At 40.7% G+C, this 104,113-nt stretch overlaps 2 protein-coding genes, 2 long non-coding RNA genes, 1 other non-coding gene and 1 pseudogene across 7 annotated transcripts; 2 read left to right on the forward strand and 4 right to left on the reverse strand.

Moving 5' to 3' along the window:
• Window positions 1-16,456: 16,456 nt before the first annotated feature.
• Window positions 16,457-63,147, reverse strand: LOC128780582 (uncharacterized). Its single transcript, XR_008426499.2, has 3 exons — window positions 63,024-63,147; window positions 32,558-32,672; window positions 16,457-17,257 (listed from the first exon to the last, which is right to left on the reverse strand). It is a non-coding gene; the product is annotated as an uncharacterized lncRNA (long non-coding RNA).
• On the reverse strand, window positions 38,438-38,536 carry LOC112318724 (small nucleolar RNA SNORD16). The gene has a single exon (XR_002976246.1). It is a non-coding gene; the product is annotated as a small nucleolar RNA SNORD16 (small nucleolar RNA).
• LOC112318638 (tubulin alpha-1A chain) lies at window positions 63,130-67,391 on the forward strand. The gene is made up of 4 exons (XM_024575875.3): window positions 63,130-63,270; window positions 65,321-65,543; window positions 65,675-65,823; window positions 66,201-67,391. Exons 1-4 carry the CDS (start codon window positions 63,268-63,270, stop codon window positions 67,179-67,181), a joined length of 1,356 nt encoding a protein of 451 aa, XP_024431643.1. The 5' UTR covers window positions 63,130-63,267; the 3' UTR covers window positions 67,182-67,391.
• On the forward strand, window positions 63,216-96,314 carry LOC112318639 (tubulin alpha-1B chain). Of its 2 annotated transcripts, none has more exons than XM_053921535.2 (4): window positions 63,216-63,270; window positions 94,288-94,510; window positions 94,642-94,790; window positions 95,168-96,314. In XM_053921535.2, exons 1-4 carry the CDS (start codon window positions 63,268-63,270, stop codon window positions 96,146-96,148), a joined length of 1,356 nt encoding a protein of 451 aa, XP_053777510.1. In that variant the 5' UTR covers window positions 63,216-63,267; the 3' UTR covers window positions 96,149-96,314. The 2 variants fall into 2 exon arrangements, with proteins under 2 accessions (XP_053777510.1, XP_024431644.1); XM_024575876.3 differs by lacking the exon at window positions 63,216-63,270 and adding an exon at window positions 92,752-92,904.
• Window positions 63,740-92,727, reverse strand: LOC139440802 (uncharacterized). Of its 2 annotated transcripts, none has more exons than XR_011651029.1 (3): window positions 92,379-92,727; window positions 71,480-71,550; window positions 63,740-64,191 (listed from the first exon to the last, which is right to left on the reverse strand). It is a non-coding gene; the product is annotated as an uncharacterized lncRNA (long non-coding RNA). The 2 variants fall into 2 exon arrangements; XR_011651030.1 differs by lacking the exon at window positions 63,740-64,191 and adding an exon at window positions 70,237-70,936.
• Window positions 73,496-74,099, reverse strand: LOC112318590 (large ribosomal subunit protein eL15-like; annotated as a pseudogene).
• Window positions 96,315-104,113: the final 7,799 nt, after the last annotated feature.

Below are 104,113 nucleotides of genomic sequence, written 5' to 3' on the forward strand. Positions count from 1 at the left end.
TAGGAGATAAGGTAAGAGAGAGAGTGGGACCCAGACTGTGTAGGCTGTCAGAGGCCTACGTAAGAAACCTAGCTTTTTCTCTGAGTGAGACTGGAAGTTGTTGGAGGGCTCTAAGCAAAGTCATGATGTGATTAGACTTCTGTTTTAACAGGGTCACTCTGACCTCTGTGATTTGAATAGACTGTAGGGAGGCAAGAATGAAAGTAGACAACTCAGTTAAGCCGCTAGTGTAATAATCTGGGCAGGAGCCTGGGATGGTAGCGAAGGAGATACTGAGATGTGGCCAGATTCTAGAAAGGAGTTTCTGGTGGACTGGATGTGGGTTGTGAGAAAAAGAAGAATTAAGAATGACTCCGAAACTGGAGAGCATTATGCTAAGTGAAATAAGCCAGGAGGTGAGGGACAAATACCATATGATCTCACCTTTAACTGGAACGCAATCAACAGAAGAAAAAAGCAAACAAAATATAACCAGAGACATTGAAGTTAAGAACAATCTAACAATAGCCAGAGGGGAGTGGGGAGGGGACAGTGGGGAGAAGGGTTTTCAGGAACTACTATACAGGACATACGGACAAAACCAAGGGGGAGGGTGGAAGCAAGGGAGGGAGGAGGGTTTGGCTGGGGTGGGGTAGAGGGGTGGGGAGAAAATGCAGACAACTGTAATCGAACAACAATAAAATAACTTTAAAAAAAAAGAATGACTCCGAGAGTTTGGGCCTGAACAAGTGGGCAAATGGAGTTGACATTAAGATGAGGAGCAGTTTGGGAGAAACAGGTGTAGTGGGGTAAGGAGTGGAGAGGACAGAATTTGCTCTGGGCATAATAAGTATGAGATGCCGATTAGGCCTCCAAGTGGAGGACTGAAGTGGGAAGTGAATCAATATGCATATAGATCCCAGGGTGAGAAGGGACCAGAACTTCCAACCCACAGCCTCAAGTTTCTATATGAGGCAATCCCGTACGGGTAGGCTAGGAGTGCCTGACAGTAGCCCGGTGGCAGAAAAGGACACCGAGACCCACAGTAAAATCTCCCTGAGGAAAGTGGACGTCTAGGCTAGTGATGCAATGAGGATGAGACCCCCAGGTACTGATGTGGGAGCACAACTTGTCCCCCTGCACAAACAACCACAGGCTGTGAACCCTTTAGAGCCTAGCCATCTGAGCGTGTGTGCAAATTCGACCTGGCAGGGCCAGTTCCTCTCTGCCTGAGCTGGAACACCACCAACTCCCCCTGCCCCATTTTGGAATGTGTAAACCTCCCAAAATTTTGGCCAGTTTGTGAGTTATCCTAATAGGAGGAGGGACAAGCTTTGGAAAGTGTTCACAGTGTCGAAACTGATGTCTAGTTTGGAGAGTGAGGGACAAGAAAAGGCTCTGAATTTTCTATCTCTGGAGCCCGGGCTGCTAATCACAATAGGAAATATCAGAGGAGGTGTGCGTGTGCTGAGGGTGTGTGTGTGTGAGGTCACTTCTGTTCGTTCGTTTGTTTTTGATGTGAGGCTGCAGTGAGTTTGCTGCTGGCCTTCCAGTGAAGAGTTTCAGATCCCTTCAGAGCACAGAGGTGGGGGGGTCTAGTAGGGAGGTGCGGGGATCTGGATCTGGAGCCCGGGAGGAACTGAAAGGCACCGCTGTGGTAGGGTGGATCGTGGCCAACACTAGTGAACGTCTATGGGTCAATCTCGTGACCTATGTAAATGATAAAAACAAAGCCATGTAAGCAGCTCACTGAGTTTTCCACATTTACAGAGACGCAGGAAGTTAAGATAACCTCTCACCTTCCTCAAAGACTTCAACTGCTCTCATTCCTCTCCACCCACACTACTGAGGATGCCTTTATTTATTGCTTACTCTTCATAACCGCTGCTCCCAACTCTCTGATATCCTTCTTGCTCCTAATCTACATTTACCTGTTCGCTCTTAGCAGATAACCTAAATTAAGGGATCTAACCTGGGCTCTAACAGCTTCCATTCTATCCTCAACAAAATTTCCCTCTTTCTTGTTCCTGATATTATCCTCCCTCTTGTCTTTTCAGGGTCCCCTCCAATCTGATTAATACACTTGCTCCCTCGTTTTTCTTCCTGTTCAGTCTCTGGAATCTTGTTTTAGAAATTAACCCCTTTCTTTTTGTTTTCTTCAAGAAACTTTTATTTATGAATATTCTGGCAGACATTGTTTTAATACCAGAGGTATGAAGATAAATAACATAGAGTTTCTATCCTTAAGGTGTTCACAGTCTAATGAGACTATTAAAAAAAAAATTAACAGTCTAACCCTTGTGCAGAGAAAGAAACTAAAGGCTGGTGAGGCTTAAATGCCTTGTCCTAACTCAGCTTCCAGGAGGCAGAAAGGACCTGATTCCAGATTCTTCTGATCACACCTCAGTGACTCCTCTGCACCCCCAGCTCCACCCTCAGCCTCCGAATCATGCTCTCTATTATTGTTTTTTCTACATAGGCAACACAGATCATAGAAGCCTGAGAGCTGGAATTCATCTAGGCCAGTATAGCAACAAGACTACTGATTTTATTTTTAACATATATAATTTCTTTAAAAAAAATTATTTTATTGTTGTTCAAGTACGGTTGTCTGCATTTACCCCCACCACTCCCCCTCTACCCCAGCCATCCCCACCTCCCACTCCTGCTTCCACCCCACCTTGGTTTTGTCCATGTGTCCTTTATGTGTTCCTGAAAACCCTTCTCCCCTGCCCCCCATTATCCCCTCCCACCTCCCCTCTGGTTATTGTCAGATTGTTCTTAATTTTAGTGTCTCGATATATTTTGCTTGCTTGTTTGTTTTGTTGACAAGACTACTGATTTTAATCCATACAGGACTCTTGGTTTTCTTCCTGGCTGCTCTTTCTCAGTCTTCACTGTTGTTTCCTCCTTGGTCTCCTAAACTCTTAATGTCAAGAGCTCCATGTCCCCTCTCATTCTAGCCCTGGTTGGTGTGGCTCAGTGGATTGAGCACTGGCCTAAGAACCAAAGGGTCACTGATGTCACTGGCCTGATTCCCAATCAGGGCACGTACCTGGGTTGAAACACATTAAAGTTTCTCTCCCACTCTGTCTCCCTCCTTTCCCCTCTGTCTAAAATAATAATAATTAAAAAACCCCTCATTTCTTCTATACCATGCTGATTTCATCCAGTCTCTTGCTCTATCTCCATGTACATATGTCTCCATCCAATTTGGAATGCTTTGGAATGCTGGAATTCCAGACTCATACTCATACATCCAGTGCCTGTGGGACTTCTCTGCTTGGATATCTAGTAGGTTCCTAAACCTAAGCTCCTAATGTTCTGCCTTAACGTGCTCCTCCCCCTTCCCATCTTAGTTAATGATCCTGAGGCCCAAACTTTGGAGTCATCATTGGCTCTTCTGTTGCTGTCTCCCCCATCAATCCATCAGCAAATCCTGTCTGTAGTTTGAGCACTTTTCACTAGTTTCACTGTAGCCATGTTGCACCAGTACCACTGTCCCTGCTTTTTCTACTCCTGTTCCTACCTACGTCTACCCTGGCACAGCAGCTAGAGTGACCCTGTTAAAATGTCAGATCTTATCACTTCGCTACTTAAAGCCCCCAATGGCTTACTGTCTGTGGTGGCTTGTCTCCAAGAGGGCTGTCATCGATTCCATCATGGACATGGAGCCCAATTAAGTCTGCTCTGCCCTATGCCACCACTGACCTGCTTTAAGTCTCTGTAAGTGTTCCTATTATGTCAATCGGGTAATATATAGTCTTTCATCTGACCTATTTCACTTAGTGTGTTTTTTTAGATTAACTTGTGTTGTGGCATGTACCAGTATTTTATTCCTTCTTATTGCTGAATAGTATTCCATTACTAAGGATACAGCATGCTTTGTTTATCCATTCATCAGTTGATGGGCATAGGATGTTAGCTGTGGGTTTTTCATAGATATCCTTTATCAGGATAAGGAAGTTCCCTTCTATTCCCAGTTTGTTGAGATTTTATCAAATACTTTTCTACATGTATTGAGATGATCGTGTGGGTTTGTTCTTTCTCCTAGTAATGTGGCGTATTGCATTAATTGATTTTAGGATGTTAAATCAACTGTGAATTCCTGGGATAAATCCTACCTGGTAATGGTGTATAATCCTTTTTATATGTTGCTGTTTTTAGCTTGCTAGTGTTTTGTTGAGGAGTCTTGCATCGATATCCGTGAAGATCTGTAGTGTTCTCCTCTTGTAGTGGCTTTGGTACCAGTGTAACCATGCTGCTACTAGAGAATGAATTGGGAAATATCCCCTCTTCTATTTTCTGAAATGGTTTGTTGAGTATTGGTAGTATTTCTTTCTTTTTAAAAAAGATTTTATTTATTTATTTTTAGACAGAGGAGAAGGGAGGGAGGAAGAGAGGGAGAGAAACATCGATCGATTGCATATTGCATGCCCCCAACCAGGGAACCTGGCCTGAAACCCAGGCATGTGCCCTGACTGGGGATCAAACCTGCGAACTTTCTGTTTGCAAGCCAGCACACAACCCACTGAGCCACACCGGTCAAGGTTCTTCTTTAAATATTTAATTAGGATCTGCCAGTGAAGCCATCTGGGACTGGGTTCTTCCTTGTGGAAAGATTTCAAAATACTAAATCTTTTTTTTTCACTTGATGTAAGTCTTTTTAGGTTTCTATTTCTTTTGAGTTGAACTTGGTAATATGTATCTTCCTAGGGATTTTTCTTTTTTTAATTATATTTTATTGATTATGCTATTACAGTGGTCCCAATTTTTCTCCTTTTGCCCCCCTCCACCCAGGACCCCCTACTCCCTCAGGCAATCCCCACACCATTGTTCATGTCCATGGGTCATATGTATAAATTCTTTGGCTTCTCCATTTCCTATACTGTAGTTTACACCCCCAGGACTATTCTGTAAATACCAATTTGTACTCCCTAAACCCCTCACCTCTTTACCCATTCCCCCACTTTCCCCTCCCATCTGGCTACCATCAAAATGCTCTCTGTATCCCTGATTCTCTCTCTGTTATTGTTTGCTTAATTTGTTTTTTAGATTCAATTGTTGATAGATATGTATTTTTGCCATTTTATTGTTCATAGTTTTGATCATCTTCCTTTTCTTAAATAAGTCTCTTTAACATTTCATGTAATAATGGTTTGGTGATAATGAACTCTTTTAGTTTTTTTCTTCTCTGGGAAGCTCTTTATCTGTTTTTCAATTCTAAATGATAGCTTTGCTGGGTAGAGCAATCGTGGCTGTAGGTTCCTGCTTTTCATGACTTTGAATATTTCTTGCCAATCCCTTCTAGCCTGCAAAGTTTCTTTTGTGAAATCAGCTGTCTTATGGGAACTCCCCTGCAGGTGACGACTATGTTTTGTCATGTATAATGAGCACCCACAGCTTTATGCACATTATACATGGGATTATTATACCCATTATTGTACCCATGGTATGTAATCGTTATACCCATATATAATGCATATCCTCATTTTCCCCTAAAAAATTTGGGCAAAAAGTGTACATTATACATAGCAAAATATGGTAATTTCTTTTCTCTTGCTGCTTTTAAGATTCTCTTTACCTTTAACCTTTAATCTTAATTATGATGTGTCTTGGAGTGGGCCTCTTTGCATTCATCTCACTTAAGACTCTCTGTGCTTCCTGGACTTGTATGTCTATTCCCTTCTCCAAGGTAGGGAAATTTTCTTTCATTATTTTTTTCAAATAAATTTCCAATATCTTGCTCTCTCTTTTCTCCTTCTGGCTCCCCTAAGATGTGAACATTGGACCTCTTAAAGTTGTCACAGAGGCTGCTTACACTATCCTCATTTTTTTGGACTGTATTTTCTTCTTGTTGTTCTGATTGGTTGTTTTTTGCTTCCTTATGTTCCAAATCACTGATTTGATTCTCAGCTTCATCTACTCTACTGTTGTTTTCCTGTAAATTGTTCTTTATTTCAATTAGTGTATCCTGTGTTTCTGGATCTTTTTTATGCTGTTGAGTCCTCACATAAGTTCCTTGAACATCCTTATAACCAGTGTTCTGAGCTCTGCGTCTGACAGATTGCTTATCTCCATTTTGTTTAGTTCTTTTTCTGGAGTATTTATCTGCTCTTTCATTTGGGCCATGCTTCTTTGTCTCCTCATTGTGGCAGCCTCCCTGTGTTTGTTTCTATGTATTAGGTAGAGCTGCTTTGACTCCATGTCATGGTAGTGTGGCCTAATGTAGTAGGTGTCCTGTAGGGTCCAGTAGCACAGCCTCCCTTATCACCAAGCTGGGTACTTGAGGTGTGCCCTTGGTGTGGGCTGAGTATACCCTCCTCTTCTAGTTGAGCCTTGATTGCTGTTGACAGGTCAATGGGAGGGATTTACCCGGGCCAGTCAGCTGCAAGGACTGGCTGTGACCACTTACCAACTGCTGCCCTCTGTGGAGGACCAGCTGTACAGGGGCTGGGGGTGGCACTCCGACATGGTCTGTAGTTTTCCACTGGGTACACAGGCTCTGGGTTTTCCTGGGTGGTGCAGGCCAAGGTCAACCTCCACCTGTGTTTTTCCCAGGGCCCCTTTGCCTGAGCTATACAGCAATCTGAGATGGCTGCTACTTGTGCTGGGCTTGGAGATTCCCAGGCAAAGCCAAGCTGTGAATCTAGGCTGGTTGGTGCTAGTGCAGGTTGCTGGGTTCCCTTAGCAAGAGGTATGGGGGCCTGGGTACTCATTGAGGCTGGCTGTTGCTTGTTTGATAGAATTTAAGAAGTTGTGAAGCTTGAATCAAGACCAGTTATCCATATGTAAAAGCAGCTTGTGTGGGACATAGTTTCTGGGGATCTCCAGGGTGCGGCAAACAGTGTTAGCCAGGTTGACGGAGTCTCAGTTATGGTGCCAGTCTGCTTGCTCTGTGGATCTGTGTGGGTTCAGAAAAGGGACTCAACCCACACGTGGATATGGGACCTGCCTATTCCACGTCCGCCCCTCCTACTAGTCAGGATTGTTGTGGTTTCTTTAATTCCATAGTTGTTAGATTTCCATTCAACTCGATTTCTGGTGGTTCTAAGTAATGGTTGTTCTGTATTTTAGTTGTAATTTTGATGTGGTTGTGTGAAGAGGTGTGCCATGTTTACCTATGCTGCCATCTTGACTGGAAGTCTAGGGATTTTTCTATTTCATTTAAGTTGTCTAACTTACTGGTATAAAGTTATTCATAACATATATTTATTTTAATTTTTTGTAGGCTGTACACTTATGTTCCCTTTTTTATTCCATATATTGATAACTTGTATCTTCTGTCTCTCTCTGTTCCTCTCCTCCCTGCTTTGGTTAATCTAACTAAAAGTTTGTTGATCTTTTCAAAGAGCCAGTAATGCAGAAGTGTTTTTCTGTTGGGTTTTTTTTTTATTTCATTGATTTCTCTTCTAATCTTTACTTCCCCTTTTCTGCTTGCCTTGGGTTTAGTTTACATTTATTTTTATTTCTTACTTTCTTAAGGCAGAAGCTTAGGTTACTGGTTAGAGACACTTCTTTTTTTCTGACATAAGAGTCTCCTTAAAAGCACCTCTTATCTGTATTCCAGAAATTTTTATATGTTGTGTTTTCATTTTTATTCAGTTCAAAATATTTTAAAATTTCCCTGATGATATCTTCTTTGACCTATGGACTATTTAGAAATCTGTTTAACTGCCAAATATTTGGGGATTTCTCAGATTTCTTTCTGTTGTTGGTTTCTAATTTAAGTCCATTGTGGTCAGAGAATGTTTTCTAATTTAAGTCCATTGTAGTCAGAGAACATAGTTTGTATGATTTGAATTACTTTCAATTTATTGAACACTTGTTTTATATCCTGAATTATGACCTTTTCTGGAGAGTGTTCCATGAACACTTGCAAAAAATGTCTATTCTCCAGTCCTTGACTGGAATTCTAAAGATGTCAATCAAGTCAAGTTGATTGATAGTGTTGTTCAAGTATTCTCTATCCCTGCTGATTTTCTTTCTTTTAATTCTTTTAAATTTTTTATTAATTGCCCAGCCAGTCTGGCTCAGTTGGTTAGAGCATTGTCCCATACACTGAATGGTTGTGGGTTCAATTCCTGTTCAGGGCACATACCTAGGTTGCAGGTTTGATCCTCCATCAGGGTGCGTACAGGGGACAACCAATCGATGTCTGTCTCTCTCCTTTTCTCTCTATAAGCAATGAAACAATATTCTCAGGTGAGGACAATTTTATTGATTGACTGATTGATGTAAGAGAGAGAACCATTGATTTGTTGTTCTACTTATTTGTGCATTCACTGGCTGATCCTTGTGTGTGCCCTGAGCCGGGATCAAACCCCCAACTTGGTGTTTCAGGATGATACTCTAACCACATGAGCTACCTGGCCAGGGCCGTCCTTGCTGACTTTCTACCTGGTTGTTTTATTCGCTAATGAGAGTGGGGTATTGAAATCTCCAACTATCATTGTTGGATTTCTCCCTTCAATTCTGTCCACTTTTCTCTTATGTATTTTGCAGATCTGTTTTTATATATATATTTATGTTTATAATTATTAAATTTTCCTGATGAATTGATTCCTTTATCATTATTAAATGTCCCTGTTTATCTCTAGTAACATTTTTTAGATATTTTGTCTACAATTAATATAGCCATCAGATCTCTTATGGTTACTATAGCCCTTGTATATCTTTTTTCATCCTTTTAATTTATTTATGTCATCAAACCTAAGGTGTCTCTTGTAGATATCTCATAGTTGGTTCTTGCTTTCTTATCTAGCCTGCCAATTTCTGTCTTTTGACTGGGATGTTTAGAACTTTCACAATTAATGTAATTATCGATATGACTTGATTTACATTTGCCATTTTGGTATTTGTTTTCTGTATTTCCTTTATTGCTCCCCTGTCCCTCCTTCGCTGCCACCTTTTGTGCTAAATAAATATTTTTAAGGTGCCATTTATTTTTTTATGTAGACTTTTTTACCATATATTTTTTAGTTCTTTTCTAAATGGTTACTATAGGGATTATAATACAAACAATTTATTATTATCTATTTCAGATTAATACTAACTTAATTTCAGCAAAACATAGAAATTTCACTCTAATATAACTCTATTCCTCCCCTTTGTGTTATCTTATATATATGTCACATATATCATTATATTATTATATATTATATTTATATTACATAATATATTAATGATTTTATATATCACATGTATATAATTCATCAATATATTGTTATGATTATTGCTTTATACAATTTCAAATCTTTTAAAGAAGTTATGTGAAGAAACAAGAAAATATATATGTAGAGAGGCTTTTATATTAACCCACATATTTACCATTTCTAGTGCTTTTTATTTCCTCTTGTGGATTTGAGTTACCATCTGATTTACTTTACTTTCAGCATGAAGGACTCCCTTTAGCACTTCTTGTAGGGCAGATCTACCAGTGACAAATCCCCTCAGATCTGTTTATCTGGAAGATCTTAATTCACATTTGAAAGATAGTTTTGTGGGATATAAAATTGTAATTGTTAGGGGGTTTTTTTATCTTAAGAAAGAGAGGGGAAGGGGGGAGGAAGAGAGGGAGAGAAACATGGATGTGAGAAAGAAACAATTGGTGGCCTCTCGCATGCACCAGGACTGGGGGACCGAACCTGCAACCCAGGCATGTGCCTTGACCGGGAACTGAACGGGTGAATTTTCACTTTGTGGTAGGATGCCCAGCCGAGTGAGCCACACCAGTCAGGGCTGTTAGTTTTTTTTCTTTCACACTTTGAATAAGTCATCCACTGCCTTCCGGCCTCCGTTGTTTCAGATGAGAAAACTCCTTGGCTTCTGTCAATTATGTTGATGCTCTGTTGTACATGATGGTGGTTTTCCTCTTAATGCTTTCAAGATTTTCTTTTTGTTGTTGGCTTTCAACAGTTCATATATTGTGTTTAGGTGTGGATCTCTTTGCAGTTAATTATCTAGTTGGTTATGCAGATTAATGTTTTTAATCAAATTTACCAAGTTTTTTGGACATTATTTCTTCAAATATTTTTTCTCACCTCTTCTGTCCTCTCCCATTACACATATGTAGGTATGTTAGATATTGTCCCCACAAGTCTCTGAGGCTCTGTTCATAATTTTCAAAAAAGTTTTTTAAATGTGATAGTACATTTATTAAAGCTGGGGATAGTGAAACAGGAAGGGCCTAGGGTAGAAGAAGCAACAGGAGAGAGCCTAGGCGGGGGTGCTTTGGGTCCCTAGAAACGTTATGGAAAAGTGAGCCAAGGTGGGGCTGTTGTCAGCTCCTGCAAAGTCAGAGAAAAGGGGGCCTCGGAGACAGGGTCAGGGGTTAGCCTGGGACAAGCGGCCGCTGCCCACTGCTCCCCTGGTGGTAAGTCTTGTGAGGACCCTTAGAGTTTAAGAGAAAGAAAATTCACTCAATAAGGAGATTCAAGTGGGCGTACCTTGAGGAGGGCACACCTTCTTTAATGTTTATTCTTTCTATTCTTCAGTGGATTTTTGTTGATCTCTCTTCAAGTTCACTGAATCTTTTCTTCTGCCATCTTGAATCTGCTTTTGAGTCCTAGTGAATTTTTCATTTCAAGTATTATTTATTTTCACCTCTAGAAATTACATTTGAAAAATTTTTAATGGTTTGTTTTTTTATGAAGAGTCTTTATTGATTCACTATTGTCCTACTTTCTTTTGATTCTTTAAACATGATTTATTTCAGTCCTTTGAACTTTAGAGCTGCTTTGATGTCTTTGCCTGCTAAATCCAACTCCTGGGGACACTCAGAGACCATTTCTATTGACTTTTGCTTCTTTTATGAGGGTGAGTCATACTTTCCTATCTCTGAATATTTTGTTGAAAACTAGATATTTTAAAAAATATATTGTAGCAACTCTGGATTCTGATTTTCTTCCTCAAGGCTTATTTTTGTGGTTGTGTTTAGTAACGTGCCTGGGTTAAATCTATGAAATCTGTCTCCTCTGAAGTGTATAGTTGCCGCTCTCTCTGCTCGGTTTATTTTTTCTTATATTTATTTTCAAATCTGGTTTCCTACGGGTTGCCCTGGGTCTAAGTAGCCTAATGGTCAGCCAGTGATGGGACAGAAATTGTGCTCAAACACCTCAAGCTAGTAAGGATTCTGTCCTCTGACCACGGGTTAGTGTGTGGGCAGGGAAGCATTTTCAAACTTCAGGCTGTTTTCAATTCTGTTTGGGCTTTTACTTTTACTTTCCATTGGGCCCTTTCACAACTCCTGTTTTCACGAACCCACAGGGTTAGCCAGGAGAATGTGGCTGTCTTACGCCCTATGTTCCCATGAGAGCTGTAAATGTGTACAAACCTCAGCCAGGAACACACTTGCCCCAACCACAACTGTAACTTCAGGTTAGTAGAATCATTGGCCTTTTCCCTTGTTCCAAATCAAGTGACCCCTCTTTGACTGTGGCAGCAAAGCTGTTGGTCCTCACAGCAATCTCCCACCTGGCAAAATCTCCATGCTGACTGGACTGGGGGGAGGGCCAGGAAACAGGAAAACTCCCAGGCCAGGATGCCACGGATTCCCGTTGTTATTACTGAACCTCAGCAGCTGTTCGAGCATGAACACCTCTCAGATTACTGTATGTCCTTGGTTGATTTCCAAAACATTAAAAATGGCTGTTTTCATCATTTTTATTTTCTAGCTCTATAGTTGCTTTCTGGGGGAGTGGATTTGCCCACTTCCTCACTTGCCATAGCTGGAAGTCCCACCCTCCTCAATAAATATTTGATAAGTAAGTAAATAAAGCCCACATAATCTTTCTTCTACCTCTACCACTCTACTGAGACTATCCTACCCAAAACGGTCGGTTGTTACCTAGGCACTAAAACAGGCTCTGGGTAAGACAGGCCTGGGTTGACTTCCAGCTCTCCTTAGCAATTGTGCAGTTGACAGGTATACTTATCTTCTCCCAGTCTTGTTTTTTTCTTCTGTTAAATGGCTAAAATAATGCCTGTGGTGCTACTGGGAGGCGGGAGGGCTCTGAGTAAGCACCTGGGTGGGTACTGCAGGGTTCTCTTCCAACACAGTCTTTACCAGGAGGCCTGAGCTCCTGTTCAGGCTGGGAGTCTTGGGATGCCTCATGGCCTCTGTTATCACTCTTACACTCAATGGAGACATGGCTGGTGGGAATGCAAGGGTAGGATCATGGAAATCCTTTGAGATTGGATCTATTACACACAACTAAAAGGTATTATTATGCCTTATTATGATGTGCTTTGGGAACTTTTAAAAAATCCCTCTCTGGGAAATTTTGGTCAGAGTAGAATTTCTAAAAATAGGGAAGCTCCTGAAATTACTCCCCTAACTTCCTTTTTCCCTGGACATTGTAACCATTAATAATGTTGAGATCTTCTGAAAGACCAACCAGGATTACAGAAGTAAATCCTTCTTAATCACCAACTCACATTTTTAGATGTTTCTTTTTCTAAGAACTGAAATACATCACCCCTCAGATCAGGAATAAAACGTCAATTTGGTGGTTAAAAATGGAGAAAGAACATGACCAGACAGAATGCTTGGAATTTGAAATAAAAATAGTGTAGTGAGGCCATCACCATTTAGGGCCTTGCTGGAAATTCATCTTTTTCTGCAGAAAATGCATGTTTAAAAAGAGAAGAAAAAGCGATTGTTCTTTCCATGTTCTCCTAAATGGCTTCCTCACTGTCCTTTCTTTAAGTAGCTGTGCACCGTGTACCATGCACTCTGGTGCCTCGTGTTCTCAGGCGCGGCCAGGCGGCCAGCTCTGAAAACAGGCATGGTGGCTTGCTCTCTGCGTCCTCCTCGATGCCTGACGCTGGTTCTTGCCATCACCTGCAGTCAGCAATGACGCTCATTTTTACTTCCTTACTCCGAAACCTTCAGTGGCTCTCCACTGTCCCTAAAAGTGGTCCTCAAATTTTTTTTGGTTACATGTACCTATCACTAAACCAGTGTTTACATAGCCTCTCTAATACACACACACATAATTTATTTTGAAATTATTTATATACTATTGAACTTCAATTTTATGTAAATTATAAACATTTATCAAAATAAAAGTTTAAGAGGATGACATGGAAGAGTATAAACAGAGTTTGTGATATTTTCTCTCTGTACCTCTTGTATAGCCCGCTCATTAGGATAAAATCCAGGTTCTTTAGAACCAGTCTCCGAACTCGAGAATACACCGCACAGATGGGATTAAGGGGTAGTTCCAGATTGTGAACTACCAACTGTCCCCTCTCCTAAAAGTGATCTGCCTGGGAATGGCGGGCATCTAGCCGATTTCTCTTTTCCAGCCGCCCTTTCCCAACCGCTCTGACTTTTCACAACAGAAAGGCAACCCTCAGCCACCCTGAACTGCGCTTTGTCCCCAGAGGACGGGATGACTTGAGAATGCATCAAGCCTGAGGAAGAGTCTCTTGAGAGCCAAGGAAGAAACACTGGCAGGGCGGTGCTGCATTTCATTCCCTGGACAAATTCCTGGCAAGCCTCTGTGCCTTGGACAATGGCTACCTTAGACTTAGAAGTCACTAGTGAGGTTGTGGAAGAACCTGTGGTAATATAGTGTTTTAAATTAAAAAATGAAGTTCAACTTTTTCTGATACAAAAGAAATTTAAATAACTGACTAGGTTGATTCTATGTAGACTGGTTTTGCCAATTACGTCCTATTTTCTACCAGCAGAACGGGCTAGATCTATGGCTCTACACTTTTGATGAAAATATATGCAAAACACATTGTTAAAGCAATTCCTCTGTGAAATCAGGGTTTTGACCGTAAGAGACACACTTACCTAACCCTAGGGTCCAGATACAAACGATGTACGATATACCAGAAATGTCATCATTCGCAACTATTTCAACTTCTGGTGACCACTACCTTAAACTAACATTTACAATATTCATAACCACCTCAGACTCTTTCCCGTCTGACCTCCTGCCAGTCCCTCTCAGGCTTCAGCTGACCCACACTCATGCTCCTAGGCGCTCCACCTGTGCATGTGCTTAAGCCAATTCCTGAATCAGAAATACTGTCCCTCCCATCTCTGTGTGTTGAATTCCTACCTAACACTTGCTTGATCTGTGGACCCCATTTTCATAGGTTAGAAGATTCTGGTATGGGAGACAGACACATAAGCAGTGACAATATGGTGTTACAGAGCTATGATGGGGAACCATGAGGTGTTAGGGACTCAGCAGGGAACCCTCCCTTTTTTTGGGTGGGGGGATATCACAGAAATCTCAGAGGAAGGGCCCAAAATCCAAGACCTACTAATAAAGTGCAGGAGCCAGCCTGACATTTTGCAGGGAGGGGAGACAAGAGGACTGGTCTGCGCTGAGAGAACGAAAGTGAGTTGAACTGGCACTGTTAAAGCAATTCCTCTGTGAAATAAGGGTTTTGACCACAAGAGACACACTTACCTAACCCTGGGGTCCGGATATAAATCCTGCCAATTCAATCTGTGCCATGTTTTTGAGAGAACTGTCACATTCTAGCAAAGGCCCAATTTAGAACAGGCCAAAAGTCAAGGGAGAGGTCATCTCTAGAAAAATTTTCCCTCACTATTTGCCAAACACAAACTGTCTGAACCCCAACATCAGTTGCTCCATGAATGGGTAGTCTTTTTATGTTGGATTAACCAGAAATAGCACTCAGTGAATACTCTCGGGATGTCTGTGAAGAAATTGACAGCTAGTTTGTATATGTGGCTTGTTCTGAGGGTGGAATCACCCCCTAAACAGACAAAATGAAGTAAGGAGAAGCACAGAAGAGAAAACATTGAGTTTTCAGGGACTGCCTCGGGCCACACGAGAGAATGAGCCTGGGAGGACTCAAGGTGCCTGGTTCTCACTGCTGCACCTCTGATCCCCAGGCAAGAGGCCCTGGGAGCGCCTTCCCTGAGAGATGAGCAACTCTCCACTTCATGCCGCCACTCGCGGTGCTGGTTCATTATCGAGCTACTCCTGTCTATGAACGACTCTCCTCTACAAATACATGAATAGAAGAGAGGTGAGATAGATGTGGCATTAGTCCTCAAATATTTTCTTTACTGGTCATGATTTGGTACCCAATGACTCTGTTCATTCAAAATAGAAAATATACTCAGTTTTCTAGTTGTCTACACAGCCCACCCATGTATGATCACAATGGAATTTTATTTTACTTCTCATCCCGTTTTCTTAGTTATCTTCTTCAAGCACCCATATGGGAGGGCTGACATTTTCTCTGACACTATTCACTGTGGCAGTAGAATCAGTAGGTCTCACTCATAAGGGCTTAGTTATTGAAGCACCAAAGGATGTCCTTATATATAAATGCTGACTGTACAGGGTCCGGCAGAAGTATCGCCTGCTTGAGTGTGGTTGGCAGGGTAATAATAGGGGTGTAATAATTTGTAGCTTTAATTTGAACATTTCACCTAAAATGTCATATGGTGTGCTTGAGTGTGATAAAAGATTTTGTAATAAAAAAGGGGTGTTATTTGTGCCGGACCCTGTATATGGAAATCATGTGGCATGGACCCCACGGACTACATAACCAGTGAGGTCTCAATAGGCTATATTGTTGGTTAAGTTACTTCATCTCTTTCAGGAAAACCATTATAAGCTCATTCCAGAATACAAAAACTTACTTCTGTTAGAAAGTTATTGTCAAGTTCCAAAGGGTCAGAACCGTGTTTGGTAACATTTTCCATTACAAATGTCTACGATCAGTAATACTATGTCTTTCCAGATGGGTGGGCCAGCTGTAATTCTGCTCTAAAATTCTGATATCTCCCGGCTCCCCAAGCATTTTCTGATTATTATCTTTGTATTTTTTCATTATTATTTTTTAACACTGAAAGCCAGGCTTTATTTTGGTTGTTAGCATCCAGTAGCACACCCCTGGGTAAGGGTCACGAGTCTCTCACCTTTTCGATGGTACACATTTGATATTAGTACACCTGGGAGGCTAAACCCAGGTAATAAAAGGACAACACAGAGAATAGATGATGGGCGTCCTTTCAACCTTGCAGCAGAGGCCCAGACACCCTGTCTCACTGCTGGCCCCACCAGCCATGCAGTCTGTCGGCTACGTGGAGGGATGTGGGGGACGCATGATGCCTGGCCGAGTGGGGCTGGAATCAAAACCAGGTAATCGCGGCTTAGAATGGGCTTGGCTTGGCTTGGACTTGGGAGATCCTATTCCTCCTCCCAGCCCACCCGACCAGCATGTCTTCTCAGTTCAGACGGCTAGCAGCAGAGGGCTAGGGCAGGGGTGAGGCAAGTTCTGCCCACCAGTGCAGCTCACTGACGTCCTCTTTGGGGTCTGAGAATTCAGTGAAAGTGAAGGACCCAGAAACATGCATATTCATATAAGATGGGGAATATACGCCGCAAACCCAAGGAGGGAAAGCAGCCAAATTGGAGGCCAATGTCAGTAAGTACAGGAGGAAAGGGATTCCTTTTCTTTTTTTCCCAGTTTTATTAAGATTCATTGGCATGCAGCACTGTGTAAGTTTAAGGTGGACAGCATAATGGTCTGACTTACGTGTAGTATGAAATGATCTGATTGTGGCCTTTAAAAAGTTTGCAACAATGGTAAAGGCAGGTTTATGTTAATGTATATAAATGTGTTTACAAATGGGCTTAGACCTTTGTGTGGAAAGGGTCTCAAGTCTTCTAAAAAAGAAATCTTCATGTAGATCAGAACAGACTTAAGTGTTTGGAAAACAGTAGCAGGGACTAGTGGCGATGACAAACCATGGCTAAGGCCACGTAATACCTCCTCACTCCCAGATTAATTTTGTTTCTGTCACCCTCTTCACTTTTAAAAGTGCTTTCATTCCGCAAAATCAGTCCCGTTGAGGAGAACAAATACACTGTGACTTCTGTTCCTGGTGCTTTTCTGTGTACAGTGGTGAAAAATACAGTTTCAGTTTTGGCCTTGCACCCGATAGACGTGTGAGTGTAACGAAGTGAATTATGCCTCTTCTCCCAAAGCCTCAGGTTTTCTTAAGAAGACACCTAAAAAACATATGTCACTTCATTTACGCCCAAGGACTCCTCAAAACTGAGGCCATTTTCCTGTAGAGGTTCAGTTTAGTTTCATGTTTGATGGGTTCATTGCATGTGAATGCTACCTTGGTGCCAGTCTTTCCCAGTTTGGGCCTCACCTGCAACGCAATCTCTTCTTCCCGGGCGGGGCCATGCGGAGTCGCGGGGCGTCCAGCAGATGGCGCCACAGCTGAATTTTAGTGAACTGCTTTCTATGCTAGCAGAGTCTGGAATAAACAGGAAGGAGAATTTTTTTTAAAGGATTCTAATTTTTAACATATCTTCCTTTCTCTTTGTCGAGTCAGAGGATATCTTTATTTTACTAAGTTGAAATTCATTTGAGTTGTTTAAAAATTCAGTGATTACGCAATCCCAAACACGATTTTTTTAATTTTTATTTTTTTAGGATTCCCACTCTTTCAAAGCACCCAAGCAGCAAGTTTTCAAGTATCAGAAACTATCACAAAAGCATAATGGTTCAGAAATGTTAGCAGGCAGTGCTGGCTGCCTTAAACACGGCCAGCAAGGCATGCCAGCGGGCAGCTTCGCTGGGCCGCAGCGGAAATGACTTTCTTGGTGAGCAGGGCGGTGGCAGGGGAAGCCCGGAAAACAGCGCCGTCTGCCGGTGGAAACGGGGAGCCAACGCCTGCAGCGTGCTCCTGGCCAGGGAACAACACGCCCGACAGACGTTCCAAACGTGGCTGCACTCAGGGCGCAGCACGGTGCTCCTCCACCAAACAAAACGGAAAGTCATGGGCCCAATCGGAGCAGCCTTTGTGTTGAGAAGAGAAACCTAGAGGCCCATAATGGTTTTAGTATACAATGTTTCAAAGGATTTGATTGTTTTTAATGCTTCCTAAAGCTCATTAAACAGGGTGGATTTGATTTTTGTGTTATAATGGTTACTTAGGACAATCCTGAAGGAGAGTGAAAAATAGAACCTGATAGGGGCTCTCTTTCATTTATCTTATCCTGCTTCAAGTTATTTACAAAATATTGAAAGAGATTATCAGGAGCAAATTGGAGAAAAAAAACAGGCAGGGGTTTGAGTTTCAAGGTGGTTGTGCTTACTTCTCACTATGGCCCCTCATTTTTATTCCAGGACTGTTGCAATGCCATTTTAGAGTCCCTCCTCCTCTCCCCACTTCCTTGTTCTCTTCACTCATTTGACAGGAGCCTCTGCAGCCATCTGCTTACAACACGTCATCGTCATCCACTGGGAGAGAATTGTGGTACCACCCTTCTCCCCCTATGGCTGAGCACACAGAAAGATGAATTGCGCTTCTGCTCTTGAGCCAGCGCGATTGCTGAGAATCGTAACCTGCAAGGTGATGCCAAAGTGCAGCTTCTCCGTTTTTTATGCTGCATAGAGCTTTATGTTGCCCTTCATTAAGCTGATGCTTTCTCTTACAAAGCTCCGTCCTTCAGTTTGCCCAGATGCTGTGCTGATAACGTTCTTGCCCCTTCCGTTTACAGAGACTCAGTGCATTAAATGTAAGAATCGTACATCTCTGGTTTTCTTCTAGTAAGGGAGTGAAGACCAATGAGTAGACATTTTGTAGAAGGCTACCTGCAAGAAAGTGATGGGGGCCCGGATCCAGCCACAAAGCCAAAATAACAGCATACTGTTTCTCCCCCAACCAATAAAAACACAAGGCTAGGAATCCTTTCCACTGAAGAAACGATTGGATCAGGCTAAGGGAACGTCCCTAAAATTGTGCTGTGCAGTGGCTCTTAAGACTATATCCTTTTGGACTATCCTGGGTGGAAATTTAAGATGCTAATGAGACGCGCACAGTACTGTTGCGGGGTGTAGACCTGCTGCACTTTGGCCAGCCCACCAAAGGAGAGACCTGAAAGGCCAACCAGGAAACGGACTCATCCAGGGCTCGATGTTTTTCTCTCACATCAGGGTTTGTCTCTCTCTTTCTCTCTCCTTTCCCTTCTCCCTAAAAATGAATAAATAAAATCTTTTTAAAAATAATGCAGCCTCGGCAGAGGTTCAGGAGCCACGTCCGCTTTCAGTGTGCACTCCCTCAATGCATCAAGGTTTGGTCTCTTCCATCTAAAAGCTTAATAAACTTACATCTAAAAAGCATCTAAAAGTGCCTCCCATGGTTTATATCTGGAGAAAGACAAGACCCCACCTTTCTTCGATTGGTAATAATTTGGACTAGTCATGCTGTTTATCAGTTCTCTGTTCTTTGACATGAAGATTCCCGTCTCCCATGAGAGCATAGCTATAGGCATAAATTATAGGCCTTGGTTCAAAACAGGGCCCTCTCCCTCATCCAGTAGCACAAGAAACTCCATAATTAGGAGCCCAGCTGGACCTGAAGGCTTCAAGGGTCCTGGAGAAGGCAGGCTGGGCTCCCGCTTCCTGTATGGGACCGCTTAGGCTGTAGTCTTCACAACCCGAGCAGGTGAGCATGGAGAGCTCAATGTTTGGAGGACAAAGAGCAATGGACATGTGGTAACTTGGTGAATCAGGGTGTTAAACTAAAATTTTTACTTCCACAGCTGAAAGCCTATTTAAAAGAAAGGCTTTATTATGCCATTGCTAGCAAAAGGAGGAGGAGAGGGAGAAGGAGACTGGTCTTAGGGCATGGACTCTAAGCCACCAGCAGCCTGGCTAGGTAGAAAAGACAGTATGTTCATTATCCTGGAGTTTTGCACATGTCTTTATACATCAAGTATGGGGGAGGAAGACGTAAGTCACTCTGAAAGGATTTACATTAGTTATAGACAAAGGGGTGGGAGAAGGTGAAGTGGGGCTAGTTCTAGGGTAGGTGCGGCAGAGTCCTCCAGGAAGAAGTGTCCATGCCTGTGCATTAGCTGTGGGTAGCAGATTGGAAAGTTCACGTGTAAATAAGTGTAAATGAGAACCAGAGGCTCCTGGGGTTCAATGGCACCTGGCTAACTTCTCTTTTGGATAATCTCAGAAATAACCACCTAGAAATTAATCCTAAATTTCAACCAATATACATGAAATGTGAGCAGTCTTTTGTCAGAGCTGGTCTACAGCTATTAACAGGCTAAATATTCTGTCTTTCACTCTCAGGCCATTGTGATTTTAATTTAGAATATCTCTGATTTTTTTTTTTCCTTGTCCAGGGACAGGACCCAAGACAATGCCTGACATTTGTTTATTTACAGGGACCCTGAAGTAAAGGAGAGGAACGTCTCCCTAAGTGTTACTGTATTATGAAAGTGTCCTTTGGGAGAGGATCCATGAACAGGGCGCTGATAACAGTAATATTGTGCAGGCAGGCACACACCTTCCCACATCCCCAGGACTGCTGAACCAAGAGTTACTGAACTAATCCGCAGGGTCCCAGCTCTAAGCCGCTCCTGCCGCAGTCCTCAGAGGGAGTCGGCTCAGACAAAGCAAATCGGCTTCTCCAGTGGGGAGGGGTGCCCGCCTTTTCTTTGTTCTTCCTTGGAAAGTGGGTTCTCTCTCAATTTCATACACCTGGTACATTTACCTCATGCAGGAGGGCAAAATAAATTCATTGCTAATAATGATTTGAAAAGCATATTTGGGGGGCCCTGAACTCTTGCCTGAGAAAAGCAGAGCCAATCTATACAATTCTAACATGCTGTAAGTTTTTATTCTGGGTTTCAAGGCAAAAATTTCAGAAAGTTGCACCTCTTTACCAAATAAAACTAAAAACAAAAAAAAGTTACCTTCAGAAAGGGTGGTAGAATCCCAATTAACCGAATCATTACATGTCCTGCTCCTTACACTTAAGAATCTCCTCTTCACAGAGGTATGATTTAACAAGCGGATTCCTTTGTCTGCTAAGAAATCCCTTTAGCTGTAAAAGGGCTCTCTGAAAAATAACCCCTTTTCACACTGTGATTTTTTTCTTATAAGAATGATTTAACATAGCTCCTTTAAACAATCAGAATGGTCTGTCCCCGATTTCGGTGTGGAATTAAGACAAAGGGTGCTTGTTCTTACATCAGGAATAAGCATGCGGCTCTCCAAGCACTCAGAGCATCTGCTGCCTGGACTGATTCTTAAACCAAAAGCTGCATGTGGCCTCTGCGCTTGGCAGCTGAGGTGGCCCTTTACGTCCGGCTAGGCCTGCCGGAATGGGTTTCCGCACACAGTGGAAAACGGGCTCTGTGGGTCCGAGAAAGCTTCCTGGACTGAGATGGGTGAGGCTGAACTTTTGGAAATACTGTGTTTATTTCCTGGGAATTTACTATCCCCGGCCCCCAATTGGACTTTCAGTCCCTTCATGTGGCATCCTCAGGCAATTAAAGACAGTTCCTACTCCTCAGGGATTTTAATCCACTCACTAAATACCAGCTATTTTCTCTGGAATAACAGACTATCTGCAAGTCTCTTCTCAGCCAAGCCCTAGGCCAAGCGGAGAGCAGCTGCTCACCAGCTTCTGGCGGCCTGGCTTCCAGCACTCTCAAGGGGAAGTGAGAGCAACCCCCAGCCAGGAAACCAGCCCTGCGTCAGCTTATGATCTAATGGCTCAGGTCCTACAGATGAGACCCAGGCCGGCTTCTAAAATAATCCCGAAGCTAGATAAGGAACACATAAGCAGGAGTTCAAGGTAATTAATGGAAAATTTTGATAAAATAGCCACTGGGCATGTATGTCCATAATACTACCCTGTGTTTATGTGATTATCTGTCGCCCGGAGAGCGTATTACCGAATGTCCCTCATTTGACAGGTACAAAGCCCTTCCCAGCGTCGGCCTCGCACACTGAGGCCCTTCGGTGTAGCACCTGCCAGCACTCCCTTATGTCTCACACAGCGGTCAGCGGGAGTGAGGCTAGCAGTAGGCACTCAGGGAATACTTGTTTAAAAAAAAAATTAAGGACCGAAGGAACAATGAATGGCTTTGCTTTATCCTGAGATTAGGCCTGCCTTTATTGTCACATCTGAGGAACCTGGACAGTGATGCTTCATACACAGAAAACAGAAGTGAGCGATCTGCAACTTCTCTGACTGACGGCGACAGCCGCTGGCGTTCCTACATGCCAGCAACTGTAAAAACCCTTTCCGTGTGTGCCCTCGTTTAAACCTCACCACGACGCTACAGGCTGAGTTTGCTATTATCACTGCCCTTATTTTACATATGACGAAACATCACCCGAGCCACACAACTGGTAAACAGCCACATCAGGACTTGAATCCAGAGAACTGTCAGTCTGCAGCGCCCCTGCTCTCCGGCGCAGTCCTGCTCCAGAGTATCTAGTACAGCATTCCTAGCCCCACGTGCCAACCATCCGTCTTTGAGGAACTGCTTCGCACCGTGGTGGCTGAAGAGGGAGGGAGAGACGGAAAGGGGCAAGCAAACACGGCTCATAACTTACATGTCTCAGCGTACGTGGTTTTGGTGGTTTTTCCTCTGCATTCTCATTGCATCATCACGGCACCCTGTCAAGTATGTTATTACTATTTCTTACACACAAGAAATATATCTCTGGAGAATGGGTGGGTTCAAAAAAGATAAATGCAAAAATTCTGTGCCCGAGGGGTGACAAATCTACTGAGGACACTGGGCCTGCTCTAGGCTTCTCCCCTCAGCTCGGAGTGCTGCGGTCGGTGCTCCTCACATTTCCTTCCTTTCCCACTTAGGAGCACTCCAATGAGCCAGAAAGCTCATGGCCATCTCTACGTAGCCCATAAAATAACCACGGTTAAATGTTGACTTGTGTCACTAGGGCATTTCGAAAGCAGAGGCGATGGGGAAAGGAAACAGTAAAAGCGACAGTGCATAGAATGCTATGTAACAATTAAAATCAGTGAATTAGATTTAAACATACTGCTGTGAAAAGATCTCCAGGAAGCACAGTAAGTTAAAAATTAAAAAAAAAAAAAAGAAAAGAGGCAAGTTGCAGAATAGGAAGTACAGCGTGGTAACACATGTGTTTTTAAAAGTCACACACACACACACAAATGATGCTAACGCACCCAGAGAACAAGTCGGTTATACCCCAAATTGATACCTGGTTTCTCTGGGGAGAGGACTGGGTCCGGGGTGAGGTGCACAGCATTGGCGGACTTTTCCTTTATTTCTATACAGGATAATTTATTCAAATATGTGTGTGTAAAAGGGAAAAAAAAAGGACAGAAAAGAAACAAGTGATGCTTTTAAAAATTAAAAGGTTAACAGCGTGCAGTAAAGGTAAGTGGTACAAACACACCACACCAAAACCCACCGTCTCATCAGGCCCCTAAAAGATCAAAGATTAGAAGAGGGTCCTCGTGGTGGCTTTATTATGATAAATTGGATGGTGTTTAAAGGGTAACGTCTCCTGAGCCCACCAGAAAGGCAGTGCTGAGAAGCACTGGGAGCTAGATGATCTGGGTTCAAGGCCTGACTCTGCATTTCTCTGTATCCTTAGGCTAACTTCTCAGGGCCTTCCTGTCCTTTATCTATGGAGTGAAGATAATAGTGACAACCTTCACAGGGTTCTTTGAGGATTAAGTGAGATAACACATTGGAAAAAATAGCAAAATCATGCTGAGACTCATAACTTATAAATTGTTTGTGTTTACTCTTTTCTCATTCTTTCTCTCCCACTTCAGAGAATTTTTTTTTCTCACACCTTTAAGATGCCTGAGTGCCCCACACTGAGGCAATGTTAAATGAACAAACCATTAGTCTTCAGGATAATATTTCCTGATAACAGATAGGCCTCTGTTATTTGAGTCTTCAGATTATGCACATGCAGAGCTTTTTAGCTTCAATAACCTGTATTCAGGTATTTTATTTATCTTAAGGAATATATTTATTTGATTCCACTTATAAAATATGCTCTTTTCCTGTGAAACCCACTTTTCATGCAAGAACTAAAATCTCCAAATCAGGTAGGTCATTGAAAAGCCAACAATATAATTTAATTTTGTTTGCATTTTAGATTAAGCTTATTTGTGGTCTTACTGAAATTTCAAGCTGCTCTGAAATGTCAAGAATCCAGTTATAAGCCTTTTAATAAAAGAGTTGTGAAATAAGAGAAACATTAATACTAACAGTAAATTAAACACAAAAGAGAAACACGAACAAATTAATAAATACAAGTTGCACACACGCAGCACAATGCCGCAGCACACGATGTAACTGTTTTCGATTAGAGCCTCACCTTTGAAACACAGCCATGTTCTCTTCTGCTTTTCTGGTTGTACACATGTTAAAAAGCTCGGGGACCTGAAGATTCCTGGTGTAGTATATAAGAATCTAGTTTAAGTTGTCTTGCAGTTTGAGTCCAGCAAGGATACATCTGAAGGAACTAATTCCAAGCACACAAAGCCCACAGCCCTCCCAAGCTCCTCCACCCTGTTAAACTGAGCTGTCATTTTAGAGCTGGGCGCCCATTGTTCACTTTCTTCTACTCTAATTAGACTTGACAGATTGCTCTTTCTAGCTAGACTGGCTGTTACCAAGAACAGACAGAAGAGATGAGGCTGACCTTGTCATCATGCCCTTGGGATCGGTGCCCCCTCCTCTCAGCCTAGCCCACAGACACTGAAAGGCAGACCCAGCAGCTCAAATCTGTTCCTCTTCTCCTCCACCAGCCTCATTCTTCTATGGCCCCCCGCAGTCTCAGCACAAATGACTTTTCTTACTTTCAATACTGCGAGACTCAAACCCTCGCAGGCTGTGGGAGTGGAATAAGTGTGCTCTAATATTTTTCATGTTAATACTCTGACCCTTGTATTTTTCTGCAGGCCTGGGGAACAAGCAGACCAGCTTTTCTAAGGGAAAGATACTGCAGTTGCGCCTGGAGCCAAGAATTATTGACTGCTAATGAAACAGAGCTCAGGAAGGACTGAGACCCTGTGTTACCTTCACATGTCCCTTGCTCTGCTGCCCTCAGTTTCCACATCTGTAAAATGCCATCGATAATTCTTCAACCTTTACCATACCAAACACATGTTATAGTGGTATTACATAAGAATTAGATAATAAAATGATAGAGCTGGAAATGATCTTAGAGATCATGTACTCCGATATCTTCACTTGGAAGATTAAAAAACATAGGCCAAAAGAGGGAGGTGACATGCACGGTGACATGAAATTAGTTCACAGACTTTAAACACCTGGCACTGAACAAATATGCTGCTAATCAGCATTTTCCAGTTATGCTATTCTTGACAATAAATCATATTGGCCAGGAAAGCAACTTTCTTTGAGAAAGAAGTTCTCCTTACCCAAGAACTATGTTTTCAGCAGTGTTTCCCTTTACTGAGAATCCATGGTCTTGTAACAGAACCTGAGTCACCTAAAGCCACAGGACTCTCGTAGGGGCACAGAATGCACTCCACAGGCTAGAGGTCTGGGGTCCTGCTACCTGAATCTGGCCTCAAGAACTGTGAGCAGCCTGGCTAGGGTGGCTCAGTGGATTGAACACTGTCCTGAGAACCAAAGGTCGCCATTTCGATTCCCAGTCAGAGCACATGCCTGGGTTGCGGGCCAGGTCCCAAGTTGGGGGACGTGTGACGTCTTACACATTGATGGTTCTCTCCCTCTCTTCCCCTTTCTCTAAAAGTAAATAAATAAAATCTTTAAGAAAAAGAAAAAGAGCTATGAGCAGGAGACACTGTTAGGAATTTCTTCTGGGAACAAATCTACTATTTCCTGGGTTGCAATGTAAACCTATTCATTTATTGTTAATTCACCTACTCATAATCATTTATTAAAAGCCCATTTTTTTTAACACACCTGGGGGCTGATAAGACTGGTATAACAAATAGGACCCAGCCTCAAGGGGCCTCAGAAAGAGTCAGCAGTGCAAACACTTATGTGCAGCTGGGCACTGGGGGTGTCAGGATGGAAGGAGGAGATGGTCAATTTTCCTTTGCTGGAATTTAAGGAATCAGAAAAAATATCATAGTGGAGATAGTACTTGAGCTGAGCTTTGGGAAGTAAAGGTTGTTTTCCAGGTGGAAGTGAGGCAAACAGATGGTATTCAGACAGAGAGTGAGCCCTGGGTTTTGGGGGCTAAAAAGGTTTTGGCCTGCATAGTATGAGGACAAAGATGAGATTGGAAATTTAGGTACAGATCAGTGAAAACATCATATGACAAAGGAAGAAGTTTGAATTTTATCGTGGCAGTTCGTGGGAACCATTGAAGAGTTTCAAGCAGGAAAGTAGCATGATCCAAACTGCATTTTGGAGAGATGGCTCTCATGGAGGTGTGGAAGACTGAGTGGGGAAGGGGTGGGAAGGAGCAAGACCCAAGGCGAAGAGACTGTCGGACTGCAAAAACTGAGGTGAGATGAGACGGCCGACCTGATCTCTTCAATGAGTCAATGGGGGGGATCAAAGAAAGAGACTATTTTTGTTTCCTCTTGGGAACTACATGCAACATGTGGCTCTTGTTTGGATCCTGATTCAAACCAACCAACTGTAAAGAGAAAACTTGGAAGACAGAGTTTTAGATAATATTAAGGCATTCTTGTTAATGTTGTCAGGTGTGACTATGGTAATACAATAAAATAACATAGTGAAGTGTTTATGAGTCAGATGTCATGATGTCTGGATTTGCTGTAAAATACGGTAGAAAGAATAGATGAAGTAAATATGGCAAAAGGTTAATAATTATTAAATCTAGATGATGGAAGTGTAGAGTTCATTATACTCTATGCCTATTTGAAATTTTTCAAAATAAAAAGCCAACCGTTTATGCAAAGGGTAATGAGAACCTAAATTAAATAAGTTATAATGAAAATGGAGAGGAGGACAGAGCTATGAGAGAGAAGAAAGGCAGAATTAACAACACTCAGTGACTGGTTAAAAGTGGTCACTGAAGTTGAGAAGTCACAGTGACTTCCAGGTTTTGGCTTGGGTGCCTAGGTAGATGGAGAAGAGCGTACCCTTTTGGGAATGTGGAATTGGAATTTAGTGAAACATTGAGTTATGCTGTCCAGCAGGCAGTTGGACACACAAGTATAAAGCTCAGGAGAGAGCCTGGGGCTGGTAGTGTGGATTTGTGAGCTGTCGGCTCACCAGCACATAAGAGGTGATTCAACCATTGGAAGAGCATACAAGTGAGAAGGGAAGACAGCTGAGGAAGAAGTCCAAGCCATACTTACATTTAAGAGGTGGGGAAGAGGAAGAATTTGCAAAAGAGACTGAGAAAAATGGTCAGAGGGGTATGAGGAGAAACAGGAAAAAATAATTTCTAATGACTCTGTCAAGAAACAATGGATCACACCTGACCGGTATGGCTCAGTTGGTTGGGTGTTGTCCAACAAACAGAAAGGCTGCCAGTTTGATTCCTGGTCAGAGCGCATGTCTAGGTTGCAGGTTCGGTCCCCATCGGAGCGTGTATGAGAGGCATCCAACCGATGTCTCTCTCTCCCTCGCTTTCTCCCTCCCTTTCCTTCTAAAAAATAAATAAATATATATATTTTTTAAAAAAGAAACAATGGGTCGAGAGACGCAAAGGCCCCAAGTTAAGACATGAAACCCAGTGGATTCAGCATCTGAGTGACAATTACCAAAGAACTTTCAGGAGAGTGTAATGAGGGGAGAGTGAGTGAAGTCTGGAAGATGGGGGAGGGCTGGATTGCATGTTCCTCACAGGAAGAGGGAGTTGGCAGGGAGGGGCTAGAAATGGTGGACAAATGGGCAAGCTCTGAGTCCAATGGGATGACCAATAGCCTCTGCTCAAGGGGGCGCACTAGAAGTGGATTGCTGAGCGGGGGTGAGAGGGGGGCTGAGGGAAACTCACAAGTTTCAGTTAAGGCAAGGAGGAGGAGGGTAAAGAGGTTAAGAATATAGGGATGGTACAAATGAAACAGTTCCAGAGGGCACTGTGGACAGCGTTTATAAGGGGGCCAGCAGTGCATGAGAATCAGGAGGGCAGAAGTGTATTCTTTTGACCTCTGGCTGGTGTATCTTCACAACCCCTTCAATGGTCTTCCACGTCCGATTCTCTCTATTCCATGTCATCTTGCTGGTATCAAATCTGGAAAGCACAGCCTTGCTCATGTCAAACTCTTGCCCCAAAACTTTCATTAGCTGAATTAAGTATAACATAGATTTTGAAAGCCCTTCATAATCTGATGCCAACCTGCCCAATCATTTTGGGTTTGTTTGCTTGTTTTTGTTTTGTTCTGTTTTCTTTTTCATGAATCTTCCTTCAAGAATGCCAGGCTATTCACTATTCTCTGGACATATTAATTACATAAAATATAGAAAAAGTTTGAGAAGTGTCTAGCATATATATGTTAGTTTTTGGATACTGAACTATATGATCCCCCTTCAACCATTGCATGTGGTTCTCTTTGCCCTAAAGTCTCTTTTCACTTTTCTTCACATCACACAGGAAGATCAGCCCAGGTGTCACCTACTCGAGGAAGTCTTTCTTGGGTTCTCAGGCTGGGCTGTGGGTGCCCTTGTCTGGGCTTCCTGCAGCACCCCCACCTTGCTTGACACTCAGCCTGTTTGAGCACTTATATGTCTGTTTCCCTCATTAGAGTATAAGTTTCCTGAAAACCAAGGCTGTTTTTTGGTTAGTTTTACCAAGCACAATACATGCTACTATATATAGTAAAAAAAAAAAAAAAAAAAAGAAAGAAAGAAAAAAAAAGAAAAGAAAAAATATATATATAAAACAGAACTTCATTCCCTTTCCTCTTTTCTTTAACTGCATTTTTATATAATGTATGATAATGTTTTCTCATGTGATATTCTCACTCTGCTCCTGAATGGCAGTGGACATTATTTTTGTCACTCCAGTGCTGCTTCCTGTTCTTCTGGCAAAAGGCCTGATTTTCTTTGCTAATTCTCTGCTCTTGGTCTTTGTGATCTGGATGGGGCTCCTCCCACCCATGGCCCTCAGGGTGGAGGACAAGACTCGGACCTAAATCAGCCAGTTATTGTCCATTCCTGTGACCTCACTGATTGGTTCGGGTGAGCATGAGCTCTAAGCCTTCCCACTCACAGCAAATCATAAGGCTTTCTTCAGAGTTACTGTTAGAGGGGTTCTCTCTCTCTCTTTCTGCCAGACGTGGATGGAGTGGGTAGGAGGGCTGGGCTGCTATAGTCATTTTGATACCTCAAGAACCAAGCTTGTTTGAGAACAAAAGCAATATTGGAGAGAAAACAAGAGAAAGAGAGATGGAAACAGACTCCTAGTGATGGAAACAGAGCTGAATTCAGCCATGAATTCAGGAAAAAAAACCCCACCAAACTATTGCTTGTCAGCTTGTGTTGTGTTTTCGGCAATTTGCAATAAAACCATCTTAACTTATATAATATTTGTGGGTATCTAGTACTTTGCTTGATACATGAGACACATTCAATGACTTGTGTGTTTAATAGATAAGTTGTTGTGAGGAATAGCAATTATTTATTTGTATAGGATAATTTAGCAATATGTACCTACAGCCTTAAAAAAGATTACCCTCCTGGAGACGGATGGTGGGGATGGTTGCCAGCAATGTGAATATACTTAACGCCACTGAACTGTACACTTAAAGATGGTTAAAATGGTGAACTTCATGTTATACAGGGCTCGGCAAAAGTAGGTTTACAGTTGCGAGTGACATTCTTTTGAGTTAATAAAGCTATTGTAACAATCATAACCTGCATGTCTTTTTCCATTTGAACAACTGTAAATCTACTTTTACCCACCCCTGTATATTGTATCACAATAAAAAATAAAGAAAGAAAAAGGTCATCATTAGACCAGAAATTAAGGCTTACAATCCAGTTGGTACATGAAAACATAGGACAGGAAAGCTTGCTGCACTTGACCAATAATACTAGTAATTTATTCTCTACTTTTAAAAATGTATCAGAGGACAACAAGTGCTGGTGAGGATGTGGAGAAAGGGGGACCCTTTTGCACTGTTGGTGAGAATGCAGACTGGTGCAGCCACTGTGGAAAGCAGTATGGAAATATCTCAAAAAATTAAAAATAAATCTGCCTTTTGACCCAGCAATCTCACTTCTTGGAATATATCCAAAGGAACCCAAAACAATAATTTGAAACAACATAAGCACCCTTATGTTCATTGCAGCGTTATTTACAATCACCAAGATGTGGAAGCAGCCCAAGTGTCCACCAGTAGATGAGTTGGATAAAAAAACTATGGGACATTTAAACAATGGAATTCTAGTGGGCCATAAAAAAGAAGAAAATTTTACCATTTGCGACAGTATGGATGGACTTGGAGAACATTATGCTAAATGAAATAAGCCAGTGAGAGAAAGACAAATACCATATGATTCCACTCATATGTGGAATCTAACTAAACAAACTGAACTAACAAGGAAAATAGAGACAGACTCATAGATAGAGAGCAGGATGACAGCTATTGGGGTGGGGAGGTTAGGGGTGGAGGGATCGAGCAAAAAGGGAAAAGGACTCATGGACATGGACAGCAGTGTGGTGATTGCTGGGGGGAAGGGATACAAGGGGACTAAATGGTACTGGAAAAATACAAGAAAGAAAAAACTAAAAAAAGAGAAATGTACCATAGGGAAATAACTAAATAAGTATACAAAGTATGTTTATCTGAGCATTATTTATAACATCAATAGGGATTGGCTAATAAAATTATGATACATTCAATAATTGAATATTATACAGTCATTAAAATGATTAAATTGATTTATATATCACTTTTTATGAGTATACATATCAGATGCTAAAATTGGAATTATATTAATATCAAATTATTTCACAAAAATAAGGCAAGACTTCTTATAAGATTTATGAATTGGAGCCAAATGGTTGGAAGGAAGAACACCCTCAGTAACTGGAAGGTGGTAAACTGCTCACTCAGAAAGAACTTACTGTGTTTCATTGAATTTTAGATCCCATTGGTTGTAAGATGCCCGATTTCAGAGGTGTGAAAATGTGAAAAAGTATATATTATAGAAACAACCAAATATAATACATTTAGGGGCAGAAAACTATGCGTGGACATGAGTGGGATAGAGGCAAATGGGACATGAAAATCGTTAGGTAAGGCACACTCAAGAAAAAGTGTTTTAAGGTTTATGGAATAAAATTATTTTACACCTAGTGAAAAGAAGCCAGAGAAAGGCTTAGGGGGGAGGGCTATAAAATGGGCACAGAAACATGCACTGAAAGTTATTTTTGTAACTAAACTGAAGGAAGCAAGCAGCTCTCCAGCTAATTTGGGTAACAGTGAGTGTTAATTCACCTCCATTTGTGAGGTTTCTTTCTCTATTTTGGCTTAAGTGGAGGCCAGGCTTGTAATTTTAGCTTCCCCCTCCCCTGTTTCAAGAAGGGGTTTGACAGCTGATGAGAGATAAAAAGGCATGGGAGCAATGAATTGCTAGTACTCGAGGAGAAGGATTATATTGTATGTCTACAGAATATAGGGAACTCAAGACTTCCTCTAAAGAGTGTTCTGTATCACTTCCATCTTGTGCAAAGCTCTCAGTGAGCATTATTCTGTTACAAAACTACTTCTATCCAAGCAGCCTCACAAGTTAGGAATTTGACCAGCTGTTCATTAGGAAGTGGGCTAAAAAAATGTCAAGCATTCTCTCTCCCTCTCCCTCTCCCTCTCCGTCTCACAGATTTCAGTGCTTAGCAATACACCATATATATGCTATTTACTCACAAAGATTGTTCCTTATTTTCAGTTATTTCTGTCTTCCATAAAGTGGAAAGCGTTAGGGAAGACAAATTGCTCTTAGTTGTTACTGACTCACAGTGAGTTCAAGCCAGGTGCCCAGGGCCACTGCCTCCAGCAACTGCTGCATCCAGAACATCATTTTAGGGTCCTACCACTTGATATAATTATTGACCACAGACAGAGGGACTTAAAAAGCCACAGGTGTGGCTCTAGGCAAAATGCATTGGTAAATAAATTTACCTCATAGGATATCATGTCTAGAAGGAAAGCTAAAGCCCTGAATTTCGAATCTTTTATAAGCAACAAACTCACATTAGGAGCTTTTGAAACATCTCAGATAAGGTCTCAGGTTGTAAATTTTTCAAAAAGCTTCACAGGAAATTCTGCTGTACATTAAAGGCTGAGAGTCACTGTTCTAAACCTATTCCTCTTATTTTACAGATGGTAACCTGGGGCCCAGAGAGGCTGCTGACTTGCCCAAGATCACATACCTGGGTAAAAGCAGAATTGAGACTAGAACTCAGACCTCCTGATTCCTGGCCCAGGATCTTTATTCTTACTCTAGCATCCTGTCCCACTGACTGTTTTCCAAATATTTACTGTTGTTCCTTCCTAGTACATTTCAAAATATATAGTTTAACCATTGGTTATTTAACCAAATCATAGTTTCAAATTCAAATCTAGCATTTATGAGAGAACCAAGTACTGTATAACTCCATTTATACTGAAATGCCCAGAACTATTAATTCCGTAGTGATAGTGATTATTAAATTACCGGGAACTGGGGGGAGGGGATGGAAAAGGTTTTCTTTTTACGGTAATGAAAATGTTGTAAAATTAATTGTGCCCTGGCCGGTGTGGCTCAGTTGGTTGGAGTATCATCTCGTAGGCCAAAGAGTTGTGAGTTCGATTCCCCATCAAGACACATACCCAGGCTTCAGGTTCAATGCCTTGTCGGGGCGTGTACAAGAAGGCAGCCAATCAATGTTTCTCTCTCACATCGATGTCTGTCTGTTTGTCTGCCTCTTTCTCCTTGCCTCTGTCTCTGGAAGCAATGAAAAAAATGTCCTCGGGTGAGGATTAAAAAGAATTAATTGTGAAAATGATTGCACAAGTCTGTGAATATACGAAAACAACACTGAATCGTATGCTTTCAAAAAGTGAGTTGCATGGTATATAAATTATATTTCAATAAAGCTGTTAAAAATCTAGTACTAACTTCTCACTGGATTTTGAAAAGTTTAAAACTTTTATTTATTTCATTCTTCAACATTTCTCTAAAAGTACAGGCAGGCTCCAGATGAGTCTTATCAAGTTTCGATTCCTACTTGGGTCCGTTTCCCAGCATCCTGCACCCCAACAACAGATTAATCTTTCCAGAGCTTAGCCTGGCACTTAGGATCCTTGTTATTCATACCCCCAGGCTCTGTGCCTTTTCCAACATTGTTCCCTTCACTGAGAAGGCCAATTTGTCTGTTCAAGGCCTAGTCCATATGCCACCTCTTCAAGGGCCTTTCCTCTCCACCAAACTGGAAATGGCCTGCCTCCTGGCATAGAAAAGGTGACTTTTTGACCAAATGTTTTGATATCATGTAAAAAGGATCATCAGCCTTCCAGCTTGAAATCTTTGGGCCCTTACCACCCATCAGTGACCCCTTTCAGTAAGTTAATGCCATATTTAATTTTTCTTATTTCAGCACTCCAGTCTAGCACCAAATTCTGTATCTGTTATTTTGTTTGATTGTTTTTTACTTTCTTCTGCCCATTCAGCTATCCCTTACTGCCTCTTTTTCCCACTCCCTCACTCCCATCCCTTTTCCTCCCTCCTCCCTTCCAATTTGGCTGACTCTTGCTAAGTATTGGGACTCTGGGAAAATGTTATCCTTTCTGGGAAAGCTTGTCTGACACCTCCCCTAACCCTTAGGATGGTGGCCAAACTAAAGTACTGTAATGGCAAGGGAAGTATAGAGAAACAGGTAAATTTAAAAAGTATTAAGGAGACAAAATTGGTAGAATTTGCTAATGTGAAATAAACATAAAAATAAATCATAAAGCTCTGCCTGGTGTGGCTCAGCAGATTCAGTGTCAGCCTGTGAACCAAAGGGTCGCCAGTTTGATTCCCAGTTGGGATGAATGCCTGGGTTGCGGGCCAGTTCCCCGGTTGGGGGAGTGCGAGGGGCAACCAACTGATGTTTCTCTCGCACATCGATGTGTCTCTCCCTCTCTTTCTCCCTCCCTTACCCTCTCTCTGAAAATAAATAAATAAAATATATTTTAAAAAATATTTAAAAATAAATAAATAAATCATAAAGATCAAACAGAATAATCAGTGAACTTGGGAATAAGAACTGGTAACAATTTAGAGTAATTTCGTAGTATTTATGTCATCTAAATGACGTAAAAGCTTTATGCCATCTAAAAATTTCATAAGATGGATGAATCCTCTCTATCCTGCCAAACACATCCCTTTCCTAATATTGCTTTATTGATCCAAGGCATTTAATGACTCCTTGCTAATGTACCAAGCCTAAACTCTGCTTTGCTTCAAAGGTCCTCAGAGCTGGTCCAGCCCTTCCCATCAGCTCCACCCAGCTGTGGTCAGGCTGGCTGCTTCATCCTCCCGCACAGGTCTTGCTCACTCCTGCTTCTAGCACTTTCTTAACCCCCTTGCCTGGGGCAGTACTTTCCCTACGCACATCTCAGGGACCATTCAAAACTCAGGTACACGAAATCCTGCCTGCCAGGTCTATGCTTCCCTGTGCCTCTGAATTCCTGAAGCATTCATAGTTGATAGCATCCGATTTAGCACTTAATTATACATGCTCATCTAACATAGTTTACAGCTGTTTTAATGTGTGTTAGTCATGTTTCCCCAACTAGATTATAAATTTATTGAGGGTGGGAACCATGAATTATATTCTTTAAGATCCTAAGTTCTGGAATCAAACTATGCTCAGATCCCAGGTCTTCAACTTGTTAGCTATGTGACATTAGACAAATGGCTTAATTTCTCTATGACTTAGTCCCTAATATTTAAAATGGAGATAATAAAAGGACCTGTCTTACATGGGGTGGCTGTATGACTACACGAGGCAATTAATGTGCAGTGCCCAGCAGATGCCGGACACATTGTAAGAACTCAATAAACATTAGCTATTACTATGTATTGTCTCTTACATTACTTAGCATATCATTGAACATTGAGTAGATGCCTAAACATTATTTTTGGCTGATTTAGTAGGTTGCATATGCATCTCTTTTAGATGTCTAAAAGAGTCTGAGCCCTGGCCAGGCAGCTCAGTTGGTTAGAGCGTCAGCCAGATATACCAAGGTTGGGAGTTTGATGCTGGCACATACAAGAACCAGCAATGAATGCATAAGAAGTGGAACAGCAAATCGATGCTTCTCTCTCTCTAAAAATTAATAGGTGAAAATTTAAAAAAAAGAAAGAAGAAGCAGCTGGCACTGACCGATATCGCTCAGTTGATTGGGTGTTATTACACAAAGTGAAGGGTCTCTGGTTTGATTCCCAGTCAGGGCACATGCCTGGGTTATGGCCTGGTCAGGGTGCATGCGAGAGGCAACCGATCAATGTTTCTCTGACATATCGATGTTTCCCTCCCTCTCTTTCTCTCTCTCTCCCTTCCCTTCTCTCTAAGAATAAATGAAAATAAATAAAATCTCTTAAAAATCTGAAACGCTTGTGTTTGGGCATAAAGGGTGCATTTGTACAGACCATAATTATTTCTAAGTGTTTATCAGGACAATTTTACTTCCCAAGTTTTGAGGAGGATCTTATCATTGCTTTCATCTGTTCCATCACCTGGGTCCTGGGGCCCCAGTGAGGAAATCAAGAGAATTATCTCCCTCACTTCCTGAGGAAACAAGGGATGGGCATTAAATGGCAAGATAGAACTCAGGTGCCTAGAGTATTCTGGGTGCCAAGTACCAGTTGTCTGCTAAGAATCCGTACTAAAGAGTCTCCATTTGTGTAGTTTCCTGTGTTTGATTGTATATACCTCAAAGAAACAAACATAAATTGGCCTGTTGGTAGCTGAGGCGACAGTATGTCTAGTAAAGTACAAGGCAATAATAAAGGTAAGAAGATAATTAAAGACCCAAGGCAGAGCTCTGGACACACACTATTATTATATTTTATAATATACCAATTACCATGTATGCCCCCCCCCCAATATGCTACAAACTAAATGGCTTCAATCTCTGTATCTGGAAGAGCCTAAGCCTGAGCCCAAGCAGTCCCGGAAGCATCCTGGTAAAATCCTTGGGACTCAGATTGCTATGGAGAAAATAAATTATCATTATGGGGAAGGAATATGAGTCTATAGCAGCTGCTACTGCATAGACAGTCACCTATACCATCACGAAAGATCATAGAATGTGAACTGCTTGGTAAAAAAAAAACTCTTTGGGTTCTTTTCTCTTCTTTTACATTTAAGTGTCATATTTTCCAAATGAAAGATTAAAATGTAAGGGCTGATTGGAAAATGGAACTGACTTATTTACTTGAGGATATGAAGATGCAAGACACGGTAGCTAGAAGGCAATTGCACTGAATCACAATCCCGCCCGCTGCTGATGGTTCCCTTTGTCCAGAACCTCTTAAAGTGATGGATGAGAGGCCACATCTGTTGTGCAAGGTGGGCATCATATGCAAATGTGGTCGGAGGCCAGGGCTATCAGGAGAAGAGTGAGCACACCTGGCATCCAGCTTGGTTCTGTCACAAACCTGGCTCTGCCTCTTTGGACAGGTCATTGAACTTTTCTGGCCCAAGTTTCCCATCAGTAAGATGAGAGTGAGGGACAGGGATATTATCTCTAAAGCTCTTTCAACCGTGGTATTTTATTCCTCTATTGAGTCGAAGAAAACCTATGCATTATTCTGCACTTTAGATCACTATCTCCCATCCACCTTTCTCCCTTCCCTCCTCCCCTTTCTCCCCCTCAGACCTTCCCAGCAGTCACACCATGTCCCCTTCTCCCTCTGATTTCACTTCAGAATTTCAAAAATATTTCCAAGCCTAAAAATATTGGTTACAATGATGTGCTCCTTACAGCTTTCCCCACTGTTGCTGTCTAGAAAGCGTTTAGTGAAATCCGAATTTAAATTTGTGGTTTCGGAGGAACAGAGTGGATGCTGATACCGAACAGCTAGCCACGGGACTGTCTTAGGGCAATTTCCATGCATGAGCTGAGCAGTAACTCCACACAAAGTTTATGAACACACTGCTTCTCTATCTCCCTTAAAATGGTTCCTTAGAATGAGGATTTCTCTAAAGTCTCCATAATTGTTCTAAACCATGCTAGGTCTTTCAGTACCGCCCTCTGACGTGATTTCTGAGCAGGCAGTCAGCGTGAAAAAGGACTGGGTCAGCTTTCTTTGTGTGTCGGTGCTGGGCAGCACAGCTCCTTTGGGATGTCTCTTGGCGTCCAGCCAGATTAGCTATCAACAATAAAAGCTTCTCTTTGTGCTTCCAGTAAGTCATAAATAAATCTCCTCCATCCCACCTGCTTTCTGAGAAGAGCTTCAGTGTGTCCTTTACTTTGGGTAAAAAAAAAAAAAAAGATATGATTGCTGCTTTAAATGTCCACTAAGCAATTGTTCCTTTTCATTGTTTCCCTACTCCCAACATTTAGATGTGTAATTTGAGCTACAATCCCTCCCTTTGGTGGCCAGGTTTTTAGACTGGACTGCTTTCCCATTTTATGCTAATTGCCTTTTTGAAGCTGCTCAGCCCTAAGCAATCCTCCTGTGTATTGAAAGTGTTAGTTGTAGAAGAAGGGCTCGTTACCAAGCAGCAAGGAAGGCATACCCTCCAGCGGGGCAACACCACGCAAGGAGCTGGGGCAGTGACCTACCTGGCAGTGGCTTCAAGAACTCTAGTAAACATCCCCAAAGGTTGAGAAAGCCAGGACTGCTGGCCTCCGCGGGAGTACCAGGCACCAGGCCGGTATTAAAGGAAGAACAAAATAGAGTTCCTGTTTAGCTAAACAAGAAAATAGTCAATCTCAGCTGCAGCCCAAACAGGTTGGATTCCTTACACACCTCTCATGAAAAACCTCCACTGAAACATTAAGCCCCACATCACTGTTCCAAGGTAAACATTAATCCTATTTTCCAGCAAGATGCAGAATGAGGTCAAGAACATTATTTTCTACTGAAGTCAATATTGGAATTAAAGAAATCTGCTGAATTCATTCTCAATCCTATATAAATGAGTCATTCCAGCTGATTTAACGTTGAGGTCATAGGAGCAACATGTTTCCCGCGGCATTAAAAATGAACGTAGGGATTTTTCCTCCCTCTATCACATTCCACCGGCCAAGTAAGGGGCCCAGAAGGACAGAGTGAATATTACCAAAGAAAATCTCCTTCAGTTCCTATAAAGGGAATAGATTTCTGTGTTTGTCCATTCTTCCTTGTCTCGTAATGCCAAACTCTGCAAGAAAACTTCGCACACGTTCCCACAGTTCAGACAGATTTTTACATGACTTTTTAAAAAAAGATTTTATTTATTTATTTTTAGAGTGAGGGAAAGGGAGGGAGAAAGAGAGAGAGAGAGAAACATCAGTTGGTTGTCTCTTCTATGACCCCAACCTGCCCCAACCGGGGACTGAACCCGCAACCCAGGCATGTGCCTTCATCAGAATCAAAGCGGCGACCTTTTTCTTCGCAGGACAATGCCCAACCAACTGAACTACACTGGTCTGGACAATACGACCTTTTTAAAAGTTATAAAATATTTTATATAAACATAAGATATAAGTAACATAAAATACTATTTTTTTTTTTGCTCAGTAAGAATTTTTGTCACCCTTCTGAACCAGCTTACTGACAGCAGGCAACTGTTGCTGAGAAGAGAGTAAGATGCAAATTATGACTTCACAGCAAATAAAATTCATTTTAAATCATAATAATAAAACCAGTGTTCATGAACCCACCACCATCTCAAGAGGCAGATCACGAAGCTCCCTGTGGTTTCCCTGTATGGCACTCCCTGTCTCCCCCACGGAAGAATGTGCTTCTCAATCTCTTGCTTTTCTTGATAGCTTTGCTACATATATATGCATCCCTGGACAAAAGAGTTTAGTTCTGCTTGCTGTCTGTATTAGTTTGCTAGGACCGTTATAACCAAGTACCACAAACTGGATGCCTTAAACAATAGAAACTTGTTGTTTCACATTTCTGGAGGTTAGAAGTCCAAGGTCGAAGTGTTGGTAGGGTTAGTTGCTTCTGAGGACTGTGAGGGAATAAGCTATTCCAGGTCTTGCTCCTTGACTTGTAGATAGCCATCATCTCCCTGTGTCATCTCCCTATCTGTATCATCTTCCTTCTTAGCACGACTGTCTCTGTGTTCAAATATCCCCTTTTTATAAGACACCAGTCATATTGGATCAGGGCCCATCCTAATAACCTCACTTTAACTTGGTTACCTCATTAGAGACTTAGTCTCTAAATAAGATCACATTCTGCAGTACTGGAGGTTAGGACATCAACATATGAATTTTAGGGGGACATAATTCTACCCAGTAAACTGTCACAAGTAGGGTTCCCAGGGAAATAAACTCTGAGATGGAGTTTAGCATGCACGATGTTTATTAAGGGATCAAGACCTGGGAAAGAGAGGGTATGGAAGCAGGTTCAGGCAGATAGATGTGTCAGGTTGTGATGTAGGCCCAACAACTGCCTCAGTTGACTCCACAGGGCACTCTGGAGCAACAGTGCACTTTTGGAGTTGTCCCAAGTTTGGCCAAAATGGCCCGGGCTTTAAACTACCACATTAATCAGTCATTGGACCTAGACACCTTAGGAAGGGCCTGACCTTGGGCAAGAAAGCTCTGCAGTTGAGGTGGTCTCTGAAGGGGCCGATGGCTGGGATCTACCTAGGCAGCACATCCAGAGCCTACCACATGAGCTATGAATTTTATAAAAATGGAATATGTTTTCTGCAACTTGTTCAAAAACGTTTGTGAATATTTTCAAACATATTCAAAAGTAGAGAGAATAGTATGATTAACCCCTACATAGTCGTCCTCTAGATAACATGAATTATCAGAACTTTATAACACTTGCATCATCTATCCCTTTCTCTCTTTTTATTATGTACTGGTTTTAGGTGTGCAGCTTAGTGATTAGACAACCACATGTTTTACATAGTGTTCCCCTCGATATTTCCAGTTCTGCGCCTGGCACCATACATAGTTATCACAATATTATTGACTATATTTCCTGTGCTTTATTTACTTCCCCATGACTATTTTGTAGCTACCAATTTGTGCTTCATAGTCCCTTCATCTATTTTGCCCAGTGTCCCAACATCCCTCCCCTCTGGCAACCACTAGTTCTCTCTCTGTATCTGTAAGTCTTTACAATTTTGTTTATTCATTTATTTTGTTCTTTATTTTCCACATATAAGTACAATCATATGGTATTTGTCTTCCTCTGACTAACTTATTTCACTAGGCATAATACACTCGAGGTCCATCCATGCCATCACAAATAGTAAGATTTCATACTTTTTATGGCCAAGTAATATTCCATTCTACATATGTAGCAAAGCTTTTTTATCCACTCATCCATTAGTGGGCACTTGGGTTGTTTCCATTGCTTGGCTATTGTAAATAATGCTGCAATTAACATAGGGGTGCATATATTCTTTCAAATTAATGTTTTGGATTTTTTCAGATAAATCCCCAAAAGTGGAATAACTGGATTGTAAGGCAGGTCTATTTTTAATCTTTTGAGGAAGCTCCATACCGTTTTCCATAGTGGCTGCACCAATCTGGATTCTTATCAACAGTGCACTAGGGTTCCCTTTTTTCCACATCCTCGTCGACACTTGTCATTTGTGGATTTATTGATAATAGCCATTCTAACAGATGTGAGGCAATATTTCACTGTGGTTTTAATTTGCATTCCATATGTCTATTGGCCATCTGTATGTCCTCTTTAAAGAAGTGTTAAGTCAGATCCTCTGCCCATTGTTTAATTGTTCCCTCTTTGGGTGTTGAGTAGTAAGGGAGTTCCTTATAAACTTTGGATATTAAACCCTGATCAGATGTATCATTGGCAAATGTTCTCCCATTTAATATGTTGCCTCTTCAGTTTTTTTGATGGTTTCCTTTGCTGTGCAAAAACTTTTTAGTTTGATATAATCCCATTTGTTCATTTTTTCCTCTTGTTTCCTTTGCTTGAAGAGATATATCAGAAAAAATATTGCTATGAGAAATGTTAGAAATTTTACTGCCTATATTTTCTTCTAGGACTTTTATGGTTTTGAGTCTAACACCATTTTGAGTTTATTCTTGTCTTTAATCCATTTTGAGTTTATTCTTGTGTAAAGTGAAAGGAAGTGGTCTAGTTTTCATTGTTTTGCATGTATCTGTATAATTTTCTCAGCACCATTTATTTAATAGACTGTCTTTACCATATTGTATGTTCTTGCCTCCTTTGTCAAGTATTAATTGACTACAAAGGTGTGGGTTTATTTCTGGGCTCTCTAGTCTGTTTCATTGATCTACATGTTTGTTTTATGCCAGTACCATGCCATTTTGATTATAATAGACTTGTAGTATAGTTTTATATCAGGTAATGTGATACCTCCAATTTTGTTCTTCTTTCTCAATATTGCTAAGGCTATTTGTGACCTTTTTCTCTCTTTTTTGATTTATTATTTTAAAGCAGACCTTATATCACTTCACCCCTACATACTTCAGTATCCTTCTCTAACAAATATGGACATTTTCTTACAGAACCTCGATGCCATTATAATACCTAATAAATAAACAATTCCTTGGTCCATATTCAGATTTTTCTGATTATCTAAAATATTATTTTTTAGAATTGGCTTGTTTTAATTAGGATCCAAACAAGGGGAATGGATTGTTATGTCTCATGTCTTAATCTAAAGCAATCTCTTTTCCCTTTCGTCCTCGTGTCTTTGTCTTTTTGAACAATAAAAATAAAAATAAACAGATTGAGAATGTGGGTCAGGTTGTGACAGCCTGAACCCTCCACCTTAAAATACCCTCTCCATCCTTCTTGGAACAGCCCATCCTTTGATGATCTTTGTCTAAAGCAATGATTTAACATTGAGTTGCAAAGTGGTGATTTTGTACTCTTTTTTTTTTACATTTATTAGCTAAAATTATTTTATAAAAAAGTACTATTGGTTTTCTGAAACATAGTTCATATGGAAAAGATAGGATAAAGCTTAGTTCTTTCCCTTTTAAGTTGCTTATTTTCGGAATATAGTGACAAATGTTTTTTGTTCTTTCTCTTACAATCTCATTATGAAAGCATTATTTCACTTCATTTTAGTCATTATTGCTTTAAAGGAAAGCATTCGAAGTCAAAAGAAACCAAAAAACGTGATGGGCAGAGGGGACAACCAGCAGGGACAAACCTTAAGGCAATAGAAGTGGCCTTATTTCTGCTTTATCTGAGCTAAGAATGGTGTTAATGGTGAAGTTTCATGAGGCTTTTGCCACATATAGATATGCCAAAATTCAGAGCAGTGGGGGAAAGAGACTCCATTGATTTTTATTCCTAGTGAGGACTCGCGAGGGCCTCCACCCTGCCTGGCAGAACTATCCCTTTAGTACTTGCATGGGGAGGGCACAAGCGTTAGCACAGATCACTCCCTCCCTAGACCCCCGGGTTCTGGTTTTCTATGCAGATGGTTTGTTGAATTGGGGTGAGTGTTGTTGTTTTTTTTTTTTTCCTGAAGGGAGTGTGAGCTTCAAGGGCCTCATGAGGGCAGGCATTCCTTAATTTCTGGGACTAGCCAGGAAAGTTTTAGGGGCCAAGGACAATGGCCACGCAATGAATCTAGCCCACTATTCACTGTTTGTATGCATTCCTTTTCTCCCTCTTAAATAAACAAAAAAACCAAGAAAACTAATCTAAAAAAAAAAGGTAAGTAGATAGTGCAAGATACTTTAGCTCAGGGAACTTGGTTAGCTCCCCACACTACCTCTGCAGTAGCCTGGGGAAGTGGAATTTAGTGAAGCGGTACTGTCAGTTTGGGATGGGATCCAACAAGGGGGGCCAGATCAGTGGCCTCATACTTTCTCCCTCCCTTTCTGAGATCTCACATTCCACCTACCGCAAGGCTATCAGGGAGATGCTGAGGGTACCAAGGAATGCACTTGGCAATCAGAGCATCATGCTTTGCGGATCGGGGTTCTTGGGCTGAAAGTGGAATGCTATTCCAGAGGAAAAGCCACAAAATTGCCTTAATTTGAGCTCATTTCTAGCCCTGCTGATGAGCAACCTGAGAGTTCTTCGTTTTCTCTTCTGGTCCGTCTCCCCTGCACTCTATGTCCTTCCGTGGGTATGGAAAAGGTATTTCTGATAGAGCTCGATTTCCAAAGCACCTGGCCTTTTCACTTCACAGTCTCAAGTGGCAGTTTTATCTAGAATGCCAAGTGGAACATCTTTGAGGTATCTTTTCTACATGTTTTATAAAGCTTTACGTATGAGAGGGTATGGGTAGGTGTTTGTAAAACACCTTGGAATTTTTTTTCCTTAATATCAGAAATCAAAAGCAAAGAAACCCACAGCGAAGACTTGCCTTTCAAACCCTCAGCTGCTGCCTCTAACCAGATGGCCCGGTCACTATCTGAGCACTGGAACCAAGGAGACCTTGTTCCTTTGTGTTTGTTCAGGACTCCTGGAGTGGAAATGAGCTTGTTCCTACTGGAGTTTAGTTCCATTGCATTTGCCCCCAGAAAGACCCCAAGTGCCTTTTCACAATGGCCAGGCTTTTTCCTATTTCCTACCAGTTTTTCTCAAAGGAAACTCATTCCAAATACTTACCTTTTCCACTGGGGTCTTAGAAGGAAACGAAATTCGGGCTCACACTGTAGTCCCTTGTAACCTCAGGTTTTTAATGTGATCGCTTCAAATTTAAAAGATCCAAGTGGAAATATTTTTATCATGCTGGTAATAATCCTACAGAATACCTGAATTCGTAACACTAATGTTTCAGTGTAAGTGGTGACTTTTTCTTTTCATGACTTTGATCTGGTTTCGTTCCTCTAATACAGCTACTCACTTTTGTGCGGGGGAATAAGAATATGTGTTTTTATAAAAAAAAATCATTATTTAAAAAATATGATTACTGTGTCTCAATCAATTGCAGTAATTGTTCTTTTGAAGGCTTATCATGTTCTGTTCTTGACCAATAGGAGATTCTTCATGTGTCCTTGTGACACAGTCCCACTGATTTTTTGAGAACTTCCTTGCTTTCTGGAACAACAAGATGTCTCAGGTTTATCTTGTACATTTTATGCTCCAGACCAGGAATTAGCCACTTCTCCAATAAGCCCGGATTTTTTTTAGTAGAAAATATTTTTTAAAATAAACTTTTTGTTGTAGAAGTTTTAAACTTATAGAAAAATTATGAAGATAGTACAGAAAAATCTGATGTACCCCACACCCGGTTTCCCCTATTATTAGCATCTTAAAATAGTATGATACATTTGTCACAATTAATGAACCAATATTGCTACATCATTATTAACTGAAGTCCATACTTTATTCAGATTTCCTTAGTTTTTCCCCAATGTGTTTTGCTGTTCCAGGATCCCATCCATACCACATTCTGCTTAGTCATCATGTCTCTTTGGGCGTCTCTTGGGTGTGACAATTTCTCAGACTTTCCTTGTTTGTGATGACTTTGACCGTTTTGAGGAAAGTGCAATTCTCATCACATCATATCAGGGGTACACGGTATCAGCGCGACTTATCCCTGATGACGTTAACCTTGACCATCTGGCTGAGGTAATGTTTGTCAGGTTTTTCCACTACAAACACTCTTTTCTTCCCTTTTCACACTGTCTTCATAAAGAAGTTATTGTGCAAAACCTACACTTAAAGATTGTTAAATTATGCTCCATCTCTTTAGCGGGGAGTACCGTATCTACATAAATTACTTGAAATTTTTGTGCATGGTAGCTTTGTCTACTAGCCTCCATTTATTTATTTGTTCAATTATTTACTTATATCAGTATATACTGATATTTATTTTAGATCCTGGGTTTTAATCTAATACTACTTGTTGATTGCTCAAATTGCTCCAACTTTGGCCATTGGGCTCCTTCAGTTGGCTGCTGTGTCCCTTGACTATCCCCATTATTGTGAGGTTTGTTTCTGGGTTTTTTGGGGGTTTTTTTTGGCACTTCACTACTTTCTGGCATTAAAAGATGCTCTAGTATCACCTTGTATATATATCACCCTGGTCCTAGAATAATCTATTTCTCCAAAGAGCCCTGGTTTCATTTATGAGAGAATGTTATCAGAAACGTGAAATACGTTTACGAGGGGGGGACCCCCCAAAAATAGAATTATCTTCTGGAGGGTGGGCCCCTTGTAGTATAGGCTTCCCCTGCTAGGTGAGTATTCTAGGAACACATCTGTATCAATGTACTGATTGGCATTGTTGTGAGAGGCTGCATTCGGCTTCAGTGAATTTTTTTTTGAAGACTCTCAACACGTTGGCTGTTTCATGATGGTGTTCAGTTTTTGATCAAAAAACAGCATGACCCCTGACCCATGCCCCACCCTCCCTATTCACTCAATCTTGCCCCAAGGTACTTTTTTTCTTTGTTTCCCTGATGAGAAAAGGCCTCAAAGGGACACATTTTGCCTAGTGAAAGAGGTGAAACAAAAAAACAGCAGAAGCTCTAAAAGGCATCAAAATCGATGAGTTCAAAAACTGTTTTGAGGAGTGGGAAAAACATCTCAATATGTGTATTGCATCAAATGGAGAGTACTTTGAAGGTGACATGTTTAAACATGTGAGAATAGATACACAATGTTTTTTTTTTATAAATTGTGGTTTTTTTGGGTCCCTCCTCATCTTTGTTGCTCTTGGGATGTCAGTGAGAACGATCCACCTGAAGACCCTATAGCGTGTTATTACATACCGAATAATCTAGATTCGGGGAAATGCAAGGATGGTGATTTGCAGGGTTCTGGACGATTGTCCTGGTAGGGCCTTTCCGGCAAAGCCAACCCCAGAGGGAGCAGACATTCTGAGTCTTAACTATCCTATAAGGGGACAGAGGGACTCCACAGCCTGTGCTCTTCACCTTAACACAGTGATGTACTACACAGTTTATTCCCATATAAAAAGCATTCTCTTTTAAACAGAATACATAGAGTAGCAGTGCAGAGTCAAACACTGGAGCCAGATAGATTCATGTCTGAATTTTCATTTTGCCACTTACTAGCTCTGGGAGATCTTGGGCATATTATTTAACTCCTCTGAGTCTCTGAACCAATTTTCTCAACTGAAGAAAAGGTAAATATAATTGTAGCTACTTCCTAGAATTATTTTTAGGATTAAATTAGATAATCCAGTACTTAGCCTTGCTTAGGTGCTCAAAAATTAGTAAAAATCACAACAATAAATATTTAGACCGACTTTTATTTTTATTTTTTTAATAATTTTGTTTAGTTTTTAGCCCTGGCTGGTGTAGCTCAGTGGATTGAGCACGGGCCTGCAAAGCAAAGGGTTGCCAATTCCAATTCCCAGTCAGAGCATATTCCTGGGTTGTGGGCCAGGTCCCCAATAGGGGGCGTGCAATAGGCAACCACACATCAATGTTTCTTTCCCTCTCTTTCTCCTTCCCTCCCCCTCTCTCTAAAAATAAATAAACAAAATCTTAAAAAGTAATTTTGTTTAGTTTTTACTTGGATTGTGAGGAAAGTGAACTATTTGTTAAGGGGGACGTTTTTTGCTTGTTTGTGAGTTTTTTTATTCTCACCTGAGGACACGCTCATTGACTCTAGAGAGCAGGAAAGGAAAGGAGAGAGAGGGGGAGAAAAACATCGATGAGAGAAACACTGATCAGTTGCCTCTTGCACGTGCTCTCTGACTGGGACTGAACTGCCTGGCTACCTAGGCATATGCCCTGACCAGGAGTTGAACCCTCAAACTTTCAGTTTACGGGATGACATTCCAACCAGCTAGTCCATACTGGCCAGGATTAGACTCACTTTTAGAGGCCAAACACCTAATATAAGTAGATACTAATGTCATCTCAGCACCAATTTTTACTTAATATCAGCTGAGATTTGCAGTTGTTCCCAGGTAAGTTCAGAGCTATATCTGCACATATATGAGAAACAAAATTTGGCCCTGGCTGGTGTAGCTCAGTTGTTTAGAATGTCGTTCTGTAAACCAAAAGTTCTCAGGTTTGATTCCCAGTCAGGGCACATGCCTAAGTAGTGGGTTCAGTCTCAGTTAGGGTGCACGTGAGAGAGGCATGCCTGGGTTGCAAGTTCCTCCCAAGTTGGTGCATAGAGGAGAGGCAACTGATCATTGTTTCTCTCTCACACCTACGTTTCTCTCCCTCTCTTTCTTCCTCCTTTCCCCTTGCTCTAGAATCAATGAGCATATCACCTGTGAGGGAAAGAGGGAGGAAGGGAGGAAGGGAGAGAGGGGGAGGGGAGGGGATGGGAGGAAGGAAGGAAGGAAAGAAGGGAGGAAAAAAGAAAAAAATTAGTCTGCATTTGCACAAGATGGCTTAAGTGGGCTGTACTAATTTGTGAGGTTCATCTATGAACAAACATTTAATTTCAAGGGATGATGTCAGTTATTTTTTGGAATGATGCTGGCAGGAACCTTTATCAAAATCTTCTGGACTCCTATTCAAAATGGTACCATCATTTGAACCATGGCTTCTGTGGGCACTAAGGCAATCTCAAGCTGTCTGCAAATGTTGACAAGTTCTTCCTGTCTTCAGAACTGAAAGTCATCTAAATCTGACAAAAAATTTTTTTGTGTTCCTTGTCTCTGACATTTATGTGTTAGTTAAAGCTGGTGAGCCCGGCCGGGCAGCTCAGTTGGTTAGAGCATCGTCCCTGGTCTGGGCACATACAAGAAGCAACCAATGAATGCACAAATAGGTGGAACAACAAGTCTATGTTTCTCTCTCTCCCCCTCCCTCCCTCTCTGTGCCCCCTCCTCTCTCTATCTCAAATCAATAAATACGAATTTAAAAATAAAACTAGTGACACCAAAATATAAACCTTATTTTAATTAAACCATCCCCCAGTGTCCTCTCAGTCCTCTGCTGAGAGAACTGGCATTCATGAAGAGGAAGCTGAGGATGAACTCTGTGTGAAGCCTCCATTTTACACCGATTTTCACTGAACACAAGCTGGACTGTTTGCAGTAGGACCATTGAGGATAACAGACGCTGAATTCTCTGCAATGATTTTTATCTCTGGTGTTTCTGGCACTGATTAAAGTTTCAGGCAAACAGAGGCACTGAGGACCTAGCGACAATCGCTAGGCAGCTTCCTGGTTGCCAGCAACAGTAAATGCCACAAAGACTCAACCTTTCACATGCTCACAATGAAACCTGGAGCCTGGTTTCTTATTTCAGTTACAACAGAGTCCTCCAGGTAGAGCACAACAGCTTCTTCTTTCCCCCTTTTCATATTAGATTTTTTAATTTTTGTACAGAAACACCTACAGCCCCGGAACCAAAACACTTACATTCTAACCTCCCTCTTAGTACTGTCCCTGTTCTCTCTTCTGAGGGAGAAATGAAACGAAATAGTATTGTACACCTGAATTTGGAATTTTAAATAATGTACGACTTGTTTAATGTGTTTGTAATTGTTAGTCTTCTGTAGCTTACAATTGAGTGCCACCCTTCTGAAAATATTCAGGAATCCTACATGAAAAATTGTCCTAAGTTTATTCTCTAATTTTTTTTTAAAGAAAAGGTAGAAGCATACAGAATTTAGAGCACTGGCAAGTTAAGGTTTTTCCATGACTCAGTCAAGGAAATTGCATAATAGCCTTCATCTGCCAACTTCACACACTCGTCTTCTCAAATACCTTGCTATTTTCCTTATTCTATTTCCTCATCCTTGTCTCTTTTCTCCCATCTTTTCTACATGCCATTAACTTTTGTCTTTTTTCTGTAAAGCTGTAAAACACTCTAGGGTATAGTCATGTGGTATGCAAGGTGATAAGGAAAAACTGAAATACCCCCAAGCTTGTGAGTCTGTCTCCTAGCAACTGTATGATACGTTGCTTAGTAACTTGAGAGGTGAGGGTAAAGTCTCTCTTACATATCTAAAAATACTGAAATCATTTTAAAAATTAATAGTGGGACTTACTTATTAAAATACACTAAATTCAGAGACAATCTTACCGTGGAAGAGACTTATTTCAGGCCATGGTATCTTGAATAAACCTCCACACTCTTACGAGCTGCACACTTGAATAACAGATTGCTGTTCTCAAAAGCAGATGAAAAATAAACCCACCGCCCTTTCTAAGCCTTCCTCTTCAACATGTGCATAAGCAGTTTTTAAGAGGAATGGGGAAATATTTTCTAAATTATATTCTGGGCTAGGCAGATGAAGAAAAATGTAGACTTTCCTTTCTTCTGCACACGCATAGTTGATTTTTAAATCTAAAGGAAGATGGAGAAATGTTTCCTAAAACACCTTTTTAGGCCGGGCACCACTGGGAGTTGTGTGTTTCAGGGTTACAACTGTCTGGACAGTAATTCTCTATCAACTCACCCAGGAGGTATCAGAATTTAGAGATAGCTGAACCATACCACTGAAAGCATTGAAACTCTTTAGTTCCAAAATTGTAAATTATTAATTCTAAGAAAATCTGACTTAGTATTTCTAAGAGAATTAGACCTTCTAAACCAGATGCTTTGTTGCAGGAACTAGAAATTAGTATTTTTAACAAGCACCCTAGTTACTTCAGCACATGTAGGAAACACTGGTGTAGAGATGATTCCAACATGCTACAAGGGTTTTCTTCTATGTTTTGGCTCTTGGATTTATACATATAAAATTTAAAGAAGAAGCTTCAAAGACCAAGTCCTAGATATTGTGCCGCATCCTCTCCTTGAACTAGGCCCTTTGGCTAATAAAATTGGTCAAGCTTTAGAAGATCAGTCACTCATTCATTCTGCAAATATTTGTTAACACAATTTTAAAATATAATTGACAGAATTTAGTGATCAGTTGGGGCTAACTTAAATGAGTTAATATACATAAAGTGCTAGGATGGTGCCTGACACATAGTATTATGTGAGGTTATTATTATTTTAATCTAGCTGAGTGGACTGGAAAGATGGCAACAATGAACTGATAGTGAGAAAATAGAACAATTTAGATTATAGAACAGTAAAGAAGGTATTGGAGAAAAGTAACTAATTACATTTGGATATACTCAGTTTAAGATGCCTACAGATCATCCAGGGGGATAAAATCAGTAACAAATATGTCTTGAAGATGGGGGCATGTTGCATAACACATTTTAAAAATAAATTCTTACTTTTTGTGTGTCTAGCTCTACATAAAAACTGGCCAGTTATAATTCCTCAATATTTTACTTCTGACAATAGCAATACATCTATAGACACTTTGGAAACAGTAATATTGTTGTTGTTCACTAGTAAATCAGTCTCACCCTGCTTATCTATAACATGGAATTAATCAAGGCAAGGATTTGAGAGAAAAAAGAGAAATACACATTTGGATGCTTGGGGGAGGGGACTCTGGAGCTTCTTTTGATTACTATTAAATCCCTGTAGCCAGTGCACCATGGCAACCTTTCCAGTCTGCCACCTAATTTCCATCTGCTTTGGGGAGAAAGGGAGGAGTGGGACAGAGGTGGTTCAGTGTGCATTCTTGTGAGTGTGTGTAGATGAGTTAATGAAATGCAACCAAACTATAAATTGTGTTTTGTGGAAAACTGAGATTATCTACTGTTTTTTCCATTTCCTTTTCCTTCTTCTCCTCTCAGGATGCTTCTGAGCTTCTTCAAGTTTTATTCCTCTTTCAGAATGACAGATTTCATCAGTAGGCTTGGTTAAACCACTTCCCTAGAGAAAAATTACAAATTAAAATGTGTAGCTCTGGACATAAATATTTTGTTAAGGAGAGTGGTTCAGCCCTGGCTGGTGTGGTTCAGTGGACTGAGTGCTGACCTGAGAATCAAAAGGTTGCTGGTTCAATTCCCAGTCAGGGCCCATGCCTGGGTTGTGGGCCAGTTCCCCGGTAGGGGCACGCAAGAGGCAACCACACATTGATGTTTCTCTGCCTCTCTTTCTCACTCCTTTCCTCTCTCTCTAAAAATAAATAAATAAAATCTTTTTATTTTAAAAGAATAGTTCAGTAAATTACTAAATATCAATGAGTAACCTCAAAGCATTTTATTACAATACCAGAGATATATTTTTAGTATTACAGAGTACAAATGTTAATTGCATTGTTTTATGTCTTACTTCTGGAAGAGAAATTCATTAATATTTATCTCTGTTACACATACAAAAGTCCTCCCTAAAATAGATGAAACTCAGTTACCAAAATCACCACAGATAATTCGTACCATCATTATTTTAAAAAATCCCCAAAACTATTATAATATTGCATTGTGTTGACCAGAGTTTGAGAAAGATACTATTAAGGTTTTTTAAAATATTTTATTTATTTATTTTTAGAGAGAGGGGAAAGGAGGGAGAAAGAGAGGGAGAGAAACATCAATGTGTGGTTGCCTCTTGTACAACCCCAACTGGGGACCTGGCCCGCAACCCAGGCATGTGCCCTGACTAGGAATCGAACCAGTGACTCTGACTCGCAGGCCAGGGCTCAATCCACTGAGCCACACCAGCCAGGGAAATATTAAGCTTTAAATAAAGTTCTGAATTCAGATGTGGGTCATACTCTTACCTAAACTGTTAATGTTGGAATTTGGCCAATGTGAATGCAGTCTTTAAAGGCTTATATAGTGAGAAACAATTCACTCAACATATGGGTCAGTATTGACCTCTCAAATAAAGATAAATGTAAATTCACCATGTCGGCATAACCATCTCTATCTCCCTGTTTAAATTTAAAGTTTGAGGTGTGTTTTTATTAGAGTATTTAAGGAAAACCTACCTGCTTGAATCATCCTTTTATACTCAAACCCGCATGGGGAAGGCAGTGTTAGGTGGATAGGTATGGTCATTTCTCAAAGGGTGCAGAGACAGTGATATGGCATAAGACAATGAACACCATAGTGGGGTGAAAGTTGGGAAATGTAACCCAATTCTTTGTGTCCGTCAGCGCCTGCATGAACCTTGCTCTCACAGCACCCAATACAATATGTTGTAATAAGTTTCTATCCTTGGACCTTGACCTCCTCTGGATCAGGAAACACGTTTTATGTTTGTTAGTTTTTTTGGATTGAGCCCATGCTGTATACTTCTTTTTGCTAACTCCAATGAACGTTCTTCTGTCCTTATTAACAACCCTTCTGCGGTAGTTGATATTACTCAGCACTCTATCTGGACACTGGCCTTCCTTTGTTTCTGTGACATCAGTGGTTTCTGCTTTTCCTCCTCCTTCTTTAACCAGTCTTTCTTTGTTTCCTTTTCTGACACTTCTTTTTCTTGCAGTTGTTTACCGGCTCTAATTTATTAAGTCTGCTCCTGAATCTGGTAAGTCGACCTCCTAAATATCCCCCTAAATCCATCTCTTTCCTTCCAATCCATTTCTTCTATTAGACTTGGGTCCTCATCACGAAGTTTAGATGACTGAAATAGCCTCCTGAATAGTTTCCTTGCCTTCCATCTCAAACTGTCTGGTCCATTCTTTAAAGACCTAACAGTTTCTCTAATCTGGTATAAATTGTGACAAAAAGAACTGAACCCATGTTTGCCTGACGCAGGAGCTGGTAACCCCATCATTCACTCTTTACTGCTCCTCATTCCCACACATCACCAACACCTCTAGACCCAACCTTCCATGTAGTTCCCCAAAACGTCTACTTTTCATTGCCATTATAACTTCCTTAAATCAGTCTTATCATATTAACCAGAAATCTTCTAACCGTCTCCCTGCCTTACGGTCCCCTGTTCCCAAGTCTATTGTATCTATTCTCTCTGCACACAGCAGTCAGAAGGATCTTTGTGAAATGCAAAGTTCATTATTCCTCTTTCCTTTAATGGCTCAGTGAGTTTGGAATAAGGTCCTTTCATAACTGACTCTGCATAATCCTCCAGTCTCATCGCTTCCCAGTTCCCTTTTCTAACACTTTATGTAACAAACCACCTCCAGTTTCTGAAACTCACCCAGTTGTCTTTGTGTTTGCATATGCATGCTCTTTCCCATTTTTACCTACTACTACTATTTATTTTTCAAGACAGTCCCAGTATCACCTCTTCCAGAAGGTCTTCCTGCATTCTCCACCCCACAACATCACACAAAGACCTAGAAGTTATAGGTAGTATGTATCTCTTTGATCGGCATCATGCCATGCCTCTCCCTTGGAACTTACCAGAATGTATTACATCCATTTAAATCTTAGTCAGACAAATACCTATTAATACCCTAGACTATGCCTGGCCCAATATATGTACCTTAGCAGGCAATTAATATTTGTTTCCAAAAAGAAGGAACGAATAAATAAATGTTTGAAACATGTAGGTTGATCATCCATATGAGTTAATTACTTGGCTTTAAGAAAGAATATAATCATTTTTAAAATAATAAAGTTGAAATATGTATAAGCTAGAAGGAGAGAAGTTACTTTGATTTATGTATGACAAAAGTGTCCTTGCATTCCAGTGGGGAAAGGGTGGTCTTCTAAATAAATAATGCTTGGTCAACTGGATTTCCGTATGGGGAAAAATAAACCTTGATCTCTGCATCACACCACACACACACACAAATATCAATTCCCACATGCATTATGCAACGAAATGTAAAACGTTAAACAATAAATCCTTTAGAAAAAATAAACCCTTTAGGAGAATGTGTTCATGACCTTGTAGGAAGGCAAAGATTTTAACACTGTAACATTAAAATTAAGAACTTCTGTTCATCAAATGACACCACTGAGAGAGTGAAAAAGCAAGCTACAGAGTAGGAAAAAATATTTTTAATCTTCAAATGCAACAAAAACTCTTATTCATAAGACATAATGTACTCCTACCAATTCCTAAGATAAAGACAGGCAACCCATGAGAAAATACGAAAAAGACTTGAACAGGCATTTTACTAAAGAGGATATATCCAAATGGACAATGAACAAAGCAAAGGGTGTCCACCTCACTAGTTGACAAATGAAAGTCACGATGTGATAAATATTACTATGAACTCTCCTGAATGGCTGCAATGAGGGAGGATGAGGAATAACCAGAACTCTCCCACACTGCCAGTGGGAGTGTGCATAGTAATTACAGCCACTCTGGAAAAACTGCAGTTTTTCTATTAAAGCTGAATATATACATGCTTTATTACCCCACAATTCCACTTCTAGGTATATAGCAGCAGAAAGACATACAACAGGCCTTGGCTCAGTTGGTTGGAGTGTCGTCCCGTACACGAAAGGGCTGCAGGTTTGATCCCCAGTCAGGGCAATACTTAGCTTGTGGCTCAATCCCCAGTCCAGGCGTGTACAGGAGGCAACTTTTCTGTTTCTCTCTCACATCGACAGTTCTCTCTCTCTGTCTACCTCCCCCCTCTCTCTCTCTCTCCCCCTCCCTTCCTTCCTTCCTCTCTCTCTAAAACATATCTTCAGGTGAGGATTAAATAAAAAGAAATACATACAACAAAAATTTGTAAATACGTTCACCCAAACACATATACGAGCATGCTGGAAAATGCAAATATCCATTAACATTGGAAATGTATAAATTATGGTATATTCATACAATGGGTACTACAGAGCAATGAGAACAATCTACAATTACACTCAATGGTATGAGTAAATTTCACAGACATAATATTGAGTGAAAAAAGCCATATATAAAAGGCTATTCCACTTATAGAAAGTTCAATAACAGGCAAAATTGATAAACTGTGCTAGAATTTAGTGGGCATTACCTTTTGAGAGCAGATAGTGAGTGGATAGGAAAACAAGGGAGAGCTCTCTCAGGTAGTGATACTGTTCTGTTTCTTGATCTCCATGCTGGTTGCACTAGTAATAATGTTGAGTTTGCAAAAATTCATCAAATTGTACATTTATGATTGGTGAAAATTTATGTGTGTGTTATCCTTCAATAACAAGTTTTCAAAATGAAGAATAAAAAAGAAAGAAAGCCTTCCAACATGGTAAACATAATTGCACCTAAATCATGTTTCCCAATCAGTGGCATAACTTGAAATTCTGGGTTACACTTGGAGAAATCTATCCTCATACCATACCACCAGCGTATAATGCTGTTGTCATTAGGTTCTAAATATACATCTCCACTCCCTCTAATCCTGACCTTTCTATGTGCAATGTCAATGTCAGATTCCCAGTGGCCTCCAAGACTTCAGCCCTCAGTCCCTCTATCACCTCATACAGTGTAACATTCAACGTATGAGATTATATCACTGATTGGTCCTGCCCTCATCACCCTCCCACGACACACACAAATACATTTCCTGCTCATACTTACATCCCTTCCCGATGTCCTCATTTCAGTAAAGTGCACCACTACCATTTTATTCTCTTAGTTCTCCAGCTTCAAAACTTTAAGAATTAATTTTGACTCTTTCCTTTTAATCATGTCCAAACAATCACCACTGGATTGTTCCTTTGGGTAGTCTCTTCTACTATCCCTTTCAATCCATTCCCACTGTAATTACTATGGTCTGACACCTTCTGCTTAGATTGTTGCAACAACCTCCTTATTGGTCCCCTTATCTCCAGTTTCTTTCCCTATTCCACTTACCTGTCAGACTAATTTTATGAAAATGCTGTTCCTTTCCCTTTACTCTTAATATATATATATATATATATTATAAAGGCTTCACACTGTCTATGAACTCAAGCCCAAACTCCTTCTTCAGACTGGAGTTCAAAATACTTCATTAACTAACTCCATTCTCCCCATATAACACATCACCCACAATTCCTTCGAATGCCCAAATCAAGTCAATTTCTTTGCTTTCCTTTATATGGGTACCAGATCATCATCATACTATGTCTTTGCTAATATTATTTTCCCTATTTAAAGTACTTACTCTACTCCCATCCCATTCAGTCAAAAGCCACCATTCCTATTGAAAGCTTCCATGATAAACCATAGATCATAATATAAGGTCTTTTTTCTTTCTTTGAAATTTCTATAACTTTCTATTCAAGGCACCATGGAATAAATTGTGAAGAAAATAAAACTAGTCTTTAACATCCACAATATCCTCTTTCTATATCCTTTAAACATTTACTAAGGGGTTTTCAAACATACTAAAAAAGAGAAAACAGTAGAATAAACTCCATATACCCATTATTAAAATTCAACAACTACCAAATTTTTGCCACAATCTTTTATCTACCATTTTCCCCTTTTTTCTTTGCTGGGGTATTTTAAAGCAAATCTTATACCTTATTTCATTTAACCCACCATATTTCTGCATGCATCTCTTAAAATTCCAAAAATATTCTTACATGATCATACTACCATTATCAGTTAATAAAAATAACAATTTGTTGGTATTATTTATAACCAGTCCATATTAAAATTTCCCTGGTTATCTCCAAAATGCTTTACATTTATTTTGTTTGAATCAAGGTCCAAACAACATCCATTGTTATATTTGGCAGTTGTCAAACATCTCTTCTAATCCAGAGCAGGCCCTCTCCCACCTTTGTAACCCAACCCCACCACTGACTTCTTGCAGAAACAAGATAATTTGTCCTGTCAACGTCCCACACTCTGCACTGGTCTGCAGTCTCCCTGTGATGCCTTGTTCTTACTCCACACGTGTCTTGTTCATCTATCCCCTGCATTTCCTATAAGTGGAAGTTAAGAGTCTCTAAAGGCTCTAAAGATTTTATTACATTCAGCACAATTGTTTCTTCTAGATAACTTCATAGATGATGCCATGCACTTCCTAGTGGATTACATCATAGGTTCACAAGGTCTGGTTGTCCACTTTTAATGATACTAATGTTAATCAGTAAGTTCAGATGGGAATAGCCTAATCTTTCCATTTAAAATATCCCCATCAATATTATATCTGAATTTTCATCCACTAATTATCTTTGCCTGACTAAATTATTTCATTAGAGGATATAAAGGGTGATTTTTCTAATTCTACTTTTACTTTCATATTTCCTATCTGGCATTTCATATTCTACAAAAGAATGATTTTCCCTAGTTAACTAGGGTCATTTGGTTACCCTAAAATACAGTGTGTACAAGAAACGCAAGACAAATGCTCAATTATTTATTTAATTATTTGATGTCATTATGTAGAGTTGGTGTTCTAGTTATTTCCAATACTGCAATGATATCACATGGGTATTTTTAATCCACTTTTAAAATCTTTTTTGTTTTTATTTTGCTTTGTGGGGACATCTTTGTGAACTTATGGGTTTATACTGTTAAAACATTTATTATAAAATTGCATAAAAACAGGAATACATAATACATAACTTTATTGCATAACAAATAATTATTAAATGAACATTCAGCTTTTATACCCTTTGCCTCCCTTTTCCCTATCAAAATCTCAGGAAATTATCTTTACTATAATTTTAACATAATGTAAAATCAATATGTCTTCTAGGGGATTTTTAAATATAAGATTTAATTCTATTATAAAACTGAAGGAGCAATGTTAAAGATTTGGTATCTTTATCATTTTTTATATTGTTTTTTATTATTTTTGGTATATTTTAATGATTGTGCTATTACAGTTGTCCCATTTTTTTCGTCCCCTTTATCACCCTCTGCCCTGCACCACTGCTCCCATTAGCATTCCCCCTCCTTAGTTCACATCCATGGGTCATACGTAGTTCTTTGGCTTCTCCATTTCCCATACTATTCTTAACGTCCCCTGTCTATTTTGCACCTACCATTTATGCTTCTTATTCCCTGTACCTTTCCTTCCATTCTCCACCCTCCCCCTCCCTGTTGATAACTCTCCATGTGATCTCCGTTTCTGTGATTCTGTTCCTGTTCTAGTTGTTTGCTTAGTTTGTCTTTGTTTTTTAGGTTCAGTTGTTGATAGTTGTGAGTTTGTTGTCATTTTACTGTTCATAGTTTTTTAAAAGATTTTATTTATTTATTTTTAGACAGAGGGGAAGGGAGGGAGAGAGGCAGAGAAACATCAATGTGTGGTTGCCTCTCATGCACCCCCTGCTGGGGACCTGGCCCACAACCCAGGCATATACCCTGACTGGGAACGGAACTGGCGAGGTTTTGGTTTGCAGGCTGGCACTCAAATCACTGAGCCACACCAGCCAGGGCCTACTATTCATAGTTTTGATCTTTTTCTTTGATAAGTCCCTTTAACATTTCCTATAATAAGGACTTGGTGATGATGAACTCCTTTAACTTGACCTTATCTGGGAAACACTTTATCTGCCCTTCCATTCTAAATGATAGCTTTGCTCGATAGAGTAATCTTGGATTGAGGTCCTTGCCTTTCATGACTTAGAATACTTCTCCCAGTCCCTTTTTGCCTGTAAGGTCTTTTTGGAGAAATCAGCTGATAGTCTTATGGGAACCCCTTTGTAGGTAACTGTTTCCTTTCCTCTCACTGCTTTCAAGATTCTCTCCCATCTTTAATCTTGGGTAATTTAATTATGATGTGTCTTGGTGTGTTCCTTCTTGGGTCCAATTTCTTTGGGACTCTCTGAGCTGCCTGGACTTCCTGGAAGTCTATTTCCTTTACCAGATTGGAGAAGTTTTCCTTCATTATTTTTTCAAATAAGTTTTCAATTTCTTGCTCTTCCTCTTCTCCTTCTGGCACCCCTGATTTAGGTGTTGGAACATTTAAAGTTGTCCCAGAGGTTCCTAAGCCTCTCCTCATTTTTTTGAATTCTTGTTTCTTCATTTGCTCCAGTTGAATGTTCATTTCTTCCTTCTATTCCAAATCGTTGATTTGAGTCCTGGTTTCCTTCCCTTCTCTGTAGGTTCCCTGTATATTTTTCTTCATTTCACTTTGCATAGCCTTCACTTCTTCCTCTATTTTGTGTCTGTATGCAATCATTTCTGGGAGCATGCCTATTACCAGAGTTTTGAATTTTGTATCTGATATGTTGTCTATCTCTTTGCCACTTAGTTTTTTTTTCTGGAGTTTTAATGTTTTTTCATTTGGGCCATATTTCTTTGTCTGGGCACACCTATTACATAGTGAGGGGTGGAGCCTTAGGCATTCACCAGGGCGGGGGAACCCACTTTGCTGTGTTGTGGCACTGTTTGTGGGGGAGGGGTCAGAGAGGGAATAATGCCGCTTGCTCAGCTCTCACCCACTTACAGTCACTTCCCCTGCTACCCACAAGCAAATTGGGCCATTCTGGTGCTGATTCCTGTGTGGGTGGGTTTGTGTATGTTCTAGGACCCTGTGGATTTCTCCAACAAACTCTCCTGTGAGACTGGGAGTTTCTCCCACTACTGCAACCCCCACAGACACAGAATTTTACAGCCAGAGGCTTTGAGGCTTTATTTTCCTGATGCTGGAACCCCAGGTTGCATGGTCTGTTTTGGTCCCCTGTTGTTCCTCCCGGTTTATCTGCCTGTGAATGTGGGACCGCTTGGTCTGCCACCTGCTGCCTCACCCACCCGGTCTATTGCCTTGCCGCATGCCCTCTCCACCCTGGCTGCCCATCTCTGTCCTTCCTACCAGTCTGGATGAATGTTTCTTCTCTAACTCCTTGGTTGCCAGACTTCCACACAGCTCAATTTTCTGGCAGTTCTGGTTGTTTTTTGTTTTTAAACTTGTCCTTTCGGTTGTATGAGGAAGCAAAGTGTATCTACCTATGCCTCCATCTTGGCCAGAAGTCTGGTGTCTTTATCTTAAAACAAACAGGCATTGATCTGATATACACAGTGGAGTGACATGATATATATCATGTGACATGATATGTGATATATATTATAGTAAGATCACTGGCTGTGTGTGGAAACTGGACTGAGCAGGGGTAGGAGTGAATGTAGAGGAAATATAGGAGGGCACTGAGGTTGTCCAGACTAGAGATGATGTACTTACTAGAGTTGAGACAGTAGAGATGGAAAGAAAAGGATAAGATTTGGGAAATATTTAGGAGGTAGATTTAACAGGACTTAGTGACTGTGAACAGTTAGAAAAGAAAGGACAGATGTTAAAAGTAATTCTCGTTTCCAATGTGAGAAGCCAAGTTGCTCCATTTACTGAGCAAGAAAACCTGTAGGAAGCGCATGTTTGTGTAAAGATAACTAGTTCAGTTTGGGATACCTGTGAGAAATCCAGGAAGAGATTGAAAGTTACTTTGTGATCTGGATCTAAGAAGAGATGTTAAGACATCATTATCATGTAGAAAGGATCTTCAGCCTTGGGCATGAATGCGCTTATCATCCACTGAAGTGGTTGAGATCACATAGAATAAAATGAGGAAAAGGTCTAGGATTGAACCTTGAGAAACATCAACATTTAAAGATTAGGAGAGGAGGAAAAACCAGCATAGACTGAGAAAAAAACGTAGGAGGGAAACCTAGAAAATATAGCGTTTTTAAGGCCATGGGAATAAAGCGTCTCAAAAAAAGAGGTAACGGTCAACTGTAACAAAGCTTTCATAGGTCAACAAGAACTAAAGGGTATCATGTGAATTTAACAACAAACATGGAGAGAATTTGGTTTTAAGGAATGGTAGGAGCAGAATCCAGATTGGAATAAATTTATGGATAAGTAGGAGGTAAAGAAGTAGGAAAAAAAAGTGTTGGGCAATTCTTATTTCCTACCTAAGTTATGAAACACAGGGTCATGCAGTGGAGTCTGTAAGGCTCCTCCCCATACATGCACAACACATACCATTCTCAAGTCTATATATATATATAGATATGTACTTGTATCTATATATATATATATGTACTTGTTTTATTCTTTAATTAGATTGAAAGATCCTGGTAAAAGGAGACCATGCTACTACCTTTGATTCTTACAGTATTTAGAATGGTCCAGGGTTTACTATAGACACTCAGTAAATGCTTAGTCTATAAAAAAAAGTTAAATACTTTCTTAATTACCTTTAAACTAGTAACCCTGATAATAGTTAATGAAAATATACACAGAGCTAAGCTGTTCACTTAATTCAACAAACATGTATCAATATATGTCTAATGTATGCTTAGGCACTTTGCCAGGGACTAGGATTCACATTTTAATGGAGGAGAGGTATAGACATACAAATAAATAATTAAATTCCACAATATTAAGAAAGGGGAAAAATGTTTTATGCTAATCTTTTTTATGCTAATCATACTGTGGACAAGAATGAATCCATTAGTGAAATAGTTGATGTAAGCTAAAAAATATTGGCAGTAAAAATAAGTAAGTAAACTAGAAAAAAATTTTTTTTGCCACCCATAGTTTGCATTCTGTTAAATAACATGAGGAACAAAAATAATAGATTAGTTATTTCCCCTGCTCTCCCATTTATATATTTAAGATTATCAGTGCTCAAATAGTTTATTTCTGACCTAGATCTTATTGTTACTTATGCCCAAGGGAAGAAAAAAATCCTCATTTACATAAGGAACAGAATGGCTCTGAGATAGAATTACAAAGAACCAATTGCATGAACCCTCCTCTTTTTTTAAAATTTAATTCTCAGTGTAAATTGCATAAAGAATTGAGACTATTGGACATATTTCCTTTACATTGTAAAGAAAATAAAATTCAAGACTGTGCCTCTCATTGCCAAAAGATTTGTACACTTTACCATGGTCCAGTAGTGTCTAATTTATTTCATTATTAAAACTTTGAAAGAAGTATTTTCAATGAGCTACTTAATTAATCCTTATACTTCCCTAGGCATTTAATTCTTATTTTTGTTAAAAGTACTTCTGAGTTTAGAAAGAAGCATTCAAGTTGTCCTTAATTTTCCTGTCTCTTTACTGAAACATACAAACTTATTTTTTCTAGGAAATATACAAGAAGTAGATAAAATAATTTGTATGTTGGGTTTTTCACCCCTAGGGAAGACTATTGAAGCAAATTTGAAAAAGTAAAGCAGAGCTATGCAGAGCAGGCTAGTAAATTCCATGGCCATGGGCCACCGTTGTAACACCACAACCTGTAGCAACTGTCTCACGTCCCTCCCTCCCATACCCTGCTTTGCCTGCTAGCCCAGCACGAATGAATGGGCTCTGCAGAGCACTGTAAATGGTGCTGCAAACCCTAAAAATAAGTCACTGAAAACTGAAGGGAAAATACAAAGTTTCAACTTCGTGGCCATTACAAACCTCTTTACCTCTGAAATTTCATTAGTAGTGTCAGGAAGTACCCAGTCCAGAGCCTTATTCTCCATAGCTTATCTTTGTTGATAATGGAGCCTTTCTAAGCAGCAGCAACAACAAAAAAATGTTACTGCAATCCATTTCTTAGGGAGTGAAAGCAAAGCCTTTTTGTTCCAAGTGGCAATTGAGCAACCACCAGTCTCTAGTTGAATAGCAACGGTGTGAGGCTGGCTACAATTCCCACAGTTGCCTCTCACAGATATACCAAATTCACATGGGATACATAAAAAAGAAATGCAATTATTGAGCTAACCTCACACAGTTGTCTCTGGATGGAGGCAACATTACAAAATGATCTTTTTATGCTACACAGCTCTCCTTTTTTTATTTGGTATCGCAGTTATTTTTCTCATTCCAGAAATCAGAACGGTGCAGAATATAACTGCATACACAGGCAGTACTAGCTTCTGAATGGAATTCTTTCTCCTTGCATTTTTTCAGTTCTTTATCAGGAAAGATAATTCACTTTAAGGAACAATACACTACATAAACCATATTGCATAGACTTCTGGTAAAGGAATATTTCCTGTAAACTAACTACAGTATGTTCATTATATCTTAATTATTGCCACATTTGAACCATTTGTGTGCTTCCATATTTAGCATGGTTATTCTTTCCATCTTTCATTTTTGTTTAGCTATTTGGGGGAAGGCTGCAAAAGATCTGAAAATAAGTTACTTGAACCTGAGAAACCTTGTTGGATGGCTGTTATTGAACCTTTAATTTTTTTTTTTTATGGCACATTTACCCAAGCTATTTTAAGCATCATTCCCATTGTCTCTCCTACTTTATTTTTAAAGCAATTAGAGATGTTGAATCCTTACCGAATGTGGTCGAGTTCACTATACTTTGACGGAGAAATTTGGAGTAATTTTCCATTAATCTCAACACAAATTCTGCTATTAAGTGTTGGTAAAACCTTACATTGGTGGTTTTAACTGTAGTTTGACGTTTAAGCAACATAAACTCATCCAACCCCAGTTCTCTTTCTTTCCTTTTGCGCCCCTTCCCTAGCCCCACCCCATCATGGATGCTCGGCTGACTGTTTTTTCTCGGTCTCTTTGTCTGAAGGATGCAAACAGTCTATGGATGCTAGGGAAAAGGGGGTGGAGGAAAGATTACCTCATCTCATGTCGTTTGCACCAATCACAACTCTCCTGTCGTGGCTTCTCTGGGCAGATTGAGGGGTCTGGACCAACAGGAAAAGGCCCCAGCCCATCCCCATGGTGACTGAGTTGTATATAGGGAGTTGCATCCGCCCATATGCCGCAGGTTCTCTTACATCGACCGCCTAAGAGTCGCGCTGTAAGAAGCAACAACTTTTCTTCCTCTCCGCCATCCGCTCGGCAGCCGCAAAGCAGCAACCATGGTAAGAATCGGTTTTCTCTAGCTCTTTGAGGCCGTTGGGTGGGGTCAGTGTCCCAGGGTCTACTTGGAAAATCTGAAACCCTTTTCCCTTTACAACTTCTTTGGTGAAGGCAGCCTTACGCTTTGTTAGCGTGGTTAAGCTTCGTCTGTCCCAAATCCTGGAGTTGGCCGCCACCGCAGTGCGGGGTGCAGGAGCCCAGCAAGAACTGCGCCCAGGGCGCGGCAGGACCTTGGGGAAGAACAAAGGCGGCGTGGAAGGGCTTTTTGTTACCCGAGCCTTTCAGAGCCGCAAGCAGCCCAGCAGTTGGTGAAGAAAGGGTCTGGGGCAAGGGGAAACGGTCGTGAGTTCTCCCGCTTAGCCCTCGTGTCTGTGCAAACCGTGTTCGTGTGGCTCGAAGAGGCCCTCTTCCTCCTCGAGTGTTTCCCCAGACAAGGAGAAGAGGAGTCGCCCCAAAAGACGAGGGGTCGGTGGGTATAGCTGGGAGGAGTGGGGGTGGGAAGGACGGGGACAAAGCAGAGCCTTGGGTTAGCAGGGGAGGAAAAAGAAGTTTTCCTCGCTGCTTCTTTGGCATTTTAGAAAGATACCGTATATTAACGGGGAAAAGTGGTTAGTTTCTGTTGCAGCCGGCCGTAGCCGGCGTCAGGGCGGCGCTGGGGCGGAGTTGTTTGTTTCTGGCTTCTCTGGCCTTGGAGCCACTGGGCGGGGTTCGCTCTTGCTAAACCTCTTCTGTCAGAAGAAGACCTTTAATAAGTCTCATAATTGCGGGACTGTAGGCGTTAAAAGGTTTTTCATTCACATCTAAAACGTAGACGAAATATTTTTTTCTTGGGGAGCAAAATCACAATTCACTTGACAAGCCCTTTAAAGTCTTGCCTGGGGCTATCCCTACGTGACTGACTCGACTGCATCTGTCTGGGTCGCCTGTGCCGAGAGACAGAGAGAAAGACCACTGTGTGAGCCAGGGTACCCCAGTCAATGTTCAGGACCCAGGGAAACGCCCTTCCCTCCCCACCCCCATGTGTCTGTGAATCAGTGAAGAGACAATGACAGACAATGGAAATTGTAGCCATAAAGATCATAGAGGAGAAAATATCTACTGAATATGATGAGTATGAACATTCTGTGGTGGGTAGAAAAATCTCAGAATGCAAATAGGTATTATTTGTTGTTTTAAATAAATATTTCATTATCCTTTCACTGGGCTTTTATTCGTTGTTTCATAGCTTCTCATGTGGTATTTGTTTCTAATTTAGGAACTGTTGTTTTAAAGATACTCATAATTTTTCCAGTTTCTTAACAGTGGAGAAGATTCTGGAGAAACTTAAAAAAAAAAAAAGAAATTGCTGCAGACAAAGAAGAATTATACTGTGTCCAGCTGTCTTTTGTTCTCATGCATCTTCATTAATTCATTTCAATTTAGGCATATGGTCCCAGCCTGGCTCAGAGGAGGAAAACTGGCAGAATGGCACAATGAGATCATGTAGGCAGTTTCTGGAAATAGAGCTTGCTCTGTTAAATAATGTAGCAGACAGTACAGGCTAGCACCAGGCACAGCAAATGCGGCAATGCAGGAGTTAGCCCTTGCTGAGCTTCCAACCCTTAAATACAGATGGATTCTGCAGATAGACTGCAGAAGGGTGTGGCTTCTGGCCTCAGCTGCAGTACAGATGTCCATGTTGAAATACCAAATCTTATTTTAGAAGAAACTCATCTTTATTTAAAGGGGAAGCATTCCAATTAATTAATTATTGAATTTAACTTTATAAAATCTGTGCTTTGAATATTTTTAAAATGTGAAAAACCTATTCAAGCATGCCTGTGACAATGGGCTTGGGAAGACATGCTGAACAGTGCAACGTATTCAGGCCACACCCCTCTGCAGCATTTGTACCAGGTGCTTTTCTTTAATCATTTCTATCATGTTAGGGATATGACCTCAGGTGAATTTGAAGAATATCTGTATATTACTAAAAATATTTTAGATAACTACTCAAAATTCAAAATGCTAACACAACCTAATTTTACAATTTTTCGCATTTCCTTCCAACAGCGCGAGTGCATCTCCATCCACGTGGGCCAGGCTGGTGTCCAGATCGGCAATGCCTGCTGGGAGCTCTACTGCCTGGAACATGGCATCCAGCCCGATGGCCAGATGCCAAGTGACAAGACCATTGGCGGGGGAGATGACTCCTTCAACACCTTCTTCAGTGAGACGGGTGCTGGCAAGCACGTGCCCAGGGCAGTGTTTGTAGACCTGGAACCCACAGTCATTGGTGAGTTGCCCTCAATAACCCAAGTGAGATCCCAGGGGTCTGGGACAGGAGGTGTGTCCTGGGGCCTCTGTTGATGCCTGGGCTTGTGAGGATTGTTAGTGACAGGTGGCCGCTTTGTTTCCCTCCTCCAGATGAAGTTCGCACTGGTACCTACCGCCAGCTCTTCCACCCTGAGCAGCTGATCACAGGCAAGGAAGATGCTGCCAATAACTATGCCCGTGGACACTACACCATTGGCAAGGAGATCATTGACCTTGTCCTGGACCGGATTCGGAAACTGGTAGATACTACATTTGAGTATACATATTTATGTGAACCAATGTCACCCCAGTAGATTCAATTTTAAAAAAGATGCTAAAATGTACATGAGTTAAAATAATGAATACAATCATCAATAAGTAAATATTTAAATGGGTTGAGGGGGTTCCGTTGCAAATTTAGGGGAGAGGCCAAACTATAGCATTCATTCTTTGGTGCATGCCAGATGTGGGACACACTGCTCGCTTTGTTCACTGGAATTCTCAAGTTATGGGACTATTTTGCTACTCGTCATGCTTACATCAATCTCATGTTCGTGATTTAAAGAAATAGAAATTCTAAGTATGAAAATGCATCCTGGCATTAAAGAATTACATTTTCTTTTTGCTTTCCCTACAGGCTGACCAGTGCACGGGCCTTCAGGGCTTCTTGGTTTTCCACAGCTTTGGTGGGGGAACTGGTTCCGGGTTCACCTCCCTGCTGATGGAGCGCCTCTCTGTCGATTATGGCAAGAAGTCCAAGCTGGAGTTCTCCATTTACCCAGCCCCCCAGGTTTCCACAGCTGTGGTGGAGCCCTACAACTCCATCCTCACCACCCACACCACCCTGGAGCACTCTGATTGTGCCTTCATGGTTGACAACGAGGCCATCTATGACATCTGTCGTAGAAACCTCGATATTGAGCGCCCAACCTATACTAACCTGAATAGGTTGATAGGTCAGATTGTGTCCTCCATCACTGCTTCCCTCAGGTTTGATGGAGCCCTGAATGTCGATCTGACCGAATTCCAGACCAACCTGGTGCCCTATCCCCGCATCCACTTCCCTCTGGCCACATACGCCCCTGTCATCTCTGCTGAGAAAGCCTACCATGAACAGCTTTCTGTAGCAGAGATCACCAATGCGTGCTTTGAGCCAGCAAACCAGATGGTGAAATGTGACCCTCGCCACGGTAAATACATGGCCTGCTGCCTGTTGTACCGTGGTGACGTGGTTCCCAAAGATGTCAATGCTGCCATTGCCACCATCAAGACCAAGCGTACCATCCAGTTTGTGGACTGGTGCCCCACTGGCTTCAAAGTTGGCATTAATTACCAGCCTCCCACTGTGGTGCCTGGTGGAGACTTGGCCAAAGTACAGCGAGCTGTGTGCATGCTGAGCAACACCACAGCTATTGCTGAGGCCTGGGCTCGCCTGGACCACAAGTTTGACCTGATGTACGCCAAGCGTGCCTTTGTCCACTGGTACGTGGGTGAGGGCATGGAGGAAGGAGAGTTTTCTGAGGCCCGTGAGGACATGGCTGCCCTGGAGAAGGATTATGAGGAGGTTGGTGTGGATTCTGTTGAAGGAGAGGGTGAGGAAGAAGGAGAGGAATACTAAAGTTAAAATGTCACAACGGTGCTGCTTTTACAGGGAAGCTTATTCTGTTTTAAACATTGAAAAGTTGTGGTCTGATCGGTTAATTTGTATGTAGCAGTGTATACTCATATACAATTACTGGCCTGTGCTTTAAAACATGATGCTTTGTTACAGACCCAACCAGTTCATTTCTCTGATGGGTTTGAATAAAGTATTCCCTGTCTTAAATGAGTTCAGACTTGTTTGTGTTTTCTCTTTGGCTGTCTCTAAATTTTTATGTATTTAGTACATTGAGTAGAAAGGATAACTATTGACTGTGGTATATACATATATTATGAAGTTAGTATTTTAAAATATCTTGGTACATTATAAAACTTATAAAATATATATCTAAATATTATTAGATAACATCCATGCTATTAAGTTTTGACTCCATTATAATAGTTACTTAAAATACTAGTACTTTAGAGTTGATAATTTGCTAATAATACACAGCCAATGGTCTCACTGGCTGCTGAGTATTCCGAATGCATTATCGGGTCTTAAAAGCTTATTTTCATACCCCCTCTTCTTGGCACCCATCTAGTGTCATCGTGCTCCCTCTGTCAGGGCTTCTCAAAACAAGTCTCTCTCCAAGCAGTTGCCCCCTATGCTAGATCTAGTTTTTTCCAAATTTATTTTCAGCTGAATGTGACAAGGGGAAATTCAGATAAACTTATTCACTCTAATATGTTAGTTGTATGTGTGAATTTTAACTCTCCAAAGATGGTGTTACTTTAATATGGGCCAATCACCTCAATGAACAAAACTAATAGTGGAATTGCAGGCATCGGCACCAACACGGTAAGAGAAACAGTTTGAGCCAAATGGTTTCTTCAACAATAGAGTTTCACCTGCTAGTCCAACTGACCAAAGGGTTAAGAATCCAAGGATAACAAATTGTCTTGTGCTTTCAAGTTACCTTGTCCTGGTAAAATATCCAGTGGTGATTTTTTTTTTTTAGTATCAGTTGCCTATTTAATCTATCTATCTTTGACACTACCAACCAAGGGGTGAATAGTATTGTAGTTACTAAAATATTGAGTTTAATGTAAGTTAATGGAAATACAGTCATGTGCCACATAATATTTTAGTGAGTGACAGACTGCATATAAGACTGGTTCCATAATACAATGAAGCTGAAAAATTCCTATCACCCAGTGATGAAGCCATTGTAACATCCTAACACATCACATTACATGCTTGTAGTGATGCTGGTATAAACCATTTAGATGCCAATTACATAAAAGTATAGCACAGTACATAATACTTGATAATAACCATGTTACTGGTTTATGTACTTACTATATTTTTTATCATTATTTTAGAGTATACACTTTGTACTTAAAAAAGAAAGCTTGTTGTAAAACAGTATATTGTGTTACACCAGCAGCAGCTTCATATGTTTTTACTGCATCTCTCGATTGACTAATTTTCTGTTGTGCTTGATTTAATCTTGGTTGTTTTGTAGAGTAACGTGGCTTGTAGTCTGCAAGCAACATAGCTTAGTTGTGTAGTAGACTGTACCATCTAGTTTTGTGTAAGTACATTCTGTGGTGTTCACACACATCGACATAATTGTCTAACAAAGCATTTCTCAATGCATCCTGTTTGAATGACTAGTGCAATGAATGAATGTAAAATAAAAAATAAGCCGAGATTAACTAAAAGCCAATCTAATACTGCTCAGCAGTCTTAAGCAAATAGATCTGATTAACAAAAAAAAGTCCTCATTCAGATAAAAAGCAATGGAAACTAGATCAAATGTAAGTTTTTAATGTACATTCCCAGAAACTAGTAAAGTATAAGGCATATGGTAGGTATACAATGATTATTGGTTGATGAATAAAATGTAGGATAAGAGAGATACAATATAAAATCAAAGGGAAAAAAACTGATCCTAATTTTTATTTATTTTACTTAAAGATTTATTTATTTATTTATAGACAGAGGGGAAGAGAGGCAGAGGCAGAGAAACATCAATGTGTGGTTGCCTCTCACACATCCCTATTGGGGACCTGGCCTGCAACCCAGACACATGTCCTGACTGGGAATTGAACCGGTGACCCTGTGGTTTGCAGGCTGGTGCTTGACCCACTGAGCCACACCAGCCAGGGCTGATCCTAATTCTTAAAAGACACATTGTATAGCTTTGTCCACTGACAAGGCCTAGGACCACTTTAGCAATGAGTATTCCTAGCATTTAGATGGTAGTCTCTAAATACCATTTTCCACTAAAAGAAACTGGAATGTTTTAGAGAAGAGACCAGTTCCAAGCTTGAAGCAGGAAATACGTAAGTTCAGCCTCAATTTCTCATTCCAGAAAGCAAGGAAGATATAAAAAACTAAAGTCATAACAGGAGTAAGGTTGAAGGGGCTCTCACTGATGGTACAATGTGAGCATTGAAAACCATAGTAAGTGCAATAGATTGAACCATATAAAATATGTAAAATCGATGAGCTCATGATATTTTGTGTTAAACAAGGGAAAACAGTATGACAGCTACTTAAAAATATTAAATACAGAATCACCATATGACCCAGCAACTCCATTTCTTGAGTATATACCCAAAACAACTGAAATCAGGGAGTTGGACAGATATTTGTATATCCATGTTGTTAGCAGCATTATTCACAATAGCCAAAAAGCAAAAGCAACTCTAATGCCTATTAATGGATGAATGACTAAACCAAATGTCGTATATACATACAATGGAATATTATTCAGCCTTAAAAAAATTAAATTCTTCCCTGACTGGTGTGACTCGGTTGGCATTGTCCCCCAATGTGAAAAGTCGGGGTTTGATTCCAGTCACGGTACATGCCTAGATTGTGAGTTTGGTCCCTGATAGATGTTTCTCACATCCATGTTTTTCTCTCTCTCTCTCTCTCTCTCTCTCTCTCTCTCTCTCTCTCTCTCTCTCTCTTCCTCCCTCCTTCCCCACCCCTGACCTCTCTATTAAAAAAAAAAGTAAAAATTCTCACACATGCTACAACATGGATAAACTTTGAAAACATTAAGTTAGGTGAAAGAGGCCAAACAAAAGAACCAGTGTTGCCTGATTCTACTTATATGAGGTACCTAGAATAATCAAAGTCATTGAGACAGAAAGAATAGTGGTTACCAGGGACTGTGGGTAACGATATAATGAGAAGTTACTGTTTAACAGATTCAGTTTGGAATGATGAAAAAGTTCTAGAGAGAGTGGTGATTGTTGCAAAACAATGCAAGTGTACTTAAGGATACTGAACTATACACTTAAAAAGGGTTAAAGTGGTACATTTTTAAAAAAGATTTTATTTATTTTTAGACAGAAGGAAAGGGAAAAAGAGAGGGAAAGAAACATCAATGTGTGGTAGCTTCTTGCACGTTCCCTACTGGGGACCTGGCCCGCAACCCAGGCATATGCCCTGACTGGGAATTGAACCGGCAACACTTTGGTTCACAGGCCCGTCACTCACACCAGTCAGGGCAAATTTTATGTTATGTATATTTTGCCACAATTTCAAAAACAAGTAAGCACTGAAAGCATAAGTCAAGAACTAAAAAAAAATGTTTACAGTGGTACCTTAGTACTCATTAATTCATTCCAGAACTGGTGACCAGTGCCCAAATGACAAGTGCCAAACGATGAAGCATTTTATTTTATCATGTGGGGTGGTGTCATGACTCACACAAGTTCTAGCAAGCGTGATGAGTCCTGAGCAAGCACCAAGAGATGAATCGTTTTTTTTTCCTGTCAAAGTGAGACAAGTACAGGGTTTGACTAGTTCTGAAGCCAACGAGTACCAAGGTATGACTCTACCTTTTAGAGCAAACACAGTCTACCAAACTTTGAATATATTTGTTATATCATTTTACTATAGAAACATGTAACTGTATTACAAAATTGTAATAAATAATTAAAGTAGAAAAATATCTCTAAAAATTCAGCAAAATGAAACAAATGAATCTAACCAAGTATCAAGTTAGCGACTTAAGTACAGAGTGGGGAATTATTTCACTTGACTTTAAAACACAGTGATTTGATTGTATATTCCTAGAGAAATATATTCTAATAAAAAATGCTAAAAATAATAAATGTTTCAGTAATAATATTGCTAGTAATAATATTAGTATAGTTATTTAAAAACGATATCAGATTAAATAAAATAATTCATTAATTTTATTAGCATACAAAACCTTAAAAGTTATATTACATATATTCAAGAAAGTGATGAATTTTAAGTGGAGATACTGGAAAAATTCCAAATCAAAATTCTAGAGAAGAAAAATATACCTGAGGCCCTGGCCAGGTAACTCTGTTGGTTAGAGCACTGTCCCCATCTTCCAAGGTTGCAGGTTCCATTCCTGGTCAGGGTGCACACAAGATCAACCAATGAATGCATAAATAAGTGAAACAACAAATTGATGTCTGTTGCACCCTCTCTCTCTCTCTCTCTCAAATCAATCAATAAATAGAAAATTTTAAAAGAATTGCAGCCCTGACTGGTGTAGGTCAGTTGGTTGGGCGTCGTCCTATAAACCAAAAAGGTGCTAGTTCCCCTCCCTGTCAGGGCACATGCCTGGGTTGGGGGCCAGGCCCCTGGATGGAGCCTGTGAGAAGCAACCACTCAATGTTTCTCTCACACACCAATGTTTCTTACCCTCTCTTTCTCTCTCCCTTCCTCTCCCTCTACAAATAAATAAATAAATAAAATTTTAAAATATAAAAGAATTGTACAAGGTTAAAACACTTAGTTTTATTTACATATATTTCATGTAAATTTATTTTACTTTTTATTTAATTGTAGTAAACTACACATAGCATAAAATTTACCATCTTAACCATTTTTTAAGTGTACTGTTCAGTAGTGTGAAGTGCTTCCAAATGGTTGTGCAACCAATCTCTAGAACTCTTTTAATCTCATCTTGAAAAACTAAAACACTATACCTGTTAAACAACTCCTATTCCCTGTTGAAGCAAGACTGTTCCATGACATGATGCTGCTGGACCCTCGAGCTAGATGTGGACCAGAACAGAGATTGCTTCCTGTAAATTCTCTCAGAGACTGTCGGATCCATCCCTTCCCTATGCCCCAGGGCACGGAACAGGCTTTTGCCCTGCCCTAGGCAAGCAGGTAAGGTGTTTTCTCCTTATCTGGATTGGGTCACAAACCAGTACCCCTCTCCATCCTGGCCTGTTCTATATAATTCTTTAGTGCCTGCCACGTGGCTGCACTTCACACACACCTCATATGTAAGTTCCCTTAATAAATTTTTGATGCAATGCTGGAGTTGTCAGCATTACATCAAGGTACTCAATTGTCTTTGGTCTTTTCCTGCCCTCTGCTTATGGTGGCAGATTTTCAGGCTTACCCCAGGGTCTGTGTCTATGAATTCCCCCCTCCTCCTAGTCTCTGGAAACCTCCATTATACTTTCTTTCTTTTCTTTTTAAGATTTTATTTATTTACTTTTAGAGAGGGAGAGAGAGAGAGAAACACCAATGTGTGGTTGCCTCTCACGTGGCCCCCACTGGGGACCTGGCCCACAATCCAGGCATGTGCCCTGACTGAGAATCGAACCGGCGACCCCTTGGTTCCCAGGCCATGCTCAATCCACTGTGCTATGCCAGCCAGGGCTCCATTATACTTTCTGTCTCTATGAATTGACTATGCTAGATACCTCAAATGATATAATCAGGCAGTATTTATCTTTTTGTAAATAGCTTATTTCACTTAGTATAATATCAAGGTTCATCCATGTTTAGCATGTGTCAGAAATTCCTTCCTTTTTAAGGCTGAATAATATTCCATTGTATATACAGCATAGTTCATATGGAAAGTAGTACAATAGTTAATAAATAATAATACAAGAATAAACTCTGTGCTTTGCATACTCATAGCCATAAATCTACTTTTGCCCTACCCTGTATATACCACGTTTGTTTGTGGACATTATGGTTGCTTCCACCTTTTGGCTATTGTGAATAATACTGTTATAGCCCTGACCGGTGCTGGTTCCATTCCAGGTCAGGGCATGTGCCTGGGTTGCAGGTTCAGTCCCTGGTCGGGGCACATACGAGAGGCAACCAATTGATGTTTCTCTCTCACATTTGTTTCTCTCTCTCTTTTTCTCCCTCCCTCTAAAAATAAGTAAGTAAAATCCTTTAAAAAATGCTGTTATAAATATGGGTATACAAATATCTCTTCCAGATCCTGCTTTCAATTCTTTTGGGATATACCCAGAAGTGGAATTGTGAGATCACATGGTAATTCTATGTTTAATTTTTTTTTGACTGACCTAAATTGTTTATTAGGTAAGAATTTTACAAACATTACTTATATTAGCAGTAATGGGGAGCTGGAAAGTATTATGCCTTCTCCAAACTGCATAGTAAGAATCACCAATACTGTGGGGGAACTTGTGTCGTTTCCAAGGTCATAGCTCTTGGGGCCCACAGATGTCAGCCCTGGCATCTCCCCAGGCTTGTGGACTAGTCTGGTGATCCAGCAGGTGTCATGATTCCTTCTGATAGCTGTATGGAATGGATCCATGAGGATAACCTCAAAGAATTTGTATGTGGAATCTTCACCAACCCAGAGAGAATTCAGGATTCAGAGCCCCAAGTGGCGCCCAGCTCACTCCTTGGCAACAGATGAGGCTTGAGGCTTGCCATATGTCACAACCTAGGAACAGGGCAATTACAGCCACCACAGCACACATGCACATGATATATGACCTAACTTTGCTTGGCCTTGTATCCTAGCCTATGTATTTATCAGGCCAGGTGGGGGCAGTGGGCCCTGTGGAGCACAGAGAGCTGGCAGTAATGCCAGCAGTGTACCCTGAGAAGGAAGGACATTACTTCAGACTGCTTCTTCCTCCATAGCTCCCAGATGTACTTGTAAGCACCCATCTTGGCTTACATGATGGCTGCGGCCAAACGGAAATGAAGAGCCTTTCTTCTATGTTTAATTTTGATGAGGAACTGCCATAGTGTTTTCCATAGAGGCTGCAGCAATTTAAATTCCTGCCAACACTGTACACGGTTTCTACTTTTTCCATATTCTAGGCAACACTTGTTATTTTGTTTTGTTTTTTTGATAGTAGCCATTTTAATGTGTGAGGTGGTATCTTGTGGTTTTAATTTACATTCCCCTAATTATTAGTGATGTTGAGTATCTTTTAATGGGTTTTTTTAAATGTGCTCTTTGGCCATTTGGATAGCTTCTTTGGAGAAATGTCTGTTCAAGCCCTTTGCTCACTTTTTTTAGTATAACTTTTTAGCAAGGTATAATTGACATATTATAATTGTCATAATTGTCATATTATAATTAACATAACACTATATTAGTTTCAAGTGTACAACGTAATGATTCAAGACATGTATATATTGCTAAATGGTCACCACAATAAGTCTAGTTAGGATCCACCACCATTCACAGTTACAATTTTTTTTTCTTGTAATGAGAACTTTTAAGATTTACTGTTTTAGCAACTTTCAAATACGCAATACAATGATACTAACTATAGTAACCATGCTATAGATTATATCCCCATGACTTATTTATTTTATAACTGAAAATTTGTACCTTTTGACCCCTTCATTCATTTTGGCCTCCCCCCCCCCCCCCCGCCCACCTCACTTCTGCCTCTGGCAACCACTAATGTGTTCTCTGTATCTATCATTTGCTCTCTTTTAAGTTGGGTTGTTAAGGTTAGGGTTAGGGTTAGAAAAATAAAAAATAAAATAAATTGGGTTGTTAATATTAAAACATTTTTATCACACTATTTAATCTATGAGGTTTTAAGAACCTTAAGATAACTAAAATATAAAAAATAAAAAACTGACAGCACGCCCTGGCTGGGCAGCTCAGTTGGTCAGAGAATTGTCCTGATACGCCAAGGTTGCCAGTTTGCTGCCCAGTCAGGGCACATACAAGAATCAACCAGTGGGCTTCAGACCTTCCTAAATCCCCTCAAACAACAAACAGCAGAGCCCAGACCCCATACGTCTCGCTGAGTGGCCCCAGGCCCGGCAGTAACAGCAGCCATCTGCAGATTGATAAATAGCTTGTGCCAAGGGGCACCAGACAGAACACAGGTGGAGGCTGACCTTGGCCTGCACCACCTGGGAAACCCCAGAGTCTGCGCACCCAGCAGACAGTTATAAACCATGTCAGAGCACCACCCAACGACCTCCAAAAGCCATGGAGGGAGGTGGTAGCTGGCCAGGGGTCACAACCAGTCCTCCAAGTTGTGTGGACTAGGTAAATCCCCCCGATGACATGCTGACAGCAATCAAGACAACTATAAGAGGAGGGAGTACTCAGTCCATGCAGAGGGCGCACCTTGAGTACCCAGCCTGGGAGATAGGGGAGGCTGAGCCACTGGACCCTACAAGACCCTTATTACATTAGGCCATACAACCAAGACACAGATTCAAAGCAGCTCTACCTAATACATAGAAACAAACACAGGGAGGCTGCCAAAATGAGGAGACAAAGAAATATGTTCTTTCACTGATCCCTTCACCTTCTTTCAACTAGTCTCTATCTCCCCACTACCCTCTTACAGCTGTCAGTCTGTTCCATGTTTCTATGACACCAAAAGAATATTTTATCCTGAGACCATCATATATACTTTATAATTCTCCTGTGTGTATTAATTCCTTCCTATTAAAAAATAAAAATATAATAATAGAGGCTATGATGCTCATCTTATCCTTCTTTTTCTTTTTCATTATATTTTATTGATTATGCTATTACAGACTTTTCCCCCTTTGCCCCCCTCCACCCAGCACCCAACTTCCTCAGGCAATCCACCCACCATTTTTCATGGTCATGGGTCATGCATATTTCTTTGGCTACTCCATTTCCTATACTGTAGCTATTCTGTAACTACCTATTTGTAATGCTTAATCCCCTCACCTCCTCACCCATTCCCCCACAACCTCCTCTCATCTGGCAACCATCAAAAGGCTCTTCATATCCATGATTCTGTCTCTGTCTTGTTTGTTTTTTATTTATTTATTTTTTATTTCCCCCCATGGGTCCTTTATACATGTTCATTAAAAAGTGAACAGAAATAGGCAAAAATATTTTTTAATAATTATTTGATTGTAGTTCAATAGTTTGTTTTTAGATTCAATTGTTGATAGATATGTATTTTTGCCATTTTATTGTTCATAGTATTGATCTTCATTTTCTTAAATAAGTCCCTTTAACATTTCATGTAATAATGGTTTGATGATGATGAACTCCTTTAGTTTTTTTCTTATCTGGGAAGCCCTTTATCTGCCCTTCAATTCTAAATGATATCTTTGATGGGTAGAGCAATCTTGGCTGTAGGTCCCTGCTTTTCATGACTTTGAATATTTCTTGCCAGTCCCTTCTAGCCTGCAAAGTTTCTTTTGAGAAATCAGCTGACAGTCCTATGGGAACTCCCCTGTAGGTGATCTGCTTTTTTTCTCTTGCTGCTTTTAAGATTCTCTCTTTATCTTTAACCTTTGGCATTTTAACTACAATGTGTCTTGGAGTGGGCCTCTGCATCCACCTGGTTTGGGACTCAGTGTTTCCTGGACTTGCGTGTCTATTTCCTTCACAAAATAAGGGAAGTTTTCTTTCATTATTTTTTCAAATAGATTTCCAATGGATTGGAAAAATCTGTTGCTTCCAAGAGCAATAGATTTTCTTGCTCTTTCTCTTCTCCTGATACCCTCCCTCTATGATGCGAATGTTGGACCTCTTTAAGTTGTCACAGAGGCTGCTTATACTATCCTCATTTTTTTTTAAATTCTTTTTTCATCTTGTTGTTCTGTTTGGTTGTTCTTAGCTTCCTTATGTTCCAAATCATTGATTTGATTCTCAGCTTCATCCACTCTACTGTTGTTGCCCTGCAATTTTTCTTTATTTCAATTAGTGTATCCTTCGTTTCTGACTGGATCTTTTTATATTGTTGAGGTCCTCACTAAGTTCCTTGAGCATTTTATAACCAGTGTTCTGAGCTCTGTGTCTGACAGATTGCTTATCTCCATTTTGTTTAGTTCTTTTTCTGGAGTTTTGATATATTCTTTCATTTGGGCCATGTTTCTTTGTCTCTTCATTTTGGCAGCTTCCCTGTGTTTGTTTCTATGTATTAGGTAGAGCTGCTTTGACTGTGTGTCTTGGTAGTGAAGACTAAGGTAGTAAGTGTCCTATAGGGTCCAGTGGCATAGCCTCCCCTATCACCCAAGCTGGGTACTTGAGGTGCACCCTTCATGTGGGCTGGGTACATCTTCCTCTGGTAGTTGAGCTTTGGCTGCTCTTGACAGATCAATGGGAGGGATTTACCCAGGCCAGTCAGCTGCAAGGACTGGTTGTGACCACTGACCACCAACCTCCTCCCTCCATGGAGGATCAGCTGTGAAGGGGCAGTGTGGTGGTGCTCCAACATGGCCTAAGCTATCCACTGGGTGCACTGGGCCTGAGGTTTCCTGGGTGATGCAGTCCAAGGTCAGTCTTCACCTGTGTTTTTCCCTGGCCCCCCCTGCCTGAGCAATAAAGCAATCTGAGATGACTGCTATTTGTGCTGGGCTGGGAGACTCCCAGGCAAAACCAAGTTATGAATTTAGGCTGGCTGTTGGTAGTGCTGGGCCTAGGGCTCACTGAAGCCAGCTGTTGCTTATTTGAGAGGACTTAGAAAGTTGTGTAGCATAAGCCAAGACCAGCCATTCATATGGGAAAGCAGCTTGGGTGAGTCTGTAACTTGGGTGGGGCAGAGTCTCTGAGGATTTCCAAGGAGGGTCAAACAGTGTTAGCCAGGGTTGATGGAGCCTCAGATATGGCACCAGCTTGCTGGCTTTGTGGGGAGAGGGTTTAGAAAAGAGACAATGGCCTCTGCTCGCCTTGATGCCAGACACTTCAGTTTCTCCTTGTATACCATTGATGTCTTTCAAGCTGCTACCTGGGTGCTGGAGCTCAGAGGGAGTGAGTCTAAGTACGTGAGTCCATGTGTGGGTTCTTTAGGAGAAACTGCTTGGGGCTCCAGAATTTTCTTCCAGTGACTCAATCCCCACTGGGTTTTGCAGCCAGAAGTTGCAGAGACTTATCTTCTTGACACTGGAACCCTGGGCTGAGTGGCCTGGTGTGGGGCTGGGACTCTTCACTCCTGAGATATCCCTTCCGAATTTTTATCCACCACATGTGGGTGAGGGACCATCCTGTTCTGCATCTGCGCCCCTTCTACCAGTCTGGATGGATGTGGTTTCTTTAATTCCATAGTTGTCAGCTCGATATCTGATGGATCTGAGGGATGGTTGTTCTGTATTTTAGTTGTAATTTTGATGGGATTGTGAGAAGAGGAGAGCAATGTCTGCCTATGCCACCATCTTGACTGGAAGTTCTCCTATCCTTTTTTCTAGCTTTAATTGGAATGTAGCTTGAGACATATGTCTCATGTTTTTATCAATATATGAAAAGGATACACATTAATATAAGTGTTTCTATATTATTTATATATTTTAAGGATTTTTAACAGAATTGATGTAAAATTTTATTAAATGTCTTTTTAAAAAATATTTTATTTATTTATTTTTGGAGAAAGGGAGAGAGAGAGGGAGAGAAATATCAATGTGTGGTTGCCTCTCATGCACCCCCAACTGGTGACCTGGCCTGCAGCCCAACCACGTGCCCTGACTGGGAATCGATCTGGAGACTCTTCGGTTCGCAGCACGGCGTTCAATCCACTAAGCCACACCAGCAGCTAGGGCTATTAAATGTCTTTTCAGTAAAGTTTAGAGATTGGTGTTTTTCTCCTTCAACACATTATGATGACTTTTAAAGCTTTCCTAATGTTGAATCATCATTGCATTTCCAGAAAAAAACAAAAACTTGGTCAGAGTGATTATTTTCATAACATGCTGCCAGATTCTATTTGATATGTGAATTTTCAGTCCCACCAGTGGTGCATGTGAATATATGGCTGAGTCTTACATTATTTTTCAATATAGACAGTGGCATCATGCCAGAATACATTCCAGGAAAATAAAAGGTGACTCCACCAGAGTCTATATTGTACATTCCAGGTGAGTAGGCCTTTGATGATCTAGCTTAATTCAGAGAAAGAATTTAAAGGAAAAGATCAAAGGTAGATCATTCTTGATGACTAGAGGTGGGGAGAGCAGATACCCTTGTCTTTTTCCAATCTTAGAGAATGTTTAATATTTCACCGCCCAAGTAGAATGTTAGCTGTCAGTTTTTTATATTCTTTATCACAGTAAGTTTCCTTCTATTCCTAACGAGCTGAGAGGTTTTTTTAAAAAAATAAATGGATGTTGTATTTTGTCAAATTCTTTTTCTGCATGCACCTATTGAGATGATTATACGTTTTTTTCTTCCCTTTATTCTATTCATATGGTGAATTGGATTCATTGCCTTTTGAATATGAAACTAACTTTGCATTCCTGGGACAAACTACATACAGTTAGTTTTTATTTTAAAGCAGGAATTCCAAGCCCAGGGCTCTGGAAAGCTTAGGGTACTTTCTAGGTGATTTTCATGGATTGGTGAACTCGCTGATGTTGTAGGCAGAATTCTGTGTGAATTTGCTCATGACAGATTGTCTCCAAAGATAGCCACTAGCCATTTCTCTCATCTGTGTAGGTATCTGGTACTTTTCCCATCAAGAGGTGGAGTCTATTCCTCTCTCCTTAAATCTCATTTGGCCTTGTGATTTCTCTAATAGAATGTGACAAAGAGAATTTGTGTCAGATTGAGGTTAAGCCCTTAAGAAGCCTGGCAGCCTGTTTTCACTCAAAGAGATCATGTGAAAAAGAACCAGGGCACCCCACCCAACAGCCAGCACAAAGACCCCAGACGTGTGAGTGCAAATATCCTAGGCATTACAGCCCCAGCTGAGATCCCAGCTGAATGGAACTGCATGAGTGAACTAGATAACACCACATGGAACAAATGAACTGTCCTGAACCCAAGGAATCATGAGAATAAATAATCATTGTTTTAAGCCAGTAAATTTTAGGGTGGTTTGATACATACCAATAGATAACTAAAACAAGGCTTATACACACATGTGGAGAGACAACAGATATTTTCATCAGATTCTTCAAAATGATTAAAACTACTAGAGGAATGAAATCCTGAAATACATCAGGAAATACACAAGTGCCTCAACATATTATGAGGTTACATCAAGATAAATCAATCATTAAGTTGAAACTATCATTAAGTCTAAAATGCATTTACCCTGGCTGGTGTGGCTCAGTGGATTGAGTGCTGGCCTTCGAACCAAAAGGTTGCAGGTTCAATTTCCAGTCAGGACACATGCCTGGATTGTGGGCCAGGTCCCCATTTTAGGGGCGTTTGAGAGGCAGCCAATTGATGTATCTCTCGTACACTGATCTTTCTCTCCCTCTCTTTCTCCTTCCCTTCCCCTCTCTCTAAGAAGTAAATAAATAAAAATTTAAAAAATAAAAATAATAAAAACATCAGGATATTCCTTAATGATGCATTCTCTTAGTTTTATGTCTATTTATTTATTATTTTTCAAGTCTATTTATAGCTGATGCTAGCATGTTCTAGATGGCACTTGCTGATAGGAACCTCCCCAAATCATTATTTTATAACTTGCTTTGGTAATGAGTCAGGAAGCAGTTTCCTCCAAAGAACGCATTAAAGGTGATAAGCAAATGTCTCACCTGCAACCTTGAGCCTGAGCAATTCTCATTTTTGTTTTGCGTTTTTCTCTTTTTGTAAGGAGCAAAATATCTTAATTTTATCAAGAATGTATGATTTAGGCAATGTAATCTAATATCACCTACTTTAGGAATACTCCAATGTAGGTTACATTTTCTTCTAATGACCTCAAATCCTTACTAAGCATTTCATTTCTGGTACTGGCCACTCTCAACCCTTACATATACCCTCCTGTATCCCATTTGGTTCCTTTACCCAAAGCTTTAATTTCTACCAATAGTCCACTGGTACCTGTAAAAATAGTAGTTGATTACTTAAGATGTAATCTTTCCCTAAAGCATTGATATTTTATACAGGGAATTTTTAGGAACAAAATATTTGACTTTTAAAGGAATCATCAGGAAAACACAATTTCAAGCACTATCTAAGACAAAGCAAATGATATTTTGGATAGCTATTTTAAGTGTTTCCAGCCATTAAAACTGGAGTACACAGTAATAGACTAAAAGTCACTCTTCCTACTCCAAGGCAAACCCTGCCTCTTACACTTTACTTTTTGTTTTTGTTTCTAACATATTTATTGAACTGTAATTCACATATAAAATTCACCTATTTTAAAGTGTACCTATCAGGTGTTTAGTATAGTCACAGAGTTGTGCAACCATCATCATAATCAATTTAGACCACTTCATCACCCCCAAAAGAAACTCTAACCCAGGCAATCACTAGCCCTGTGCAATCACTAATGTTTTCTGTCTTAATGGATTTGCCTGTTCTGTACATGTCATGTAAATGGAATCATTCAATATGCAGCTTCTTTCACTTAACATATTTTCAAATTTCATCTATGTTGTATCATATATCAGTACTTCATTTCTTTTTATTGCCAAATAACATTCCATTGTATGAGCATACAATATTGTCTTTATCTATTAATCATTTCATGGACTTTAGAGTTGTTTCCATTTTTTGGCTATTATAAATAATTATCTGAAGGATAGAAGAATTTGCCACTCCAAAACATGCATCTTTAGATTATTTTGAACTGAAGGCAACTGAGAGGAAGCAGATAAAATAAAAAATAAAAAGCTCTCTGCCCTCCCCCTATTTGCCTCACAGCAGGATATAGATTTGTACACGTTAATCACTGACAACCTTAAACCCTTATCAGCCCAGAGACAATGCCAGAGGACTCCATATAGCAGACTTTACTGACTAGCCCTTACCTTCCATTAGTCCCCCCCATATATTTGCCTCCCTACAATCTGCCTCCCTTAGACACTCATGTCCTTTTCCTTTACCTTGTTACTTCTCTAAATATTTACTGTCCCTTAGCTAAAATGCTATTATATAAGCCCTAGTTTTTAACCTTCGAGTTACTATCCCTGAGTTTCTCCCATATATATGAGATATACATATTCATAAACTTCTATTTGTTTTTCTCCTGTTAATCTGTGTTTTGTTACAGAGCCCCAGCCAAGAACCTAGAAAGATAGAATGAAAAATATTTACATACACACTGTGGCAATGATCATTTGAAGATTTCATTTATTTATTCTTAGAGAGAGGGGAACTGAGGGAGGAAGAGAGGGAGAGAAACATCGATCTGTTGCCTCTGGTACATGCCCACACCCAGGGACCTGGCGTGCAACCCAGACATGTGCCCTGACCAGGAATCAAACCAGCAACCTTTCCACTTGTGGGATGATGCCAACCCACTGAGCCACACCAGCCAGGGTGGCAACGAACATTTGTATATCAGTTTTTGTGTGGCTATATGTTTTTTTTTTCTTTTGGGTATGTATTTAGAAGTGGAATTTCTGGATTATAGGGTAACTCTATGCTTAATATTTTATTAAACTGCCAAACTAATTTCCAAAGTGGTTATAGCATTTACATTCCTACTAGTAGTGTATGAGTTTGATTTTTTCCAAATTCTCACCAAGATTTGTTATTGCATGTTTTTTTGATAGTAGCCATCTAATGGGTGTGAAGTATTATTTTACTGGGGTTTTGATTTGCATTTCCATGATGGCTAATGATGTTGGGACCTCTTCATCTTCTTTGGAGAAGTGTGTATTTAGATTCTTTGCCCATTTTGAATTGGATTATTTCTCTTTTATTGTTGAGTTGTAAGAGTTCTTTATATGTTCCATATACAAGTATCTTATAATATTTATAATTTGTAAATATTTTCTCCCATTCTGTGGGTTTTCTTTTTACTTTCTTGACAGAGTCTTTTTAAGTACAGAAGTTTTAGTCCTGGCTGGTGTTGGCTCAGTGGATTGAGTGCCAGACTAAGAAGAGGTGGAAGGAGGGGTCGCAGGTTTGATTCCCAGTCAGGGCACATGCCTGGGTTGCAGGCCAGGTCCCCAGTTGAGTGTGTGCGAGAGGCAACCGATTGATGTATCTCTCACACACCGATGTTTCTCTCCCTTCCCCTATCTCTAAAAATAAATAAATAAAATCTTTTTAAAAATTGTGGATTCTTAAGTGCAGAAGTTTTAATTTTGAAAAGTCCAGTGTATCTATTTTTTTCCTTTTTTGCTTATACTTTGGGTGTCATAATTGAGAAGGCTTTGCCTAACCCAAGGTCATTAAAATTTACTTCTATATTTTCTTTCAAGAGTTTTAAAGTTTTATCTATTACATTAGGTCTATGATCTATTTTGAGTTAACTTTTATATATGTGTGAGAAAGGGATTCATTTTAGCCTTTTGAATACACATATCCAGTTGTCCCAGTACTATATGTTGAAAAGACTATTCTTTCCTCACTGATTTATCTTAGTATCCTTTTTAAAAAAATTAATTGACCATAACTGAAAGTTTATTTCTGGACTCTCAATTCTATTCCATTGATTATGTCTATCCTTATGCAGGAACCACAATCTTGATTACTGTAGCTTTGCAGAAAATTTTTAAATCAGAAAGCGAGAGTCTTCTAACTTTGTTCTTCTTTTTCATGGCTGCTGGCTATTCTAGGTCCCTTGAATTTTCATGTGAATTTTAGGATCAGTTTATTAATTTCTGCAGAAAAGCCAACTGGGGATTTTGATAGAAATTGTGTTGCAGCTGCGTATCAATTTGGCAAATATTGCCATCTTAACAATATCATCTTCCAATCCTTAAACATGAAATATCTTTCCATTTATTTACATCATCTGTAATTTCTTTCAACAATAATTTGTAGTTAGTCCATGATTTTAATTGCAATTATTTGAATTGTTAGGAAAAAAGTAGTAATTGTAATTCAGCTCTCTTGGTTCTTTTTCAAGATTTTGAAGAGAGATTTATTTGTTGTATGGAAACTCAACAGTTTTTGATCCTTGGTGAGTCCTCAATCAAATTAATTTTTTCATTTCAGGACTATCAAATCTCCCAAGAGAGTAAGCTAGGTTTCTTATTTTTGCTCAGTCTTAACTTCCTCAAAGATACATTACTGTGCTATACAACATATTCTCTATACTCATTAGGGATCCAATGTGCTTGTTATTTGTTCCCCTGGGATGGATTTTTACATCTGTGATAAAATGCAGGGGTTTTCCCCCCTTAGGTTTATAATTAAGTAAAACATCTTATTCTGCAGCTGCCATAGAAAATAGCATTAACACACCTTCTGTAGATCTTGCAGAAGTGGGGCAAGGTATGTTTCTAATTTGTTACAAAGAGAGAAAGTTAACTTTTTAAAAAATCCTTGCCAGAGGATATATCCACTATTCCAGAGAGTGAGGAGAGAGAGAGAGAGAGAGAGAGAGAGAGAGAGAGAGAGAGAGAGAGAGAAGGGGGGAAGAGAAGGGAGGGGAGGAGAGGGGGAGAGAGAGAGGGACATTGATTGTCCTGGTCCCTAGGTATGTGCTCTGACTGGAAATTGAACCCGTGACTTTTCTGTTTACTGAACAATGCTCCAACCAACTGAGTCACACTGGCCAGGGCAGGAGAGAGTTAACTTTAAAAGAATCCTTATTTAATATTCTGAACCTGAAGTTCTGCCAGATGGGAAATTTAAATGCAGCACAATTTTCTTCCTAATGTTGTATATAAATATAGAAGCAGATTATCTGCTTCTCCTACAGAATTATATGTTGGTTGGTTGGTTGAACATATGCCAACATTCTTCATAACTTACATGACTTCAGCTGTACATATTTTGTATCTCCCAGTTTATACTTTTTAGGAGTATTTAAGCTAATATAGTCAAAGATATACATTTCACTAATTAAAAAAAAACTTTCTTAGATAATTTCCCCTAAAAAAATGTACAGAACTAAACATTCTCTTCCATCACATATAAAATATATTGTTTTAAAATTTTATTAATGTTAATTTAATTTGAATGAGTACTTCAAAATTACTAGTTTCTCATCCATTTTAATATCTTGTCCTCCTTTCAAAAACACCAGAGTTAAAACCAGCATTCTTTATTACCAACCCAACATAACTGCTATTCTTTCTGAATTACTAAGGTCAATTGATATTTTTAGTTTTAAAAAAAATCCTTATTTATCATGCATAAATGAGTACAATTTACAAGTATACATAAGAATTAGTTTTTTTTTCTTTGTGCACTAAGACAATGTATTAATACTTTTTTTGAGAATTAGTTCTTGAACCCAGATTGTGCTAAAGATGAATCACTTTATAATATTTTCTGCGGGACCAAAGTGTTTATATTATAGGCAAGAAAAAGTGGTCCAAGGGCGACTAAATTAATTTAGAAAGCAAAAGAACAAAAATACTATAAAGTAAATCTAAACTCTAAAAATCTAGAAAATAATGTTATTTGACCTTTACATTTCTCACTGGGGAAACTTTCTATAGAACCATTTTCCGTACTGTTACAAGTTAAAGAATGGAGACCAGAGTCATTTGTGGTGCTGAAGACTGAGAACCTGGGTTGCTACCTCAAAGTTCAACAGGGTAAAAAGAAAGTAGGTCTAGCCCTGGCTGATGTAGCACAGTGGAATGAATGTGGGCAGTGAACCAAAGGGTCGCCAGTTCTATTCCCAGTCAGGGCACATGCCTGGTTTGTCTGCTAGCCAGGCCCCCAGTTGGGGCCACTTGAGAGTCAACCACACATTGATATTTCTCTCCTTCTCTCTCCCTCCCTTCCCTTCTCTCTAAATATAAATAAATAAAATTTAAAAAATAAATAAACTTAAAAAAAAACTAGTTCTTACACTCTTACACTATGCAAAATGTAATCTTCCCATACATAAGGGAACAATGCGGTACAATACATGAATGACACTATATCCATACACTCATCCATTTAATACCTTTGCAATACCAAAATATAACAGCCCAATGGTAGGCACTTGAGGATACACAGTTATACATTCATTTCATATTGTTGAAAGTACAGTAAGAAGGCCAATGTAGTGGAAATGGAATGAGTGAGGGGTAAAATGATATAAAATGAAGCCAGGAGCCAGATCATTACAACCTTTTAGAATATTGCAAGAATTTAGATATTATTCTAAGAATGAAAAGAAGCCTCCAGAGTAGGCATAATCAAAGTTATATTTTTAAAGGATCATTAAAAAAAAAAAAGACTGCAATACTAGAAACAGGGAAGAAATAGGGAGAGAAGTAGACTATTTTTGTGTCTTGGAGAGAGATGTCAGATAATTCTGGATATATTTCATATGTAGAGCTGACAGGATTTGCTGGTGCATTAGATGATGAATATTTTAAAAAGAAAGAAGTCAAGAATAACTCAGAAGTCTTTGGACAGAGCAACTGGATGACTAGAGGTAGCATTCACTCAGATGAAGAACACCTAGGAAAAGAAAGGAGCAGGTTGTGTGCATGTGAGTGTGGGAAGGGGGTAGAATTCAAGAATTCTGTTTTGGACAGGATAAATGTTAAGTAGACAGCTAAATATGTGCTTCAGGGAAAAGAGGAAAAGTCTAAGTGGGAGACATAAATTCGGTAGTCACCAGTATATAGATAATATTTAAAGCCAAGAGACTAGATGGACATAGATGTCTTTTTATAGTTATGTAACCATTTCTCTGTATCAGTGGTATTCATATTTTTGCTTGTGTACCACCTAAAATTCTTTTGAAAACTACATACATCTTCTGACATTTTTAAGTTGATATCTAAAATTTTTTAAGTTTAAATGATTTTTTAAAATGTACTTTTAAACATACTATAAAATTTGACATCTAAAAGGAACTCTTGCACCTTTCTGTTACATCTAATGGAGTCTAAAAACACAGTAATTTGAAACTTGTAATTCACATAAGGAGGCAAAAAACAACCAATCAGAACAATGAGAAGGTCTTGGCTGGTGTGGCTCAGTGGGTTGAGTGCAGGCTTGTGACCAAAAGGTCACTGATTCAATTCCCAGTCAGGGCACATGCCTGGGCTGCAGGTCAAGTACTCAGTTGTGGCATGCAAGAGGCAACCAATCAGTGTTTCTCTCCCACTTTCTCACTCCCTTCCACTCTTTCTGAAAATAATAAAATTTAAAACAGTAACAACAACAAGATGAAAAAGAACCAAAAAAAAATGAGGATAGTATAAGCAGCCTCTGTGACAACTTAAAGAGGTCCAACATTTGCATCATAGGGGGTACCAGGAGAAGAGAAAGAGAAAGAAATTGGAAATCTATTTGAAAAAATAATGAAAAAAAACCTTCTTTTATTTTGTGAAGGAAATAGACACACAAGTCCAGGAAACACAGAGAGTCCCAAACCAGATGGATGCAGAGGCCCACTCTAAGACACATCGTAGTTAAAATGCCAAAGGTTAAAGATAAAGAGAGAATCTTAAAAGCAGCAAGAGAAAAAAAGCAGATCACCTACAGGGGAGTTCCCATAGGACTGTCAGCTGATTTCTCAAAAGAAACTTTGCAGGCTAGAAGGGACTGGCAAGAAATATTCAAAGTCATGAAAAGCAGGGACCTACAGCCAAGATTGCTCTACCCATCAAAGATATCATTTAGAATTGAAGGGCAGATAAAGGGCTTCCCAGATAAGAAAAAAACTAAAGGAGTTCATCATCATCAAACCATTATTACATGAAATGTTAAAGGGACTTATTTAAGAAAATGAAGATCAATACTATGAACAATAAAATGGCAAAAATACATATCTATCAACAATTGAATCTAAAAAACTAAACAAACAAGAACAGAGACAGAATCATGGATACAGACAGTGTTTTGATGGCTGCCAGATGTGACAGGGTGTGGGGGAATGAGTGAGAAGGTGAGGGGAGTAAGAAGTACAAATAGGTTGTCACAGCATAGCCATGGGGATGTAAATTACAGTATAGGAAATGGAGTAGCCAAAGAGTTTATACACATGACCCATAGGCATGAACAGTGGTGGGGGGATTCTGAGGGAGTAGGGGGTACTGGGTGGAGGGGGACAAAGAGGGGAAAATCAGGACAACTGTAATCAATAAAATATAATTAATCAATAAAATATAATCAATAAATGGCATAATCAATAAAATATAATTAAAATAAATGAAGTACTGATAGATGAACACTAAAAACATTAAGCCAGAGTAAAATCAGCCACTGATTGTATGATCTGTTTACATGAAATCTCCAGAATAGACAAATCCAGAGAAACATAAAGTAGATTAGTGGTTGTTAGGGGCCTGGAGAGGGACAAATGAGGAGTAATTGCTCATTGGTACCAAGTTTCTTTTAGGGTGATAAAAATGTTCTGGAGTTAGAGTGTAGTGATGGTTGCACAACTCTATAAATATGGTTTAAAAACAAACACTGAATTATATACTTTATTATTTTTAAGATTTTTAAATTTCACTTATTTTTAGAGAGAGGGAAGGCAGGGAGAAAGAAAGGGAGAGAAACATCGATAGGTTGTCTCTTGCTCATGCCCCAGCCAGGGACTGGGCCCACAACCCAGGCACATGCCCTGAATGGGAATCAAACCAGCAACCTGACACTCATCCAACTGAGCCACACCTATCACAGCTGAATTGTACACTTTAGAGGGGTGGAGTTTATAGAATGTGATAACTCAATAAAGTTATTTTTTATAAAGTCTAAAACACATACTTCTATTTCTTAAAGCCTTAACCCACTATTTTACTTTTTATTGACTTTTTATATTGATTCTAATTATAGAAAATAATACATCTGGATTAAAGAAACTCTTAAATAAAGAAAAGCAGAAAAAAAAATTAAAATCACCACAAATCTTACCATTCAATATTGAGATTTCTATTTTCTTTTCACAGGGTGTTACCAGAAAGGGGGCCTGGCCCTGAGCAGGCCTGCCTAGGGCCAGCGGGTAATGTGTGGGGTTCTTGATTTCATGCAGGAAAAATTTCACAATACAAATCCAAGTGATCTTTTAGAGGATGTTTATTAAAGCTGGGGACAGTGAAACAAGGAAGGGCCTAGAAGAAGCAACAGGAGAAGGACTATGTGGAGAAACGAGCCTCAGCTGGGCTGCTGCTTTGGCTCTCCAAGAAGTTGGAGAAAAGGGGGCCTTGGGGATAGGGTCAGGGGGTTAAACCATGAGGAGCTGCCACTGCCCATTGCTCCCTGGTTCTTGCAAGCCTCATGTGGGCCCTGAGAGTTCAGGAGATGCATGCCTGTGGGTGAAGAAGAGGGAGAAGGCAAAGACATGGGTGTGCTCCAGGGAGGGAGACCACACTGGCACCTTCATTTAGAGGGCTTTTAAAGACTGGGGGTTTAGTGGCAGTCTTGGGAGGATCTCAATAGGATATTCATCTGCTTTATGCTGAAGTGCCAAATGAGACTTACTCCCCTGATTTCATCTGTCCTTGGGTGTGGTTGGCAGATGGCGCAAATTAAATTTCTGCTATCTCCCTGAATAGGGTGATTTAAACTGTTTACCCTCTGCTTGCAGAAGTGCAAACCATTTACTTTTGTGTCCTTTGTTTAGGGAAGATAGCATTTACTAGATGGCTGCAAACTGCTTGTTTAACTATCTGTCTCATTTTCCCTATTCTGCTTGCCCCCCCGCTTAGTGGCCTGTCTCAATTCCAAGCTAATATTGATTCCCATTCATTTAAGCTCAAGAAAGAAAATCAAGAATCTAAAGTCATCTCTATTCACTGACAAAGTTAGAACTGAATTTAGTACTATCTGAAATTAAAGCCCATTTTCTTTTCCTTATACCATCTGAAGAAAAACAGAACACAAAGTGGCATATATAAATTTATAACACTGCAATAAGCAAAAGGCCAAATGTGTGGAAATTTTTGAGGGTTGATAAGTTGTTGCTATTTGTTATTTGTCTTTCCTTGTAGAACTGGTTAAATGAACAAGATACTTTGTGAACTTTTGTGTCTAAGTCACAACATGAAACTACCAACCAATGTTACTGACTGCTTGGAACAGTAACAAATGGCCATGATATTAAGTAGCAAAGATGGGAGGGGCTCAAATTAGCAACAGAAGATTTCCCACTACATCAAAGATTCAAAGCAAGTAGTTACAGGCCCTAAAACAATCCAAGAAAAGAAAGACCTATATATCAGTTAAAATGTTAAGATGCTGGGTAATACTATGTATATATTTCAGCAATTTAACAACTACTATTTAGTTGTTAAACAGAGACAAAGTGTATACATCCATGTATAATCTAAACATACAGACCCATGTAAGTTTAGTATGGGTAAAAAATGAAAAAATGTCAGCCTTTCCTCTCAGGTACTAAAAGGTAGAAAAATTAATTAACTTAGCATTATTCAATATTTTTCTGATATAAAGATACCAAACTAGGTTATATTTAAAGGTCCCTTTGGCTCTACTATTTTCTGAAACTTGAGGTATCATCAGGGACCTAAAATTAATTAATTAATTAATTTAAAAAAGAAAAGCTCAAGCCGTGGCTGGGTGGCTCAGTTGGTTAGAGCATTGTTCCATATACTGAAGGGTTGCAGGTTCAATTCCTGATCAAGGCATACACCTAGGTTGCAGGTTCAATACCTGGCTAGGGCACATTCAGGAGGCAAACTATCGATGTGTCTGTTTCTCTCCCTCTCTCTCAAATCAATAAAATCATATCAAATACTTCCTTATTCACGACAAGGGAATTCACAGATAACAAGGCTAGCAATGCAAATAGTTTTAAGAAGGTATCTGGGGAGACATCTAGGCCCACAGGAGCAAATCCTTGCAGTCAAAGCTCTAAGGTTCTGCAGAGATCTAGGAGGAGGGAGGTGCCTGCTTTCAAATGGCTTTTGTCCAGAGCAGACAGCAAAATGGAGTTCAGCTAGGTGGTTCCCTAACATTCATACTTCCAGTTAAGACAAGCTAATGACAAGCATTCCTTGGAGGTATTGTGGGTTCAGTTCCAGACCCCTTCAATAAAGCTAGCTGTAATCTTTTTACTGGTGGATAGCCTTGCCTTCAATTTGTAAAAAGTGTAGTATCCGTGAAGCACAACAAAGCAAAGCACAATAAAATATATGTGCATTTTCCAACTCCTTTTGAGAATAAGTGGGACAAATAAATTTTCCAAAAAAAAAGGGTGTGACAACCTTAAACTAATAGGGTATTATACATCAAGAATAAGTGAGACAATATTCAAATATATTCCTTTCCCCTATACCGCAGTTTGGAAAGTGTGTGCAAGTTTGGGGTTTTGACAGGAGTAATAAAATATTTATGAGAAATAAATAAGCACCTCTTTGTTTGCATTCCAGGTTCATAGGAATATGAGTGGAAAAAATATATATTCTTACAAACTGCACACACATATTAACAGCGTAATTTTTTTTACCTGATATGAAGGGTGAAGGCTTTACCAAATCTGAATCAGGTAATAACTGAATATGAACTGTGAAGTTTTACTGTTTTATGTTTACCTTTTTTGTTACTAATACACTATTACTGGGAGGATATTTTGAATAGCGTAGTAACAATAACAAATTTCTGCTATGACCATTTAAAAGCCACACTTTAACCCTAACTAACCTCCTAATGCATTTCCAAGGGTTAACAATGGTCTTGAAATAGTCTCCTGAAAGGAGAGGGAGAAAAAATCTACTCACTATAATCTGGGCCTCCCACCACCAAGCTATAACCAACTGATCTATCTTGACACAACAGAACGCAGTTAATAATTATATAAAAAGTTTTAGGAAACTAATTTAAGGAATCCCTATTTTCTAATATCCTTCTGTGTCAAATTCATCCCTGCCCAAGTTCTATCCTCACTTCTTCAATTCAGCTACCCTAGAAATGTGTCTTTAAACCTCTCTTTGTAAAAGTCCCTAGGGCTACCCTATAAAGTTGTGGCTGAGGTCCAAAAATGGGGCCCTTATAACAGTTTGGACGTTAAATGCTTAGGTATTGTAATATTCTTGAATAACTGTCTTTTGCTTAACGTTTGGTACCTTTAGTTTAAAGAACGAGTCATGACAGGAAACCAAAGAGAACTATTCTGTCTTCTAAACTTCGCGTACTTCACATTATCAGGGGTGTACAGTATGAATGCGCTGCCTTTAAAGAAACTGAGAGAAGGAAAAGGCAAAACTCACTGGCGAATTGTGGCAACATGAAAATAATCAGCTGAGCTATCCAGACCAGAAGTTTCTGTATTTCATGGTGCCTCCTCTTTAAGACTGTATACACTTCTTAAGTCTTAGAGTTCGTCCAAATTAAGGCAAGCTTCGTCTCGCATTCCCAGGATGGTTTGTTTCCGAACCCTGCCCGCCCTCCGCCCAGGCCCCGGCAGCCATCACCGCAGACTGCAGCACCCGAGCTCGCGGCCCGCAGGCGCGGAGGCCCCCGCCCCGCTGGGCCGGCGCCGGGAGGGGGCTCCGGGCTAGGAGCCCGCCTCTGCGGCGGCCGAGCCCGGCACCGAGTGGGCGCGCCGGGCCGGAGGAGGGGCCCACAGTCGTGGCGCCGCCTGTGCCCGCCGCCCCTCCCTGAACCGCTACTTAAGCGACTCTGGCACCTCCCCCGCCTCAGTGCGTTACTTACCTCGACTCTTAGCTTGTCGAGGACAGTAACCGGGACCCGCTGTCTACTCCTGCTGCTTGCGCCTTCTAACCCGCAGCCATGGTGAGTGGGCAGCGTGCGGCGCCCCCGTCGCTGGGGATCTCGGAGGGCCTCTAACTAGAGAGGGCTGGGACCAGCGCTGTCCATTTGGAGGGCAAAAAATGAAGCGAGAACTAAGGGTGGGCATAGATGGATTCCGGTTTGTGGAGAAAAGGTGGGGCCCGGAAAGGGAGGGGGCCCCCGCCTCTTCTTGGACTCTGGTAGGGGATGGTGGCGTGCCGGTTCCTTCCACGGTGCTTGGGGCTCTCACTTAGCCTTTGGCCCCAGGATGCCGCGCCCCACTACCTTGCAGTCTTTTCCCGCCCGTTCCCATCCCCCTTTCCTTCCCCTTCCTTTAGCGGGCGCGCGCGCGCGCGGGCTCTCCCCGCCCTCACTTCCTCCTCCGCGCGAAAAGCAAAGGCGGGAAGGAACCTGACAAAAGCGCACGCGCGACCGTTACCCTCCTGCCCAGGAGCGGCGGGAGACAGCCACTGCAGTCTGCGCGTGCGCGGTAGGGTGCTGCGACTGGGTCTATGGCTGGAGAGTGTCTTCTGCTATTCGGAGTTTCTGTTTAAAAATGAAAACGAGATGAACGTAAAGGAATGCACCTTGTCATTGTGTTGCACAATGCCAGCGTATTAGGAAAATTACCCCCCAACAGCCCGTAGAGACCATCTACCCCACTGTGGCCTCTCTGCTACGTTAGGCATGCTTGTGAGAACAGGTGGTGGTGGTGAGGGATTTTGAGGGAAGGGAAATACAATCATGGTCCAGATATGTGCTGCGGATAATGCCCTGAAGTGCCTTAACAGATGTGGAGGTGCTGGGTTGAGCCCAACTCCTGTGGGGAGCTTAGATGGTTGGCCTTGGCTGCTCTGCCTACGTGGCTGGGGCTGTTGCGTATCTCTGCAGCTGCGCGGTCCCGCTGGCCGCAGCGGGCGCGGTCACGCACACCCAGAATTGCTCATTCATCCTGTGCCGCAGAGCCCTGCCCCTCATGGGGTGGGAGGGGGGCCAGTAGCCAGGCATTTCCTGTTCACTGCTCTGGCCACGTGCTTCCTGTACTGGGAGCTGCCCGGAAGTCTGGCCACCTAGTCCGGAATGGTATTCTGGGGCCTGAGTGCTGGACGAATGGCCTCCTCCCTCTTTTGGTCCTTCAAAGGAGGAAGCTGTTACTAAGGTCTCTCCTTGGTTTGGAAAGAGGGCTTCCTAAATTAGAGGGGGAAAGGAAATTCCTTACAAGCAATGTAGATTAAAAAAATATATAGCAGTCGTCCCCTAGAAAAGTGTACATTTTAATTCATCTTAAAAGAGGCAATCTGTAAAATTTAAAATTTCGTTCATATATTGTTCTTCACAGTCATTACCAGATTGCTTTCATCCCGATTTTTTTTTTCTCTTCCACAGCGCGAGTGCATCTCCATCCACGTGGGCCAGGCTGGTGTCCAGATCGGCAACGCCTGCTGGGAGCTCTACTGCCTGGAACATGGCATCCAGCCCGATGGCCAGATGCCAAGTGACAAGACCATTGGCGGGGGAGATGACTCCTTCAACACCTTCTTCAGTGAGACGGGTGCTGGCAAGCACGTGCCCAGGGCAGTGTTTGTAGACCTGGAACCCACAGTCATTGGTGAGTTGCCCTCAATAACCCAAGTGAGATCCCAGGGGTCTGGGACAGGAGGTGTGTCCTGGGGCCTCTGTTGATGCCTGGGCTTGTGAGGATTGTTAGTGACGGGTGGCCGCTTTGTTTCCCTCCTCCAGATGAAGTTCGCACTGGTACCTACCGCCAGCTCTTCCACCCTGAGCAGCTGATCACAGGCAAGGAAGATGCTGCCAATAACTATGCCCGTGGACACTACACCATTGGCAAGGAGATCATTGACCTTGTCCTGGACCGGATTCGGAAACTGGTAGATACTACATTTGAGTATACATATTTATGTGAACCAATGTCACCCCAGTAGATTCAATTTTTAAAAAGATGCTAAAATGTACATGAGTTAAAATAATGAATAAAATCATCAATAAGTAAATATTTAAATGGGTTGAGGGGGTTCCGTTGCAAATTTAGGGGAGAGGCCAAACTATAGCATTCATTCTTTGGTGCATGCCAGATGTGGGACACACTGCTCGCTTTGTTCACTGGAATTCTCAAGTTATGGGACTATTTTGCTACTCGTCATGCTTACATCAATCTCATGTTCGTGATTTAAAGAAATAGAAATTCTAAGTATGAAAATGCATCCTGGCATTAAAGAATTACATTTTCTTTTTGCTTTCCCTACAGGCTGACCAGTGCACGGGCCTTCAGGGCTTCTTGGTTTTCCACAGCTTTGGTGGGGGAACTGGTTCCGGGTTCACCTCCCTGCTGATGGAGCGCCTCTCTGTCGATTATGGCAAGAAGTCCAAGCTGGAGTTCTCCATTTACCCAGCCCCCCAGGTTTCCACAGCTGTGGTGGAGCCCTACAACTCCATCCTCACCACCCACACCACCCTGGAGCACTCTGATTGTGCCTTCATGGTTGACAACGAGGCCATCTATGACATCTGTCGTAGAAACCTCGATATTGAGCGCCCAACCTACACTAACCTTAACCGCCTTATCAGCCAGATTGTGTCCTCCATCACTGCTTCCCTCAGGTTTGATGGAGCCCTGAATGTCGATCTGACCGAATTCCAGACCAACCTGGTGCCCTATCCCCGCATCCACTTCCCTCTGGCCACATACGCCCCTGTCATCTCTGCTGAGAAAGCCTACCATGAACAGCTTTCTGTAGCAGAGATCACCAATGCGTGCTTTGAGCCAGCAAACCAGATGGTGAAATGTGACCCTCGCCACGGTAAATACATGGCCTGCTGCCTGTTGTACCGTGGTGACGTGGTTCCCAAAGATGTCAATGCTGCTATTGCCACCATCAAGACCAAGCGCAGCATCCAGTTTGTGGACTGGTGCCCCACTGGCTTCAAAGTTGGCATTAATTACCAGCCTCCCACTGTGGTGCCTGGTGGAGACCTGGCCAAAGTACAGCGAGCTGTGTGCATGCTGAGCAACACCACAGCTATTGCTGAGGCCTGGGCTCGCCTGGACCACAAGTTTGACCTGATGTACGCCAAGCGTGCCTTTGTCCACTGGTACGTGGGTGAGGGCATGGAGGAAGGAGAGTTTTCTGAGGCCCGTGAGGACATGGCTGCCCTGGAGAAGGATTATGAGGAAGTTGGTGTGGATTCTGTTGAAGGAGAGGGTGAGGAAGAAGGAGAGGAATACTAATTACCATTCCTTTCAGCCCTGCAACATGTCATACTCAGAATTTCAGGTTCAGCATCTGCTCTCTGATTAGATTTTCTTTGCTTTTACCTGCAATCATGTCCGTCTTCTTCATGTATACCTGTAAGATTGTCTGCTCATATTTCAAAGTAAAGGCATTGAGAAAGAAGTTTGACTTTGGTCTTTGTTGATTTCTCTACACTTGGAGGATAGAGTCTGCAGCAGGGTAGTAATATGAAGGAACCCACATGTGTGTAGCTACTTCTAAGGAGAAAAAGAAGCACATAGTTCTGGAAAGGCAGAGCTTGATTCTGATGTACTGAAAGTCATTCTGCTAATCTAGTTCCTGAAATCAGGTAATTACTCATGATTTAGGAATAGTAAATACAGACATACCTGGTCTTACTGCACTTCAGAAACATTTTTGTTTAAATTGAACACAAGACCCTCCAGCCAAAAAATGTCAACTCGTGATTTCTTGTGATCTGGAACCAATCCCACAATATCTAAGGTATACCTGTAAATCACTTCGAATCTCCTGCAAATGTGCTGCTGTAAAAGCTATGTGCATTTGTGAGAGTACTGCTCTACTACAGAGGGTTAAGTGGGAACATTTGTAAAGGTTAAGAGCTTACATTACTCCAAGTATATAATGCCTACATCCAAAGGAATCTAGAGAAGCAAATAGAGGATTTAACCTAGAAGAAAATACATGTTTCATATTCATAAAGCATAGGGACAGTTAAGTTTTGTTGAAAATGTTGATGGAATAAACTTGTCCCACCCTCTACCAAACAATTGTTCCAGCTTCTGAAAGAAATTTGGTTCGGCAGAGACAATTGAGAAAGTTCTTTTGGGGTGCACTGCGGGCCTAGTGTAGCAACACAAATGTGGCTACCACAGTCAGCAGGGGGAAGTAAGTTCCAGTGCTCTAAATTGGATTAATAGCCAAATGGGAATTAAGGTTTTGAGTTGATGCCCAACTCACAAAGGGAAGACAATCTTGAGAGATGTTTGAAGAGGCTTTGAGATGTTCCTTTTATTTTTGCAAAACAAGAGGGTAAGGTAGCTAGGCCAGAGCCTAGAAAGCAGCAGCAAACAAGTGCAGAAAAGCCTGCTTTTCAGGCAAGCAATACTCAATGCAGAGGGTGCCGTGATGCTTTTTCAGAGTTATGAGGCACAAAGCAGGGACAGGATTATGAAACCAGTGTTTCGACTGTAATGTTTTATTTTGGAGTAGGGGAACAATGCTTTTTTTTAAAAAGAAAATTAGAGTAAGGCAAATGTTAAAATGACAAGCTTGGGTGGTAAGTACGTGGGTGTTTGTGATCTATTATCTGTTTCTGCATAGCAAATTGACTGACAATTTTGTGGCTTAAAACAGCATATGGCCCTGGCCAGGTGGTTCAGTTGGTTGGAGCATCATCCCAATACACCAAGGTTGCAGGCTTGATCCCCAGTCAGGGCATGTAAAGGAGTTAACAAGTGAATGACTGAATGGATCTCAAATCAATAAAGAAAAATTTAAAAACAGTATATGTGTATTACCTCATGTAGTTTCTGAGGGTCAGGAATTCAGGAGTACCTTGGCTGGGTGGTCTGTCTTGGGGTTTATCATAAGATTGCAGTCTTCTCATTCTTGGTGGGCCGGAGATCACTTCCAAGGTGGTTCACTCACACACCTGGCAGGTTAGTGCTGGTTGTTGGTTGGCAACCTTAGTTCTTCACTTTGACCTCTCAAAAGGGATCTTTGAGTGTCCTAATGACATGGCAGCAGGCTTCCCCCAGAGAGTGATCCAAGAGACTGCAAGTGAGAAGCCATAATGTCTTACGACATAACCTTGAAAGTTGTACTGTTATTTTACCAATATCCTATATGTTAAATGTCAGTCCAAATTCCAGCACCTATTGTGAGAGGAAACTACAACAGGAAGTGAGAATCAATGGGAGTTATATAATTTTTATATTGCCTAGAACAACATGATAGTTACAATCTCCTATTTTCTGTAGGCTTCAAATATTTCATTTTTAAAAAGGAGGGAAACCTGTAATTTAAAGAGAAAAGTTTTCCCATTTTCTACAGTTCAAACTCAAATTTCAGTATTTTTAAATATATTTTATTGATTATGCTATTACAGTTGTCCCAATTTCCCCCCATTGTCCCCTTCTATCTGGTACCCCCCATTCCCTCCAGCATTTCCCCCTGCCCCTTAATTCATGTCCATGGGTCATGCATGTTAAGTTCTTCGGCTCCTCCATTTCCTATACTGTTCTTAACATCCTCCTGTCTATTCTGTACCTACCAATTTGTTCTTCTTAATCCCTGTACCTTTTACCCCATTCTCCCTCTTCTCCCTCCAAACTCTCCCTAAATGATCTCCATATCTATGACTCTTTCTGTTCTACTTGTTTACTTAGTTTGTTTTTTAGATTCAATTGTTGATAGTTGTGAATTTATTGCCATTTTATTGTTCATAGTTTTGATCTTATTTTTCTTAAATAAGTCCCTTTAATATTTCATATAATGGTGGCTTGGTGATGATGAACTCCTTTAGCTTTACCTTGTCTGGGACACACTTTATCTGCCCTTCCATTCTAAATGATAGCTTTGCCGGATAGAGTAATCTAGGTTGTAAGTCCTTGATTTACATCACTTTGAACACTTCTTGACAGTCCCTTCTAGCCTGCAAAGTTTCTTTTGAGAAATCAGCTGACAGTCTTATGGGAACTCCTTTGTAGGTAACTCTCTGCTTTTCTCTTGCAGCTCTTAAAATTCTCCTTATCTTTAGCCTTTGGCATTTAATTATGATTGTCTTGGTATGGTCCTCTTTGTGCCCATCTGGCTTAGGACTCTCTGTGCTTCCTGGACTTGTATGTCTATTTCCTTCATCAAATTAGGGAAGTTTTCTTTCATTATTTTTTGAAATAGATTTCCAATTTCTTGCTCATTCTCTTCTCCTTCCAGCACCGTTATGATTTGAATGTTGGTACATTTGAAGTTGTCCCAGAGGCTCCTTGGTCTATCCTTGTTTTTTGGATTATTTTTTCTCCTTGCTGTTCTGAGTAAATTTTTTTTCTTCCTTATGTTCCAAATCATTGATTCTTGGCTTCATCTACTCCACTGCTGATTCCCTGTAAATTTTTCTTTATTTCACTTAGTGTAACCTTCATTTTTGCCTGGGTCTTCTTTATGCTGTTGAAGTACCTAATGGGTTCCTTGAGCAACCTAATAACAGTGTTTTGAACTCTGCCTCTGATAGGGCCCTTTAAGAGGAGACTCCTGAGACTCCCACAGTTTCTTCCCCACTCCAACTGCTACCGACTTGTACAGCCAGAATTTATGGGGACTTATCTTCCCAGCACGGGAACCCTGGTCTGGGTGGTCTGGTGTGGGGCTGGAATCCCTTGCTCCTGAAGTATTCCTCCTAATTTTTATCTACCACAAGTGGGTGAGGGACCATTCATTCCGCACCTCTGTGCCGCTTCACACATCTCCATGTCTCCACCCCTCCTACCTGTCTGGATGAATGCGGCTTCTTTCATTCTTTGGTTGTCAGTCTTCCATACAGCTTGATTTTCTGACAATTCTGGGTAACATTTGTTTTGTAGTCTAGTTGTAATTTTTGCCATGGTTGTGTGAGGAGGCAAAGCTTGTTTACCTATGCCTCCATCTGTACTGGAAGTCTTTTTTTTAAAATATATTTTATTGATTATGCTGTTAAATTTGTCCCATTTCCCCACCTTCACTCCACTCCATCCTGCACATCCCCTCCCTCCCACATTCCCCCTCTATAGTTCATGTCCATGGGTCATACATATAAGTTCTTTGGCTTTTACATTTCCTATACTAGTCTTACCCTCCCCCTGTCTATTTTCTACCTACCATTTATGCTACTTATTCCCTGTACCTTTCTCCCCTCTCTCCCCCTCCCACTCCCCTGTTAATAACCCTCCATGTGATCTCCATTTCTGTGGTTCTGTTGCTGTCCTAGTTCTTTGCTTAGTTTGCTTTTGTTTTTGTTTTAGGTGTGGTTGTTAATAACTGTGAGTTTGCTGTTATTTTTACTGTTCATATTTTTTATCTTCTTTTTCTTAGATAAATCCCTTTAACATTTCATATAATAAGGGCTTGGTGATGATGAACTCCTTGAACTTGACCTTATCTGAGAAGCACTTTATCTGCCCTTCCATTCTAAAAGAAAACTTTGCTGGATAGAGCACTCTTGGATGTAGGTCCTTACCTTTCATGACTTGGAATACTTCTTGCCAGTCCCTTCTTGCCTGCAAGGTCTCTTTTGAGAAATCAGCTGACAGTTTTATGGGAAGTCCTTTGTAGGTAACTGTGTCCTTTTCTCTTGCTGCTTCTAAGATTCTCTCCTTCTGTTCCATCTTGGGTAATGTAATTATGATGTGCCTTGGTGTGTTCCTCCCTGGGTCCAGCTTCTTTGGGACTCTCTGAGCTTCCTGGACTTCCTGGAAGTCTATTTCCTTTGCCAGATTGGGGAAATTCTCCTTCATTATTTATTCAAATAAGTTTTCAATTTTTTGCTCTTCATCTTCTCCTTCTGGTACCCCTATAATTTGGATGTTGGAATGTTTAAAGATGTCCTGGATGTTCCTAAGCCTCTCATTTTTTTGAATTCTTGTTTCTTCATTCTTTTCTGGTTGGCTGTTTCTTTCTTCCTTCTGGTCCACACCATTGATTTGAGTTCCAGTTTCCTTCCCATCACTATTGGTTCCCTGTACATTTTCCTTTGTTTCTCTTAGCACAGCCTTCATTTCTTCATCTAATTTGTGACCAAATCCAACCAATTCTGTGAGCTTCCTGATTACCAGTGTTTTGAACTGTGCATCTGATAAGTTTGCTATCTCTTCGTTGCTTAGTTGTATTTTTTCTGGAGCTTTGATCTATTCTTTCATTTGGGCCATTTTTTTTGTCTTGGCGTGCCTGTTGCATAAAGGGGCGGGGCCTTAGGTGTTCACCAGGGCAGGGTAACACTGGTCGCTGCGCTGTGATGCTGTGTGTTGGGGAGGGGTCCAATAGGGAGCAATGGTGTTTGCTCTACCCTCTGCCAGGTTTTCAATTACTTCCTCCACTATCCACAATCAAATTGGGCCCTTATGGTGCCGCTTCCCGAGTTGGTGGGTTTGTGTACGTTCTAGGTCCCTGTGGGTCTCTCCAACAAACTCTCCTGTGAGGCTGGGAGTTGCTCCCGCTGCCGCCTCAACCCCCACGGGTGTTTTCAATCAGAGGTCTGAGGCTTTATTTCCCCGCGCTGGAACTCTGGGTTGTGTGGTCTGTCACCAGGTCCACCAGCTGCTGCCTCGTCGGCCATCTGCAGCTTTGCCCACCCACTCCACAGTCTGCCACCTCGCTGGGTCTGCCAGCCACTGCCTTGCTGTGAGTCCTCTCCGCCTCGGCTGGCCTAACCCTCCTACTGGTCTGGATAATGTTTCTTCTTTATCTCCTTGGTTTTCAGACTTCCATAAGTTTGACTTTCTGTCAGTTCTGGTTGTTTTTTGTTTTTAAATTGTTGTTGTCCTTCTTTTGGTTGTGCGAGGAGGCACAGTGTGTCTACCTACGCCTCCATCTTGGCCAGAAGTCCCTGTACTGGAAGTCTTAAATTTCAGTATTTTTTATTGCCTTTTAAGCTGTCCTATAGAATAGACACCTATCTACACTCCTGAACTATCCTATCCCCTTTCTACCTTAGTTATTTGGTTATTGATCCATTTTGCTACTAAAATTTAGTATTTGCTTCTGTCCCCAAACATTTTTTTGTCAAGACAATGCCTAGTAGTTGACTGTTAGTAATCAAAGCCTTTGGTGACATGAGATACCAAGTGTGTGATGTGGCAGGGATGGCTATAATGAAATGCTAAGTCACCCAGGAAATACCACCAAGCATTCCTTTAGGTGAGTACTAGGGTCTTATCATCTACATCTGTGCCCCAGAAGCAAGCACAGTGCCTGGTAATGCTTATGGCCCACAGATTGCTCCCATGGAAGTAAAAATAAATAATGATTATTTCCCTCTTAGGCCAGATTCTTTACTGTTCTAGTCAATGTGAACATTTAACCCCAGAGTTTTGTAAAACATACCCTCTTTCTAGGCCCAGGTCTCTTCAAGCACCTCCTAGAAGGTGAGTCTCAGGGTGGCAAGCCCCAGGGAACAGAGACAGAGACGCTTGACCTCTTGTTCTGTCACTAGTCAGGCTCTCAACCTTCTGGCCCTATTTTCCCTTTAGCACAACAGATTTCCATCCTGCCTTTCTCAGAAGAGGGTGGCAAATAGGGCAATCAAATCTTGGAGGACTTGTAAACTTAGAGATGTAGGTCTGAACTTGGGAGGTGAGGAGCAGGGCACCTCAAGCCAGGACATTACAGCTCTGCTCAGGGGGACCCCAGAGCCATTGCCAAGGGAGAATGAAATCCATTTACTCAGAAAAGAAAGAAATATAAGTAAAAGCCTAAGGAGGGCTTACTTAGAGATGGTGCGGATAATAATGATGATTAATTAACAGCAACACCTTCAGCTTACTCCCCAATCACTTTTTTAAAACACCAGAATGCTTAAATACCTTCACAACCCAGCATTCTTGGCCTCATTTTTTACAGAGGACAGATTTAATTGGGAAGGAAGAAAGGAAGTGATACCATAGCCCAGTATCCTACTTTGTAAGATCAAGTGCCTTAAATATTGCCTGCCACAAGATCAGAGGCAATTGGGGTCTTTCGGCCCTATGAAGGACTGGGGCTGTGATTTAGGGACATGCTCAGATTGAGGCTTGAGGGGGAAAAGAAAGAGATGCCATTTTCCCCTCCCAATTCCATCAAATTCCTGGTAAATTCCTGGCAAATTCCTTAATGCCCTGCAGATGGCACCACTGACAAGGAGTTCTCTGCCCAGAAGTGCTGAGCTCAGATTTGTGAACTCTGCCCTGGCTGTCACCTGGGAAGTGAGCCTAAAAGATACAGAACAAACTGGCATCCCTAGCATCCCTAGCATTCGCATGCTTGTTACTTTTTGTTCTGTCCATTCCTGGAGCCAGCTGGACCCCATGCTAGGCCATTGTGAATCAGGCAGGCACAGGAAACCCCACACCCAAGGAGCTCTTGACCTCAGCTCCTCTTCTAGGTGCTTCCCAGGGTGGATGGTTATAAAACCATGGCCTTGGAGTCAACAAGGGGTAATAAAGGAGTGTGTTGCCAGATTAATCTAAACTCAATATTGATACAAAGTCAATAACCACCCAAGTATGAGGACATCATCATGTAGATACTGATATCATTGTGTTGCAAGGGCCAGGTTTTCCTTTCCTCCATCTGGTCTATAAACTAGAATAAATGCCCTACCCTACCCATCCCTCAACTGATGAACCCATCTCCCAACTGACAGCCTGCTGTATGTTTCTGTGTCCAACTCTGATGGAATCAAACTCATCACTTCAGTCCTGCCTGAGGCCTTCAGACACTATTCTCTCTGCCATATGTAATACTTGTTCCACCCACAACAGACCCCACCCCCTTTGCCCAGTTAATTCATTCTCTTCCTTCAGTGAGGAAAACCCAAGTGTCACCTCATCAAGGATTTGAAGGCTAGGTCAAACCAGATCAGATTATCTAGTATATATTTTTATAGAATTGTCTACTTTTCTCTGAAATTATTTATTGTATTTTGAAGTTACATATTTATTTATGTGATTATTTAATTAATATATTCCCCCACCAGATTTTATAAGCTCCATGTCTATTATACAGTTACTATCCTTATCACTAGTACCTAGCTTACTGTTTAGTATGTGACTGCCACTTAACAAATATTCCAAGAATTAATTATGGGCAAGAATATAGATTCAACCTTTTAATTCTGAAAGCTAGCAAAGACTGTCTTCCTCTTTCCCCACTTTCCCAATCCCAAAGATCTAAGATGCCTGAGGAAGGCAGTGACATCAAATGAAGGTGGA

This window comes from Desmodus rotundus, chromosome 3 (genome assembly GCF_022682495.2).
Source record: "Desmodus rotundus isolate HL8 chromosome 3, HLdesRot8A.1, whole genome shotgun sequence".
NCBI lineage: Eukaryota > Metazoa > Chordata > Mammalia > Chiroptera > Phyllostomidae > Desmodus > Desmodus rotundus.

Bases quoted from the DNA above. Each gene is read 5' to 3' on its own strand.
- LOC112318639 (XM_053921535.2), top strand. The intron at 94,511-94,641 runs GTGAGTTGCCCT...TCCCTCCTCCAG, and splicing joins CCTGGAACCCACAGTCATTG to ATGAAGTTCGCACTGGTACC. The intron at 94,791-95,167 runs GTAGATACTACA...CTTTCCCTACAG, and splicing joins TGGACCGGATTCGGAAACTG to GCTGACCAGTGCACGGGCCT.
- LOC112318638 (XM_024575875.3), top strand. The intron at 65,544-65,674 runs GTGAGTTGCCCT...TCCCTCCTCCAG, and splicing joins CCTGGAACCCACAGTCATTG to ATGAAGTTCGCACTGGTACC. The intron at 65,824-66,200 runs GTAGATACTACA...CTTTCCCTACAG, and splicing joins TGGACCGGATTCGGAAACTG to GCTGACCAGTGCACGGGCCT.